Consider the following 124,006-nt stretch of genomic DNA (forward strand, 5'->3'; position numbering starts at 1 on the left):
GGGACAGTGCGACAGGGAGCGAGGGGACAGTGCGACAGGGAGCGAGGGGACAGTGCGACAGGGAGCGAGGGGACAGTGCGACAGGCAGCGAGGGGACAGTGCCAGAGGGAGCGAGGAGACAGTGCCAGAGGGAGCGAGGAGACAGTGCCAGAGGGAGCGAGGGGACAGCGCCAGAGGGAGCGAGGAGACAGTGCCAGAGGGAGCGAGGAGACAGTGCCAGAGGGAGCGAGGAGACAGCGCGACAGGGAGCGAGGAGACAGCGCGACAGGGAGCGAGGAGACAGCGCGACAGGGAGCGAGGAGACAGCGCGACAGGGAGCGAGGAGACAGCGCGACAGGGAGCGAGGAGACAGCGCGAGAGGGAGCGAGGAGACAGCGAGACAGGGAGCGAGGAGACAGCGCGACAGGGAGCGAGGAGACAGCGCGACAGGGAGCGAGGTGGCAGCGCGACAGGGAGCGAGGAGACAGCGCGACAGGGAGCGAGGAGACAGCGCGACAGGGAGCGAGGAGACAGCGAGACAGGGAGCGAGGAGACAGCGTGACAGGGAGCGAGGCGACAGCGCGACAGGGAGCGAGGAGACAGCGCTAGATGGAGCGAGGAGACAGCGCGAGAGGGAGCGAGGAGACAGCGCGAGAGGGAGCGAGGAGACAGCGCGAGAGGGAGCGAGGAGACAGCGCAAGAGGGAGCGAGGAGACAGCGCGAGAGGGAGCGAGGAGACAGCGCGAGAGGGAGCGAGGAGACAGCGCGAGAGGGAGCGAGGAGACAGCGCGAGAGGGAGCGAGGAGACAGCGCGAGAGGGAGCGAGGAGACAGCGCGAGAGGGACCGAGGAGACAGCGCGAGATGGAGCGAGGATTCAGTGCGACAGGGAGCGAGGATTCAGTGCGACAGGGAGCGAGGAGACAGTGCAAGAGGGAGCGAGTACACAGCGCGAGAGGGAGATGGGAGACAGGAGACAATGTGAGAGGTAGTGAGGTGACATTGCGGGAGGGAGCGAGGATTCAGTGCGAGAGGGAGTGAGGAGACAGCGCGACAGGGAGCGAGGAGATAGCGCGACAGGGAGCGAGGAGACAGCGCGACAGGGAGCGAGGAGACAGCGCAAGAGGGAGCGAGGAGAGAGCGCGAGAGGGAGCGAGGAGTCTGTGCGAGAGGGAGGGAGGAGACTTTGCGAGAGGGAGCGAGGAGACAGTGCAAGAGGGAGCGAGTACACAGCGCGAGAGGGAGATGGGAGACAGGAGACAATGTGAGAGGTAGTGAGGAGACATTGCCTGAGGGAGCGAGGATTCAGTGCGAGAGGGCGTGAGGAGACAGCGCGACACGGCGTGAGGAGACAGCGCCACACGGAGCGAGGAGACAGTGCTAGCGGGAGCGAGGAGACAGTGCGACAGGGAGTGAGGAGGCATTCCGAGATGGAGAGAGGAGACAGAGCGAGAGGGAGAGAGGAATCAGTGCGAGAGGGAGAGAGGAATCAGTGCGAGAGGGAGATAGGAATCAGTGCGAGAGGGAGAGAGGAATCAGTGCGAGAGGGAGAGAGGAATCATTGCGAGAGGGAGATAGGAATCAGTGCGAGAGGGAGATAGGAATCAGTGCGAGAGGGAGTGAGGAGACAGAGCGACAGGGAGCGTGGAGACTGTGCGACAGGGAGCAATGAGACAGTGCGATAGGGAGTGAGGAGACAGTGTGAGCGAGGAGACAGGGTGAGGCAGACCGAGGGATCAGTGCAGGTGGGAGACAGGAAACTTTGTGAGAGAGAGAGGAGAATGTGTGAAAGGGAGAGAGGTGACATTGCAGGAGAGAGAGAGAGGAGGCTGCACAGGAGAGAGAGAGGAGAATGTGTGAAAGGGAGAGAGGGGACATTGCAGGAGAGAGAGACAGGAGGCTGCACAGGAGAGAGAGAGAACGGAGGCTGTGTGAAAGGGAGAGAGGGGACATTGCAGGAGAGAGAGACAGGAGGCTGCACAGGAGAGAGAGAGTGCGGAGAATGTGCAAGAGACAGAGAAAGTAGACTGTGAGAGAGCGAGGAGAATGCGAGGAAGAGGGAGAGAGTAGTCTGTGCGGTACAGTGAGAGGGGAGACTGTGCGGAGAGAGAGAAATTAGCCTGAGAGAGGGAGGAGACCGTGCAAGAGAGACAGAAAGCAGACTGTGTGGAGAGTTTGAGCGGAGACATTGCAAGAGGTAGGGAGGAGACAGTGCGAGAGGGAGCAAGGAGACAGTGCCAGAGGGAGCGAGGAGACAGTGCGAGTGGTAGGGAGGAGACAGTGCCAGAGGGAGCGAGGAGACAGTGCGACAGGGAGCGAGGGCACAGTGCGACAGGGAGCGAGGGGACAGTGCGACAGGGAGCGAGGGGACAGTGCGACAGGGAGCGAGGGGACAGTGCGACAGGGAGCGAGGGGACAGTGCGACAGGGAGCGAGGGGACAGTGCGACAGGGAGCGAGGGGACAGTGCGACAGGGAGCGAGGGGACAGTGCCAGAGGGAGCGAGGGGACAGTGCCAGAGGGAGCGAGTACACAGCACGAGAGGGAGACAGGAGACACGAGACAATGTGAGAGGTAGTGAGGAGACATTGCGGGAGGGAGCGAGGATTTAGTGCGAGAGGGAGTGAGGAGACAGTGCGAGAGGGAGCGAGGAGACAGTGCGAGAGGGAGCGAGGAGACAGTGCGACAGGGAACTTGGAGACAGTGCGACAGGGAGCAAGAGACAGCGCGCCAGGGAGCGAGTAGACAGCGCGACAGGGAGCGAGGAGACAGCGCGACAGGGAGCGAGGAGACAGCGCGACAGGGAGCGAGGAGACAGCGCGACAGGGAGCGAGGAGACAGCGCGACAGGGAGCGAGGAGACAGCGCGACAGGGAGCGAGGAGACAGCGCGACAGGGAGCGAGGAGACAGCGCGACAGGGAGCGAGGAGACAGCGCGACAGGGAGCGAGGAGACAGCGCGACAGGGAGCGAGGAGACAGCGCGACAGGGAGCGAGGAGACAGCGCGACAGGGAGCGAGGAGACAGCGCGACAGGGAGCGAGGAGACAGCGCGACAGGGAGCGAGGAGACAGCGCGACAGGGAGCGAGGAGACAGCGCGACAGGGAGCGAGGAGACAGCGCGACAGGGAGCGAGGAGACAGCGCGACAGGGAGCGAGGAGACAGCGCGACAGGGAGCGAGGAGACAGCGCGACAGGGAGCGAGGAGACAGTGCGACAGGGAGCGAGGAGACAGTGCGAGAGGGAGCGAGGAGACAGTGCGACAGGGAGCGAGGAGACAGCGCGACAGGGAGCGAGGAGACAGCGCGACAGGGAGCGAGGAGACAGCGCGACAGGGAGCGAGGAGACAGCGCGACAGGGAGCGAGGAGACAGCGCGACAGGGAGCGAGGAGACAGCGCGACAGGGAGCGAGGAGACAGCGCGACAGGGAGCGAGGAGACAGCGCGACAGGGAGCGAGGAGTCAGCGCGACAGGGAGCGAGGAGACAGCGCGACAGGGAGCGAGGAGACAGCGCGACAGGGAGCGAGGAGTCAGCGAGACAGGGAGCGAGGAGACAGCGCGAAAGGGAGAGAGGAGACAGCGCGACAGGGAGCGAGGAGACAGCGCGACAGGGAGCGAGGAGACAGCGCGAGAGGGAGCGAGGAGACAGTGCGAGAGGGAGCGAGGAGACAGTGCGACAGGGAGCGAGGAGACAGCGGGACAGGGAGCGAGGAGACAGCGCGACAGGGAGCGAGGAGACAGCGCGACAGGGAGCGAGGAGACAGCGCGACAGGGAGCGAGGAGACAGCGCGACAGGGAGCGAGGAGACAGCGCGACAGGGAGCGAGGAGACAGCGCGACAGGGAGCGAGGAGACAGCGCGACAGGGAGCGAGGAGACAGCGCGACAGGGAGCGAGGAGACAGCGCGACAGGGAGCGAGGAGACAGCGCGACAGGGAGCGAGGAGACAGCGCGACAGGGAGCGAGGAGACAGCGCGACAGGGAGCGAGGAGACAGCGCGACAGGGAGCGAGGAGACAGCGCGACAGGGAGCGAGGAGACAGCGCGACAGGGAGCGAGGAGACAGCGCGACAGGGAGCGAGGAGACAGCGCGACAGGGAGCGAGGAGACAGCGCGACAGGGAGCGAGGAGACAGCGCGACAGGGAGCGAGGAGACAGCGCGACAGGGAGCGAGGAGACAGCGCGACAGGGAGCGAGGAGACAGCGCGACAGGGAGCGAGGAGACAGCGTGACAGGGAGCGAGGAGACAGCGCGAGAGGGAGCGAGGAGACAGCGAGACAGGGAGCGAGGAGACAGCACGACAGGGAGCGAGGAGACAGCGGGACAGGGAGCGAGGTGGCAGCGCGACAGGGTGCGAGGAGATAGCGCGACAGGCACCGAGGAGACAGCGCGACAGGGACCGAGGAGACAGCGAGACAGGGAGCGAGGAGACAGCGTGACAGGGAGCGAGGCGACAGCGTGACAGGGAGTGAGGAGACAGCGCTAGATGGAGCGAGGAGACAGCGCGAGAGGGAGCGAGGAGACAGCGCGAGAGGGAGCGAGGAGACAGCGCGAGAGGGAGCGAGGAGACAGCGCGAGAGGGAGCGAGGAGACAGCGCGACAGGGAGCGAGGAGACAGCGAGACAGGGAGCGAGGAGTCAGCGAGACAGGGAGCGACGAGACAGCGAGAAAGGGAGCAGGCAGACAGCGCGACAGGGAGCGAGCAGACAGCGCGACAGGGAGCAAGGAGACAGAGAGAGAGGGAGCGAGGAGACAGTGCGAGAGGTAGCGAGGATTCAGTGCGACAGGGAGCGAGGAGGCAGCGGGACAGGGAGGGAGGAGGCAGCGCGACAGGGAGCGAGGGCACAGTGCGACAGGGAGCGAGGGGACAGTGCGACAGGGAGCGAGGGGACAGTGCGACAGGGAGCGAGGGGACAGTGCGACAGGGAGCGAGGGGACAGTGCGACAGGGAGCGAGGGGACAGTGCGACAGGCAGCGAGGGGACAGTGCCAGAGGGAGCGAGGGGACAGTGCCAGAGGGAGCGAGGGGACAGTGCCAGAGGGAGTGAGGGGACAGTGTCAGAGGGAGCGAGTGGACAGTGTCAGAGGGAGCGAGGGGACAGTGCCAGAGGGAGCGAGGGGACAGCGCGACAGGGAGCGAGGGGACAGCGCGACAGGGAGCGAGGAGACAGCGCGACAGGGAGCGAGGAGACAGCGCGACAGGGAGCGAGGAGACAGCGCGACAGGGAGCGAGGAGACAGCGCGACAGGGAGCGAGGAGACAGCGCGACAGGGTGCGAGGAGTCAGCGCGACAGGGAGCGAGGAGACAGCGCGACAGGGAGCGAGGAGACAGCGAGACAGGGAGCGAGGAGTCAGCGAGACAGGGAGCGACGAGACAGCGAGAAAGGGAGCAGGCAGACAGCGCGACAGGGAGCGAGCAGACAGCGCGACAGGGAGCAAGGAGACAGTGAGAGAGGGAGCGAGGAGACAGTGCGAGAGGTAGCGAGGATTCAGTGCGACAGGGAGCGAGGAGACAGCGGGACAGGGAGGGAGGAGGCAGCGCGACAGGGAGCGAGGGCACAGTGCGACAGGGAGCGAGGGGACAGTGCGACAGGGAGCGAGGGGACAGTGCGACAGGGAGCGAGGGGACAGTGCGACAGGGAGCGAGGGGACAGTGCGACAGGGAGCGAGGGGACAGTGCGACAGGGAGCGAGGGGACAGTGCGACAGGCAGCGAGGGGACAGTGCCAGAGGGAGCGAGGGGACAGTGCCAGAGGGAGCGAGGGGACAGTGCCAGAGGGAGCGAGGGGACAGTGTCAGAGGGAGCGAGTGGACAGTGTCAGAGGGAGCGAGGGGACAGTGCCAGAGGGAGCGAGGGGACAGCGCGACAGGGAGCGAGGAGACAGCGCGACAGGGAGCGAGGAGACAGCGCGACAGGGAGCGAGGAGACAGCGCGACAGGGAGCGAGGAGACAGCGTGACAGGGAGCGAGGAGACAGCGCGAGAGGGAGCGAGGAGACAGCGAGACAGGGAGCGAGGAGACAGCACGACAGGGAGCGAGGAGACAGCGGGACAGGGAGCGAGGTGGCAGCGCGACAGGGTGCGAGGAGATAGCGCGAGAGGGACCGAGGAGACAGCGCGACAGGGACCGAGGAGACAGCGAGACAGGGAGCGAGGAGACAGCGTGACAGGGAGCGAGGCGACAGCGTGACAGGGAGTGAGGAGACAGCGCTAGATGGAGCGAGGAGACAGCGCGAGAGGGAGCGAGGAGACAGCGCGAGAGGGAGCGAGGAGACAGCGCGAGAGGGAGCGAGGAGACAGCGCGAGAGGGAGCGAGGAGACAGCGCGAGAGGGAGCGAGGAGACAGCGCGAGAGGGAGCGAGGAGACAGCGCGAGAGGGAGCGAGGAGACAGCGCGAGAGGGAGCGAGGAGACAGCGCGAGAGGGACCGAGGAGACAGCGCGAGATGGAGCGAGGATTCAGTGCGACAGGGAGCGAGGATTCAGTGCGACAGGGAGCGAGGAGACAGTGCAAGAGGGAGCGAGTACACAGCGCGAGAGGGAGATGGGAGACAGGAGACAATGTGAGAGGTAGTGAGGTGACATTGCGGGAGGGAGCGAGGATTCAGTGCGAGAGGGAGTGAGGAGACAGCGCGACAGGGAGCGAGGAGATAGCGCGACAGGGAGCGAGGAGACAGCGCGACAGGGAGCGAGGAGACAGCGCAAGAGGGAGCGAGGAGAGAGCGCGAGAGGGAGCGAGGAGTCTGCGCGAGAGGGAGGGAGGAGACTTTGCGAGAGGGAGCGAGGAGACAGTGCAAGAGGGAGCGAGTACACAGCGCGAGAGGGAGATGGGAGACAGGAGACAATGTGAGAGGTATTGAGGAGACATTGCGGGAGGGAGCGAGGATTCAGTGCGAGAGGGAGTGAGGAGACAGTGCGAGAGGGAGCGAGGAGAGAGTGCGAGAGGAAGCGAGGAGAGAGTGCGACAGGGAGTGAGGAGGCATTGCGAGAGGGAGAGAGGAGACAGAGCGAGAGGGAGAGAGGAATCAGTGTGAGAGGGAGAGAGGTATCAGTGCGAGAGGGAGATAGGAATCAGTGCGAGAGGGAGAAAGGAATCAATGCGAGAGGGAGATAGGAATCAGTGCGAGAGGGAGATAGGAATCAGTGCGAGAGGGAGCGAGGAGACAGCGCGAGAGGGAGCGAGGAGACAGCGCGAGAGGGAGCGAGGAGACAGCGCGAGAGGGAGCGAGGAGAGAGCGCGAGAGGGAGCGAGGAGAGAGCGCGAGAGGGAGCGAGGAGACAGCGCGAGAGGGAGCGAGGAGACAGGAGACAATGTGAGAGGTAGTGAGGAGACATTGCGGGAGGGAGCGAGGATTCAGTGCGAGAGGGCGTGAGGAGACAGCGCGACACGGCGTGAGGAGACAGCGCCACACGGAGCGAGGAGACAGTGCTAGCGGGAGCGAGGAGACAGTGCTAGCGGGAGCGAGGAGACAGTGCTAGCGGGAGCGAGGAGACAGTGCGACAGGGAGTGAGGAGGCATTGCAAGAGGGTGAGAGGAGACAGAGCGAGAGGGAGAGAGGAATCAGTGCGAGAGGGAGAGAGGAATCATTGCGAGAGGGAGATAGGAATCAGTGCGAGAGGGAGATAGGAATCAGTGCGAGAGGGAGTGAGGAGACAGAGCGACAGGGAGCGTGGAGACTGTGCAACAGGGAGCAATGAGACAGTGCGATAGGGAGTGAGGAGACAGTGTGAGCGAGGAGACAGGGTGAGGCAGACCGAGGGATCAGTGCAGGTGGGAGACAGGAAACTTTGTGAGAGAGAGAGGAGAATGTGTGAAAGGGAGAGAGGTGACATTGCAGGAGAGAGAGAGAGGAGGCTGCACAGGAGAGAGAGAGGAGAATGTGTGAAAGGGAGAGAGGGGACATTGCAGGAGAGAGAGACAGGAGGCTGCACAGGAGAGAGAGAGAGCGGAGACTGTGTGAAAGGGAGAGAGGGGACATTGCAGGAGAGAGAGACAGGAGGCTGCACAGGAGAGAGAGAGTGCGGAGAATGTGCAAGAGACAGAGAAAGTAGACTGTGAGAGAGTGAGGAGAATGCGAGGAAGAGGGAGAGAGTAGTCTGTGCGGTACAGTGAGAGGGGAGACTGTGCGGAGAGAGAGAAATTAGCCTGAGAGAGAGAGGAGACCGTGCAAGAGAGACAGAAAGCAGACTGTGTGGAGAGTTTGAGCGGAGACATTGCAAGAGGTAGGGAGGAGACAGTGCGAGAGGGAGCAAGGAGACAGTGCCAGAGGGAGCGAGGAGACAGTGCGAGTGGTAGGGAGGAGACAGTGCCAGAGGGAGCGAGGGCACAGTGCGACAGGGAGCGAGGGCACAGTGCGACAGGGAGCGAGGGGACAGTGCGACAGGGAGCGAGGGGACAGTGCGACAGGGAGCGAGGGGACAGTGCGACAGGGAGCGAGGGGACAGTGCGACAGGGAGCGAGGGGACAGTGCCAGAGGGAGCGAGGGGACAGTGCCAGAGGGAGCGAGGGGACAGTGCCAGAGGGAGCGAGGGGACAGTGTCAGAGGGAGCGAGTGGACAGTGTCAGAGGGAGCGAGGGGACAGTGCCAGAGGGAGCGAGGGGACCGCGCGACAGGGAGCGAGGGGACAGCGCGACAGGGAGCAAGGGGACAGCGCGACAGGGAGCGAGGGGACAGTGCGACAGGGAGCGAGGGGACAGTGCGACAGGGAGCGAGCGGACAGTGCGAGAGGGAGCGAGCGGACAGCGCGAGAGGGAGCGAGGACAATCCTCGCGAGGGAGCGAGGACAATCCTCGAGTGGGAGCGAGGACAATCCTCGAGAGGGAGCGAGGACAATCCTCGAGAGGGAGCGAGGACACTGCGCGAGAGGGAGCGAGGACACGGCGCGAGAGGGAGCGAGAACACCGCGTGGGAGGGAGCGAGGACACTGCGCGAGAGGGAGCGAGGACACTGCGCGAGAGGGAGCGAGGAGACAGTGCGAAAGCGAGAGAGGAGACATTGCGAGAGGGAGCGAGGAGACAGTGCGACACGGAGCGAGGAGGCAGTGCGAGAGGGAGTGAGGAGACTGTGGGAGAAAGGGATAGGAGGCTGTGTGAGGGAGAGACAGAAAGGAGTATATGTGAGAGAGAGAGAGATTGTGCGAGGGAGAGACAGATGAGACTGTGTGGGAGGGAGGTAGAGGGGACTGTGAGAGAGGCAGACAGAAACTGTGCAAGAGAGAGGTGAGACTGTGTGGCAGAGAGAAAGACTGCAAGAGGAGCGAGTGCAAGTGTAAGAGAGAGAGGAATGTGAGAGAGAGAAGAGATTGAGCGAGAGAGGAGACTGTTCAAGAGAAATAGGTGACTGCAAGAGAGAGCAAACTGTGAGAGACATACAGAGAATACACTGTACAAGAGAGAGAGAGGAGACCGTGCAAGAGAGAGGGAGAGAGGGCAGACTGTGTGAGAGAGAGAGAGAGAGAGAGGAGACAGTGCAAGAGAGGGGAACAGCAAGAGAGAGGAGAGACTGTGTGGCAAAGAGAGAGAGAAAGACTGCAGGAGAGAGAGAGAGACAGAGAGGGGAAATTGCGAGAGAGAGGGGGAGAGAGCAACCAAGGACACTGTGTGGGAAGAGAGAGTCACCTGAGTGGATGACTCTGGGGTGTCCAGTTGGTGGTCCTCTTCCCAATGGGTTGCCAAGGGTCTGACTCCTGAAGCTGAAGGGGCAGCTGGAGTGAGGTTGAGGTGTCCCGCCCCCCCCTCTCGCCTAGCCACTGATGGACTCCACCAATGCCTATAGTGATGGAGTGCACATCCAAGTGCAAATCCGGCAAAATCTGCTGGATTAAGGTCTCCAAGGCAGCCGCCACCCTTCCCATGGAGACCTCAAGGCGCTCGAATGTCAGAGCCATGACATCTGACAGAATACAGATGGACTCCTCCATCCTTTGCTCTAGTCTGTTGGCTGCCTGTCGCAACTGATTGATGTTCTGCCACTTGTCTTTGCATCTCCAGCAAGTTTGCAACAGCTATTTCCTTGGACTCTGCAGCAGTCCTCCGTGTGGCAGAAACTTGGGCTGTCACTGCCTCCAACTGCTCTGGAGACATGTCGATCAGGTGTTCTCCAGAAAGTGACCCTGAGCCTAATCTAGATCCAGGTCTCTGCTTTGGTGGAGGGTGCAGGTGAGCGCTGTGATGGTTTTTCATCTGATACGCAGTATCCTCCTCTGAGGTGGCCTGGGGGTTGGGGCTAATGGTTAGTCTGGAGCTCTCTCTGGACCTGCTGGTGCCTGTAAGAGAGAGAGAAAAGATAGATATAGTTCAGAAGCAGGCAGAATACACATTGCATGTCACTGACTGATTATTAGGATGTGATCAACTCACGGAGGCCTCATCCGTACTGGCTTGCTGGGAGAGGCCTAGCTCATCTTCACCACAGGATTGATCTTTGTTCTTGCCAGCCAACTTGCTGGCATCCTCCTCAAATTTGGAGAGTTCCTGGATGTCGGCCGCACCCCCTCGAGTCTGGGATCTCACCTTGTTATGGGCGACCTTAGCCTGCATGAAGATAAACGGAATGGAATGTGATGGAAATGTGATGAGATGAGATGGAGGAGAGATTGGGAAGCATGCATGCCTGTTGTGTGTGCTGAGCCCTCCCCAGTAAGGGCTGAGGATGGAGTTTGTGCAGCATGATAGATGAAATGCTATTAATGTCAAGTGTCTGCGAGGCTATCAGTGCTGATGTCTCCCTAATATTTTGTGAGATTCCTGAGCATGTAACTCATTGAGTGCATGATGAGAGTCTGAGATTAGAGTGAGCTGAAGGTTGACTTACCCTGGCGGAGTGGATGAGATAATTCATCCTCTTCCTGTGCTGGATGGTGTTTCTCATGATGAGCTGACCTCCGTTGCAACTGCCGCAGAGACCAGTGAGGCTTTGGGTAGAGGTGCTGGTCAATTCCACAGATGAGGGCCTCAAGAGAGTCATTCCTCAACCTGGGAGCCAACTTTTTTCTTCAGTGGAGCCATTTCATGAAGTCTCCTGCACACTGGTGGGCTGATGAGAATAATGTGTGTTCGGGTGATGCCTGGACCATTATGTAATGGCATGGTGAACAAATCATTGCCCACTCCGCCACGTGATTCGGAGAACCACTCGCCACCACCTTTTCCTAGCCTCCAGTCCTTCTGAAATGTCAAGTACACTTGAATATCCAGGTCCAAGCATTGGTTGTCTTGCAGCCAATTTTTATTTTTATTACCCTAATTACCATTAACTTGCTCTCTTGCCTTGTTCTTTGCCTTTAATTTTTAAAAAATTTCCCTTTTCCCTCTAATTTACCACATTGTCCCTCATGTGATCCCTCATCCCATCACTCCCCCCCCCCAACTATTTAGTTAAGAGCTCTCTCTACTGTCCTAGCTATATGACTTGCCAGAACCTTGAACCCAGCCATGTTTCATAGCCCCAAAGTCTCGCTCTCCTCTCTGTTTAATTTCAATGAATTCTCACTCTCCTAACTCTTTTTTGCCCCGAAGTCTCAGTCTCCTCTCTCGCTGTTTATAGCCCCAAGTCTCTTTCACCTCTTTCACTGTTTATAACCCCCCAAGTCTCTATCTCTCCTCTCTTGCTGTTTCTGGCCCTGAGACCTTGCTCTCCTCTCTCACTGTTCATGGTCCCGAAGTCTCGCTCTCCTCTTCAGCTATTTTTGGTCCTGTGATTCCTGAGACACTAACTCAGTGCCCCGCAAAGCATCACAGAATCACAGAATAATACAGCGCAGAAGAGGCCCTTTGGCCCATCAAGTCTGCACTGACACATGAGAAACACCTGACCTACCTACCTAATCCCATCTACCAGCATTTGGCTCATAGCCTTGAATGTTATGATGTGCCAAGTGCTCATCCAGGTACTTTTTAAAGGATGTGAAGCAACCTGCCTACACCACCCTCCCAGGAAGTGCATTCCAGACCATCACCATCCTCTGGGTAAAAATAGTTTTTCCTCATATCCCCCCTAAACCTCCTGCCCCTCACCTTGATCTTGTGTCCCCTCGTGACTGACCCTTCAACTAAGGGGAACAGCTGCTCCCTATCCACCCTGTCCATGCCCCTCATAATCTTGTACACCTCGACCAGGTTGCCTCTCAGTCTTCTCTGCTCCAATGAAAACAACCCAAGTCTATCCAACCTCTCTTCAATCTTAAATGTTTCAACCCAGGCAACATCCTGGTGAATCTCCTCTGCACCCCCTCCAGTGCAATCACATCCTTCCTATAATGTGGTGACCAGAACTGCACATAGTACTCCAGCTGTGGCCTCACCAAGGTTCTATACAACTTCAATATGACGTCCCTACTTTTGTAATCTATACCTCGATTGATAAAGGCAAGTGGCCCAAATGCCTTTTTCACCATCCCACTAACATGCCCCCCCGCCTTCAGAGACCTATGCACACACACGCCAATTTGCCTTTGTTCCTCAGAACTTCCTAGTGTCATGCCGTTCATTGAATATTTCCTTGTCAAATTACTCCTTCCAAAGTGTATCACCTCACTTTTCAGGGTTAAATTCCACCTGCCACTTATCTGCCCACCTGTCTATATCTTCGTGTAGCCCAAGATACTCGACCTCACTGTTAACCACCCCACCAATCTTTGAAGCATCCGCAAACTTACTAAACTTAGCCCCCACAGTCATCTATGTCGTTTATATAAATGACAAATAATAGGAGTTCCCAGCACAGATCCCTGTGGTACGCCACTGGACACTGGCTTCCAGTCATTAAAGTAGCCTTCTGTCATCACCCTCTGTCGCCTACAACTAAGCCATTTTTGAATCCACCTTATCAAATTACCTGTATCGCATGTGCATTTGCCTTCTTTATAAGTCTCCCATGTGGGACCTTGTCAAAGGTTTTGCTGAAATCCAAATAAACTACATCAACTGCAATAGCCTCATCTACACACCTGGTCACCTCCTCAAAAAATTCAATCAAGTTTGTTAGGCATGACCTCCCTCTGACAAAGCTATGCTGACTATCCCTGATCAAACTTTGCATCTCCAAGTGGAGATAGATTCTCTCCTTCAGAATTTTCTCCAATATTTTCCCTCCCACAAATCATCCGGACCTGCAGATTTGTCCACTTTTAAGTCTGCCAACACCTCCAATACCTTTTCAATCCCTTTATCAATTTGCTCAAGAACCTCAGTCTCTTTCCCCGAGTTCCATACCTTCATCCTCATCCTCTTGGGTGAAGACGGATGTGAAGTATTCGTTCAACACTCTACCGATGTCCTCTGGCTCCACCCATAGATTGCCCTACTTGGTCCCTAATGGGCCTTACCCTTTCCCTGGTTCTCTACCCATTGATATGCTGAGAATATCTTGGGATTTTCCCTGCTTTTACCAGCCAGAGCTTTCTCATATCCTCTCTTTGCTCTCCTAACTGCTTTAAGCTCCACCCTGCACTTTCTGTACTCCCCTAATGCCTCCGCTGATTCTTTGCCCTTGCACCTGCTAAAAGCCTCTCTTTTCCTTCTCATCGTATCCTGAATATCTCTGGTCATCCATGGTTCTCTGGGCTTGTTACTCCTTCTTATCAACCTAGAGGGAACATATTGAGCCTGTACCCTCCCCATTTCCTTTTTGAATGCCCCCCATTGCTTTTCTGTAGATTTGCCCACAAGTGGCTGTTCCCAGTCTACCTTGACCAGGTCCTGCCTTATTTTACTCAAATCCACTCTCCCCCAATCCAAAACAATTTTTTGCAACTTGTCTATTTCTTTGTCCATAACAAGCTTAAACTGTACCATGTTGTGGTCACTATCACTAAAATGCTCCCCCACCACCACCTCAGCCACCTGTCCAGCTTCATTCCTCAGAATTAGGTCCAGCACTGTGCCATGCCTTGTTGGACCCTCTACATATTGACCTAAAAAGTTCTCTTGTACACATTTCAAGAAATCCAAGCCCTTAACACTATATCTATCCCAATTAATGTTGGGAAAGTTGAAATTATCTAATCACCTCAGCAAATTGTGCATTGCAACTGTCTGCCCCTTCTGAGGACTGTACACAGGTGCCTTTGCCTCAGACACCACCTCCTGCTCACTGGTGCTGTGCTTCTCACCCAGTGTGTCTGACTCCAAAACCGCACGTTAACCCACCGAGATGCACTTATTCATTCTGATACCTGGTAAGCTAGTCTGGTACAATGCTGATACCTTGGACAAGTTTTCCTGCTACATTCATCTTCCTGGTATCCAAGGTGCAGCTTGATATATGGGTATGGGACCACATTGCTGGGACCTGTGGGAGAAAAAAGGGGTTATGAAAGGAATGAAGACCCGCATCGATGTTTCTGCACAATGCACCCAGTGCTTGGCATGCTAGACTCTCCTCACAGTCAGCGCCACCCTTTCATCATCAACCCCTTCCCGCTGCATGACCATTCCTCAAGATCTACCAACATGTCAACCAGCAGCACGCCATTCCCAAGAATGCCTCCTCCACTGCCCTGTGCACCTAGAATGGAGGATTTGCCATCATCTACATGTTCTCTGGGTGCATTCCTAGCAATTTCCATGGCCCTCTTCTCCACAGGCTTCAACATTGGGGTCTCACCACCAGTCCCCTCCCTTTCAAGGGCATCATGCATACATTTTTCCTGAAAGTAAAATAGGGAGAAGATGAGGCAGTTTTGGGCTGCATGGTGAAGGGGTCCATCTCCTCCACATTGTTTGAAAGCGTCTCCTCTTTGGCAACCTTCATGTCTTTAGCACTGGGTGCTGTGTCGGCACATACTCCTTTCAGGCTGAGGAACATCACATGGCCTGAGTCAACCAGTTGCTTTGCATGTTGCAATCCAAGAGAGGATGCAGAGTCGGTGGAAGTCTCACTCACCTTTCCACAACGTAGGTCACTGAACCCCTTGCAGCACTGCGCCTATCCACATTGATGTTCCCTGGAGTGTTGATCACCTGCACAATCTCTATCCACACATTCTTGGTGATTGGGGATATTTGGCAGCCCATCCCTGCTGTTGCTGATTGCCTGCACCATAATGTCAAGGTCGCAGTCAATGATGTGTTGTGCTGGCATGTCCTGACTCTCTTGGCTGCTTCCTGTGTCAGCTGTCCTTGCACTGGAGCATGTGGAGTACTTGGATCAGTTTGTGTGTTGTTCATGTGTGTGGTTCATCATTAACTTGGCACAATGACATGATAGAGGGGATGGAGTTTTGTGGCCTGATATATCAGTGATGGGTTTCCGGTATACAGGCTTGCCTACATTGAGATCCATTTGCCCACTTAATTGATCAATCCCTCTTTATAATTTTATGCCTATCTTTGTGTCATTGGCAGGTCATTGGCTTTCTATCCCATCATCCAAGTTGTTAATACAGTGAATAGTTGATGCCCAGCATCACTACTCACACCAATAGTTCATGACAACACAAGTCACATTCTGCCATTTAGAGTGCCTGCCCATTATCCTTACACTCTTGTCTTCTGCCACTTAGCCAAATTCCTAAGCAGGTCGATAATTTGCCTTCAATCCCATGAGTTTCAACTTTAGTTAACAGTCTGTTATGAGAAACTATATCAAATACCTTCTGGAAATCCATTCTCCTGTTCACTAATCTGGCCACCTCTTCAAAATATCAAATCAAATTCGGACAGACTGACCTACCCATTACATATCCAATTTGGTTAGCCCTCTGACCAACTGAAAATTTTCAAGGTGTTCAGTCACCCTCTACTTAACTCCTTTTTTCGCATTTCTTAAATAACAGAGAGACATGTATAATTTTCCAATTTAAAAGGAACAGTCCCCAAATTGAGAGAATTTTGAAGTATATACTTAGGGCAGCTGCAATATTTTCACCTTTGTTTAAACTCTGTGATGGAAACTGCTGGTCCCAGGAAACAATCACTCTTCAGGGCCATGAATTTCTCTATTACTGTTATTGTGGTTATGTTAATTTTGTCGTGTCCCTGTCCCAATATAGTTTCCTTGGGATCCTGGGAGGCTGATCTCTTCCTCAGCTGTAAATACTAGCACAAAGTAATTATTCAGCATTCCACCATTCCATTACTTTCTTTAATATCAGTTTTCAAGAGGCACACATTGCTTCTTACCACCCTCTTTCCTCATGTAATTGTAAAAATGGGTGTTGATTTTGATATGCCTTGCAGTTTCTTTTCATACTCCCTTTTTGCAGCTCTATCTTGCTTTGTTACCTGTTGCTACTTGTTGTGTATCTCCCATTTGCCAGGCTCTATTTTGTTTTGCATTTTTGCATGCTTTTTATTTTACTTTATGTTGTCTCTTACTTCTTTAGCCATCTATGCTATTTTTTCCAAGTAAAACTTCTTGCCGGGTTACAAAGCGGTTCAATATCACATTAAATTATTTTCTGAATAACTCTCACTGATTTTCTGTATATCACCCATTGATTGCTTTGCCCCTTTTACTGTGGGAAGCATGCATTAGCCTTGGGATGCAGTGCAGATTCATCAAAATGATATGGAGTATACAAGGGTTAACACTGCAGTGCAGATTCATCAAAATGATATGGAGTATAAAAGGGTTAACATTGTAAGGACAGGTTCTATAGGCTTGCTTGTATTCCCTTCAATTACTTCCCTGCTAATCTACTATATTCGGATGATCAAAGGTAATTAGTGAGAGGCCATCTGCAGTGTTGTCAGAATGTATTTCTTCATAAAAAAGGGTCATGGAAATCTAGAAGTCCCTTCAGAAAAACTAGGTCAAACAAGCACATTAATGGTTAAGGAACCAATGCGGGTAGACCATTCAGGAATTGAATGGCAGAACTTGCTTGAGGTGGATTTCTGTCCCTATACAGTGTTGAAGGCTAAAGATATTAGTTTGCAATCTATTACAAAAAACTGTGATGACTTCCTAAGGAAAGTGTTGGATAAAACCTGGACTATAACACAGCAGTCCATTTAACATCAGTATACACTGCATTGCTACGTCTCAAAAGAAAGTGGTTTCTGCAGTACAAAAACCATTCACACCAAATAGTATTACAGAATTAAAACTACTTTCCAAACTGGTGGCAAACCAAACAATCATTGTAGTTAAAATGGTATGCTGAAGAGAAAATGGCTACACTTGTTTACTGCAGCGCTGAAAACTTGAACGTTAGCCCACTTGTTTTGCACCCAGCTAGAGCAAGCACTCATGCTTCAAGTACTAGCTTAGTACTTTTGAATAAAATCAGCATTTCCAAAACAAGATCCCGAAGTCAAATGGTACTAAATATTAATGAAGCATTCACTAAAACTGTTCGAAAATGAGTATTACCTTTCAACATGGTAATAAAGGGTGATAAAAGGATTAACTTGGGTGACTTGGATGTGCTCTTACAAGGAATGTAGAAAGTTAGCATGTAGGCACAACAAGCAATTAAGACGGCAAATGGTATACTGGCCGTGTTGCATGGGGATTAGAGTACAGGGGTAAAGAGGTCTTGCTACAATTGTACAGGGTTTTGTTGAGATCATCTGGGAGTACTCAATATTTAAGAAAGGATATACTTGCTTTACAGGCAGTACAGCAAAGGTTCTCTAAATTGGTCCCTGTGATGAGGGGCTAAGTAAATTGGGCCTATATTCTCGGAATGCAGGAGAGGATGCAATCTCTTTGAAACATAAAAGATTAAGAAGCTTGAAAGGATAACACAGAGATTGTTTTCGCTGGTCAGGAATCTAAAACACAGGGACACAATCCAAGGAAAAGGATCATTTAGAACTGAGATGAGGGAAAAATTATTTAACTCGAAGGGTTGTGAATCTTTGGAATTTTCTCTCCCAACATGCTGTGAAAGCCCAATTGTTGAATACATTTAAGAGTGGGACTGACAGATGTTTACTCTCTCAGGGAATCAGGGGATATGGGAGCAGGTGAAAAGCGGAGTTGAAGCCTAATATCAACAATGATCATGTTGAATGGTGGAGCAGGCTCAGCAGGCCATATGGTCTACTCCTGCTCCTATTTCTTGTGTTCTTATAAATTTTGATATTCCTCCCCACCTCTTAACTCTAATTTATTGGGATCAATTATTTTCCACATCACTTTTTCCTTGTTTCTATTCCATGGCCCCAATAGTTCTTTAAAGTTAGTATTTTTCCTCTTTCCTCAGAACTCTAAGCAATGAGAGAATAAATATCTTATTCTTACTTTTTGCTTGATTCAAACCTTTGTTGCAGCAGTAAAAAGGCAGCATTTTAAAGAACTAATGGTACCAATCCTCACTTCAACCTTTTTAAAAATATATATAAAATTCAGCTACAGGGATTAACCGTTTAATTCTAATTTGCACTATAGCTATCTGGAGATACTTGCAAACAAAGATACTTTCAAAATGCCTTATTACATAAATTCATTTTTGTACAACGGACCTTGCTATTGAGGGAACTGGTTTCAATACTACAGAAGAATAAAGCTAAATTTACATTGTGCAACACAAGTTCTTCAGATCCGTAAACATTTCAGAATGAAAATACTTGCCAAGTGTCTAGATAGATTCAAAATAAATACAAATCATACTTGCTGGATGTTTCCAAAGATTTAATGTTTTAAACATGGTCCTGAAAGCTAGAAACTGTTTCACAAATGTTATTGAAAAACATTTTAAAACAGCAATGGCAGGGTTCTGTTGGTTTCCTTGAAGTCCAGCATGAATACTACTCATTTCCTGGCAGCTTTGAGTCTCTCTGCTACATTCTCCCAGTTGATAATATTCCAGATAGCTTTTAGATAGTCACCCCGCACATTCTTATACTGCAGGTAGTAGGCATGCTCCCACACATCAATTCCAAGTAGGGGAATTAGACCTGAAACATGTGACAAGTTGACTTTAGTCAAGGAATATAGACTTTTGATAATTTTAGATGTAAGCCATATATAGAGAAACACAAACATCACTAAGTATATGTAAAAAAATATGAGATAGAAGGATTTGAATAGATAACTCCAATTGAAAAGGTACATTGGATCCTTCTATGCTATAGTTTTCTTTTTCATCAGTACTGCATATTATTGCCTTTTATCTTCTACCATCAGAAATATGGAAACATTGGAAGGAAAATAAAATTAGAATAAATTATAAATGTCATTGATAACAAAGGTTATTAACTGTCAGTAACCTCAAACCAGGAGGGCAAAAATATCATTGCTCGCCATCAATGCAATATAAAATGAATGGGAACAAGTTGAAATATGCTACCATTTCAGAAAGACCAAATATTAATGTTTTTTAGTAATCTGATCTAATTACAAGTTTCTTCATACAAAATAACAAAACTAATATTGAATTTCTCATCTTCCAATCTGAAAGCTTTAAAGCTGATCTCTATCCATCTTAATATTTTAAAAAAATGAGTTGGGGGGGTTCAGATTTGTAAAGATTCACCTAAACCAAGAAAAGATGAGTTGACCTAATTTAGAGACTGGTCTCTAAATTTGAAGACCACAACCAGCAAAGTAAAATCAAAGCATATGCTACATGCAACAGATTGTTACTACTTAAACCATGTGCACTAATCCACGATAAGAGTAAAATGAAAATAAAAAAAGTAGGCATGGCTTACCAGTTGTTCCTTGCAATGGATCCTGATTGGAAGCAGCCACAAGCTGTAGCCTTCCTGAATTCTTGCTGTAACCCAGCCATCCCCATCCTGAGCCTTGAACACCGACTGAGATTGAAGTAATCTTTTCCTTAAACTTCTCAAAGGAACCAAAGTCCTGCTTGATGGTTTCCATTAACTCTCCTAAATATTGCAAAATAAAACACACAATATAGTTAGGAAGTATCCATCAACTCAACCAATATTAAAATGCTCTCTCACTAAAAACATTTAAGACCATATCCTGCCAATTAAAGAACATGAACATTTATAATGTTTTAGGCATTACAAGAATAGGTTTAATAGGTACATTTTGTCCAACTGTCTCACAGCAAGAGTCATTATCAGCATCAGCAAAAAAAAACAGGTTACTGGAGCTACCTTTGTATGAAATGGAACCCAATTAAATAAATAACTCATTGGTCATCATAAACTTATTTGCTCATCATTGCAAATCCACTCAGCAGTTTTTCTCCATATCTTCTGCTCAAGCCAGCTAAATTCCAATTCAACTAAGTACAGCAGCTCATGTCTCAATAACTCTCACAATCTGCTGCTGCCACCACAACCTATCTAAATAAGATCACAAGAAATAGGAGCATGGGTAGGCAAATCAGCCCATCGTGCCTGCTCATTCAATAGGAGCATGGCTGATCAGATTGTAGCCTTAACAGCATTTTCCTGCCTGCGACCCCACTATAACCCCTGACTTCCTTGTCAGTCAGACAAATGTCTAACCCAACCTTGAATAAGTTCAATGACCCAACCTTCACTGTGGAAGACTGCAGGGGTTGAAGAAGGCAGTCACCACCACCTTCTCAAGGGTAATTAAGGATGGGGCAATAAGTGCTGGCCTAGCCAGCAACGTCCACATCCCATGAGTGAATGAAAAAAAGAGAATTCCAATGATTAAAAGCTTTATAGAGAAGAAATTCCTCCTCATCTCCTTCTTAAATGGGAGACCCCTTATCTTTAAACATTTCCCCCTGCCTGCAGTCCGCAATTTCCCGACGAGAGGAAACATCCTCTCAGCATTTATCCTGTCAAGTCCCCTCAGAATCTTATTTGTTTCAATGCGCCTCAACAATCTGTGGGCACTCAGATATCTACTGCACAAACCTATACCAGTGAACCTGTTCCTCAGGCTGAAGCACAGCTGAGTTTAACCCCAGCAACACCAACACTGAGAAGGTGGACAGAGATAGGAAGTTCTTGCTACCATATCATGACTGCAGTGTCTGCAAAATTTATATACCTCACATAATCTCAGACAGCAACTGTGCAATTAGATTCACATCTTCAATTCTGAAGAAATTGGCTAAACCATGGAAACAGGTGAGAGGATATCATTATGCAATTAACCTACACCGGTTCAGTGCAGGCTAAATTGTTGCTGCCTTTTCATTGAAATGCATTCAGCCAATGCCGCTGCAGATCAGCTGGGCACCCAATACTGTGAGAGTGTGTGTGTGTGTGTGTGTGTGTGTGTGTGTGTGTGTGTGTGTGTGTGTGTGTGTGTGTGTGTGTGTGTGTGCGTGCGCGCACACGCGTGCCTGTGTCGGACTGCCTGTGTGCGTGTGCGTGTGCATGCGTCGGACGGCCTGCCTGCCCGCCTGCCTGCGTCGGACGGACGGCCTGCCTGTCTGTGTGTCTGCGTCGGACTGCCTGCCTGCCTGTCTGCGTCGGACTGCCTGCCTGCCTGTCTGCGTCGGACAGCCTGTCTGCGTCGGACTGCCTGCCTGCCTGTCTGCGTCGGACAGCCTGTCTGCGTCGGACTGCCTGCCTGCCTGCGTCGGACAGCCTGCCTGCGTCGGACAGCCTGCCTGCGTCGGACAGCCTGTCTGCGTCGGACTGCCTGCCTGCCTGCCTGCGTCGGACAGCCTGCCTGCGTCGGACAGCCTGTCTGCGTCGGACTGCCTGCCTGCCTGTCTGCGTCGGACAGCCTGTCTGCGTCGGACAGCCTGTCTGCGTCGGACAGCCTGTCTGCGTCGGACTGCCTGCCTGCCTGTCTGCGTCGGACTGCCTGCCTGCCTGTCTGCGTCGGACTGCCTGCCTGCCTGTCTGCGTCGGACTGCCTGCCTGCGTCGGACTGCCTGCCTGCCTGTCTGCGTCGGACTGCCTGCCTGCCTGCCTGTCTGCGTCGGACTGCCTGCCTGCCTGCCTGCGTGTCTGCGTCGGACAGCCTGCCTGCCTGCCTGCGTGTCTGCGTCGGACAGCCTGCCTGCCTGCCTGCGTGTCTGCGTCGGACAGCCTGCCTGCCTGCCTGCGTGTCTGCGTCGGACAGCCTGCCTGCCTGCCTGCGTGTCTGCGTCGGACAGCCTGCCTGCCTGCCTGCGTGTCTGCGTCGGACAGCCTGCCTGCCTGCCTGCGTGTCTGCGTCGGACAGCCTGCCTGCCTGCCTGCGTGTCTGCGTCGGACAGCCTGCCTGCCTGCCTGCGTGTCTGCGTCGGACAGCCTGCCTGCCTGCCTGCGTGTCTGCGTCGGACAGCCTGCCTGCCTGCCTGCGTGTCTGCGTCGGACAGCCTGCCTGCCTGCCTGCCTGCGTGTCTGCGTCGGACAGCCTGCCTGCCTGCCTGCGTGTCTGCGTCGGACAGCCTGCCTGCCTGCCTGCGTGTCTGCGTCGGACAGCCTGCCTGCCTGCCTGCGTGTCTGCGTCGGACAGCCTGCCTGCCTGCGTGTCTGCGTCGGACAGCCTGCCTGCCTGCCTGCGTGTCTGCGTCGGACAGCCTGCCTGCGTGTCTGCGTCGGACAGCCTGCGTCTCCGTCCGTCCGTGTCCGTCCGGCCGTGCGTCCCATTCCGGCCGTCCGGCCGTGCGTCCCATTCCGGCCGTCCGGCCGTGCGTCCCATTCCGGCCGTCCGGCCGTGCGTCCCATTCCGGCCGTCCGTCCGTCCGTCCCATTCCGGCCGTCCGGCCGTCCGTCCCATTCCGGCCATCCGGCCGTCCGTCCCATTCCGGCCGTCCGGCCGTCCGTCCCATTCCGGCCGTCCGGCCGTCCGTCCCATTCCGGCCGTCCGTCCCATTCCGGCCGTCCGTCCCATTCCGGCCGGCCGTCCCATTCCGGCCGTCCGTCCCATTCCGGCCGGCCGTCCGTCCCATTCCGGCCGGCCGTCCGTCCCATTCCGGCCGTCCGTCCCATTCCGGCCGTCCGTCCCATTCCGGCCGTCCGTCCCATTCCGGCCGTCCGTCCCATTCCGGCCGTCCGTCCCATTCCGGCCGTCCGTCCCATTCCGGCCGTCCGTCCCATTCCGGCCGTCCGTCCCATTCCGGCCGTCCGGCCGTCCGTCCCATTCCGGCCGTCCGGCCGTCCGGCCCATTCCGGCCGTCCGGCCGTCCGGCCCATTCCGGCCGTCCGGCCGTCCGGCCCATTCCGGCCGTCCGGCCGTCCGGCCCATTCCGGCCGTCCGGCCGTCCGGCCCATTCCGGCCGTCCGGCCGTCCGGCCGTCCGTCCCATTCCGGCCGTCCGGCCCATTCCGGCCGTCCGGCCCATTCCGGCCGTCCGGCCCATTCCGGCCGTCCGGCCCATTCCGGCCGTCCGGCCCATTCCGGCCGTCCGGCCCATTCCGGCCGTCCGGCCCATTCCGGCCGTCCGGCCCATTCCGGCCGTCCGGCCCATTCCGGCCGTCCGGCCCATTCCGGCCGTCCGGCCGTCCGGCCCATTCCGGCCGTCCGGCCGTCCGGCCCATTCCGGCCGTCCGGCCCATTCCGGCCGTCCGGCCGTCCGGCCCATTCCGGCCGTCCGGCCGTCCGTCCCATTCCGGCCGTCCGGCCGTCCGTCCCATTCCGGCCGTCCGGCCGTCCGTCCCATTCCGGCCGTCCGGCCGTCCGTCCCATTCCGGCCGTCCGGCCGTCCGTCCCATTCCGGCCGTCCGGCCGTCCGTCCCATTCCGGCCGTCCGGCCGTCCGTCCCATTCCGGCCGTCCGGCCGTCCGTCCCATTCCGGCCGTCCGGCCGTCCGTCCCATTCCGGCCGTCCGGCCGTCCGTCCCATTCCGGCCGTCCGGCCGTCCGTCCCATTCCGGCCGTCCGGCCGTCCGTCCCATTCCGGCCGTCCGGCCGTCCGTCCCATTCCGGCCGTCCGGCCGTCCGTCCCATTCCGGCCGTCCGGCCGTCCGTCCCATTCCGGCCGTCCGGCCGTCCGTCCCATTCCGGCCGTCCGGCCGTCCGTCCCATTCCGGCCGTCCGGCCGTCCGTCCCATTCCGGCCGTCCGGCCGTCCGTCCCATTCCGGCCGTCCGGCCGTCCGTCCCATTCCGGCCGTCCGGCCGTCCGTCCCATTCCGGCCGTCCGGCCGTCCGTCCCATTCCGCCTCCGGCCGTCCGTCCCATTCCGCCTCCGGCCGTCCGTCCCATTCCGCCTCCGGCCGTCCGTCCCATTCCGCCTCCGGCCGTCCGTCCCATTCCGCCTCCGGCCGTCCGTCCCATTCCGCCTCCGGCCGTCCGTCCCATTCCGCCTCCGGCCGTCCGTCCCATTCCGCCTCCGGCCGTCCGTCCCATTCCGCCTCCGGCCGTCCGTCCCATTCCGCCTCCGGCCGTCTGTCTCATTCCGTCTCCGGCCGTCCCCCTCCGTCCGGACGGCCATCCGTCTCCGGCCCTGTGTCCGTCCCCGTCCGTGCGTGCCCGTCCGTCCCCGTCCGTCCACGCTCTTCCATCTGTGCCCCTCCGTCCCTGTGCGAGACAGAGTGGGGCATCTCTCTCTGGGCCCCTGTTGCTAGGCAACAGCACATTTTTTTTTCTACTCGTATTTGTTTTACACCCACCCATCCAAGGGTCATAAAACTCATTAGAAATGCAGGTATATAAATAGAGCTTCAGACCTGCTGTCTCCACTCAAAAATGAAACTAGATCCCAGGTTTCACCTTTTAACCCACCAATTTCCTAATAAATCACATTATGTATTTAGGGTGGCAGAGGGCGCTCCAGACACATCATAACAAAACTATGGGAATTAGAGGTGGAGGTCAGTGTTTTTAGATGGTCCTTCCTATCTGTTGACTCTAGGTGTGGTGTTTGGTTACTGGATAGGCTGTAGTCATACTCTGGTACTTCCTTAACACTTGTTTATTAATACTACAACTAAACATGGACTTCAGCGGTTTAGCAGATACATGGGAACACCACCACCTGGAAGTTCCCCTCCAAACCACGCACCATCCTGACTTGGAACTATATTGCCAGGTCAAAATCCTGGAAGTTCCTCCCTAACAACACTATGGGTGTACCTACACCACATGGACTGCAGCAGTTCAAGAAAGCAGCTCACCATCACCTTCTCAAGGGCAATTAGAGACGGGCAATAAATGCTGGCCTAGCCAGAGATGCTCACATCCATGAACAAAAAAAACAGGTTACAGAGTAGGCATGTTACTCCTGACAAAAGTGTTCCAATCCCTCACACGTGACTGACTGATACCAGTGAGACGTTATCATCTATGTCATACATTAACATATCGTGTCTGTTAACCCTTTATAGCGTATCACCCGTTCTCCCCCCCCCCCCCAAGTATGTTATCTACTTTTTAAACAAAATAAAACTGTGTCTTTAACTGTTTACATTTCATTTCTGTAACTCCATTTTCACAACTACAGCTCCTACCCAACTCCAACTCCTCCCCCTCCCCAAGTCACAGTTGTGAGGGATTCAGTCTCCCACAGTATTTTTGGCTGAGGGAAGATGTCTTGGAGACATGCGGGTTTCAATCTATCTTGGAGAGCATCATCAGCAGAATGGGAAAGTAAGGTTACATGCTGATAAGCAGAGTGTGGGTTTCAGAACTAGTGAACTGCAAGAACAATAAGAACAATGAGGGCTTTTTAATGGAAGACTGGCTTGAGGCTGAAGGGCTCTCTTTGGACTCTCTGGGGCTGGAAGAGAAGAAATTAGGGCTCTGAGGAACTTTATGCACTCTCAAAGCACAAGGAAAAGATCTTAAGAAGAAGAATGATTTTCAACTCCAGGGAAGACTCTCTCAGCTGTATCAAAAACTGTAAAGGGTTTTAAGATCTGAGATTGTAATGAATCTGGACGATGAAGAAAAAAAGCGACAAAATTCTAGCAAACCTTTCAGGAAAAGAGCAGATGATTTCCCGATAGTATTTCAGAAGGGCTGTCTACTTTCTGTAGGCAGTGATCATAGGGCCACACTTTTCTCTGTGTGAGGCTGCTCCACTCTGGACAATGGGAAGAATTGTTGAAGATATGGAGACAAGACAGCACCATCTCCTGCAATGGGACGAAATTCAATGATAAAATGAATACTAATTTCCTGTAGACAAACTCAGAGACAAGATTGCTCTACAGGGTTCTGCAGCTTTAGAAAAGCTCAAGATTCTGTTGCAGTTTCTGTGCTGACATACAACTCCCGAGGAAAGATGATTTTCAGCTGGGACTTGATTGACTTTCACCCTTGGAAGCTACCAGCTCTTTGGCAGTGTGATCCTCTGTGGACTCTGACATGGAATCAGGCAAGGTACTCTCTCCAGAAGAATCTTCATGGGCAGTGAGTGATAGATTATGTATTGGTGGGTTCTGTGGAACAAAGATCTGAATGCTGCTCAGCCACTAGAAACACAGCTGACTCTAAAAAAGGCATCAGAGACTTGGTATGATGTATTTATCGATTGGAAAGATGGACAACCGCTAGGACCTCATCCTCCAACAGATCACTCAGTGTTGCAATGGCTTCTTCCTCATCACTTTCAGCCAATTCAGGTCCACTAATTCGTCATATGGATGGTTATCATCTACTGCAGTGTCTTCTGTGCCTGTCACCTCTGGCCTAACCTCATGAAGAACTGAGAGATTCATGACTTCAACCTCCACCTGAGGTCTAGTGGATGGTGTCTCTGAAAGAAAGACACTTGTGGCTGATTGAATAAACTTCCTCAGTTGCTGTGGGCTGAAGTTCCACTGGTTCAAAGTAAAAGGTTAAAAATTATTCCATGACATTGAGTTGTTCAAATGCAGGACATCATCCGTTTTTTTCTAGAATTCCTAGAAGTATGCCAACATTGCCACTCAATGAGGATGTGCATTTGATTGTGGACAACATAGAGAGAATCAATGATCTATCGCCCCCTGTAATGAAGAGGAGCAATAATCCCGCCTTTAATTGGAAGGTCATGCCATCTGGACCTTGTAATTTGATGTTTGATGGATGAAAGGGTATTGGCTGAAGTCAGTCAAGGTCATTTGCTAGTATTTTAACACTAGCTCCAGAATCAATTTTAATGGTGGTATTGAAGCATCTAAACTGCACTGTAACTGACCAATAGTCTGGAATAAGACCATTAACTTCCCATAGGAACTCTGTAATTTAATATTTGTCTTGATTTCCAATTTCTTGGGTGGAGTGTGTGTTATAAATATTTTGTCTTCTAACTCAATTAAGGTTGTTGGATTAGCAGAAACATTTGAAGTATCCAGCTTTGTCGCACTGGACGCATTCCACGCCCTCTAATGGGCAGTCCTGGTGTCTACGTTGGTTCTTCGCACCACAATGCAAGCATCTCAAAATGTTTGCTAATGTGGAGTTTCCTGCCCTTTTGCTCATTTTGGCAGGCTTTCTTAAAGGTGGGACTGCTGCCTGTGGGCCTACCCAGTCAACTGAGTGAAGTGATGCCAGTTGGGCTCTCGAAAGTTAGCCTGTCTCGCACACTGGACCACTTTAATTAAAATAAGGTCATCTTTGGACTGCAAAAAGTCAGAGAGATTTTCATCTTGGATGCCCTCAACTATGCGATCACGGATTAGCTTGTCCTTTCAGCACCCCTTATCTGCAAGAACTAGCCAGGCAATATAGGTCGGTCAGAAATAATACAACCAATTCCCCACGTGGTTGGAGCCTTTGCTTAAAATATGCTCACTCTATAAGTAAGTTTTGCTTTTGATTAAAAAAGATGTCAAGTGCTTTGAAGATGGTCTCAAAGTCCACGGTGGGCTACCTCCACTTCCTGTCTCAGGAGAACATCGTCTGCTACTGGACCTACAACATAAACTAAGGAATTTGATGCTTCTGCTCTTTAGCATGAAGGCCCAATGCTGCTCCATATCAAAGAAAATGGAGTTTCCATTAATCCCACTTCTGGCCTCTCTGTGGGTCCTTGAGACAGTCAAACAGGCAGGGTAGGACCAGGGACAGCTCACCGAGTTAGGGTCATTGTTACCTTTATCCAGTTTGCCTCTTCCTTCCATTGAGTTGTAAATACAAGCTGCTATCAAGTTTTTCTTCACTCTGTAGTTCCGTGGATAGCACCAATGTATTTTTTTACATTGATATCTGTCCAATGCTGCCACCATGTTTTGAGATGCTCCTGGTTATTGGACAGACTGCGATCATACTTTGGTACTTGCTCTGGTAATCGCACTTAAGGATGTGAAAGCTGCAGAGTGATTGCAAGAGAGATTTTTGAAAATGCTTTCAGGGTTGAAGGACTTCAGATACATGGATAGATTGGAGAAGTAGAGAGAAGTTTGAGAAGAAATTTGATAAGAGTTGTTCAAAATCATGAAGGGTCTAAACAGAGTAGATAGAAACGATTGGTGGAAGGGTCAAGAACCAGAAGAAAGTGGTTTAAGGTCATTGCAAAAGAGGTAATGAGGAAAAACTTTTTTATGAAACAAGGATTTGAAATGTACTACCTGAGAGTGTGGTGGAGGCAGATTGTGGTTTTCAAAAAGAATTTTGATAAGCAGCTGAAGGGAAAATATTTGCGGGTCTATGGGGGAAAGGCAGAGGAATGGGACTAGCTGAGCTGCTCTTGCAGAGAACATGGACATAAGGCCAAAACAGTGTTATATAAAAGTTCATCATAACCTTCGCGCTTTAATATGAGAGATTTAATATATGAGAGAGAGAGAGAGAACAACATTATCTACATCATACATTAGCATATCCCTTCTGTTAACCCTTTATGCTACAAGTCAGTGCCAGGACTGTTGTTCCAAGAACATGAATGCAATGCAAGATGGTTTAAGGATCTGACAGTAATGATCAAGTTAAACGAGTTCACTTTGAAATGGCAAGTTTGACCAACTCCACCAGTCAATTCATTACCCATCACACACCTATCAATAATCTTTATCAAACAGTACTTGACCCTAAAATTAATATGCTTTCAGTTACAGCAGAAGAGGAGGCCATTTGGCCCCTTATGCCCATGTTCTCTGCAACAGCAACTCAGCTAGACCCACTCCTCTGTTTTTTGCCCTTGCACATGCAAATATTTTCTCTTCAGCTGCTTATCAAAGTCCCTTTTGAAAGTCATTATTGGCTTTGCCTCCACCACACTCTCAGGTCGTACATTTCAAATTATTACCACTTGCTTCATAAAAGGTTTTTCCTCATGTTGCCATTGCTGCTTTTGCCAATGACCTTAAACATCTGTCCTCTGGTTCTTGACCCTTCCACCAATGGAAAAAGTTTCTACTTACTCTGTTTAGACCCTTCATGATTTTGAACACCTCCTTTCAATCTTCTCTCAGATGAATAACCACTACTTCTCCAATCTATCCATATATCTGAAGTCATTCAACTCTGAAATCATTTTTGAAAATCTCTTTTGCAACCTCTTTAAAGCTTTCACTTCCTTCCCAAAGTGTGATTACCAGAATTGGACACAATATTCCACTTGAGGCCAAAACAGTGTTACATAAAAGTTCATCATAACGTCCTAGCTTTAATACTCTATGCCTCTATTTATAAAGCTCAAGAATTTCAAACCCCTTTTTTGACTCCTGCCCTGCCACCATCAATGATTTACGCACATCTACCCTAGAGGAGTTGTAGAATTTACCTTTTATTTTATGTTGCTTCTCTTCACTCTTCTTACCAAAATTTATCACTTCACTCTTCTTTGCATTAAATTTCAAGTACCACATTTTCACTCATTCAACCTACCAGTCTATATCCTCTTCAAGCCTATCACTATCATCCTCACACTTCAATACTTCCAAATTTTGTCCCATCTGCAAATTTTGAATTTGTGCCCTGTACCTCCAGTCCCAGGTCATTAATAGATATTTAAAAAAGCAGTGGTCCTGGTACCAACCAATGGGGAACCACTATAAGCCTTCCTACAGGTCAAAAAAACTAATGTTCACCACTACTCTCTGCTTCCTGTTACACAGCCAAATTCGTACACATGCTGTCATGGTACCTTTTCTTCCAGCAGCCTCAACTTTGCTGGCACTTGAATCAAGCGCCTTTTAGAGGTCCATGTACACCATTTAAACCGCATCAACCTCATCAAAAAAAATTTAATCAAGTTAATTAAACATAATTTGTCTTTAACAAATCCTTGCTTGTTTTCCTTATTTTGTCCACGTTTGTCCAAGTGACTGAAACTTTTGTCACGGATTATCCACTCGAAAAGCTTTCCCAACAAGGTTAAATTGACTGGTCTATATTTATGTATATATATATATATATGTATATATTTATATATATTTATATATTTATATTTAAGTTTATCCTTATGCCCTTTTTTGAACAAGACAGTAATGCTTGCAATTTTCCAATCCTTTGGCACCACCTCCAATCCGGATTGGAAGATTATGATTGGTGCCTCCATAATTTCCCTCAGCATCCTTGGATGCATCCTATCAGGTCCTGGCATCTTATCAACTTTAAATACAGTCAGCCTTTCTAATACCTTCTCCGAATAAATTTGAGCCAATTCAATATTTGAGCTAAAACAAAAATACCTGGAAAAAATCAGCAGGTCTGACAGCATCTGCGGAGAGGAATACAGTTAACGTTTCAAGTCCGAACGACTCCTCGTCAGAACTAAGGAAAAATAGAAAAGAGGTGAAATATAAGCTGGTTTCAAGGGGGAGGGTGGAACAGGTAGAGCTGGATAGAGGGCCACCTAGCAGCTAACCAGCTTATATTTCACCTCTTTTCTATTTTTCCTTAGTTCTGATGAGGAGTCGTTCGGACTCGAAACGTTAACTGTATTCATCTCCGCAGATGCTGTCAGACCTGCTGAGTTTTTCCAGGTATTTTTGTTTTTGTTTTGGATTTCCAGCATCCGCAGTTTTTTGCTTTTATCTCAATATTTGAGCTAACTCCTCTTTCACTATTATTTTGATGCTTGGTAAAGATAAATGCAAAGTGCTTATTTAATACCTCAGCCATGCTCACTATCTCCAAACATAGACCTCCTCTTGGTCCCTAACTGTGCCTCTCCTCCTCCTCTTAGTACCCTTTTACTATTTATTTGCCTACAGAAGACTTTTGGATTTCTTTTTATATGTTAGCTGCCAGCCTTGTCTCACACTATTTGCCTCTTATTTACCTTACCCTCACACATTTGTACCTTACCCTCACACTGTTGCAAGCCTCACTTATACATCTCAAAGCTTGTACACACTTAAAGCTATTGATTTATGACAGCCACATTACCCAACATATTGCAGCATACTCGCTGACATGCTTTTCTCTTTCTTACAAGAAAGAGTAGCAAATAAGAGCAGACAGCGGGAAAGAACTAGAGGAGGACTAGCTGCCTGCATGCTTCATCACTTCATGGAAGAGATACTGTTGACCATCATGGGAAGGGAAGCACTACACCTCATCCCATAATCTTTACTGACACAAGCTGCAGAACGTACAAGCACACACTTCTTTCTTACTCCTCTCCCTGCACCATAATCTTGTCATTTCCCTTTCACGTAAAGGAAGACGACTGAAAAAAGACCGAATACCATCTTACATTTGCTGCATCAAGTCAGAGACTGACACTGCATGTGTCAGAGAGCTCGGATAGAAGAGAGATCTGTATGTGGACATGTGACATAAGTGTGCAGGAGCCAGTAAAGCTGAGGATGCGGCGTAAGAGGGATGGCACAGGGGTTAGCTTCCCTGAGGGCACGATGTTATTTACATCTCCAACAGCAGTCCCACAGGGGCCATACACAAACATTAGTCACCTTGACAGTGACAGGCAATGTTGTCCTTGCCCTATTTTGAGCTGCAGATGTGGCTGTAGCAGTTAGCAGATTTCAGTCAAGACCTCTCATGAAGTAAGACATCTTGAGCATTGATTTGCACAGGGAAGATAGTGCTCCCTTAAGACCATCTGCAGATATGGCCACTGCTGAGAGCTATTCTATCACTCCTTCCTTTTCTAGCAGTTTGCCCTGCTCTGCTTGCCCTCTCTTCATTCTCCTATTCATGCTCAGTTCCCAGAAGAAACCCTACCAGGCCACCCATATTTCAAAGCAACTTGTTTCTGTACTCAACAAAACTGCTGTTTCAGCACCAGCCAGAACACACCCACAGTCTATTCAAACTTTAGATAAGTGTAGGAAATTTCCAAAAAACACTTAAAATTGCACCAACATAGTAAGAAAATGATTCAGCAATTAATCTGGAAAAAGTTCATGAACCCTTTGAATAGTGTTGCTGTGGGAGAGGGGGTGGGGTCTTTCAGTCCACTTAACTTTTCGCTCAACTGTACAAGATCATGGTCATTTCTGGTCTTAATTTTTTGCATTATCCTGAGGTGCAAGCAAACCAGAAGGAAAATAAGCTTTGCAGCACAAGAAGTTTCAACCCTCAAAAGTATATAATGCAACGATAACCAAGACAACAATCTCAGCAGTTTTATACCTCAGTCTTCCACTGTTTCCAGATCATACTTCATGTAAGAAAATTAAGTTGTGAATTGATAATCTTTGCACATTTGATAAGATTTTAACATAAGTATTCCAAATTAATTTACATAGTGTTATCGCCACTGCAGATGTTAATTGTTGGGTAAACCAAATCCCAGAGGGAAACTTGGCTCACAGGCCATACCCTTTTTCTTTTGATTTCTGATCTAAGCAGCAAGAAATCCAGGAACACTTCTGGGATTTAAAAAATTAGAAGTAGAAGTTTTATTAACAAGAAGAAAAGAAAACTTAAGCACACGAGATTACAGTTATACAGTTGAAATTAGTCTTACAAAGCATTCCCCCAAACAACACTCTACTTGGTCAGACCTGCAAGTAAACACATTCCAGGCAAGACTCTCTTACAGATGCCGAACTATAAAAATCCAGTAACATTACTCAAGGAAAACTGCTGTAGCTTTAATAAAGGCATACTACATGACCTCTTAAACACTCTCCCACTCTTCTGTAGAAATCCAAAATTTCAGAACAAGACAGCTTTTTGCATCCCGAGGCTTTTCTGGCTTGACTAGATGGCTGATTCAAACTGCATCTTCGCCCTTCCTATAGTTGTTTCCAGGAGATCTTCCTCACATAGCCAACAGCCAACCACTAAGCTCTCTACAGTAACTCTAAAATACCTTTTTCTCCCTTTCATCTCAGTTTCATTGCTCTCACAGCTCTTGAAATTCAAGATAAAAGCAAAAAACGGCGGATGCTGGAAATCCAAAACAAAAATACCTGGAGAAACTCAGCAGATCTGACAGCATCTGCGGAGAGCAACCCTTGGACAGTGAGGAGAGGTTAAGGGGCAGGTGTTGCACCTTCTGTGGTTGCATGGGAAGGTGCCGTGGGAGGGGGTTGAGGTGTAGGAGGTGATGGAGGAGTGGACCAGAGTGTGCCAGAGGGGACAATCCCTGTGGAATGCTGCATGACTCTTCAACAGTGCTAAGAAAAAGTAGAAAAGATGTGAAATATAAACTGGTTTGTGGGGAGGGGGGGGGAGGGACAGGGGGAGCTGCATGGAGGGCCAGTGATAGGTGGAGATAACCAAAAGATGTCATAGTCAAAAAGGACAAAGAGGTGTTGAAGGCGGTGATATTATCTAAGGAATGTGATAATAGGTGACATTAAGGGTAGAAAGCAGGACGAGCAAGGTATAGATAGCCCTAGTGGGGTTGGGGTGGGAGGAAGGGATCAAAATAGGCTAAAAGATAGAGATAAAACAATGGATGGAAATACATTTAAAAATAATAGAAATAGGTGGGAAACGAAAAATCCTTATAAATTATTGGAAAAAAAAGGGGATCGGAAAAGGGATGGGGATGGAGGAGAGAGTTCATGACGTAAAATTGTTGAACTCAATATTCAGTCTGGAAGGCTGTAAAGTGCCGAGTCAGAAGATGAGGTGCTGTTCCTCCAGTTTGCGTTGAGCTTCACTGGAACAATGCAGCAGGCCAAGGACAGACATGTGGGTATGAGAGCAGGGTGGTGTGTTGAAATGGCAAGTGACAGGGAGGTCTGGGTCATGCTTGCGGACAGACCGAAGGTGTTCGGCAAAGCAGTCACCCAGTCTGCGTTTGGTCTCTCCAATGTAGAGGAAACCGCATTGGGAGCAGCGAATGCAATAGACTAAATTGAGGGAAGTGCAAGTGAAATGCTGCTTCACTTGAAAGGAGTGTTTGGGCCCTTGGACAGTGAGGAGAGGGTAAAGGGCAGGTGTTGCACCTTCTGTGGTTGCATGGGAAGGTGCCGTGGGAGGGGGTTGAGGTGTAGGAGGTGATGGAGGAGTGGACCAGGGTGTGCCGGAGGGAACAATCCCTGTGGAATGCCGCCGGGGTGGGGGAGGAGAGAAGATGTGTTTGGTGGTGGCATCATACTGGAGTAGGCGGAAATGGCGGAGAATGATCCTTTGAATGCGGAGGCTGGTGGGGTGAAAAGTTTTGCTTCCAATTTTCACCCCTCCATCATTTTCACATGGTCCATCTCTGACACTTCCCTTCCCTTCCTTAACCTCTGTCTCAATTTCTGGTGATAGACTGTCCACCAATATTCATTACAAGCCTACAGACTCCCACAGCTACTTCGACTACAGCTCCTCACATCCCGCTTCCTGTAAGAACTCCATCCCATTCTCTCAGTTCCTTCGCCTCCGTCGCATCTGTTCCGATGATGCTACCTTCAAAAACAGTTCCTCTGATATGTCTTCCTTCTTTCTTAACCGAGGTTTTCCACCCATGGTGGTTGACGGCCCTCAACCGTGTCCGGCTCATCTCCCACGCATCCACCCTCACACCTTCCTCTCCCTCCCAGAACCATGATAGGGTCCCCCTTGTCCTCACGTATCTTAAACATCCCCCAACCTGTCTGGAGTAACCTTTCCCCAGCTTAATTAAATCACACAAGCATGCACATCACCCCCAAAAATAATTTATAAAATAACGTCCATTCTCTCAATAATTCAAACCTACCTGCAGGTTCTCCTCCACCATTAGGAGACAGGTTAGTCCAGAAAATAGAGTGATTAATATGACCCCCACCATTAAATCGCAGTGCTGGCTGCAGAGCAACTTGAGTTGTCACATCACCTAAAATGCATGAAATAAACTATTATGATGCGGTCATGTTGAAGAAATTATTCAATGTGTGGAAATATATTTAATGAAAGCAAAAGCACAAGCACAAGCACAATCTTTCCACAATGGAATGCTTTTTTATCCTACACCCCAACTTGTAACTCCTTCTCGCTAAAAAAAAACCAACACAGGAGTTGTATGTCCTGTTCTAGTTAATCTTCCCATTATGTCTCTGCTCTAAGGAAAACACAAGAACATGAGAAACAGGAGCAGTGGTAAACCATTTGGCCCTCCAAACCTGCTCCATCATTCAATACAATCACAGCTGATCTTGGGCTTCAACTCCACCTTCCAATCCGGTCCCCAAATCCCTTAATTCCCCGAGATACCAAAAATCTGTCGATTTAAGCCTTAAATGTATTCAATGGTGCAGCATCCATGACCGTCTTGGGTAGAGAATTCCAAAGATTCACAACCCTTTGAGTGAAATAATTTCTCCTTATCTCAGACCTAAATGATCAGAACCTTGTCCTGAGGCTGTGCCCCCTTATTTTAGATTCTCCAACCAGCAGAAGCAATCTCTCAGCATCTGCCCTATCAAGCTCCTTCAGAATTTTGTAGATTCCAATGAGATCACCTCTAATTCTTTGGAACTCCAGAGAACATAAACCCAATTTACTTAGCCTGTCATCATAGGACAATCCCCTCATCCCAGGGACTAATTCAGTGAACCTTTGTTGTACCTCTTCCAACGCAAGTATATCCTTTTTTAAATGTGGAGACCAAAACCACACACATTATTCCAAATGTGTTCTCACTAAAGCCCTGCACAATCGCAGCAATACTTCTTTATTCTTGCACTTTTTTGCAATTTGCCTTCCTAATTGCTTGCTCCGCTAGCATCCTAGCTTTCTGCATACAGGCACACCTAAGTCTCTTCAAGTATTAACACAAACTTTTAAAAAAATATTCTGCTTTTCTATTCTTACAACCAAAATGAATAACTTCACACATCCCTACATTATACGCCATTTGATATCTTGTTGCCCACTCACTTAACCTGTCTATAAATCTTGGCAGCCTCTCTGTATCCTCCCCAGAGCTTACCTTCCCACCTAGCTTTGTATCACCTGCAAACTTTGAAATATTATTCTCACTCTCTTCATCCAAGTCATTAATATAGATTGTAAATAGTTGAGGCCCCAGCAATCCTTGTGGCACTCCACTATTCACTGCCTGTCAACTTTTAGAAGCTCTGTTTATCCCCACTCTCTGCTTTCTATCCATTAACCAAACCTCTTTCCATGTTAAATATTACCCCCAAATTCCATGAGCCCTTATCTTGACCATTAATCTTTTGTGTGGTACCTGATCAAATGCCTTCCTCTTCATCTACCGTACTAGTTACATCCTCAAAAAACTACTAAATTTGTTATACAGGATTTCCCTTTAGTAAAACCATATTGACTTGCTTTGATCATAATATGCTTTTCTAATTGCATTAAGACTTCCTGAATAATAGATTCCAGATTTTCCCAACAATTGATGTTAGACTAACTGGCCTATAGTTCACTGTTTTCTCTCCTCCTCGTTTCTTGAAAAATGTTGTAACATTTGCCAACTTCCAACTTAATGGGGCTGTTCCTGAATCAAAGTAATTTTGGAAAGTCAGGGCCACAGCATCCATTATCTCTGCAGCTATTTCTTTTAGAACCCTAGGGTGTAGGCTATCAGATACCGGGAATATGTTGGATTTTAGTTTCTTAAGTTTCAAAACTTTTTCTCCGCTGCTATTAATTTTGTTGAAGATTTTGAATTGTTTCTTTCAACCTGCTCCATCATTCAATACAATCACAGCTGATCTTGGGCTTCAACTCCACCTTCCCATCCGGTCCCCAAATCCCTGTTTATTTACCCCATTCAACTTAGCCAGTTCTCCCCTCATACCCATGAATTGTTTACAATTCTTGTTTGTGATTGGAGTATGTCAGTTTCAAATTTAACATGGAATTCAATGGTAAAATGATCAATATTTCCCAGTGGGTCTTGCACTATGAGATTACGAATTAACCCTGCTTCATTACACAATTCTAGACCTAAGGTAGCTTTATCCCTTTTCAGTGCCACAATGTATTGCTCCAAGAAACTGTCATGAAAACATTCTACAAACTCAACTTCTAGACCATTCTTACCAATTTGATTGCCCCAGTCTATATGAAGATTCAAGTCCCCACAATTCCTTTGTTACAAGCTCCAATAATTTCTTGATTAATGTTCTGTCCAATGGAATAACTACTGTCAGGGAGCCTATAAACTACTCCCACCAGTGTTTTCCGATTCTTGCTATTCCTAATTTCCACCCATACTGATTCTACTTCATGATCTTCTGTCTCTCTAACGTTTTTGTCATCTTTTACTCTCAGGACTGCCCCTTCTCCTTTGCCATTCTATCCTTCCTAAATAGTGTACTCTGGAATAATTATTTACTTCCATTTGTGCCATTAGTTCATCTATCCTATTGTAGACACTTCATGCATTCAGATAAAGAACTTTTAATTTCAATTTATCCTAACTTCTATTCTGTGCAATGTCCTTATTTGCTGATGTAAAATTTTTGTTAAACTCTCTGTCCCTTCCTGACCCACTCTGCTTGTCTTTGCCCACGTTGCCTCTGATACCTTGCCTTCTCTCTTTGAACTCCTAAATCTCCCTTCATCCAAACACTCCCCATCTCCGTACAAGCTCTGTCCACTGCTCTAGTTATCTGATTGGTAAGGACACTGGTCCCAGCGAGTTCAAGTGGAATAAAAACAAAGTGCTGCAAAAACTCAACAGGTCTGACAGCATCTGTGGAGAAAGAAAGAGTTAATGTTTCGAGTCCGCACGACTCTTCTTCAGAGCCTGCTCAACCACCTTGCAGTCCGTTTCCTCATCCACACAGGTAACAATTACCTCATACTTGTTGGACAAACTACATGGTGGTTTCTCATACCTGCCTGTTTCGCAATCACACCTTCCTGTCCCTGACCAGCTCTAAGGTTCTGCCTAACCCAAGGCTGCCTCCTGTTACAAAGTATCGTGGTAACTCTCCCCCTCCCTGATGCCACGCAACATCCACAATTCAAACTTCAGTTCGGCATTCAGCTGACATTACCTAAGCTACAGATACGTATTGCAGATACGGTTGTCCAGGATTGCAGTGCATTCCACAGATTCCCACATGCTGCAATTACAGCATGCCACCATCCCTGTCATTTCTGTTCAACCTAATTTATTTAATTAGCCAATTAATTAATGCTTTACACATATAATCTAATAGAAGGTTGCACACACCTAACTTGGAGACAAGTAGAAAAAGGAGCACCTGTTTCCTCCTGTGCACTGAATTCCCACCTGAACCAAATTCCCAACTACATACACTATATACGTCTCACTCTAGCATTGTCTCCTCTCCATGCGGTTTGAAAAACATAGATAAAAACAAAAACTGCGGATGCTGGAAATCCAAAACAAAAACAGAATTACCTGGAAAAACTCAGCAGATTTGGCAGCATCAGCGGAGGAGAAAAGAGTTGACGTTTCGAGTCCTCATGACCCTTCAACAGAGTTCTGTTGAAGGGTCATGAGGACTCGAAACGTCAACTCTTTTCTTCTCCACTGATGCTGCCAGACCTGCTGAGTTTTTCCAGGTAATTCTGTTTTGGTTTGAAAAACATGTCTGCTTATTTGGAGCTTCTGACGAGTCATTAACTACTTTAGCTTCCTGCTATAGTAATTTACACCAATTGAACTAACTAACTTCAGCTGATTGACAGATAACTGCCACTGTTTAACAAGGCTATTTAAATCACTTTAAGGTTGAAAACACTGACAGAACCTGACTCTTAATATAAATTTGAAATAGAATTACAGAATCACAGAATTTTTAAGACAGCCCTAGTTAGTATTGTAACTAAGTAGCATTTCAGTCAGCATTAAATCTCCTCTGAGACCGTGAAATTCTTCCTAATGTGTGTTCCCCAAGATTGGGCACAATATCCCAGCTGGAGTCTATTAAGTATTTAATTTGTTTTAAAAGTCAGCACAACTTCCCTGTTTTTGTACCCTAAGCCTCTGTTTATAAAGTTAAGGATCCTATATTCTCAACTTGTCCTGCTACATTCAAAAAATTGTGTATGTATACTCACATGTCTCTGATCCTGCAAGACCTTTCCAATGACACCATTTATCTTATATTTCCTGTTCTTATTCTTCCTAAAGAATGAATTAGTCAATGCTTCTCTGCATTAAATTTCACCTGCCAAATATCTGTTCATTTTATTCGCCTGTCGATCTCCTCCTGAATCAGTTACTATCCTCCTCACTATTTACTACATTTCTGAGTTTCTTGCCATCTGCAAGCTTTAAAATTATGTCCTGTGTATCAATGCCTAAGTCATTAACACACATCAAAAGGATGGCCCCAACATAAACCTCTAGAAGACACGGAATCACAGAATTGTTACAGCACAGAAGGAGGCCATTCAGCCCATCATGTCTGCACTGGCTCTCTACAGGAACAATTTACCCATAGCCCTGCACATTGTTTCTTTTCAGATAACAATCCAAGTCGCTCTTTGAAGGCCTCAATTGAACATACGTCTACCACATTCGGGCAGTGCATTCCAGATTCTAACCACTTGCTGCATCAGAATGATTTCCTCATGTCGCTTTTGCTAATTACCTTAAATTTATGTTCTCTTGTTCTTGATCCTTCCATCAATGGAACAGTTGTTCCTTATTACTCTGTCCAGATCCCATCGACTTGTAAAACCTCTACTAAATCTCTTCATAACTTTCTTTTCTCCAAGGAAAACAGTCCTAACTTTTCCACTCTATCTACCTAACTGAAGTTCCTCATCCCTGGGACCATTGTCATGAATTCTTTCTGCATTTTCTCCAATGCCTTCACATTTTCCCTAAAGTGTGCCGCCCAGAACTGGACGCTCCAGTTGAGGTTGAACCAGTGCTCTATGCAAGTTTAACAAAACTTCCTTGCTTTTTTTCTCCATGTCCCTATTAATAAAGCCTAGGATGGTATATGCTTAATTAACCACTGTCTCAACCTGTCCTGTCACTTTCAATGTGTTTTGTACATATTCACCAATTGTACATTTGCCCCCCAATTCTTTGATGGGATGAAGGCATTGCTGACAAGGCCAGCATTTATTGCTCATCCCCAATTGCTCTTGAACTGAATGGCTTGCTAGACCATTTCAGAGGGCAATTAAAAGTCATCCACACTACTGTGTGTCTGGAGTGGGTCCCCATTCAGAGTAGGGACGGCAGAGTTCCTTCCCTAAAAGGACATTAGTGAATCAGACGTGTTTTATAACAATCGATTATAGTTTCATGGCCACCATTACTGAAACTAGCTTTACGTCCTAGATTTATGAATTGAATTTAAATTCCACCAGGTAGGATTTGAACCCATGCCATAGGAACATTGGCCTGGGCCTCTGGATTACCAGGCCAATGAAATTACCACTTTGCCACCTGCATCTCCTTTAGAATTGTACCCTTTAGTTTGTGTCTCCACATTCTTCTGACCAAAATGAATTACTTGTCATTTCTCTGCATTAAATTTCATCTGCCACTTGTCCGTCCATTGTACCAATCTGTTCTCTATGCCTTTTGAAATTGCCCACTATCCTCCTCACAGTTCATAATACTTCAAAGCTTTGTTACCATTCTCAAATTTTTAAAGTTGTGCCAAGGTTTAGGTCATTAATATAGTTCAGGAAGAGCAAGGGACCCAATACCAACCCTTGGAAAACTCCACCACAAATCTTGCTCCAGTCCAAAAAACATGCATTAACTGCTACTCTCTTTCCTGTCACTCAGCCATTTTGGTATCCATGTTGCCACTGTCTCTATTATTCCATGAGCTATAAATTTGCCCACCAAGCCTGTTGTGCAGCACTTTATCAAATGCCTTCTGGAAGTCCATGTAAACCACACCAACAGCATTACCCTCATCAACCGTCTGTTGCCTCATCAAAAAAACTTCATTCAGTTCATTAGACATGATTTTCCCTTAATAAATCTGTGCTGGCTTTCCTTAATTAACCTGCATTTTCCCAAGTGACTATTTATTTTGTCCCAAACTGTCCTTTCAAGAAGCTTCTCCATCACCAAAGTTAAACTGACTGGCCTGTAGTCGCTGGGCTTATCTTTACACCCTTTTCTGAACAAGAATGTAACATTTACAATTGTCCAGTCCTCTGGCAGCATCCCTGAATCTCAGGATAACTGGAAAGCTATGGCCAGTATCTCCACAATTTTCTTCAGTCTCACTTCTTAATATCCTCAGGTCCTGGTGCCTTCTCAACTTTAATTACAGACGGCCTTTCCAATATCTTCTCCTTATCAATTGTAAACCCTTCAAGTGTCTGCATTGCCTCCTCTTCCACCATGACCTGGTTCCTTGCTAAAGACAGAGGTAAAGTATTAATTTAATATCATGCTCTCTGCCTCCATGCATAAATCCCCTTTTTGGTCCCAATCCTCCTTTTCCCACCCTTTTATTATTTATATTCTTATAGAAGATTTTTAGATTCACTTTTGTATCAACTGCTAGTCTTTTTTCAGACTCTCTCTCCACTTATTTGGTTTTTCACTTCAACGCTGAATCTTCTATATTCAGCCTGGTTCTCGGTTGTATTGTCCACCTGAAATCGATCATAAGCTCACCTTATAACTGTCACAGAAATATTTCTTTACTGGCACTTGATCCACTTGGCCCACCCTTTTCCCAAGAACCTACCTGTGGGTTTTTAGGCAGTGGGGTGGAGACGTGAAATTGAAACGATGGGATTCCCTTCAGGTTCCCACCCGCCCCAACCACACAGCGATTTTATGCTGGGGCGGGCAAGGCCTCAGATATGAAGCCCGCTCTTGCCCCAACAGAGGCTCAAAGTGGCCAATTATTGGTCACTTAACAGCCATTTTCCACCTAGTCTCAATTTTGAGGCTGGTGGGAGGATTGAAATTGTATAAGGGAAGCCCAAAATACAACAGAGTTAGCTCTCAGACAGGAAGGGAGGGGCACCTCCATCAGAAGCCCCTTTCTGACATCAGGCACCCCCCCATTAAGGTCCAGTGGCCTCTGGACCTCCTCTCCACCGAGACCTTTCAGGCCTTCCCTGCCCTCCCCGCCCCGCCCTGGGATCCCCTTGAGCTTACTTGGTCTCCAGTGTCTAGTCTCAGGTGTCCTCCTGCATTTCCTGACCAGTCAGCTGCAGCTCTCATCACTGCAGGGATTGGAGAATTGATGGACAATCAGAGTCATCAACTGCTACATGGTAATCAGCAGGAGGTTTTCTTACCCATGTTTGACCTGATGCTATGACACTTCATGGGGTCCAGAGCGGATGTTGAGAACTCCCAGGGCAACTCTCTCCCGACTGTGCCACCACCTTTGTTTGGTCCATTCTGCCTGTGAGACAGGACAAACCCAGCGATAGTGATGGTGGTGTCTGGGACATTATTTGTCAGGTATGATGCAGTTAGTATGACTTTGTCAGGCTCTTGCTTGACTAGTCTGTGAGACAGCTCTCTCAACTTTGGCCCAAGCCTCCAGATGTTAGCAAGGAGGAGTTTGCAGTGCCAACAGGGTTGAGTTTGCCATTGTCGTTGCCTAGTGGTCCATCCGATTTCACTCCTTATAGGCAGTTCGATACAACTGAGTGGCTTGCTAGGTATTTCACATTGATGTGGGTCTGCAGTCACATGAAGGCCTGGAGTCACATGTAGGCCAGGGCAGGTAACAATCGACAATGTTTTCATAGTCATCCTTAGACTTTTAATTCCAGATTTTTATTGAATTCAAATTCCACCATTTGCTGTTTTGAACCCAGGTCCCCAGAGCATTACCCTGGGCCTCTGGATTACTAGTCCAGTGACAATATCACTACACCGCCGCCACTATGCGAGATTCAGATGAATTGTACCTGGTTGGTCAAAAAAGGCATGTTCAGTGTGTGATCAACCACAAGGCTGGAGATGATTGAGGAGATGGAGGAGTTAGTTGGATAGGAGTTAGAGACCCTCATCAGGTCTTCCAGGTGGAGAAGGACACCACTAAAGACAAGATCCTGGTGGCGCAAGAACTGTAAGCTAGAAATTGAGAGAAGGTGAAGTCTGATCTGAGTGCTATACCTCCAAGGTTGAAGCTGGATGTAAAGCTTATCTAAACCTGTTCATAGCTGCCTTGTTTATTAAATTTTATACCTGAATTCTACTTAATAAATCTTTGACTTGTTACAAATTCGTCATCTCATTGACAGTCTCACTGTCAACCTTTCTGTCAGGCACAAGCACAATTAGATCTGGAAACTCAGGTGGGACATCATTAATACAGCGTGGGCAATCTTTTGTAACAATTAGGAATCTCAGGGTTGTGATTGTCTGGCTAACACACAGTCTGGGAAGGGAAACTCTTAGGGTGTGCAAAGACCCATTGTGAGACATGCCAGTAATCAAAGACATGTTAAGACTCCAGAATGATATGGTAACCAAAGATGTGACTTTAGCTCATAAAGAAAAGTTAGGTAAGTTGCCTGTTATTGACAAAGAGGAACTGTTAGAGGGATGCCTTATGATGGGCGAGTGTACGTACTTTGAAGATGGAGTAGTTTATTCAGAAATGGGTAGGTCAAAAGAAGCTGAAGGTTGACAAGCCTTTACCTTTTAGCTTACGCTGCATACTACAGTGCCCCAAGAGGTAAAGAGGTCATTAGAAAAAAGGATCAGAAGATTGATCATTTGAAACATCAGAAGGAGGAGAATGAATATTTGAAAAAAAAAAGCAGAAAGTTAGGGAACCGATACGAGCCGCTGAGAGGACAGTTCAAAAGGCGAAAAAAAAACATTTACAAGTTGAAACCATCACATAGGCTGAGAGTAAATGCTGTCAGCTTCTGTGCCGAGAAAAAATTAAGATTGTGCAAGTAGGAAGATGGGTAAGAGGAAAAGAAATAAGTTAAAAGCTAACAGCAATCGTTAAAACTACTGAGAAAGGAAAAGGTTTCATGTTCTGTTCTGAAGGGAAAGAAATTAAGCTTGAAACCGTCACTGAAGCCAATTGTTAGCTTCCGTGCTAAGTGAAATTGAAATGAAATTAATAAATAATTACTGTGTTTCCTTTGATTTAAATCGGTCTTTGAAGAGGGTTTGTGATTGATTGTTTTGATTGTAATGCCACCCAACATCTGTGTCAAGAGCTATAGTTGTTAACCATTTATCGTCTGGCCTTTTAATGTTGAAACCATAAATTTGTAATTTTCCAGTTGTATCTATACATGTGTATATTGTTATGGGAAACTTCAGACATATTCTGGTTGTAAATTGGTTGAAGCTATCTGCTCCACTGGCTCTGGAACGAGAATAAAACAGATATTTTGGCATTCAGAAATATTGATTCCTGTAATGGCTTCCCAATTCAAAGTTACTTGGTATTATAAGGTGTGACTGTGAACCTGTTTGTTTTCATTTAAAATTGTGCATCCAGAGTTGTAAAAATATAAAAACTGAATAACTTTTTAAAATTAATGATGTTATACAATTTGATTTTTTTTTTGCAACTGAACAACTAATCTTGTAGGAAATGAGCTTTCGCCTTAAGCCTTCTGTGTTCGGCAAAATCCAATTTAAATATTTTGTTTTAATCTGACTCGAGTTTAGATAAAGTTGCTATTGTTACCCAATGTAAATTAAAGATCTGTTGTCTTACAGGCCTTTTCCCAATATGAGGTTATGTAGCAGAAATTAAAAACTGGTTCAAGGGAGGAAAAGAACAAACAAAAGAGACATGTTCCTTTTCTACAGTTAAAGTGTGTAAGGTTACAGTGCTGTCTCGTTGAGAAACTGATGCCCCTCTTTTGGTCTAAAATTGTTGGAAGTTTTATTTAATTGCGAAAGCTAACTTTATCTTTAGTTTCATTACAATCACTTAAAAAGATGCCGGAAGGAATAATGTGAAAATGACATACTTCATCTTCTCTTCTTAGAGAATGTGCCATTATGTTCTGTGTTTAGTTTATAAGTGTTGAATTAAATTGGGAGTATTAAGGTTAACTAACCTGTTGTGAAGGTAAAAGCTTAGCAGTTTTGAATTTCAAATGATCCATGATGTGAATTAGAATTTGGAATATTTGAATTGATTCTGGTTGTTTTACCAAAAAAATCTTGGGTGAGAATCCTCTTACAAAAACTGCTAAAAGTTTGGAAACAATTGAAGTTTAATTTAAAATGCTGTCTTCCCCAAACAGAATGTTTTTCCTTTGAAACAATAATGATACCAGTGATTTTTGTTGGTTCTAATGGTAAAGGATAAAATTTGGGCACACTTGAAGAGAAGATATCAAAAGAATTTAAAGAAAAGCAGTTTAAAATGGAGTTTGGTTATTTTCTGATTAGGAAAGTGTTTTTAACAATAACTTTTTAAAAAGTGGCGCAATTACATGCATCTGAGAATGTTTTGCTCCGCCCCTTGAAAATAAGTGGAAAGGTTAACCCTTTTGCTGACAGCTGCTTTTTTAAAACAAAACACAACTGTTGCATTGATTCATGTAAAATTTTATTTATATAATGGGCATTATTAAATTTTAAGTTTCTAAGTTTACAGATGATATGACGACTTATTGGGATCCTAACGAGCCACAATGGATTTTTTTGTTTCCAAGAAAAAAAACAGGTGACAATGGTTCCCAGGGCCACATGAGCACTGATACTGCAACAAGAGATCTAGAAATTTACAGAATTTAAGAATTTACCTACCGACATCAAATTACACAGCATAGCCATGGTGTGAACAAAAGCTTTGCCTTTCAAGGACTTCAAACCCAACCAGGCCATTGGTTATGTTTCAAAACAAAATACCTGTAATCAGTTTGCAGTTAACTTCCATATAGCACTTCTGTCTCTGATGTAAAAGCACAATTTAAAACTACCAAGCCTGGGCATAACTGTTGCTGTGATTGGAACTTGATATGAGTTGCTATTTCAAGCACTCAAAGGGGTAATTTACCTTAAGTTTAAGGGAATAATCAAATTTTCACTCAGAAAGAAAACTAATGAAAAAACAGTCTAGGTGGTTCTTGGGTATCAAAAAAAATCTTTTGGGGGATTCAACATTAATATTTGAATTCTGGGATAATTTTGAAAAAAATAAAGTGTCATCTAAGATAAAGAACAAACAAAATATGTTTGATATCCAGAATCAAATGGGAATGTTTGGTTTCTGTTTTAAAGATATTGTGAGAATATTATACTGGATAGTCAAGTTCCTTCAGGGCTCCAGAATGAGACAGCATGGTAATTAATGGGATGCCCTATTCAGAATAAGATAGGGACAGGAATAACAACAGCAAATGGAATCTGGAATAATTTACCCCGGGGTGTAATTTAATGGAATATATTAATCTAGTATCCATGTACATTTTAGTAATCTAGTATCCATGTACGTTTTAGTAAGAGTTAGGAAAGTGCAGTAATAATGATAAATTTCTCTTGCCTATGAACATTTAAAAAAAAGAAAACTGTATTTGATATTTCTGGCCATTACCTAAGGCAGCTGGGAAGGTAAGAAAAGATCTTCAGAGGCCTATGATCAATCACTGCTGTAAAATACATCTACATTTCAACAAAGTATTTACCTGTCACAATGTTCCCAACTGCTCAGAAAGCTTCCCCAATGCCACAATCTCTCCAATGAGGCAGTTATTTTTAGAGCTTCCAAAACGACACCGGCATGTGAAAATAGCTTGGAGGGAGGAACTTCAAATTTCCTACAGTGCTCACAATGGTGACCCCAACCTCAGAAAAGGTGTGGACAAGGTCGTGACCTAAGGCCTTCCTGACCTGTGAAAAAGCTGCATGAAAATGGCGCATGGTTGGGAAGGGGGAGGATATTCATTTGTGCAGTGAAAAGCTTCAAGATTTCACGTTTCCTGATCCCCATCCTGCCTCCATTGGTAAGCAAATATCCAGCCCATGGCTTTCAACATCAGAAAAGATTTCGGTGCATTACTGACCATTCATTGAAACGTCAAGGCTAAACTAAACATCAGGATGAGCCAATGGCATCAAATCATAAATCAAACCCGATAATATCAATCTTCTACCCTTCATTGTTAAGAATGCTGCAGAATAATGTGCAAAACTTCAGAAACCTGTTTACAGAAGGATATTGATGCAGAGGAAAATGATTTTAGGGCTTATGAAAAGCTGGATGTTGAAATGATGACATGGGGAAGGGCAGACTGCAATCCAAGTCTTTAACTAGAATTAAACTCTAACTTCCCCCAATGCAAGGTTAGGGGGAGAAAAAAGATAATTGAAAAGCTGTCAGTTTGCATCTAGGCTGCCATATGTATCAATGAAGAAAGTTTTGCAGAATAAAAAGCTAAGAAACTTGCTGCCCAAACCATACCTCCATCCCAAGTAAAACAGCTATTTTGCCTATAATCTAATTACTATAGTAGCCCATCAAATGGGAACTGGTATAAACACTAACATAGCACACAGCGCAGTCCACAAGAATTTTAGTTCAAAATTTAATAGACTGGCAATTGGTAAAAAATACAAATTCCTCACTGGACATTTCAGTTTTGTTCAATTTGGCTGTCTAATACTGAGCCATTATTCATTAATAACATTATTGATAGCCCATTATTCAACTCCTGCCAGCCTTTTTGATTTTTAAAAAATCTGCCTGGACATTCCTCCTTAGGTCAGCTACATGAGTAGCATCACACATATTGCGCACACTTACCCTTGGCCAAGGACTCTGCATACTTCTCCTCTGTAACATTTAAGTTGTTAACATAGGTTGCATGATGCTTGCTATGATGCAACTGCATTATTTCCGCACTGATATGTGGTTCCAATGCGCCATAGTCATAAGGCAGATCAGGCAGTGTATGCTTTTGTCTGGTAGCTAAAAAACGCAAAACTGGAGAAATGTTGGTGACACATCTGCATAAGAAACAAAAGTTAATTAGCCAGTGAAATTAAAAATATACATGTTCACTTTTTAATATCTTAAAGTTTTTTCCAATACCTTTTTCCCCCTTCATAAATGTCAGGAACATCCATAAGATAAAGATATATCCTAGAAATGAACATCCTTTATATCAGTCACCCAACACAGTAAGTCATGCTATTATAATAGCAGGTTCCATATTTCACGCACAAAACACCCAAGCAAACTTCAGAATTAATATACTCTTAATATACTCTTAAAGCTGCACTACCGAAATTATTTCAAAGCACATATATGAAACTTAAACAAAACTAAGGCTCTCAATTAGGGGCTCATTTTCATTAAAGATTTTATGACCACATAAATCAAAAACAGAATACACTCTACCTTGAATCGAGACAAAGAGTCTAAGCTATCTTTTGGAAAAGCCATGGCAAAAACGATCACAATATTTAACTCAACCTTTGAAGAATGCAAATGTGTTTGAAATGACAAGCCATTACTGCAATGTCAACAGAATGTATTTTGCAGTTGCCATGGAAAACAAGCAAAATTTTTCATCTCATATTTTCATCTCAGTATACACAGAACTCCAGATTATCCAAGGTAAATTAGTGTTGACTGAGTAAATTGCCTTCACTCTAAATTGTGCACACTTAATTATGTTAAAACTGCACAGTTTAATCAATGAGGATCAAGAAATATTAGTTTGGCCAAAAATTATTTTTTAATTCTTCATGGGAGGTGGACATCACTGGCCAGGCCAGCATTTATTGCCCATCCCAAATTGGTGCGGTGGTGATGAGCTGCCTTCTACAACTGCTGCAGTCCATGTGGTGTAGTTACACCCACAGTACTGTTAGGGAGTTCCAGGATTTTTACCAAGCAACGGTGAAGGAATGGTGGTATATTTCCAAGTCCTTCTAGATGGTAGTGGTCGTGGGTTTGGAAGGTGCTGTCTAAGGAGTCTTGGCAAATTCTTGCAGTGCATTTTGTGGATGGTACAGACTGCTGCAACTGTTCATTGGTGATAGAGGGATTGAATATTTGTGGTTGGGGTACAATCAAGCAGACTGCTTTTTCCTGGATGATGTCAAGCTTCTTGAGTGTTGTTGGAGCTGTACTAATCCAGGCAAGTGGAGAGTATTCCATCACACTCCTGATTTGTGCCTTGTAGATGGTGGACAGCTTTGGGGAGTCAGGAGGTGAGCTTCTCGCTGCAGGATTACTATCCTCTGACCTGCTCTTGTAGCCACAGTATTTATATGGCTGGTCCAGTTCAGTTTTTGGTCAATAGTAACCCCCAGGATGTTGCTACTGAGGGATTCAGCAATGGTAATGCCATTGAAGATCAAGGGGCGATGGTTGAATTGTCTCTTGTTGGAGATGATCATTGCCTGACGCTTCTGTGGCACAACTGTTACTTGTCACTTGTCAGCCCAAGCCTGGATATTGTCCAGGTCTTGCTGCATTTGGCCATGGGCTGCTTCAGTATTTGAGGAGCCCCAAATGATGCTGAACATTATGTAATCATCAGCAAACATCCCCACTTCTGACCTTATGATGGAAGGAAGGTCATTGATGAAGGTGAAGATAGTTGGGCCAAGGACACTACTCTGGAGAACTCCTTTGGTCTTCCTTTGTGCTAAGTATGACTCCAACCAGTTTAACCCTTGATTCCCATTGACTCCAGTTTTGCTAGAGCTCCTTAATGCCACACTTGGTCAAATGCTGCGTTGACGTCAAGAGTGATCACTCTCACTTCACCTCTGGAGTTCAGCTCTTCTGTCCATGTTTGAACCAAGGCTTTAATGAGGTCAGAAGCTGAATGGCCTTGGTGGAACCCAAACTAAGTGTCAGTAAGCAGGTTATTGCTAATTAAGTCTCACTTGATAGCACTATTGATGAACCCTTCCATCACTTTACTGATGATTGAGAGAAGACTAATGGGGCATTAATTGACTTGGTTGGATTTGTCCTGCTTTTTGTGTACAGGATAAAATTAGGCAATTTACCACATTGCCAGGTAGATGCCAGTGTTGTAGCTGTACTGGAACAGCTTGGCGAGGGGAGTGGCAAGTTCTGGTGCACAAGTCTTCAGTACTATTGCCAGAATATTCAGGGCACCTAGCCTTTACAGTATCCAACACCTTCAGCCATTTCTTGATATCATATGGAGTGAATTGAATTGACAGAAGACTGGCATCTGTGATGCTGGGGCCGCCGGAGGAGGCAGAGGTAGATCATCCACTTGGCACTTCTGGCTGAAGAATGTGCAAATGCTTCAATCTTATCTTGTGCACTGATGTGCTGGGCTCCCCCATCATTGAGGATAAGGATATTTGTGAAGCCTCCTCCTCCTCCAGTTCGTTGTTTAATTACCCACCACCACTCACAATTGGATATGGCAAGAATACCAAGCTTAGATCTGATCTGTTGGTTGTGGAATTGCTTAGCTCTGTCTATCGCTTGTTGCTTATATTATTTGGCACAGAAGTAGTCCTGTGCTGTAGCTTCGCCAGGTGAACAAGTCATTTTTACGTATGTCTGGTGCTGCTCCTGTCATGCCCTCCTGCACTGTTTACTGAACCAGGGTTGATCCCCTGGCTTGTGGTAATGGTAGAGTGAGGGATATGCCAGACCATGAGGTTACAGATTGTGTTCAAGTACAAATCTGCTGCTGATGGCCTAGAGCATCTCATGGATGTCTAGTCTTGAGTTGCTAAATCTGTTCGAAATCTATCCCATTTAGCAAGGCAATAGTGCCCCACACAACATGATGGAGCTGTGACAGGCAGAATGGTGAGGATGAGGTCAAATGTTTTTCCCTCTTGTTGGTTCCCAGTCTAGCAGCTATGTCCTTTACGACTCAACCAGCTCCATATGTACTGGTGCCACTGAGCCACACTTGACGATGGACATTTTAGCACCCCCCCCGCGAAAGTACATTCTGCGCCCTTGCCACATTCAGTGCTTTCTCCAAGTTGTGTTCAACATGGAGGCGTACTGGTTCATCAGCTGAGGAGGGAGGGATCATAGTAATTAGCAAGAAGTTTCCTTGCCCACATTTGCCCTGATGCCATGCAGTCGATGTTGAGGACTTCCAGGGCAATTCGCTCCCAACTGTACACCAATGTGCTACCACCACTGCTGGATCAGGGATGGTGATGGTGGTGTCTGGGACATTATCTGTAAGGTATGATTCCATGAGTATGACTATGTCACGCTGTTGCTCGACTCGTCTGTGTGACAGCTCTCGCAATTTTGGCACAAGCCCCCGGATGTTAGTAAGGGTCGACAGGGCTGAGTTTATCACTGTCAGTGTTGCCCAATTTCATCCCTTTTAGACTTTGTAGCGGTTTGATACAACTTGAGTGGCTTGCTAGGCTATTTCAGAGTCAACCATGTTGCTGTGGGTCTGGAGTCATACTTCTGAATTCATATCAGCGGTTACAAAAACTTATATGTTAACTGAAGTTATATTTAACCTGATTGAAATTTCCTAGTTTAGATTAGAGAAAAAGAGAACATGCTCACCAGCCAATTTTTCTCCATTGCTGTTAAGTGACTCTTCAATTTTCTTTGGAATGCACTGATCCCACAGACTCACCCCACCAACCAGAACCCAACCTGACACCTAGCACCATAAAAAAAGGGGCACTTGTCTTTGACTGAGTTGCCCTCAACTGTAAGCCTCAGGAGTTCGCTGCGCTACACAGATCTCACCTGGTTTGAGTTGGAAGTCAGCGTGATAGGAGCAGCTGCAATTCAAGCTAAGTAACTACGAGCGGAGTGGCAATCAGACTCAATTGTCACTCCACTGGAAGTTACGAGCCATTGTGTTTCAATTAGCTAATTATCATTAAATTTTAATTAATGCCTCTAGCCCTGCATGTGCTTATTATTATTTCAATTACTGTTATATTTAACCTGATTGAAATTTCCTAGTTTAGATTAGAGAAAAAGAGAACATGCTCACCAACCAATTTTTCTCCATTGCTGTTAAGTGACTCTTCAATTTTCTTTGGAATGCTCTGATCCCACAGACTCACCCCACTAGCTCTTCAAACTCTTGCTGCTGTCTCCAGGTTACCCTCGATATCTGGGAAGCAACCTGCACCTTTTACATGTACTGTAGTCTGAATAAAGGTAGAGAAAGGAATACCCCTTTCTCCCTCTTGTACTTTACGTTGGTAATAACTTTTATAACAATAAAGGGCAAAGCATTAAGAAATTTGAATGAACATAGCTCTTCAGCATCTGACCGATAGAAAACAGACTACATTTCAAGTAAAATAAACTGACCAGGACAGAGAGAGGCAGATGACGTAAAGAGACTGAGCCAGAACATTATGACAAGTAGCATTCATATTATTTGGTATTTTAAGTATGGAAATGCTTAATGAAGAGCTTTACTTTGGAAAAGCAATTATGTACGTGGAGTGAAAGAAAAATAGCTTTTGTTTATATAGTGCCTTTCATGACCTCAGCGTGTCCCAAAGCAAAGCAGCCAGTTAAGAACTTTTGAAGTGTTCTAATAGATGTCAGTAGTAGCCATTTTATACATAGCAAGCTCCCACATCAGTGATGAAATCAAATTAAAAAATAGAATTTACAGCACAGTCACAGGCCATATGATCCAAATTGGTGCTTATGCTTCATATGAATCTCCTTCCACTCTACATCAACTAACCAGATCAGCGTATCCTTCTGTTACTTTTGTTATGATCGCAGTAGAAACATGGTGGTGACATTTTAGTATTTTTTTTGGAAATTCGAAAACCCTGGTATTTACTAAAAGAATTAAGACACAAGGTTCACTGACTAAAACAAAAGAATGCTACTACACAAAAATCAAAGAACATGAATACTAATAACAATAAGCTATTTTAAATAATTACATTAAAGATATTAAAAGTATGAGGGCAAAGTTAGCTAAAGTGAACTGGGAAATTGGCTAAAAGGTAGGATAGTGAAGAAACAGTGACAGGCTTTGAAGATAATTCCTTAATAACTCTGAGAAGGATGCAGCATCCATGGCTAAGGAAGTTAAGGGTAGAATCAAACCAAAAGGAAAAAGGTACAATACTGCAAAGATTAGCAGTAGGTCAGAAAATTGGGCAGATTTTTGAAATCAGCAAAGTATGACTAAAAAAATCAGGAGGTAGTATGAGTGAAAGCTAGCTCGAAACATAAAAACAGATAATAAAAATACTTAAGTATAAGTACTTAAAAAAAGGAAAAGGTAAATAAAGTGAGTGTTGGACCCTTGGATGGTGAGAAAGGGGAAGTAATAATGGGAAACAAGGAAATGCCAGAAATTTTGAACGTTTATTTTGTGTCTGTTTTTGCTGTTGAGAATACTTGAAAATCAAGAGGTAAAATGGAGGGAGGAACCTAAAACAATCACAATAACCAGGGAAAAATATGAGAACTAAATGTGACAAGTCCCCAGGACCCGATAGCTTTCATCCTAGGGTCTTAAAAGATGGTGGCTACAGAGATAGTACATGCATTGGTTGTGATCTTCCATAATTCACTAGACTCGGGAAAGGTCCCAGCAGATTTCAAAATTGCAAATGTAACAGCTCTATTCACGAAAAGAGGGAGATAGAAAATGGGAAACTATAAGGCAGTTAGCCTAACACCTGTCTTAGGGAAAATGCTAGAATCCATTATTAAGGAGGTAATAGCAGTACATTTAGAAAATCATAACATAATCAGGAAGAGTCAACATGGTTTTGTGAAAGAGAAATTCTTTGTTCTTTGAGGAAGTAACAAGTAAAGTGGATAAAGGGGAACCTGTAGATATGCTGTACTTGGATTTCCAAAAGGCATTCAACAAGGTGCCATATCAAAAGTTACTAGACAAAATCAGGGCTCATGGGTTAGGGGGTAATATATAGCATGGATAGAGGATTGGTAAGCTAACAAGAAGCAAAGATGAGGTAAATGGGTTATTTTCAGGTTGGCAAGCTATTCCTAGTGCAGTACTGCAGGAATCAGTACTGGGGCCTCAACTAATTACAATCTATATCAATGACATGGATAAAGGGATCAAACGTATGGTAGCTAAGTTTGCTGATTACACAAACATAGGTAGGAAAGTACAATGTCAAGAGGACATAAAGAGCCTTCAGAGGAATTTAGGTAGGTTAAGTGAGTGGCAAAAATTTGGTAGATGGAGTATAATGTGGAGAAATCATGTCCATCCTGGCAGGAAGAATAGAAAAGCAGTATGTTATTTGAATAGAGAGAGACTGCAGAACTCCACGGTACAGAAGGATCTGGGTATGCTGGCACATGAATCACAAAACGTTGGTATGGAGGTGCAGCAATTGATTAGGAAGGCAACTGGAATGTTGGCATTTATTGCAAGGGGAATCATGTATAATAGTAGGAAAGTGTGACTGCAGTTGTACAGCACCTGGAATACTGTGTACAGTTTTGGTCTCCTTAGTTAAGAAATGGCACAATTGCATTAGAAGCAATTCAGAGAAGGTTCACTCAACTAACTCCCAGGATGAAGCAGATATCTTATGAGCAAAGTGTGAACAGGTTGGGCCCATACCCATTGAGGTCCAGGAGAATGCGAGATGATCGGATTGAAACATACAAGATCCTGAGGGGAATTGACAGAGTGGATGCTGAGAGGATGTCATCCTTTGTGGGGGCACCTGGAATTATGAGAATCAGAGATAAGGAGAAATGTTTTCTCTCAGAGTGTCATTAGTTTGTGGAATTATCCTCCCCAGAGAGCTGTGGAAGCTTGATAATTGAATACGTTTAAGATTGGGTTAGGCAGAATTTTGATTGATAAGGGAGCCAAGGGTTCCGGGGGCCAACAGGAAAGAAACGTTAAGGCCAGAATCAGAAGAGCCATGATTTTATTGAATGGCAGAGCAGGCTTGTGGGATTGAATAGCATACTCCTGCTCCTATTTCATGTTTGTGTATTCCTTTTCAACCATGGAGTACTTCTGTTGACGAGGATTAAATTTTCAAAGAAATGATGCCATGGAGGCACTATGTTAGCATCATCAGCACCCACATCACCAGCACCTTGACAGGGTGGATGTGGAAAATTTTCTTTTTATGGGGGGAGGGGGGGGGAAGAGAAGGGGGGGGGAGTGAAGAGTAGAGAATATGGGGGGTGTGGAGCAGAGTGGGGGGGAGAAGGGGAGAAAGGGGGGGCGAGGAGGGGCCGAGGAGAGGGGGTCGGAGGGGGGGGCGAGGAGAGGGGGTCGGAGGGGGGGGGGGCGAGGAGAGGGGGTCGGAGGGGGGGGGGGGCGAGGAGAGGGGGTCGGAGGGGGGGGGGGGGGGGCGAGGAGAGGGGGTCGGGGGGGGGGGGGCCGAGGGAGAGGGGGTCGGGGGGGGGGGCCGAGGAGAGGGGGTCGGGGGGGGGGGGGGGGGGGGGGGGGGGGGGTCGGGGGGGGGCGAGGGGGGGGGGTCGGGGGGGGGGGCGGGGGAGGGGGGTGGGGGGGGGGGGTGGGGGGGGCGAGGAGGGGGGGGGGGGGGGAGGAGAGGGGGGGGGGGGGGGGGGGGGGGGAGGAGAGGGGGTCGGGGGGGGGAGGGGGAGGGGGTCGGGGGGGGGGGGGCGAGGAGAGGGGGTCGGGGGGGGGGGGGGGGTGCGAGGAGGGGGGGTCGGGGGGGGGGGGGGGGGGCGAGGAGGGGTGGTCGGGGCCGGGGAGGGGGGTGGGGGGGGGGGGCGGAGGGAGGGGGTCGGGGGGGGGGGGGGGGGGGGGGAGGGGGGGGGGGGGGGGGGGGGGGGGGGGGGGGGGGCGGGTGGGGGGGGGGGGGGGGCGAGGAGAGGGGGTCGGGGGGGCGAGGAGAGGGGGTCGGGGGGGGGGGCGAGGAGAGGGGGTCGGGGGGGGGCCGAGGAGAGGGGGGTCGGGGGGGGGCCGAGGAGAGGGGGTCGGGGGGGGGGGGGGGGGGGGGGCCGAGGAGAGGGGGTCGGGGGGGGGGGGGGCCGAGGAGAGGGGGTCGGGGGGGGGGAGGGGGCCGAGGAGAGGGGGTCGGGGGGGGGGAGGGGGCCGAGGAGAGGGGGTCGGGGGGGGGGGGCCGAGGAGAGGGGGTCGGGGGGGGGGGCCGAGGAGAGGGGGTCGGGGGGGGGGGCCGAGGAGAGGGGGTCGGGGGGGGGGCCGAGGAGAGGGGGTCAGGGGGGTCGAGGAGAGAGGAGGGGGGCGAGGAGATAGGAGGGGGGCGAGGAGAGAGGGGGGTTCGAGGAGAGAGGTTGGGGGCGAGGAGGGGGGGGACGTTAAGCGTTGCGCAGTGGGGCAAATGAGTCGAGCCTGATTAAGCTTGTCTGGCATCTGAAGGGGTGTTTCAGGAGCGAAGGCGGTGCAAAGGTTTTCGCCCGAAATGAGTATGATTTCAAACTCACCTCCGGAGATAACTGAATCTGTTCAACATAGTCGGGCTTGTGCGAGCACCTGCCAGCCGTTCAAGGACACAGACATGAAACCCAAACAGATCTTGTTCGAACACCACTCAACGCCGTTGACCTTTCAACTCAGACTCTACCATTTCATTCGCTCTTCTTTCAGTTAAGTATTTAACTAAATACACACATTAACAGTTGGATTATTTTTGTCAAGATACACAGTTTTATTCATGAATTAAATGTCGGTTTTAAAAAATCTCTGCAATGAATATCGCGGTTCCACCCCTATTAGATTCAGTTTTTCTTTCACTTTAGTACAACCTATATTTCCGCAACCCGATGCGGAAGGGATTATTTTGGTGACGCGGTTCTCTGTGCTCCTCCGCCCGCAGTCCCGCTATTGAATTTTGAAGTGCGCGTTTCTTTCCCATGATGCGTCGTGCGTGTGCGTTCACTCATTCCCTGACACACATGGCGGTCGTGACAACGGATTGCGTTAGATTTACTTGAATTCTGCCCCGAATCAGTCAGCATTTTAAACTTTGTTCTGAGTGGTGAAGGTGGATTTTTCTAGTCGATCGGGGGCAGTCGTGGAGGAGGTTGGGTGAGTGAGGCCGTCAGGCGGGTGCGGTTGTACGTGAGCGTGCGTCGTGTGGATTCGGCGCTGCTAGGCCGGAGACTAGGGACGCCATTTTGTGTAGGATTTTCTACCCTCAAACAACGGGTTGAGTTAGAAAAGGGGGTACACTTCTGAAGAGCTGTGGTGACTCAGCGCCCCCCCCCCCCCCCCCCCCCCCCCCCAACCGGGGCCTTGCAGCCAGGCTCACGGTTTGTGTTTCTGAACATAACGATTTGCCTTACCTCTGGGCTTTACAAGAGTGGGCGCTGCGCGCGTTTTCTTCTACTATATGTTCTTGTTTTAAATAGTACTGAGCATATCTTTCGTCTTGTGCCTTTTTCTAAAGCTGGGCCTGAACTAGATAACGCATGCCGTCCCTATTTAAATAGGTCGAGCGACTCGATGGGTTCGTTTGGAGGGCGGCAGGCTACTATCGGGCCTGGTTGCTTGTTTTACATTTACGGAAATTGAATCGTTTAGGATGGGACCTAATCGTGGTTGTATGCAAGAATGGAGGGGGTTAAGCCTTGTATCACGACCGATAAGAAGCCCTTTCCATAGTGTTACGTGTAAACCGTTCTGTCTTGAATTGATAAGATTTTTCCAAACAGGCAATGTTTAACCGAACCGTTTGGTGATTGAGTAGACGTGTTTTATTAAGATTTGGAGCTCCTAGTGGCAGTATAGGCAGAACAAATTAATCCTTTGAGTTGCAGTGTTATTTTGTTTAGTTTTTTCTTAATGTGGATAACATTTACTCGATTGTCATCTTTATTGTAGTATGTATATAGAACTGTTTGGATACATGTTGCATTGCTGTTGTTTGGGAAGTAAATTTTACATCAAAAGTTGAAATATTGAAGTAGGATGAAAAGCGTTTACCACTTCAGTATATATATTACACTGCAATGTGCATTTTGTTTTTATTCTTGGATTCCCTTTTGCATGCATCATATACCTAGTATAACCCCAATCTGAGAAAGCAAATTACAAAACGAAATGGGTACAATGTCACTTAAGAGAAATATTTGAGAAAATGCAGGGAGGGATCACAAGATAGTTGTAACACCCAATTGCACTCCAGGCTGAAATCAAGGAATTTGCTGGCAAAATGTTGAGGTAACATATGTTCTAAAAGAAGAGCCGTTTGTGGTGAAGATGATATACACCTTGTATTGAGTCACTACAAACTATTGGCTGATTTGTGCTTTTCTCTGGTGAATTTCACACAACAAAGAGCCTCACTGTCAATCTCCCCAGGACTTCCAAGAAGTTGCTGGATTTGCGCAGTAAATATAAAACTCTGCAGGAAGTTGGGGCTGGTATTTCATGATGGCATTTATGTCCTTGCAATGCCATTAAAACCTGACAGACTTAGAAAGGGTACATTTGAAACTGGAGTATGCTATCCCTCGAGATTTATAAATGCTCTTTTTATCTTTCTCTTTCTCAATCAAATCTTCCTCTACAGTATTCCACTTTCCATATCTAATTTGACTCTAATTCACCCTGCATCCGTCTCCATTGTTTGCTGTTTCTTGCTCTCTTTAAATTTCATTGGGAACAACAGTCTACCTCCTTAACCATTGTTCACCCAACTTGCTTCCAAAAATTTGCATTGCAAGATGAGAACTAAACGATTGGTTTGGGGGGGGTAACATCCATCTCATAACTCCAGAATATTCTGAATTCAAGCTGCCCAGAGACTGAAAATCAAGTTTGAATACCTTAGTATTTCTGAATACTGATATATGTCATTATCAGCTGCTTTGCCGGGGTGGTCGTGAAGGCATGATCTAAGTTTTTTTGAAGAAAAATTCATTATCAACAAAAACATCCTTCATTACATATTTGCAGTTCGTGGTTTTTGCCCTTGTTTTGTAAAGAAGCCCAAACATGGTAAAAAGCGACGTGCTTTATAGCACAATTTCTTCTGGGAGAGAATGTTTTCACTATCTCTCCAGAAGTCCTATTGTACTAAATTCAAATTGGGATACTTGGATCTTGACATTTTACGATATAGCCTGTAGTCAAGTTACCTCCTTTACAGTTTGCACCTTGTAATCAGTAGGAATTCCCCCGGTAATAAATAAGCCACCAGAGCCGGATTATATTTAACAGTTTATATAAAATGGAAGATTTAGCTGCTTAAACTTTTATATTTTTTTTATTGCAGTGTTCTAGACACTTGCAGTCTTATTCATGTTTTGGTATTACTTTTCAAAATATAGTCAGCACTATTTATGTCAGGCATGTTGGTGTCAACCCTGATTTGCCCACTATACATGATGAATGCTGTAGCTGGGAAATTTACAAGTACTTCTGTTCACGTCTACTCACCTCCTTCCAAAGTCCATGCAAAAGCGCCAGGGCCAGTGTCCTTGAGTACCTGACTCCTGAGACCCTGACTAGTGGGTAACATGAACAGAAACAATTTGTGCCTCATCCTCTGCAATGATTAAATTGACCGCAGGGCCCCCAGATGTTCTGGAGGTAGCGCTGATGCCGTTACTGCTTGTGCCTTTTTAAATATGTTTCAGTTTTCGAGTCATTTTCCAGCCTTAAATAATGTAATTTTGAAAAGGTCACCAACAAGCAGAATAGTCTTAATGGCAATTGCACTTATAGGGGTTTTTTGGGGGGGGAGGGGGAGGCGAGAGGTGTGCAGAGCTGATTCAGAGAATTATTCTGCTTTAATTGTCTAAAATTATAGGTAAATTTTATGCAGCACCTTTGTAATTACCTATGGCAAAGGGCTAGAGCTGTTTGTCCAGGATAAGTACAGGTGGTGTAAATGGCAGGCACTGATCAAAAATAACTAAGTAGTTTTTCCAAAATCTATAGTGGAGCTGGAAATGTTGGTGCCTCTCGGTTTGCCTCTGAACCTGCTAAATACCTGTTTAACAGCAATTGAACACTGTTTTAAAGGGTGATGTAGAGCAAAGCAATAGATTATTTATTTGTTGCTGCCCTTATAAACAGTGACTTGTCATGTTTGAGGTTTTTTTCTATGTAAGAGGAAATGCAATAAATTCTAAATTAGATATACTGTGCATAAAGTTGCTGAGCTGCTGGTGCAGTTATCCAAGTGAGAATGTTTTGGCATGTCAATAACAGAGACCTGATCAAAAAAGGCCACGACTGAGTACAAAATATTCCTGAATGTGTGGTGTTCAGGAAAGACTTGGAAGGCAAGATGGGAGGTGAGGCAGCAGTGTTGATTTAAGGAGAATGTTACATTAAAGGTGGCATGATGGCGTAGTGGTTAGTGCTGCTGCCTCACAGCTCCAGGGACCCGGGTTCAGTGCTGACATAGTGTGTCTGTGTGGAGTTTGCACGTTCTCCCCCTGTCTGCGTGGGTTTCTGCCGGATGCTCAGGGTTTCCTCCCACCATCCAAAGATGCGCTTGTTAGATGGATTGGCGATAGTAAATTGCCCCCCATTGTGTGTGTGCGCCCTGTGATGGACTGATGTACTCAGTCTAGTGCCCATTGCCTGTCTGGATACGTTTGGACTCCCTAAATTGGATGAAGCGGTCCTGGAAAAGTGAGTGAAGTGATTGCAGTGCTGGAGAGAGAGGAAGTGTGGTCTAGGACAGAATATATTTGGTTGTCGCTGAATGAAACAATAGAGGTGCCATTACAGTACTAGGTGTACTCTATAGGCCACAAACTAGTGGGAAAGATAGAGGAACAAACTTGCAAGTTAATTACAGAATGATGCAAAAACTATAGGGTAGTGATAACAAGGGACTTTAATTATCTTAACTTAGGATGGGATAGTAATAGAGGTAATGGTTGGAGATGAGTTTTTGAAGTGTGTTTTGGTGAATTTTCTTGTTCAGTGTGTTTACTGCCCAAGGAGGAAGGATGGTTTTGGGGATTGAGGTAGGCCAATTGGATCAAGTGTCAGAGAGGAGAACATTTAGGCACCTATGCCTAAGGATACCTATGGAAAAGGACAAGGGCGATCAAGAATAAAAAAATAATTAATTGGAGTAGGGGCAATTTCAATGGGATGAGAATAGATCTGGCCCAGGTAAATTGAAATCAAAGATTGGCAGACAAAACCATAATCGATCAATGGGTTGCTTTTTTTAATTCATCCATGAGGTATGGACTGCGCTGGCTGGGCCAGCATTTATTGCCCATCCCAAGTTGCCTTTGAGAAGGTGGTGGTGAGCTGCTGCCTTGAACTTTTGCAGTCTAATTGGTACAGGTACACCCACAGTGCTGTTGGGGAGGGAGTTCCAGGCTTTTGCCACAGTGAAGTCCCCCACCCAGAGTACATTCTGCGCCCATGCTGGGTGGTGTTCAACATGGAGGAGCACTGATTCATCAGCTGAGGGAGGGTGGTACGTGGTCATCAGCAGGAGGTTTCCTTGCCCATGTTTGACTTGATGTCATGAAACTTCATGGGATCTGGAGTCAATGTTGAAGACTCCCAAAGCAATTCCCTCCCGACTGTATACTGTGCCTCCACCTCCGCTGGGTCTGGCCTGCCCGTAGGTGGATGGTGGTGTCTGGGACATTATAAGATATGATTCCATAAGGATGACTCTCAGGTCTGTGCCATGGCTTTCCTAATTTTGGCGCTAGCCCCCGGATATTAGCAAAGAGCATGTTTGCAGGCTCGACAGGGCTGAGACTGCCGTTGTCGTTTCCAGTGCCTAGATTGATGGCAGGTGGTCGGTCCACTTTCATTCCTTTTTATGTGACTTTGTAGTGATCTGAGTGGCTTGCTCTCTTAAATAACTTGACTGGCTTGACTCTTAAATGCCATTTCAGAGGGCATTTAAGAGTCAACTGCATTGCTGTGGGTTATTAGTGAGCCAGATGGTTTTTTTGTTTTACAACAATGAACAATGGTTTCAGTTATCATTAGACTTTTAATTCCAGATTTTTATTGAATTCTAATTCCGCTATCTGCCACGGTGGGATTCCAACCCGGGTCCCCCTGCATCTCTGGGTTACTAGTCCAGCGACAATACCACTCCATCATCACCACCTGCCTTGAGAGGAGATTTTTCGGCTACTGCTGAGGGACAAGGGGACAAGGTAGGGCAGACAAAACCAGAGCTTCCTGGATAACAAAAGGAATAGAGAAAGATGAAGCAGATAAAGGACCTGTGTGACAGACGTGAACTTGATAATACCATTGAGAACTGAGCTGAATAGAGGAATTTCAGAGGGAAAATGCAAAGTGAGAAAAGACTGGCAACTAACATAAAAGGGAATGCAGAAGCTTTCCACAGGCATGTAAATAGTAAAAGGTCACCAACAAGCAGAATAGTCTTAATGGCAATTGCACTTATAGGGGTTTGGGGGGGGGGGGCGGTGCAGAGCTGATTCAGAGAATTATTCTGCTTTAATTGTCTAAAATTATAGGTAAATTTTATGCAGCACCTTTGTAATTACCTATGGCAAAGGGCTAGAGTTGTTTGTCCAGGATAAGTGCAGGTGGTGTAAATGGCAGGCACTGATCAAAAATAACAAAGTAGTTTTTCCAAAATCTTGTAGTGAGGCTGATTCAGATGCAAAGAATATTTACTCATGGAGGGCATGGCTGAGGTACTAAATCTTTGCATCTGTCTTTTACGAAGGAAGAAAATGTTTCCAAAGTCATAATGAAGGAGGATGTAGTTGTTACATCGGATGGGCTAAAAACTGAAGACCAGGTATTAGAAGGCTGGCCCTACTTAAAAGTCGATTATTCAGGGTAGAAATTGCAGAGGCACTGTCTGTAATCATCAATCTTGCTTAGATACAGGAGTGGTGCCAGAGGATTGGAGAATTGAAAATTATCTCACTTTTGTTAAGCAGGAAAAGCCCAGTAAATACAGGCCAGTTCATTTAACTTTGTTGGTGGGAAAAGTTTTAGAAACAATAATCCAGGATAAAATAAACAGGGACTTGGACAAATGTAGATTAAGGAAGGCAACACAGACATGTTCTGGGTGAATCGCGTTTAACTAACTTCATGAGGTAACAGATGGCTGATGAGGGTAATGCGGTTGATATGGTGTACATGGACTTGCAAAAAGCATTTAAGTGCCACGTAACTTGTCAGAAATTTTAAAGACTATAGAACAAAAGGGGTATTGGTAGCATGGATACTAAGTTAGTGAGTGACAGGAAACAGAATATTGGTAAGCTCTTGTTTTTCAGACGGGAAAAAGGTGTATAGTGGAGTTCTTTGGGGTCAGTGTTAAGACCTATGCTCCTCTTGATATATTTTAATGATCTGTAATTGCTGTACAGGGCACAATTTAAAAATTTGCAGATGACACAACACTTGGAATCATTGTGAACTGTGAGGAAAACAGGGGAAGACCTCAAGAGGACATAGGCTTGTGGAATGACCGGACCCGTGGCAAATGAAATTTAACACAGCAAAGAGTGAAGGGATGCATTTACGAAGAACGATGAGAGGCAACATAAAATAAAGAATATAATTTTAAAGGAGATGCAAAAGCATCAGGACCAGGCAGTGTATTTGCACAGATGACTGAAGGTGACGGCACAGGTTGAGAAAGCTTTATAAATAGAATAGTGTACAAAAGCAAGGAGATTATGGTGAACCTTCATTAAAAAATTGGTTCAGCCTCAACTGGAGTATTGTGTCCAATTGTTGACACCACACCTCAAAAAGGACTTCAGATTAGGGTGCAGAAAAGATTTACAAGACCGCATCCAGGGATGAGGAACTTCAGTTACCTTGATTGGCTGGAGAAGCTGGGGCTTCTTACAGAAGTGAAGGTTTAGAGAAGATTTGATAGAGCTGAGAGGTCTGGACAGAGTAGCCAGGGGAAACTGTTGCATTGGTGGAAGGTTTTGAGTTAATGGCACAAGAACCTAAGGTGACATTAGAAATGAGACAGGCTTTAGAGTGCAATGTCTGAAATTGTGGTGGACATGGATTTAATAGTGATTTTCAAAGGGTATTGGGAAATTATCTGAAGAGGAAAAAGTTTGCAGGACTAGAAGGATAAGGCAGGGGAATGTCACTTAGCTGACTTGCTCTTGTGGAGAGTTGACATGGCTAGGAAGACCAAATGGTCACAGTACAGCTGGAGGCCATTCTTTATTCTATAGGCAATGCAAATAATAAACTCCTGGCAATAAGATGTATTCTAATTCATAAAATTGAGTGTATGAGAGGAAACTTGTAGCTGTATTTGGACACCATTTTATGAAGCCAGATATAACTGCTTTGGTTGATTGTTTTGCATACTTTTGAGTGTTGGGGAGCAAGTGCTAGGGGTGTTTGTCTAAATAGACCCTGGGAATGTTACCCAAAAGTATTACTTAAGTGCGTCAGTGGGGATTTTTTTGGTAGCAATTTTGATTGTATTTCTGTTAAACTACAGATGGTCTCAAAATTGTCATATTGCTTATATTGTCGTCGTGTCAAAAATATGTCAAGTAAGACAGTGGCATTGCAACGTTCACCTCTGGATTTTTAAAAGACCCAGGTGAAGCATTGTTAGTAGCCTAATGATTAAAGTTGGAGCATATGTAATTGAGACAAAGAGCAAAATGGATAGCAAGCTGCCTAAAAAGACAGTAAAGGTAGCAACTCAGACTTGCAAAAGGTGGCAAGTGCTGTTCCATAGGGATTGATGCTGGAACCACTATTCACCATTCTTATTAACAATTTGTTCTTGAAGCAGGGGTACAATTTCAAAATTTGCTGACAGCACCAAATTGGGAGGTATGAACAGTAGGATGACAGACTATGACAAATTACAAGAAAACATTAATAAACTTGCAGAATCGGCATTAGCAAATGGGCAAATTAATTTCAGTATAGATAAGTATGAGTGGGGGGTACATTTTGGTAGGAAGAATAGGTGGCCACGTAAAAGCTTATTTTTAGAAGGAGTACATGGGGTAGAGGAAGAAAGGGGTCTGGGGTACAGATGTTCAATTTAAATCGGGTTAATAAGGCTATAAAAAGCAAACAAAACACTGGGGTTCATTTCTATTCAAGTTTTATTCAGGAGGTTGATTAGTAAGATAAAAGTGCATGGGATAGGAGGCAATATACTGGCATGGATTAAGGATTGGCTAACAGGCAGAAAACAGAGTAAGAATAAACCGGTCATTCTATGTTGGCAGGCTGTGACTAGTGGGATACCGCATGGATCTGTACTTGGGCGCCAGCTGTTCACAATATGTATCAATGACTTGGATGTGGGGACCAAATGTAATACTTCTAAGTTTGTGGATGGTACAAAGCTTGGTGAGAATGTGTATTGTGAGGAAGATGTAAAGAGGCTACAAGAGGATTTGGACAAACTTAGTGAGTGGGCAAGAACGTGGCAGATGGAATATAATGTGGAAAAATGTGAGGTTATCCACTTGGGTAGAAGGAACAGAAGTACAGAGTATTTCCTAAATGTTAAGAGATTAGAAAGTGTAGAAATATAAAGGGGCCTGGGTGTCCTTGCCCATAAGTCACTGAAAGCTAACATGCAGGTGCAGCAGGCAATTAGGAAGGCTAATGGAATGTTAGCTTTTATTGCAAGAGGATTTGAGCACAGGAGTAGTGAAGTCTTGCTTCAATTGTATAGAAGCTTGGTTAGACCGCACCTGGAGTACTCTGTGCATTTTTAGTCCCTTACCTCAGGAAGGATGTTATTGCCATGGAGAGAGTGCAACAAAGGTTCACCAAGACTGTTGCTGGGATGGCGGGACTGTCTTATGAAGAGTGATTAGAGAATACAGGCCCAGTTTCCCCAGAGTTTCGAAGAATGAGAGATGATCTCATTGAAAACTACAAAATACTTAAAAGGATTAGACAGGGTACATGCAGGGAAGATGTCTCCCCTGGTTGGGGAGTTTAGAGCCAGGGGACACAGTTTCAAAATGAAGGGGAAGGCACTTAGGACCAAGATGAGAAGTTTCTTTACTCAGAGGTTTGTGAATCTTTGGAATCCTCTACCCCAGAGGGCTGTGGAAGCTCAGTCATTGAGTATGTTTAAGGTAGAGATTGATAGATTTCTGATAGTGTGGGTCAAAGGCATTGAAGTGTTCGATCAGCCATGATCGTATTGAATGGCGGAGCAGGCTCGACGGGCTGAATGGCCTTCTGTTCCTAAAGAAGTGAGACCCAACAAAGTTAAACTTGAATAGAACCTTGCTTAGACCACTGCAGTTCTGGTTTCCATATTATCACAAGGATACAGAGACTCAGGAAAGTGTTAATAAGATTTAAAAGGATGATACCAGAACGCAGGAGATGTTACTATTAGGAATGACAGTATAGGCTGGAGTTCTTTTTTCCTAGAAAAAGGAAGACCGAAGGGTGGAGTGACAGTTGTATAAGATTATAAAAGGGTTAATAGGGTAGACTTGAAAGAAAATGTATCCACTTGTTTGGGGAGTGCAAGATGGGTTGCCGTAAATCTAAGATGCCAGTACACCCACAAGGAAATTGAAAATCAATTTCTTTACACAGTGAGTGATTAGAATGTAGAACTCGCTACTGCGGGATGTAGTTGAGGCCAACAGCATTTAAGGGAAAGCTAGATAAACACATGTAGGAGAAAGGAATAGAAGGTTATGGTGATAGGGTAGCTGAAAGGAGGCTTGATGGTTTACTGAAGAATGTGTGATTGCATAACCAACATTAAATTCTTGTGCACTTTTTGGTGGAAACCATGAAGTGGTCATTTGCAAGTTGCATTTATTGCAATTTTACCAATTTATAGAAAGAAATTGCTGTAGTAAATGTGGTTTATGCTTAAATGCGAACTTTAATTAGGTAACCAATTTAATTATAGAACGGTTAAAAGTTGTACATGTGCAAGGTTGTGAGCTATAGGAAGTTTCACGGTTTGAGCTAATTTTAATCAATTTAAGTAGTAGAAATTGACATCAGCTATCGTTTCATTGTTTTTGAGGCAGTTCATGTGTTCTCTGTCATTAGGGTTTCAGTGAGACATGGTAGATGGTTTTATTTCCACATACATATACTAAGGGAACTTTCTTGTTTTGCCCACTTGGTGTGATGAGCATACTGCAGTTGTAGATTTTAGAATGAAAACACTGGCATGCATTCTGATATTAACACACCTGTTATAGTGAGAGGAATGTCAGGTGATATATTAAGAGTTCAAGCTTCTATTTTCCGTAGCATTGGTATTCTTATATCAACCCTGGTGATGGTAATATGTAATGATTGTAAGAATGTTGTAAAAGGGAATCCCAAAGTCTTCTATAGGCAAAGAGGATTAACACATGGAGGCAGAAAGGCACAGCTGAGGTGCTGAATGAATATTTTGCATCCATCCCTTTGAAGGAAGATGCTTCCCAGCCCATAGTAAAAGATGAGGTAATTCAGAAACTAGATAGGTTTAAAATTATAAAGGTGGGGTATTGGATAGGTATCTGAACTTAAAATTTGTTGAGACACCAGAACCAGTTCAGTCCAAGGATAATGAGAGAAGTGAGAGTGGAAATTGCAGAGGCAGTGGCCACAATTTTTCAGTCTTCCTTAGATTTGGATGGTGCCAGAGGACTGGAGAATTGCAAACGTTACATCCTTGTTTATAAAAGGTTGTAAAGATAAGCCCAGCAACCACAGGCCAGTCAGTTTAATTTCAGTGATGGGGAAACTTCCAGAAACAATAATTTGGGTCAAAATGAAGTCACATGGACAAATGTGGGTTAATTGAGGGAAGGCAGCATGGATTTCTTAAGGGAAAATGATATTTAATTAACTCGCTGGAGTTTTTTTTTGAAGTAAAACAGAGGGTTGATGAGGGAAACGCTATTGATATGGTGTACATGGACTTCCAAAAGGCATTTGATACAGTGCTGCTCAACAGATTTATGGGCAACATTGTAAAGCTCATAGAATAAAAGGGATAGTAGCAGCATGGATATGGCTGAGCAACAAGAAAAGAATAGCGGTTTCTAAATGTTTGTAGTGGAGTTCCCCAGCTGGGAAGCGTTGTTTTTCCTGACAATATATTAATGACCTAGACCTTGGTGTACAGGGCATAATTTCAAAGTTTGCAGATGATACAAAACTTGCAAGTGTTGTGAACTGTAAGAAGGGTAGTGGCATGTTAAATGGATGTAGACAAGTTGATGGAATGGTTAGGCAGGTAGCAGATGAAACTCAATGCAAAGAAGAGTGAGGTGATTCATTTTGGTAGGAAGAACATGAGAGACAATGTAAAATAAAGGTTGTGACTCTAAAGGGAGTGGAGGAGCAGAGGGACCTGGGTGCATAAATCACTGAAGGTGGCAGGACAGGTTAGGGAGCAATTAATAAAGCATATAGTATCCTGGGCTTTATTAATAGGATCATAGAGTGCAAGAGCAAGGAGATTGTGTTGAATTTGTATAAGTCATGAGTTCAACCTCCGCTAGAGTATTGTGACCAGTTCTGGGTGCCGCACTTTAGAAAGGATGTTACGGCATTAGAGAGGATGTGGAAAAGATTCATGATGGTTCCAGGATTGAGGTACTTCGGTTAAGAAGATAGATTGGAGAATTTAGGACTGTTTTCCTTAAGAGAAAAGATGGCTGAGAGGAGATTTGATAGAGGTATTCAAAATCATGAGGGGCCTGGACATAGTAGGTGGGGAGAAACTGCTCCGATTCGAGAATGAGGGGGCACAGATGTCAGGTAATTAGTAAAGGAAGCAAAAGCCACAAGAGGAAAAACTAATTACTGCAGTGAATGGTTAGGGTTTGGAATGCACTGCCTGAGAGTCTGGTGGAGGCAGGTTCAGTTGAAGCATCCAAAAGGTAATTAGACTGTTATCTGAAAAGAAAGAATGTGCAGGGTTACGGGAGAAGCCTGGGGAATGGTACAAAGTGAGTTGCTCGTTTAGAGAACTGGTGCAGACATAATAGGCCAAATGGCCTCCTGTGCCGTAACAATTCTGTGATACGGTGACTAACAGTATAGATTATAATCTTAATTTACGAACTTTCTTTCAGATATCAGAATGACTAATGAAGAACCTCTCCCAAAGAAGGTAAGTGCAAAATGTAACTACAAGCAATGATTAGCTTATGATTACTTATGATCGTAATTTATAATTAGCAATAACTAACGACCTGTCTTTTTCCACAATAGGTTCGCTTAAGTGAATCGGATTTCAAAAATCTGTCCCGAGATGAGCTGTGTTCCAGGTAGTGCTTTGGTAAAATAAAATTTGAAACTGGAAGTAACTGTTTAATGTGCTAAAGAAATTTTTGTTGTCTTTATAGCATAGGATTAGTTGAAAGTTTTATGGAATTCCGGGATTTTTCCAATGGCTTTTCTTAGATATAATCAGCATTCGGGGGCCTTGACCAATTTTTCTCCAATCCGGGTGTCTGAGACTATTTTAGCTTGAGCCTCTTCTATCCACGTATGTTCCTATTTGAAGACTTTGAATGAAAGAGAGCTGTGAAGCAGCAGGAAAACTGGCGCTGTCTCATGGGGTTAGATATGATACGCCTGATAGCCAGAGTAGCAGTTGGATTTCTTTCCTTGACTTGTATTTGTAGTTAGCAGTAGGTACTGATTAATGTTTAGCTTTCGCATATATGGAGGTGGGGTGCTAAATTATCTGTCTTCCCTTTAACCATTGTGCCAGTATTTTATCTTTGCTACCTAAAACGGACCAGTCCCAGTTTTCTAGTTTTAAATGTTGCACAATGCACATCAAACAGAAAACCCAGTTGATGATGGTGCTTGCTTCTAAGTTCAAAAAATCGCAGGTCAAGAATGTTCACGTAAAATACTTCGAAAAAAATGTTTCCAGCAGTACACCATACACCATAAAACTTTGTGTTGCTGCTCAAGAGCGTGCCTTCATGCAATCCCTAAAGGTTGGATTTATGCTCATTCAGAATTAGGTTTAAAAATCAGCAGGAAGAACTTTATCTCTAGGGATGTTTTTATCAACAACATGAATAATGTGAAAATACAGTCCAAGATTCCAAACACCCAAAATTCTATCCAACGCAACTGACTTATTATTCAGTCTATGTCTCTAACATTTAGTCATTATAAAATTGGGCGTAATTTCTCCCTGTTGAAAATGCATGTCAGAAGACTTGTCGCAACTTTAGTGCTTTCGTACTTTAGTGCTCTCATCTTCTGTTGGTCAAGTTAACACTAATGCCAAGTTTTTTGGGATCATGAATAACTTGGAATAGCTTGTTAGCTTCCTATATTCTCAACCGTCGTACTAATTCAGCTCGTCTCCCAAACATCTTATTCTGCTTTAATCTTAACAATTCGGTTGCCTCTTGCTGAATCTCATCCAACAAACCAGGCTCATGTTTAATTTATAATAAATCAAGAACCAGAATTAGATGAGCACAGATATCTTGAACAGTTGTTGAGCTGGAGGAGATTACTGAGATGGGAAGTGACGAGAGCATGGAGATATTTGAAAATAAGGATGAAAACTACAATATCGATACTTTGTTTGACCAGGAGCCAGTGTATGCAGGTGTTTTGGGTGAATAGGACTTGATATGAGGAAGGACATGGGCAGGAAAGTGTTCAATAACCTCATGTTTACAGTAGGTAAACGTGAAAGTCAGGCCAGTAGTGCATTAGAATAGTCAAGTCTAGAGATAACAAAAACATGAAGAATGCTTTCAGCAACAGATGAGCAAGGACTGAGTCAAGCAATATTGTGGAGATGGGGAGGAGTCTTAGTGATGGGGCAGGTATGTGGTCAGGAGCTGCTTTTGAGGTCAAACCAAGATTGCGAATGGTCTGGTTCAGCATCAGAGAGCTACCAAGAGAGAGATGAATTATGCTTAATCAAGTTAGTCAAGCATGCCTATACAAATTCATGCTGGCTTTGATTTGTTAACCCATATTTTTCCATGTATCAGATTATTGTCTCATTATTGTGTTACCACCATAAGGCCTGTAGTCCTTGTGTCTATCCTCCTTTTTCTTTTCAAACGACGTGTAACATTTGCAGTCTTTCAGTCCTCTGGCACCACTCCCATATCCAAAGAGGTTTGGAAGCATGTGGCACAAGTTCCACCCTTACTTCCTTAATCAGCATAGACCAGATTGCTTTTTTCTTACTTTGATTGTTATTAGACTTTTAAGCACTTGGTAAATCAATTTTATCTGCTCCGATTTTTCTATCACCTTTATATTGACATGGACAGCATCCTTCCTAATGAAGACCAGTGCCGAGTACTCATTTAGTAACTCAGCCATGCCCTCTGTCACCGTAAGAAGATTGCATTTTGGTCCCTCATCAGCTTCACTCTTCCTTTGACTACCCTTTTTCTACTTAAATATTTCTAACCTGTTAATCAGTGTCTCTTGCCCCATTTTATTTCCTTTTCAGTTCTCTGCTTTTCGTATTTAGCTTAGTTCTCTACTGTATTTGCTGTATTCTATTGCATCTAGCTGGACATTTATCATAAGCCTCTTTTTTCTGTCATATTTTAATCTCAAATTTCTTCAGTCATCCAGAGAGTTCCAGTTTGGATTCCCTTTCACCCCTTGTCTCCTAATCTCTTCTCTGAAGGCTTCCCATTCTCATTTGCTGTGCTGTCTGCCAATTTTTATTTCTATCTAGCTGTGCTAAATCACTTTTCAGCTTACTGAAATAAGTCCTCTTCCAGTTAAGTATTTTCACATTTGAAGTTCCCTTTCAACCTAATGATCTGGTGATCACTATTGCCTAAATGCTCCCCAACTGACATGCCCCACTTTCATCCCCAGAACTAGATCCAGCGCTGTTTCCTTCCTAATTAGTTTGGATATGTGCTGATGAGAAATACCTATAATGCACATTTCGGGAATACCTTGTTGCCCTTGGCACTGTTACTTTCCCAGCTTACACGAGAAGAGTTTGTATTTGATTCATACTACCTCAATAAATATTTGATCAATAAAACTTCCTGTTTTTCCACCCTCTCCTATCTTTCCTGCATATATTGTAACATGAATATTAAGTGCCCAATTCTGGGCTCATTTAAGCCCCTCCTTTATATCTTCTTTAGCATAATCCCATGGAACATTTTGTGCTTGCAATTCACCAGCCTTATTTACACACACACTCCAAACTGTACTGCCTTGCATTTTCGCAGTAAGTCTGATCCCTCTTATTCCTGAACCAAATTGTAATGCTCTTTCTTCTCTACTGTTCCAGCCTGGTGTCCACAAAGCTGGGTGGGAGGGTGAGCTGTGAGGAGGATGCAGAGATGTTTCAGTGTGATTTGGATAAGCTGAGTGAGTGGGCAAATGCATGGCAGATGCAGTATAATGTGGATAAATGTGAGGTTATCCATTTCGGTAGCAAAAACAGGAAGGCAGATTATTATCTGAATGGCTATAAATTGAGAGGGGGGAATGTGCAACGAGAGTTGGGTGTCCTTGTCCACTAGTTGCTGAAGGTAAGCGTGTAGGTGCAGCAGGCAGTAAAGAAGGCAAATGGTATATTGGCCTTCATAGCCAGAGGATTCGAGTACAGGAACAGGGATGTCTTGCTGCAATTGAACAGGGCCTTGGTGAGAACACACCTGGAATATTGTGTGCAGTTTTGGTCTCCTTATCTGAGGAAGGATGTACTTGCTATAGAGGGAGTGCAGTGAAGGTTTACCCGACTGATTCCTGGGATGGCGGGACTAACATATGAGGATTGAGTCGATTAGGGTTATATTTGCTGGAGTTCAGAAGAATGAGGGGGGATCTCATAGAAACCTATAAAATTCTAACAGGACTAGACAGGGTGGATGCAGGAAGATGTTCCCAATGGTGGGGGAGTCCAGAACCATGGGTCACAGTCTGAGGATATGGGGTAGACCATTTAGGACTGAGATGAGGGGAAATTTCTTCACCCGGAGAGTGGTGAGCCTGTGGAATTTGCTACCACAGAAAGTAGTTGAGACCAAAGCATTGTATGTTTTCAAGAAGGAGTTAGATATAGCTCTTGGGGTGAAAGGGATCAAAGGATATGGGGAGAAAGCAGGAGCAGGCTATTGAGTTGGATGATCAGCCATGATCATAATGAATGGTTGAGCAGGCTTGAAGGGCTGAATGGCCTACTCCTAGTTTCTATGTTTCTAACCCATAGCACTAGAGAACCTCCCCGCGAGGACATTGGTCCTAACCCTGCTGAGCTGTAAACCCATCCATCTTATAAAGGACTCTGTTGCATCAAAACTGTCCCCCAAAGGCCCAGAAATACGAAGCTCTCACACCCACAGCATCTTTACAGCCACATGTTAACCTGACTCCTCTTGTTGTTCTTGTAATGCTTAGAATGTGAGAGCAATTAGAATGCTGGGGGACATGATGGTGTAGTGGTAAGGATGCTGGACTAGCGATCCAGAGGCCCAGGCTGGTTTAAATCCCACCATAGCAGCTAATTCACTGGATAAATCTAGAATTAAAAGCTAGTCTCAATAATGGTGACCGTGAAACTATTGTTGATTGTCCCATCTAGTTCACTCATGTCCTTTAGGGAAGGAAATCTACCTTCCTTAACTGGTTTGGCCTACATGTGACTCCAGACTCTCAGCAATGTCATTGATTGTCCTCTGAAATAGTCTAGCAAACCACTCAGTTATATCAAACTACAATAGAAAAGTCAATAAGGAACAAAACTGGTCGGGCCACTTAGCAACGACCTAAGCACCGAGATGACAATGGCACACCCAGTCCTGTCAACCCTGCAAAATCCTCCTTATTTAGGCCAGGGGGCTTGTAACAAAACTGGGAGAGCTGTCCCACAGACCAGTCGAACAACAGCCTGGTAAAGTTAGACTCGCAATCATACCACATCCCAGATATCATTCCTGGGTATGTCCTCTCGTACCAGTGGGACAGATCAGCAGAGATGGCGGCACTGTGGTGTACATTTGGTGGGGAGTTGTCTTGGGAGTCATCAAGATTGACTCCAGACCCCACGATGTTTCATGCCATCAGGTTAAGCATAGGTTAGGAAACCATCTGCTGATTACCATCTACCCCCTCCCCTGCCAGCTGGTAAATCAGTACTCCTCCATGCTAGACACCACTTGGAAGAAGCACTCAGGGTAGCACAAGGGCACAGAATGTACTCTGGATGAGGGACTTCAATGTCCATCACCAAGGGTGGCTTGGAGGCAGCACCATTAACCAAGTTGACTGACTTCGAAAGGACATAGCTGCTCGACTGGGTCTGCGGCAGATGGTGAGGGAATCAACAAGAGGAAGAAACCTACTTGACCTCCTCCTCACCAATCTCCCTGTCACGTCCTTGACCATATTGGTTGGAATGATCACCGCACAGCCTTTGTGGAAAGATTGAGGACACCACCCCAGATCTTTGCCAGAGGTCACAAGGTAGGTCTACCGCCCCCATCAGCCTGGTCTCAAACATCGGAGGCAACAGATGCAAACTAATGCGGCAAGAAAATTAACATTGAAGGCCTCAATGATCCCACCAAGGTAGTCCTTTTCAATTAACGCTTCACTTGCCAATCTCTCACCTCTAGCCACCAAGAGCCATAGTGTGCCAATAGTGCCTGGTTGACCCTAAAGTCCACAATGACAAGCACCTGTGAAGATATACTTCCTCCCTCTACCGAGAAACATTGAGACTGGTTTGAGAAAAATGACAAAGAAATATAAAAAATGTTTAAGTGCCAATCTTTGGCAAGCTGAAAGCTTCACCGCATCTCAAGAGAAAAGCAGCAATCCTACAGGCGTCTGAAGGCAATGGTACAGCATAAAACCCATGTAAAGAACAAATGATGGACAGAGTACAGGAGATCCAACAACTTGGGGACAGTAATGACAATGGTTTTTTCAGTGCTGCCATGGCAATCTGTGGCCCAAACACTTGAGGGCCCACCCTGCTGATAGCCAAGCATGAAGGGGAGATCAACAAGGACAGGAAAGCAGTCAGCATTCGCTGGAGACAATATTTTGAAATACTCTTCAACCATGACCACCTTCAACTTGAACATCCCCAACACCCTCAACAAGTTACGTACTTGTTTGACTGGCATAGACTCGATGGGCTGAAGGGCCTTTTTCTGTGCTGTTGACCTCTATGACTCCATGTTGTGCGGCACTATAACTATGCTAAATGGGATAGATTTCAAACAGATTTAGTAACTCGAAACTGGGCACCCATGAGGCGCTTTGAACCATCAGCAGCAGAATTGTATTCGAACACAATCTGTAACCTCGTGGACTAGCAAGTTCCCCGTTCTACCATTACCACCAAGAGGGTGGTTCAACCCTGGTTCAATTAAGGGTGCAGGAAAGCATGTCAGGAACTCCAGTAGGCATACCTAGAAGTTAGGTGTCAAATTAGGTGAGCCCACAACCAATGGATCAGATCTAAGCTCTGCTATCCTGCCACATCCAGTCCTGAATGGCAGTGGACAGTTAAACAGCTATCGGGAGGAGAAGGAGGCTTCACAAATATTCCATCCTCCATTGATGGGGAAGCAGAGTACATCAGTGTAAAAGACAAGGCTGAAGCCTTTGCAACCATCTTCAGTCACTGCCAAGTCCTCCTGAGGTCCCCAGCGTCACAGATGTCAGTCTTCAGCCAATTTGACTCACTCTGAGTGATATCAAGAAATGACTGAAAGCACCAGAAGCTGCAATGGTAATAAAGGCATGCGGTCCAGATTAGCTGCGTTCCTGTACAGTGATAACACTGGCATCTACACAGCAATATGGAAAGTTGCATGGGCATACCCTGCCCACCCACAAAAAGCAGGACAAATTCAACCTGCCCATTAACATCCTATCAGTCTACTGTCTCGATTGTCAGCAAAGTGATGGAAGCGGTCATCGACAGCGCCATCGATCAGCACTTAGTAATAATCAGCTCAGTTTGGGTTCTGCCAGGGCTACTCGGCTCCCAAACTCGTTACAACCTTGGTCCAAACATGAATGAAAGAATTGAACTCCAGAGATGATGTGAGAGTGACTGTCTTTAATATCAAGGCCACATTTGACAGATTGCGGCATCAAAGAGCCCTCGCAAAACTGGAGTCAGTAGGAATTGAGGGGGAAGGAGGGAAGCTCTCCACTGTTTGGAGTCGCACCTGGCACGAAGGAACATGGTTATTGTTGTTGGAAGATAATCACCTCAGTCCCAGACATCACTGCAGGAGTTCCTTGGGGTAGTGCTCTAGGCCCCACCATCTTTAGTTGACTCATCAATTACCTTCTCTCCATCATAAGATCAGAAGTGGGGATGTGCAATTGTCAGCAAGCTAATCTCAGCTGCATTCCTGACTACTCAGATACTGAAGCAGTTTGTGTGGTCAACATTCAGGCCTGGGCTGATAAGTGGCAAGTAATGTTCACGCCACAAGTGCCAGGCAGTAGCATTTTCTGATGAGAGAGACTTCAACCATGTCCCATTAATGTTCAATGACATTGCTGAGCCCCCATATCAACATTCTGAGAGTTATCATTGACCAGAAACTGAACTGGACCAGCCATATAAATACTGTGGCTCTAAGAGCAATATGGGTTGGGAATTCAAAGTCTGCCCATCATCCACCACCTGCAAGTTGCCATTGATGCCGCACATCATCCTGACTTGCAACTTTATTGCCATTCCTTTACTGCTTGTCAAAATCCTGGAACTCCCTAACCAATAGCGCTCTGGATGTTTCTACGCAACATGAACTGCAGCAATTCAAGAAGTTGGCTCACTGCGACCTCAGAGCAATTAGGGAAGGGCAGTAAATGCTGGCCCAGCCAGTGATGCCCCAACCCGGTAAAGAATTTGAAAATTTGCCACTTTTGAGGTCTTCTCAATTTCTTCACCAGCTCTTGGACCTCTTGTCGGGCAGTCATTTATAACCCAGAAGGAGTCTGTCCAGGCCATCAAATCCATGTTGGCTCTCTGCAGAGCAATTCAGATAGTCCCCTCCCCTTCTTGATGCCTGTAGCACTACTGCAGGCCTTGCAAATTTCTGTGGAAAACTCTGCCTCCTTCCCCCACCAGTCTCATAGGTCACTACGAGTTGCTTTGTTTTTTTTAAAAAAAAATTCTCCCTCGCACTCCCTCTATATCTCTTGCCCAAAATCTTAATTCTACGTCCTCCAATCCTTATAACATTAGCTAATAGGAACTACTTGCCCTTGTCTACCTTATCAAAATCTGTCAAAATCTTTTGCACTTCTATCAGATCTCCCCTCCATATCTTTTATTCCAGGAGAGCAACCCCAACTTTTCTAACCTAACCTTCAAATGAATCCCTCATCCCTGGAACCATTCTGGTAAATCTCTCTGCACTTTCTCCTTATGTACTTTATAAAGTGTGGCCAGAACTGGGCATACTACTCCATTTGGGGCCTAACCAGATCTTTATAAAGGCTCAGTATAACTTTCCTGCTTTAGGTTTCAATTTATGAAGCCCAAGATCCCATATGCTTTATGAACCACTCTCTCAATGTGTCTTGCCACCTTCAAAGATTGATGCCCATGCAGGCCAGGTCCCCCTGTTCCCAATCTCTATAGAACTGTGCCATTATGTCTACATTGTCTCTCCAGATTCTTCTGCCAGAATGCTTCACATCACATTTCTCTATACTAATTTGCCTGACCATTCTGCTGCCTTACCTTTCTCATGTTGCAGGCGATTCGTATCATCCTCACTGTTTGTCACTCCCCCAAGTTTGGTATCATCAGCAAATTTGGAAACTGTATTCAATGATCCAAGTGATTTGTATATAGCAAAGAAAGCAGTGGTCCTAGCCTAAACCTTTGGGAACATCACTGTCCATCATCCGCCAGACTGAAAAATACGCTGACTTGCCATTTTTTGTCTTTGAGCAAATCTTTTATCCAATTTGACACTAGCCCCCCCCTAATCCATAAGCCTCGGTTTTGTTAACCAGCTTTTTATGTGGCGCTTAGTCAAATGCTTTCTTAAAAACTGTACAGATAACATCCCCTGCATTCCACTCATCTGCCTTCTTAGTTACTTATCAAAAAATTCAATTGGATTAGTCAAACATGATCTATCTTACAAATCCTGCTGTCAGCCTTTAACTTAAAATTCTTCAAGTACCTGTTGATGCCCTCCGTTCTCTCCTCACCCCCCCACCCCCCAACCAAGCTGTCATGTATCGTTTCTAAAACCTTATCCACTATTGATGTTAAACTAACTGCCTGTAGTTGCTAGGACTGTCCCCAGACCCCTTCTTCAATAAGGATGTCACATTTGCCACTTGCCAATCCTCTGACACGTCCCCCATAATCTAGGAAATCCGACTTGTTATCAGATTATTCCTCCTCAGTCAACACCAATGTAAAATACTCATTATGTGTTCTAGCCTTGTCCTATGCTTTTAAGCATACTTGGCCGCCTTTGACCCGAATATGACTCAGTCTGCCTTTTCCGATCTGCTTACTATTTGTGTCAGTAAAAGACTTTTGAGTTCCCTTTTATGTTGACTGCCATTCTTAGCCCCCATCTCAAGACTCTATAGCTGTAACACAGCTTCGTGATTTATAGGATCATAGGACTTTGGAGCAGGAGTAGGCCATTCAGCCCATCACGTTTGCTTTGCTGTTTAATAAGATCATGGCTGATCTGGTTGTGCCTCAACTTGGCTTTGCTGTCTGTCGTGCCCCCCCCCCCCCCGCCGCCAAAATCCTTGACTCCCTTGTCTATGACAAAAATCTGTTTGACTCTGTCTTGAATAAATAACCCAGCCTCCACTGCTTTCTGGGGAAGAGAATTGCACATACCAACAATCCTTTGAGAGAAAAAAGTTTCTCCTCATCCCCATATTAAACGGTAGACCTCTTATTCTTAAACTGTCACCTAGTCTCTCCCACAAGTGGATACATTCTCTTGGTATCCAGCCTGTCAAATTCCCTCAGGATCTTATGCTTCAATAAGATCACCTCTCATTCTTCTAAACTCCAATGGTTATAGACCTAACCTGTCCAACGTTTCTGCATAAGATAAGCTCCTCATCCCAAGAGTGAGTCGAGTGAACGTTCTCTGACTTGTTAATGCTTTCAAATGAAACCAAAACTGTATTCCAGATGTGGAATAAAACTTCCCCACTTTGATATTCCATTCCCCTTGCAATAAATGCCAACATTCCATTTTCCATCCGAATCACTTGGTGTACCTGCATACCAACTTGGTGTGATTCATGTCCCATGACTCCCAGATCCCTCTGCCTTTGAGTTCTGTAAACTCTCTGGAAGAACTGTTCATTATGTAAACATTCTTCCAGTCAAAGTGGACAAGTTCACATTTTCCCACATTATACTCCGATATGCCAAATTCTGGCCATTCAGTTAACCTGTCTATATCCTTTTGTAGACTCTCTACCTGCTCTTGACAACTTACTTTCCTCCCGATCTTGGTGTCGCCAGAAAATGTAGCTACCATACATTCAGTCCCTTCATCCAAATCTTTGCAACATTGTAAATAGTTCAGGCCCTAGCACTGATCCCCGTGGCACTCCACTTGTCACAGCTTGCCAAGCTGAAAAGACCCATTTATCCCCTAGTCTTTGCTTCCTGTGAGCCAAACAGTCCTTTATCCATGCCCCCTATGCCATGTAATCTTATTCTGTGTAGTAACCTTTCCCTGCAGTTTTGCTCCTCTCTGTCTGTCTCTCTTGATGCGTCTTGAACCTTAATAGGAAAGATCGGAGAACAGATCTCCAGGTCGGCCATAACTAGGCTGATCAGAATGTGCTGTACAGGAAGTGGAAAATAAAGGAGAACAGGAAATATTACTTTTCTCCGTGGCACAGGAAGAAGTCAACCTTATTAGAAGTGGATGAAGAATACTAGCTTACTATTATGTTATACACTTTTTAATAGGACAGTCAGCGTACTAAATGCTCAGATCTCAACTCAGAGAACTTTATTTCCCAGCTGGATTTCACAGCAGAGATACGTTCCTCTATCCTGGAAAGGATTGTGTTGGGACAGTGCAGAGATTAGGAGTTCCACACTATAAACTTTATAGTGAGGACGACGGGGCAGGGGAGAAAGGAGAACAGAACACCCACCCCCATCAGTGGCTTACAACTGTTTTCCCCCATCCACCCCCAAATTCCATTGCTGTTCCAGTTTTTGTAGACTGAAGAAGAGGCCCAGGCTCCAAGCTCAGGTGCAGCCTTGCCCTGGGAGTTGGCCATAGCCTTGGGTTGTTGAGTCACTCCCCTGGGCTGACTTGGGGGTGAGACAAAGTGGGAAAGGGGTGTGAGAGAGAATGGGAAAGGAAATCAAGCAAAAGGTTGAACTGAATTTCAGGTGTGCTGTGTTTGAGAGACAAAAATTGTGCTACTCATTAAGGAAAAGGAACTCGGCCATCGCATTAAAACAGTGGGTGAGTTGAACATTTCTGTATTCTCTCCTGAAAATAAAATTAAGTTGGCTTTTTTTGTGTGTGGCCCGTGACTTGTTTTGTCTATATATGAGCGGCCCTTGATAAATGGCCCTACCCCTGGTCTATAGAATACCTGATCATACCCTTTTTGCTTCTGAACTCTAACCAAATGGATTCTGTCATTCCTTCTTTCCAGCACCACAATGATTTTCCTGATTAGTATTGGCACCCTGTCCACACTCCCCACATTTTTTTTCCTTCTTTCTCTTTTCTGAACTCTTCATATCCTTATATATTAAACATTCAGTTCTCACATTTTTAAGCCACATTTCCATTATTGCCACTGTATCATATTTGCACACAGCTATTTGCACTTGTAGCTCACCAATCTTAACATCACTCCCAGCAGTCTCCAGTACTATGTACCTCATTGAGAGTGAAACACACCCTGAAGATTCTTGCACTTCTTCCCTCTATCATGCCGCTTCCTACCTACTATCCTGAACCCTTGCTGTCTAAGTAGTGGATACCTCCCGGAACATACAATCCAGGAAACTTTCATCTTCCCAGATGCTCTGCAGTGACTCTAGCTTCCTCAGAAATTTTGAACTTGAGCTGAAGCAGTTGATGACTGAGTACTTTGCTTCACGTGTGTTCCTCAGACACGTGAAGTATCCTGAAGTTCCTGCATGGCACAGGAATTCTAAACAACAGGTCTCAGATCCCATATCCATGATATAAAAAAGCCTTGTACTCCCTCAATCTCATTAGTAGTCTGTTTATGAACTCTAGACCTGCTCTGTGCTATAAGCACAGATTGAAACTTCTAATTTCCCAGCTCCTAATTTGACTCTGGAAATCCTGGAGCTTCCTCCCCAACAGTGGATGTACTGATACCACATGGGCTGCAGTGGTTCAAGAAGGTGGTCACCACCATTTTCTCAAGGGCAATTAGGGATGGGCAATTAATGCTGGCTTTGCCAGCCATGCTCACATCCAAAGAACAAGCGAAAGAATCACTTCATAAAGGTTCAGCTCTGCTGTTGTATGACCTATATTTGTGAAGTTCAAGATGCCATAGCTTTGCCAAATACTCTCTCTATATATGTCCTGATGCCTTCAAAGATTTGTGCACATGAACCCCTCCCTCCTCCAAATCCTTCTGTCCCAGCACATTCTGTAGAATTAAGCCATTATGTCTACATTGCTTCTCCCTTTCCCTACTGCCAAAATGCATCACCTCATAATTCTCTGCATTGAAATCCATCTGTCACCTGGCTGCCTATTCTGCTCGCCTCTTGCAGTTGATAGTACGGTGGTATTTTTCTCATTGTTTGCCATGCCTCCAAATTTGGTGCCATATGTCACCTTGCAAAATGTCTTGCTTGTTCCTTGTCTAAACAGTTTTAATTTTTTCATTGTCTCTTTGCTGGCAGTTTCCCCTACTTTTTTATGGTCTGATGCCCCTTGTTTTAACCATGCACTTGTGTTTTTCCAACCTTGATTCCTCTTTTTTAAGCAAAAGGGAATTATTTAGGAAATGTGTCTTAATCTGTCTGCGATCTTAGGTTTTATGATTGGACTTTGCTGGCAAAGCAATATTTTAATGTCCGTTCTGCATCCTGGCCAATATTTATCCCTCTACCAACATCACAAAATAGATCACATTGCTGTTTGTGGGAGTTTTGCTGTGCTTAAATTGACTGCTATGATTCCTACAATGTAGCAATGACAACATTTCCAAGTATTTAATTGGCTCTCGTGTTTTGAGATGTCTAGTGGTCATGTCAAGTGCTTTATAAATGCAAATCTTTTTTGTTGCATTGAAGACCTTAAAGTCAACTATGTAGCGTAGGAGTTGTTACAGGTAGATAAAACCAAGTCAGTTTGGAATAGATTTGGGCCAAAGACGGATAGATGAGAGTATTTTCTAAATGGCGAGAAAATAGGAACTGTACATGGAAAGAGATTAAGAGGTTGAAGTACAAAAATCATTTAGCTTGAAGGCAGGTACAAGAAGTAATTGGGTAATGGAATATTGACTTTTATCTCAAGGGTTGGAACACAAAGGGGTGGAAATTGCATTACAGCTGCACAGACTTCTGGTAAACCCCATCTGGAGTGCTGCCTTCAGCTCTGTGCACTGTACCTCAGGAAAGATATCACCTTTTGGGTGCTGTGCAAATTTCACCAGATTGATATCAAGGTTAAACTGTAAGGACAGGTTGCAAAGCAAAGATCGTATTCACTTAACGAAAGGAGATTAAGCAATGGTATGATGTGCTTGAGGTGATCTTATAGGATAGATGGAGAGGAACTATTTCCTCTGATAGAGGAGTCCAAAAAGGAGGGCATAATCTCAAAATTAGAGCTTAGCCATTAGGCTAATGTCAGGAGCACTTATTCACGCAAAAGATGGTGGAGAGTTAGAACTCTGTCCCAAAGGCTCTTGAGGCTGGGTTGGTTGAAAATTTCAAAACTGAGATTGGTTGATTTTTTGCACAAGATGTATAGAATCAAGTTGAGTAGATGAAGTTAAATTACAGATCCACCATAAATTAATTGGATGGTGGAAAAAGCTCAGTGACAATTATGTTTCCATATTCAATTTGAATGTGTGTCTGAATGCAACTAATGCAGTTTTTACTTAGTGTGTTTGCATAGGAAATGGTTAAGTGTCTAATATTTGACTCCCTCCCTTCCTCTAGATGGAAACAGCAAGAAGTCTATGTACATGCGTTAGAGACCAAGTGTTCAGAGCTCAGCTGTAAGTTACTTTAGTTTGTTTGTAACTGGCTTTAATGTCCAAAATAGCTGCAGAAAAGCTAAATTGGCAATTGGGTGGTGATCACCAGTTGCACGGAACTAGATATTTGTTTTCCTACAGCATAAAGAATAATGTAATGAAGATAAAATCTGGGGTTATGGTTCTTTTGATTGTGTGAGCTTCATCAAGTCAGCTGCAAAACCTGACGTAGTTTTTTGTTGCCTATGGAAATCGGCATGGCAACAAAATTGCATGTCAGGAAACTTGTAGCTTGAATTTTCAAATGATCCAATTGTTGGTAAATGGTATAGAGGGATGTGGGTGTCACTGGCTAGGCCAGCATTTATTGGCTTTATTCCGAGGGCCACGTGCAGGCCAGACCAGGACATGAATAAACCAGTGCTCTGTGATCAGGGTCATGTCATCGAGACTCAGCCATGAAGCTTTAAAAGCACAGTTGACGTTTCGAGTCCTCGTGACCCTTCAACAGAACTAAGTAAAGATAAAAAAGGAGTGAAATATAAGCTGGTTTAAGTGGGGTGGGGTCGGTGGGGTGGGGTGTTGGGACAAGAAGAGCTAGGTAGAGGGCCATTGATAGGTGGAGATAACGAAAAGATGTCACAGACAAAAGGACAAAGAGGTGTTGAACGTGGTGACATTATCTAAAGGAATGTGCTAATTAAGGGTAGGAAGCAGGACAAGCAAGGTACAGATAGCCCTAGTGGGGGTGGGGTGGGGTGAAAGTATCTAAAAAGGCTAAAATGTAGAGATAAAACAATGGATGGAAATACATTTAGAAATAATGGAAATAGGTGGGAAAAGAAAAATCTATATAAGTTATTGGAAAAAACAAAGAGGAGGGGGAAAATAAACAGAAAGGGGGTGGGGATAGAGGAGAGAGTTCATGATCTAAAATTGTTGAACTCAATATTCAGTCCGGAAGGCTGTAAAGTGCCTAGTCGGAAGATGAGGTGCTGTTCTTCCAGTTTGTGTTGAGCTTCACTGGAACAATGCAGCAAGTCAAGGACGGACATGTGGGCATGAGAGCAGCGTGGAGTGTTGAAATGGCAAGTGACAAGGAGGTCTGGGTAATGCTTGCAGACAGACCGAAGGTGTTCTGCAAAGCGGTCAACCAGTCTGCGTTTGGTGTCTCCAATGTAGAGGAAACCGCATTAGGAGCAACGAATGCAATAGACTAAGTTGAGGGAAGTGCAAGTGAAATGCTTTTCAAGTGAAGCAGCATTTCACTTGCACTTCCTTCAACTTAGTCCACTGCATTCGTTGCTCCTAATGCAGTTTCCTCGATATTGGAGAGACCAAATGCAGACTGGGTGACCGCTTTGCAGAACACCTTCGGTCTGTCCGCAAGCATTACCCAGACCTCCCTGTCGCTTGCCCTTTCAACACTCCACCCTGCTCTCTTGCCCACATGTCTGTCCTTGGCTTGCTTAATTGCTCCATTGAAGCTCAACGCAGACTGGAGGAACAGCACCTCATCTTCCGACTAGGCACTTTACAGCCTTCCAGACTGAATATTGAGTTCAACAATTTTAGATCATGAACTCTCTCCTCTATCCCCACCCCCTTTCTGTTTATTTTCCCCCTCCTCTTTGTTTTTTCCAATAACTTATATAGATTTTTCTTTTCCCACCTATTTCTATTATTTCTAAATGTATTTCCATCCATTGTTTTATCTCTACATTTTAGCCTTTTTAGATTCTTTCACCCCACCCCACCCCCACTAGGGCTATCTGTACCTTGCTTGTCCTGCTTCCTACCCTTAATTAGCACATTCCTTTAGATAATATCACCACCTTCAACACCTCTTTGTCCTTTTGTCCGTGACATCTTTTGGTTATCTCCACCTATCACTGGCCCTCTACCTAGCTGCTCTTGTCCCAACCGCACCCCCCACCTTAAACCAGTTTATATTTCACCCCTTTTCTATTTTTACTTAGTTCTGTTGAAGGGTCATGAGGACTCGAAACGTCAACTGTGCTCCTCTCCACCGCTGCTGCCAGACCTGCTGAGTTCTTCCAGGTATTTTTATTTTTGTTTTTGTTTTGGATTTTCAGCATCTGCAGTTCTTTACTTTTAAGCTTTAAAAGCACCTGATATTTTGTCTGCCTTCACCTTACCCCTTCAGCAAAGGCAGCGGCTGTCCCTCGGAATCGAGGATGATGTCCATCAGGCTCGGTGAGATTTCAGATGACTGGGGAGCCTAATTTTGGATCCACGTGTTCTTCCGCAGTGGGGGCATGTTCTTGCACAGGGGACTGGAAATCACAGCACCGAGTTGGCTTCCTTGTCCTTCCTCTGCTGCCACTGTTCCGCCTCATTGTGGAGTCGCTGATCCTCGATGTAGCTTGCCATGCCAAGCGATCAGCAGCAGTCTTTTTCCTATCAGCGGTGTTAATGCCTCCATACTTTAGGGCGACTTGAGCATACCTTATATCTTTTCCTTTGGCCAACGCTCAAAGGGCGGTCATTGGAGATCTGAGAGAAGAGAACCTGCCGAGGGATGTTGTTTTTGGGCATCCAGACGCAATGGCCCATCCATCGGAGTTGGTTCCGCAGGAGCAGAGCTTCGATGCTGGTGGACACAGCTTCATGAAGGATGCTCACATTAGTCTGGCAGTCCTCCTGTTTGATCCGCACAAGCGCCACTGATGGAAGCTCTCAATCTTAATGTGACGTCAGTAGACGGTCCGTTTTGCTGCAACAGAAGAGGGTGGTCAGCATAACAATCTTATAACCAGAACCTTTGTTGACTTTCAAAGGCCCTTGTTGTTGAAGACCATGTTAGCACAGCTTGAAGAAGGCAGTGCTGGCACAGTTGACTTGCTGCTGGCTTCCTCTTCAGTGATAGTCCCTTGGGAGAGGTAGAGATACGGGAAGTGCTGCCCATACTCCAGAGCCACCCCATCTATGTGGATGGCACAATGGGTGCTCAACTGGCCCATCTTGGCAATGTTTAAGGACAGGCCAAGACTGTACGGATCATGCAAAGGACACTTGACCTATTCAATACCCCATATAAGAGGCTTAGTTTGTCCTTAAACATCACCAAGACAAAGGTCCTTCACCAACCTTCTCTGGGTCAGTTATTTAAAGATTACATTTAACCCAGCCCTATGACTACATGTGCAAAATTAACAACTTTGTTCCGAGCATTTATTGGAAATGTGGTCCGATAATTGTTGGGCTAATACATTTCTACATTTTATGAAAGCTCCTTCTGAAACAAGAGTGAAGAGCATGAATCTGAGTGCTTATTTTCTCCTTGGTGCTGTATAGATCCAGTGTTTAATCCTTCACTTCTGGCTATGAGTTGTCACATTTATTCTGTTGAGGGCAATTATTGAATCTACCACCTTACCTAGCATTCCATGTCCTAATCACTCATGTTTTTAAAAATTCCTCATATCTCCTCTGCTTTGGCTAATCATCTTTAATCAGTGCCCTCAAGTTATCAACCCTTCAGCCATTACTGTATCTAAACCCTTCATAAATTGAAACACTTTTCTCAAAATCTCTCCTTAACCTTTATCTGCTACAAGGAGAGTAGCCCCAGCTTCTCCAGTATAGCCAAATAACTGTAATAACGCATCCCTGGAAAAGTTCTGGTAAACCTATTTTGTAGCTTCATATGTCGTGTATCTCTTTCCTCCCCCCCGCACCCACCTTCCCCTTCCCTGCAAAGCGTGCTGTCCAGAATTGAACAGCCCAGCTGGGGATGAGCTGATGTTTCGTATAGGCTTTGCAAACTTACTTGATTTTGCTGTCTAAGCTTTTATTTATATAGCCCAAGATTCCATGTATTCATTAATTGTTTTGACAACCTCAAGATCTTATATGTTTGGAAAGGTGACTAGATTGAAACATATAAGATCCTGAGGGGCCTTGACAGGGTGGATATGGAAAGGATGTTTCCTCTTATGGGAGAATCTGGAACTGGGGATCACTGTTTTAAAAATGTGTCACCCATTTAAGGCAGGAAGAAAATTTTTTTCTGAGCTTCTGGAGACTTTGCAACTCTTCCTCAAAAGATGGTGGAAGCAGAATCTGAATGTTTTTAAGGCAGAGGTAGATATATTCTTGACAAGCAAAGGTGTGAAAGGTTATCAGGGTTAGGCAAGAATGTGGAGTTGAGTTTACAATCAGATCAGCCGGAGCAGGCTTGAGGGGCCGAGTGGGCCTACTCCTCCTAATTCGTATGTTCGAATGTATAGAACTACAGAACCATAGAAAGATGATGGTGCAGAAAGTGGCCATTCAGCCCATTGTGCCTGCACTGACCAAAAAGAGAAGAAAGAAACTAGCTGCTAATTTTAACCCAACTTGATAGCACCTGGCCTGTAGGTTATAGCACTTCAGATGCAGATCCAGGTACCTTTAAAAAGAGTTGCACGTTTCAGTCTCAACCACCAGGCAGTGAATTCCACACGTCCACCACTCTTTGGGTGAAAAACCTTTTCCTCAAGTCCCCTCTAATCGTGCTACCAATCACCTTTAAATCTATGCCCCTTGGTAATTGACCCCTTAACTAGGGGAAACAGGTCTTTCCTGTCTCCCCTTCCCAGGCCCCTCATAATTTTGTACACCTCAATTAGGTCACCCCTTAGCCTCCTCTGTTCTAAAGAAAACGACCCTGGCCTATCCAATCTCTCCTCATTGCTGCAATTTTCAAGCCCTGGCAACATTCTTTTAAATTTCCTCTGCACTCTCTCCAGAGCAATTATGTCCTATAATGTGACCAGAACTGTACACAAAATTACAGCTGTGGCCTAACCATTTTAAACAGTTCCATTGTTTTACATCCCTGCTTTTGTATTTGACACCTTGCCCACCTGTCCTGCCACCTTCAAGGACCTGTAGACATGCAGTCAAAGGTCTCTCACTTCCTCAGCCCCTCTCAATATCCTCCTGTTTATTGAGTATTCCCTTGCTTTGTTTGCCTTACCCAAATGCATTACCTCGCATTTTTCTGGATTGAATTCCATTTGCCACTTTTCTGCCCACTCAACGAAACCATTTATATCATTCTGGAGTTGACAGCTATCCTCTTCAGTGTCAACTACATTCACTTATGTTAGTAACCTCTTTCCACCAAAAAAGGTTTGAGCAAAAATGCTCCCAGATCCCTCTTGTCTTGCACCCACTTTAAAATTCTGCCATTTGGCATGTATTGTCTCTCTTCAATCTTGCTACCAAAAGGCATCACCTGTGTATTTCTGAATTGAATATCATCTGCCATCTGTCTGCATATTCCACTAACCTGTCTATGCTGTCTTGAAGTCTATTTACTGTTTTCCTCACTCTTACTTTCAGGTTCCATGTCACCTGCTAATTTCAACATTTTGCCTTGTACCTTTGTGACTTATATACTCAAAACAACTGAGCCTTGGGGAACTTAACTGTACATCCATTCCAGTCTGAAAATAGCTATCATAATTCTACATTTTTTAATCCCTTAGCCAATTTTGTATCCATGCTGTGACTTAATTTATCCCATGAGCTTCAATTTTACTAACTAATCTATTATGTTGTACCTATCTAATAACTTTTGAAAGTTCATACACACAGCATCAACTGCACTGCATCACTCTGTTGCCACATTTTAAATCTGTCACGTCAGTCAAATACAATTAGCCCTTGCTAAATCTGAGCTGGCTGCCCTTTATTAGTTGACATTTGTCCAAATGGCTGATTTTTTCCCCCAACTTATTCTAAAAGCTTCCCAACTATCAGCATTAAGCTCATTCATCAGTAATTGCCAGGTTTATCTTTCTCCCCTTTTTTGAACAAGGGTGTAATATTTACAATGCTCCAATTGTCACCTGTATCTGATGAGGATTGGGTGATTGTGACCAGCGCCTCTGCATTTCCTACCATTACTTACCCCTGCCAGCTGGGGTGCATCCCATCTCAACCAAGTGACTTAGCCCACAGTAACTTTCCAGTACCACCTCAGTGCCCCAAAAAAGTCCTGTTCCTTGATACGCAAGAGTGCAAAGTACTGATTTTAGCACCTCAACCATGCCTTCAGTCCTCAGTCATGAGCCTTTTGCTGATAATGTGCCTATAGCAAAACCTTGGGATTCCTTTTTATGTTTGTTGCCAATTTATTTTTTTACTGCCTCTTTGCCCTTCTAACTTCCCTTTTCACTTCCCTGTACTTTTAATTTTTAAAATTTATTTATGGGATGTGGCCATCGTTGGCTAGGCCAGTATTTATTGCCTAACCCTGATTGCCCTTGAGAAGGTGGTGGTGCGCTGCTGCCTTGAACTGCTGCAGTCTCTACGCTGTAGGTACACCCATGGTGGTGTTAGGGAGGGAGTTCCAGGATTTTTACCCAGTGACAATGAAGGAATGCCTATATATTTCCAAGTCAGGATGGTGAGTGGCTTGGCGGGGAACTTCCAGGTGGTGGTGTTCCCGTGTGTCTGCTGCTCTTACCCTTCTAGATGGTAGTAGTCGTGGGTTTGGAAGGTACTGTCCAAGGAGCCTTGGTGAGTTTCTGCAGTGCATCTTGTGGATGGTACACACTGCTGCCGCTGTTCATCGGTGGTGAAGGGAATGAATGTTTGTGGATGTGGTGCCAATCAAGTGGGCTGCTTTGTCCTGGATGATGTCAAACTTGAGTGTTGTTGGAGCTGCATTTCATTTGGTGAAGTGGAAACTATTCCATCACACTCCTGAGTTGTGCCTTGCAGATGGTGGACAGGCTTTGGGAAGCCAGGAGGTGAGTTACTTCTAGTCTCTGACTTGCTCTTGTAGCCACAATATTTATATGGCAAGTTCCTTTTCTGGCCAGTGGTAACCCCCCAAGATGTTAGTAGTGGGGGATTCAGTGATGGTAATGCCATTGAATGTCAAGGAGCAATGGTTGGATTCTCTCATGCTGGACATGGTCATTGCCTGGCGCTTGTAACTTGCCACTTGTCAGCCCAAGCCTGGACATCGTCCAGGACTTGCTGAATTTGGACATGGACTGCTTCAGTGTCTGAGGAGTCACGAATGGTGCTGAACATTGTGCACTCATCAGTGAACATCCCCACTTCTGATCTTATGATGGAAGGAATGTCATTGATGAAGCAGCTGAAGATGGTTGGACCTGGGACACTACCCTGAGGAACTTCTGCACTGATGTTTTGGAACTGAGATGATTGACATCCAGCAGCCATGACAGTCTTCCATTGTGATAGGTATGACCCCAACCAAGAGTTTTCCCCTGATTCCCATTGTTCCCAGTTTTGCTTGGGCTCCTTGATGCCAGACTCGATCAAATGCTGCCTTCAATGTCAAGGGCAGTCACTCTCACCTCACCTCGTTGTTCCATGTTTGAACCAAGGCTTCTGAGCTGAGTGACCCTGGCGGTACCCAAACTGAGCATCAGTGAGCAGGTTATTGCTAATCAAGTGCTACTTAACAGCACTGTTGCTGACCCTTTCCATCACTTTACTGATGACAGAGTGTAGAGTGGGCAGTAATTGGCTGGGTTCGAATTGTCCTGCTTTTTGTGCACAGGATATACATGGGCAATTTTCCACATTGCCGGGTAGATGCCTGTGTTGTAGCTGTACTGGAACAGCTTGGCTAGGGGCGCAACAAGTTCTGGAGCACAAGTCTTCAGTACTATTGCTGGAATGTTGTCAGGGCCAATCGTCTTTGCAGCATTCAATGCCTTCAGCTGTTTCTTGATATCAAGTAGAGTGAATCATATTGGCTGAAGACTGGCATCTGTGATGCTGGGTACCTCCGGAAAAGGCCGAAATGTATCATTCTCGGCACTTTTGGCTGAAGATTATTGCGAATGCCTTATCTTTTGCACTGATGTGCTGGGCTTCTCCATCATTGAGGATGGAGATACTTGTGGAGTCACCGCCTCCAGTGAGTTGTTTAATTGTCCATCAACAATCACGACTGGATGTGGCTGAACTTGAGAGCTTACATCTGATCTTGGTTGTGGAGTCGCTTAGTTCTGTATATCGCTGGCTGTTAGGCAAATAGCTTTGTGTTGCAGATTCATAAGGTTGACACCTCATTTTTAGGTATGCCTGGTGCTGCTCCTGGCATGCCCTCCTGCACTCTTCTTTGAATCTGCGTTGATCCCCTAGCTTGGTGGTAATGATAGAATATGACCCTTCTTCAGAACTAAATAGCAGTAGAAATGTGATGAAATTAATACTCTTTGTAAGGGGGTTGGAGCAGGTGAAGCTAGATAGAAGACCAGCGATAGGCAGGAGCTAAGGAGAGATTGACAAAAGTGTCATGGACATCAAAACAAATGGAGTATTATTAATATGGTAAGGCCTAAAGAAGGTGCTGATAGTGGCATAAAGATAAGAAAGCAGAGCGTGTTAATAGCAGAACAAAGGTCAGCACTCTGTGAAAGAACAACATGGGGCGAGTATCAGATGGCCCTTTTAGGGGTGGGATGAGGGGAGGGCAAATAGGGCCATCTGATACTCGCCCCATGTTGTTCTTTCACAGAGTGCTGACCCTTGTTCTGCTATTAACACACTCTGCTTTCTTATTTTTATGCCACTATCAGCACCTTCTTTAGTCCTTACCACTACCATTAATACTCCCTTTGTCTTTTTGTCCATGACATCTGTCAATCTCTCTCAGCCCCCGCCTATCGCAGGCTTTCTATCCAGTTTCACCGACTCCACATTCCCTTAAACAGCATAACTTTCATTACATTTCTACTGCTATTTAGCTCTGAAGAAGGACCATATGGACTTGAAACATTAACTCTGTTTCTCTCTCCACATATGCTATCAGACCTGCTGAATTTCTCCAGCATTTTCTGTTGTTATTTATGGAGAAGGAGCATGAAATAAACTGAACTGCACATTACAATGATCGCTATGGCTGATGTGCTAAATAAGTAGTGGTGCATTTGATGGGGAAAATAAGGCAGTGGAAAATGCAAATATAAATCAGACAGAGGAGCAGAGAGATCTAGAATCCAGATTCACAAATCATTAAAAGTAACACTCTTAAGTTAACCTGACCATGAAAATGGAAACAAAACACTGGTTCATTTCTAGAGGAATAGAAATCAAAAGCAGTCTAGTTATGTTAAATAAAAACAGAAAATGTTGGGAACACTCAGGTCAGACAGAATCTGTAGAAAAAAAGAGAGAAAAAGAGTGAGCGCTTCACATCGTTACGACCCATCAGAATTGATGGTTATGTTAAATGTGTATAGAACCACATTTGGAGAAAGCTCTGATCTTCATATTCCATTTGTTTCCCCAAGCCCTTTATAGTTTTACAAGTGGTTTGCAGTTTTTGCATTAGCAATAAGTGGCGGTTTTGAGGACAAGCAATTGTCGTTTCTTCAAATGATTGTCTTTAAACTGCCATTGGACGCTGAATTTGCTTGTTACACTTGGACGTTTCATTCATCAACCCCAAGTAAACCTGGTATCTTCCTTGCTGTAACTATACATTGAATCATATTGGCATTGAATAATAGGAATCAAAACCATGCCTTGGATTTCGAAGCCTTAAAAGCTGCTGTACATATGACTTTTTTGGTAGCAGAAATCTAAACAGGAGATTTTAGAAACTGACTTTAAAAGCAAGATCACAACAAACCAGACATATTGGTTAAGCTCATGCCAGTTTAATATCTTGACTGCAGAGAAGTGAAAATTTCAGTGCCTGTATTGATGTGTTATGTGCGATCAAAACCAAATGTGAAAAATGTAACCATCCCAATGAAAATCATAATTGAAATTACCCCATGCAGGAAACTATTTCTTAAGCAAAGATTTGTTAATGTAGTGTATTTGTTTACACCTTCATGTTATGACAGCAAATGATGTGAGTGGGTTAAGAGAGTCTGAAGAGAAGCTAAAACAGCAGCAACATGAGTCAGCTCGAAGGGAGAACATTCTTGTTATGAGGCTAGCTACCAAGGAACAGGAAATGCAGGAGTGTACTGTAAGTATTTTAAATTGCATTGGACTCTTTTTAATTTATTATTGCACATTAGTGTGCACAAATGAAGAATTGATTACTGTGTGCTTGTTCTGTAACAGTGAAAGGGAGCTAACAACTAATAATGGAAACTATCATATTTCTCTCTCATGCCTCCATTTCAGAAACTTAGGTTTTGTTCCAACTTTTTAAAAGGCCATGAGTTCCAGAATCCTATAATAAATTTTCTGACCTGTAACCAGTGGCTTTATTTTGGTCAGTCACTCATAGGAACAGGAGTCATTCAGCCCCTTGAGCCTGTTCACTCCTGGCTTTTTTTTCTCAATTAGGGAAATAATTTAGAACACATCAAAAGAATTATTGTGGGAATTGTTTTGTAAAATGCTAACTTTATAATTCTTCAATCTACCTATTTCAAACTCTTTCTCCAAAAGAACGGAAGACGTGGAACAAACACATAGCCAACCCAAAAGAATTGATAAACCAATCTTGCCCCAAGAATTTAACTGAGGTTGGGGCAGAATTGCAATTGATCTTTCCTTGCACCAAGACCTTATTTTGAAAGTTGGCATATTGTTTGTTTTGTAACCCATCTGAACCTGAATGCTTGTCTTTGACTAAATTTATGATTGCACAGAAAGATGAAAAAGACAGTTGGTGCCTTATGATGGTTATCCAGCCCTTTCACATTTATGTGCCTGTCAGCAATGACTTCTAATCAAGTTCAGCTTTAGAGTTTTCTTTTTACACGTGAGACACTGAATCTTTTTAAGAAGGCTTCTAACTTTGAGCAGTTTCCAGAATAAAACAATCTTTAACCCTAATGCACTTAATGTGGCATAGGGAAGATTAATTTTCGACTATCAGTGTGAAGCCATGCTAATGGGCTATTTTATTTTTATTTGCTCCCCCCAAACTCTCCTTTCTCCAAGATTGCCATTTTATAGGGCCATGTCTTCCTGTGCTGAAGGATCAAACTACACTCCATCCACCCCATGGCATATTCATGCCACACTGCATCTCTTAAAAAATACTTCTAATGTACCAGTACATACTTGAAATGCATTCAGTTTTGTTCTCATGTCTTAGCTAATGCCTTAGAGTCATAGACTCGTTAATATCCTGTGGGTTATTGTTGACCAGAAACTTAACTGCACAGTCATAGAAATACTGCGGCTACAAGAGCAGGTCAGAGGCTAGGAGTCCTGCAGCAAGGAACTCATCTCTTGACTCCCCAAAGCCTGTTCACACCTACAAGGCACAAGTAAGAATGTGATGAAACACCCTTCACTTGTCTGATGAGTGCAACTCTCACGCCATTCGAACTTAACACCTTTCGGGACAAAGCAGCTCACTTGAAAGGCACCCCATCCACCACCTTAGGCTTTCGCTCCCTCCACCACCAATGCACCTTTGAAGCATATGTGCCCTCTACAAGATACACTGTGGCAACGCACCGAACCTGCGACCTCTACATGCCCTTCCTCACTGTCGCTGGCCCCAAAACCTGGAACTCCCTTTCTAACAGCATCCACACCAAGTGGACTGCAGCAGTTCAGAAAGGCTTCTCCACCACCATGGCAATTAGGGATGGGCAACAATTGCAAATGATGTTGACATCCCATGAAACAATTTTAAAAATTATTATGGCACAGAAGCCCTTTGACCCATTGAGTCCATGTTGGCTCTCTGCTGAGCAATCCAGCCAGTGCCATTATCCTGCTCTATCTCTAACTTGGCAAGTTTATTTCTCTTGGGTGCATGTCCAGTTTCCTTTTGAAATTAGTAATCGTCTCCATCTGAATCTCTTGTGCAACATTTTATTACTACTCTTCGCATGGAAGAGGGAGTAAATATTGGGCACTGTTCTGATGGCTCAATAACAATTGCTAGTACCTAATTTCACATTTAATATTGTGTGCCAAGCTGCTTCACACAGGCATGAGTGAACAAAATTTGATGCTGAGCCATGTTAAGGAGAGAGGTCAGATGACCGAAATTTTGGTTGAAGAAATAGGTCCATGTCCAAATGTAGCAAGACCTGGACAAAACCCAGGCTTGGGCTGGCAAGTGGCAAGTAACATTTGGCGCTGCACAAGTGTCAGGCAATGACCATCTCCAACAAGAGACAACCCAACCATCGACCCTTGACATTCAGTGGCAATACCATCACTGAATCCCCCATGATCGACATCCTAGGGGTTACCATTGACCAGAAACTGAATTGGACTAGCTATATAAATACAAGAAACTACAAGAACAGGTCAGAGACTAGGAATCCTGTGACAAGTAACTCGCCTCCTGACTCCTCAAAGCCTGTCCACCACCAACAAGGTACAAGGCAGGAGTGTGATGGAATACCCCCCCCCCACTTGCCTGGATGAGTGCATCTCCTGTAACATTCAAGAAGCTTGACGCCATCCAGGACAAAGCAGCCTGTTTGATTGGTACCACATCCAAAAATACTCACTCCCTCGACCTCTGATGCACAGTAACTGCAGTATGTACCATCTACAAGATGCACTGCAGGAATTCACCAAGGCTCCTTTGACAGCACCTTCCAAACCCACAACCACTACCATCTAGAAGGACAAGGGCAGCAGATAAATGGGAGCACCATCACCTGGAAGTTCCCTCCAAGTCACTCACCATCCTGACTTGGAAATCTATCACTGTTCCTTCACTGTTGCTGGGTCAAAACCCTGAAACTGCCTTCCTAACAGCACTGTGGGTGTACCTCCAACACATGGACTGCAATAGTTTAAGAAGGCAGCTCACCACCATCACCTTAAGGGCAACTAGGATGGGCAATAAATCTTGCCCAGCCAGCGAAGCCCACATCCTGTGAATGAATTTAAAAAAAAAAGTTTTTAAGAAGTGTTTTGTAAAAAAAGTAGAGAGAAATGGAGAGATTTTGGCCTTGGCAGCCCAAGCACGGCTGCCAATGGTAGAGCAGTTCAAATTGTGAATGCTCAAGAGGCCTGAATTTGAAGAACGCAGATATCTCGGGCATTTGTAAGGCTGCAGGAGATTACAGGGGTAGGGAAAGGTGAGGTCATGGGATTTGAAAACAAAGATGAGAAATTTAAAATCAGGGCTTTGCTTAACCAGGCATCACTAAGTCAGCGAGGTGGGTGAGCAGGACTTGGTGTAAGTTTGGACCTAGACAACAACTTTTTGGGTGAGCTTTAGTTGATTTTGGGCTTTAAGGCTGGTCAGGAATGCATCGTAACAGGGAAGTCTGTTGGCAACAAAGGGATGGATGATGAGGTTTTCAGCATTTGAACTGAGGTGGGGTGGATTTGAGCAATGTTATGGAGGTAGCAATAGGTGGCCTTGGTAATAGTACAGACCATGTGGTTGGAAGCTACCTTTGGGTAAAATATGAAATCAAGGTTGCAAACAGTCTGAGCATCAGATACATGCTAGGCAGAGGGATGGAGTCAGTGGCTAGGGTTGACTGATTTTGTGGTAGGTATCAAAGACAGTGGCTTCAGTTTTCCCGGTAGTTTAGTTGGAGAAATGTCTGTTCACTAAGTACTGGGTGTTTGACAAGCAGTCTGACATGTTAGAGACAGTGGAGGGGTTGAAAGCGATGATGATGAGGCAGGGTTGGTTGTCGTCATCGTACATGTAGAATCTGGCATGCTTTCAGATGATGTTGCTAAGGGGCAGCATATGGATGAGAAGTAGAAGAGGGCCAGGAATAGATTTTGAGGTCCCCACTAGTAATGGCACAAGTGAAAGCAGTTAGAACTGATACTCTGGTTCTGACTGGATAGATAAGTGTGAAACCAGGTGAATGACATCTGAGTCAGTTGAGCATTGGTGGAGAGGCGTTGGCAAATGTTGGTATGATGGGCTGTGTCACAGGCTACAGGCAGAGAAGGATAAAAAGTTTACTTTTGTCACGTGTCCTTCTGCCGGGTCGCTTTGCTCGTGAACATGGGTGCGTGCCTACCTACCGGTGGGTGAGTTGGTAATAATATACTGCAGGCGCAGAGACCAATGTAAGATGAAGCACATGCTGTTTACTAGCACAAGTAACAGAGCACTAACACAATGTGTGCTTCTCAAACCAGACCCTATTCTAAACCACTGACTAACAATGGCTACACAGCCATTGGGTAATACAGTTACGTGGTCAGTCTTAAAGAGAAATATACATTCTCTTTTAGGTGTATTGCACCTCAGATTACCTTACCGTCTCCCCTTTACTCAAAAGTACAATTTACAATCTTTACAATATGTCAACTAGTTCCATAAATAAACTATTTACAAATTCAGTTTCTCTGGAGGCTTCAAACGTGTTGAACACCGTAGTTCTATGACTTCGGATGGTTTATCTGAGGCCTCCATCTCAGAAGTCAGTTGTCTGCTAGGCTCTCCAGTGGGAACCTGTAAGTTTATGTCTCCTGACAGCCAGGCTCAATGAATCCTACAGGGGCTTCCAACCCAAGGGGAGTTCCTTCTACGTGTGGCGTAGATGCCAACGGGAAAGCTTGCCGCATCCTTTCTTGTAGATCTATTTCTCTTGTTCTGAGGTTATTTAAATGTCTTCTAATTATCCAACCTTCAACTGATATGTGCTAGGACCAGAGTCTTGTCACTGCACTAACTTCACTTGATAGCCATTTTGGCCCATCTCTAAAGTTCTTTGCCAAATCTATGTCTCCAGCAGTTTCTTTCACGACTGTGGTAATCATGTCCATTTTCTGGGCCTCCTGACTTCTCTCTACCCTCCCCCCTAAATTCGGCCGTCTGAGACTCTCACGTGCCCTGAGACGTCTCTTCATCAATAACTCTGTGGGGGCAATAACGGTGGTTGTGTGTGGTGTAGTCCTATAGCTGAGTAGGAAACGTGATCATCTAGTTGCAATAGAGTCTCCATCCAGTCTTTTCATTCCAGACTTGAAGGTATGGACTTCCCTCTAAGCCAAACCATTGGATGCAGGGTTGTATGGGGAGGGTTTAACATGTGTTATGCCATTGAGACTGGTAAATCTTTGGAATTCCCCCGCTGGTGAATGCCATTTCATTATCAAGCACTATTACTCTGGTAACCCGTGTATTGAAAAACTCAAGTGCAATCTGTCTATGGTGGTGGCAGATGTGGGTGATCTTACCTCGTATACATCCATCCACTTCGAGAGGAACATTGTGCCCAAAAAAGGCCCCACATAGCCAACGTGGAGGCAGACCCGTGGCCTTCCTGGCCAATTCCAGGGATGCAGTGGAGCAGAAGGGGGCACTTTCTGCACCTGTTGACACTGCACACAGATCTTAACCAAGTTTTCGATTTCGGTGTCCATCCCTGGACACCATAAATAGCTGCGCACCAACATTTTCATCCTAGAGATGCTGGGGTGAGCACTATGCATTTTGGCTAATAATGTTGTCTTTTGGAGGCACAATGACTCTCACTCCCCACAGCAAGATGCCATCCTGGCAGGTGAGCTCATATTTCCTATTAAAATAGGGCTTCATTTCATCCAACTTTGGCTCATTGGACCATCCTTGCAAGACTTGTTCCCTTTAGACAAAACTGGGTCGCGGTCTGTCCACTCTCTCATTGGCATGTGCTGGTGACGAATCCAGATATTAAATAACATGACAAGTTGTTGAGGAATGGGAACGTTCACATTGCTGTCTTTGAGAGGTAATCGGCTCAGTGCGCTGGCATTTGTAATCTGGCTCCCTGGCAGGTGGATAAAAGTATATTTGTAAGCAGCTAGAGTCAGTGCACACTTTTGGATGTGTGCTGAGGCAATTGGGGGTATTGTTTTATCTTCCCCAAACAAGTCTAGTAGTGGCTTGTGATCAGATAAAATGATGAATCGGTGGAACTTCTTAACGCCAAATACAATGGATAAGCCTTCTTTCTCTATTTGAGAGTTTCTTCGTTCTGCTACACTGAGTGTTCTTGAGATATAACTAATGGTCTGTGCGGAGCCATCCGGTGGGTGAGTGCTGCCCCTCCTCTCTAGAGGGATGCATCGCAGGTTAAAATTAATTCCTCCTTTGTGTCAAAATTGACCAACAGGGCCGATGAATGTAGCAACTGCTTTACAATCATAAAAGCCGGGTGTTGTGGAGCTTGCTAAGTCCGTCTATGGCTTTTTTCTCAAGTAACCAATGTAATGGAGCCAGTACTGTTGACAAATTTGGGAGAAAACGGACATCGTAGTTCACCATTCCCAAGAAGGACTTGAGTTCTATGCGTTTTTTGGTGCTGGCGCCTCACAAAATGCTCTCACCTAGTCTTATACTGGATGTAGGCCCTGCAAGTCGACCCAGTGACCCAAGTAAATCACTTTTTTTCCTTGGAATATACATTTTTCTCTTTTCAAACATAATCCGGCTTGTGTGAAATGCTTCAATACCTCTTCCAGGTTAGCCAGGTGTTCTTCATCAGTTGGTCCTGTTGCTAGGACATCTTCGAGATAAACCACCACATGAGATAGACCTTGCAGTAAGTTTTCCATAGTCCGTTGGAAAATGGCACAACCCGAGGAGCTCCAAAGGGTAACCTGGTATACTGATGTAAGCCCCTGTGTGCATTGTTAGTCATTAAATTCCAAGAGGCCTTTTCGAGCTCGACTTGTCGAGTTTCGTATATGCGGTTCCCCCTGCCAGCTTAACATAGAAACTAGGAGTAAGAGTAAATCATTCGGCCCTTCAAGACTGCTTCGCCATTCATTATGATCATGGCCGATCATCCAACTCAGTTGCCTGCTCCGGCTTTCTCCCCATCCCTTTGATCCCTTTTGCCCCAAGAGCTATATCTAACTCCTCCTTGAAAGCATACAATGTTTTGGTCTCAACTACTTCCTGTGGTAACGAATTCCACAGGCTCACCACTCTCCGGGTGAAGAAATTTCTCCTCATCTCAGCCCTAAGTGGTCTACCCCGTATCCTCAGACTGTGACCCCTGGTTCTGGACTCTCCCACCATCGGGAACATCCTTCCTGCATCTACCCTGTCTAGTCCTGTTAAATTTTATAGGTTTCTATGAGATCCCTCTTCATTCTTCTGAACTCCAGCGACTATAATCCTAATCGACTCAATCTCTCCTCATGTGTCAGTCCCACCATCTCAGGAATCAGTCGGGTAAACCTTCGTTGCACTCCCTCTATAGCAAGTATGTCCTTCCTCAGATAAGGAGACCAAAACTGCACACAATATTCTAGGTGTGGTCTCACCAAGGCCCTGTACCAAGCTTGGAGTACAACTCATCAATTTTCGGTATAGGATGCTAATCAAGTCTGGCCACTTTGTTAACAGTCAACTTGTAGTCCCTGCATATTCGCACTCTCCTATGAACTATGAATGCTGCTCATTGGAAAATTGCATGGTTTGTAAGACTCCCAACTCTACAGCCTGTCTAATTCACCATTAACTTTCTCTCGTAAAGGGACTGGCCTCACCTTCAAGTATCTGGGGGTTGCCCTGGGATCCACATGGATTTTAGCTTGCAGTTCATGAATCTGCCTCAGCTCTTCCCTGAACAGAGGCGTATTTCTGTAATATTTCTTGCAGATCTTTCGTTCTGAATTGAAAAATCTCGGTCCGCTCCAACTTTATTTAATTTAGCCAGTTCCAACCAAGTAGACTTCCTGCTACCACTACCAGATAAATTTACAGACTGGCTTCCATACTGTACTAGAACCTTGCATATACCTCTTACTCGTATGTCTTCACCAGTATACATCTTTAGTATCTGAATTTTCCAGATTTAATGGGTAGTCTCCTCCATTCAGATACTTGAACGTATGTTCCTCTGTAACTGTAGTGGATGCCACTGTATCCACTTCCATCCGGATAGGTTTTCCGTTGACTTCCACTGTCATGTAGATTGGCTCTGTTTTACCCGTTTTTAAGTTGTGTAGTGAGTAAATGTCTGACTGTTTCTCCTGGTTTCTCTATTTGGATTTCACGAGTTCTACCTTTTTGTTAAAATTTTGCCTCAATCTGTCTTCACAATATCTCAATGTGCACTTTATGATGGCAGTAGAAACACTCGATTCTAACAAATTATCGTTCGTTTGCAGGCTGGCTGGTTCCATTTCTGCAGTTACTAATGTGGGCTTTCTCTGTTAAACCATTGCTTTTTGCTGGTCTGTTAATAGTGGCTGTTTACTGTCTTTCCGTGTAGCCCAGTGCCTCTGTGCAAATTCTAATCTGTACTTCCCTCCCGACGTGATAGGTGGCACCATTTTGTGCTCCTTTGATTGCTTCTAAATCCCTGACCACTTTGCATTGCGAGCGCCAACTCCAGCGCTTTGCTGAAGTCTAAATTTGTTTCTGACAACAACCTTTTTTGAATGACATCTTTGTTAATCCCACATACTAATCAATCTCTTAACATGTTAATCAACATCCCAAACTCAGTGCTCTGTCAGTTGTTTCAAGGCCTCTACATAGCAAGCGTCTGTCTCTGCAGGGGCGTGACACCTCGAATTCAGTTAAAAGCACTGTGTTGTTACCAAGGATTTTGGCTGAAAGTGGCTTTTCATAAGGTTTAACAATTCATCAAAGCTCTTGGAATCTGGGGTGTTGGTGCCATTAGACTACGAATTAGGCCATATGTTTTACCGCCACATGCCAATAAGGGGTCTACAGTACCTGAAAAGAGAGAATCATTAAGAATATCAGTTAACATGGGAGCCAAGAAGAGAATGCATGTGATAAGCAACTTAGTGGGAATAGGGTCAAGGGAGCAGGCCTGCCTCTTCTCCCCTATGTCGTTGGCCAAAAAGAACATGAGGCATTCAATATAATGTGACCAGTCATCGGTGGCCTGATCAAATGGTTCGATACGGCCAAACTGGCATACTGGAGGGAGATAACGTCAGCGACTATGGTGAGGATTGCACTTAGAATCGGCCTGCAAGGCACAGCTGATTTGCTTCAGTGGAATTTTCGTGGCTTTCCTTGGTGTCATCGACTGGTTGTGTTTTGCCTTGTTGCCAGTTATGTTCCTTCTGTCAGGTCGCTTTGCTCGCAAACACTATTGCGCACACCTATCTACCGGTGGGTGAGTTGGCAAACAATATACTGCAGACGCAGAGACCAATATAAGCTGAAGTACATGCTATTTATTTACACCAGAAACAGAGCACTAACACCATGTGTGCTTCTGAAATCAGGCCCTATTCTAAACTACTGATTAACCTTGTAGCCTGTACTACACAGCCAGTGGGTAATAGTCATTTGGTCAATCTGCTCTCATTCTCATGAGGTGTATTGCACCTCATTACCACAGTCACATTCATGTAGAATATCGTTTGTGAGTTTGAGTTGTTTTGGAACCGTGGCAGGAGCAGAAACCTGATTTAAGGGATTCAGTTATGGAGTTCATGAAGAAAAATGGGGCAGATTTGGGAGGTGACAGACCGTTAGAATTTAGAGAGGAAAAGGAAATTGGGTGCTAGCTTGCAAGGATTGAGGAGGAAAGGGATGTTAGATTTGAAGGAAGGGACTGCAGCACCGAAAGAGCGAGACTCATTAAGAATGGCGGTTAGCGTGGGAATCAGGAAGAGAAGGCATGTGATGAACAGCTTAGTGGGAATAGGGTCAAGGGAGCAGGCTGACGACAAGATCAGCTTGAATTGGGCAAGAGGGGCAATGGGAGAAAAATTAAAGAAAGATCCCTTTGACATTCAACAGCATTACCATAATAGAATTTCCCAAAATCGGCATTCTGGGGGTTACCATTGACCAGAAGCTTAACTGGTCAGCCACATAAATACTGTGGCTACAAGAACAGAGACAAGGAATTCTGCGGCAAGTAACTCTTTTCCCCCCCCCAACAAAAAAAAAGCCTACCTACCACTTACGAGGCACAAGTCAGGAATTTTGTAGAATATTCTTCACTTGTACGGTGTTGAGCTGCACTCATGCAGCCAAGGCAAGGCAGCCCATTTGGTGGAGCCTTATCCACCGCATTAAACCTTCACTCCCTCCACTGTGGTAGCAGCACCAGCAGCAACTCACCTAGTTGCACTTTGACAGCACTTTCAAAACCTGCAACCTCCAGCAAATGCATGGGGACACCATGACTTGCAAGTTCTGCTTCCAAACCACACATCGCCCTTCCTTCCCTGTCGTTGGGTCAAAACCCTGGAACTCCTCTAACAGCACTTGGAAATACCTGCACCACGTGGACTACAGTAGTTCAAGGGATGGAGTATAATGCTCTCATCCTAAGAACAAATAAAAATCCAAGTTCAAAGCTGGGGTGGTTTTGTTGCGGATGGAGAGCATTTAAAATCTTCCCAAATATACTGGCATTTTATTGGCAAAATGAATTAAACAAAACGGAAGAGATTGAATAGTGCATGGCAGTTACTGCCTATCAGCTGTCCTGATCAATTTCAAATATATTGAAACAACTTAAGTGAAAGCCCTGTTTTATATAATTTTCAGTAGAAGATTTGGAGTATCTGGTTTCTATAGCCAGTTTTACTATCCAACCATCATACAATCATATAGCAGAGAGATTATTTTGCCTATCATATCTTTGGTCCTTTGAAAGAGCAATCCAATTAATCCCAGTCCTCTGCTCTTTCCATACCACCCCCTACAAATCTCTCCTTTTGGTGACTTGGATATAATCCAAGCATCCGCAGTTTGTTGCTTTTATCTTAGTGGATATAATCCATTTCCCTTTATAAAAAGTTGCATTGAATCTGCTCTTACCACCCTTTTCAGGCAGTACACTACAGATCATCATAACTCACTTTGAGGGAAAAAAAAGATGGTCACCTTCCCTAGAAATTTTTTTTTGCCACCTATCTTTAATCTGTCTTTTCTGGTTTTTATCTACCTTATTACACCAACTCATACTTGTGAACTTCTTTTAAATCTTGTCATTGTTTTCCTTGGAACAGAGAAAGCTATCTGTTTCTCCAGTCTCCATATAACTCAAGTCCCTCATCCTTGATGCCATTAAGGGAAATCTCTTCTCAAATCTCCAAGGCCTTAACATCTTTCTTTTAAATACTCCAGCTGAGGTCAAACCAATTACTTATAACAATTTAATATAACTTCTTGTTTGAGTATACTATTCCCCTGTAAAGCCACGGCTCCCATGTGTTTGTTTAAAACACAGTATCAACTTAGCATAGAAAATTTTATGGCACAGAAGGAGGCAATTTGGTCCATAGGACCTCAGCTGGCCAAGAAGTTAACCAGCCTAATCCCACTTTCCAACTGTTGGTCTGTATCCCTGTAGGTTTCAGCACTTCAGGTGCATACCCAACTATTTTTTAAAATGCAATTAAGGTTTCTGCATTTAACACCCTTTCTGGCAGAGTGTTCCAGACTGGGTGAAAAAATTTCTCCGCAACACCCCATATTTTAAATCTATGCCCCCTTGTTATTAACTCCTCTGGTAAGAGAAATAGGTCCTTCTATTCACTCTATTTAGGCCTCTTATAATTTTACAGACTTCATTTAAATCTGCCCTCAGCTGCTTCTGTTCCAAAGAAAGCAACCCCAACCTATTTAATTTTTCATTGTAAACAAAATTTCCAGCAAAATCCTCATAAATCTCTTCTGTACCCAATAGTGTGATCATATTATTCCTGTACAATGCAGTGGCCAGAACTGCATGCAGTACTCTGGCTGTGGTCTAACTAGTGTTTTATACTGTTCTACCATAACCTACCAGCTCTTATTCTCTATGCTGCAGCTAAAAAAATATGCTGCCTTAACTACCTTATCTACCTGTCTGACTTCCAGGGATCTGTGGACATGCACTTCAAGGTCCTTCTGTTCTCTACATTTCTCAATATCCTGTCATTTATTTTGTATGCCTTTGCCTTGTTTGTTGTTCACAAATGCATTTCTGATTGAAGTCAAGTTGCCACTTTTCTGCCCACCTGCCCAGTCTGTTGATTTCTTTGTGCAGTTTACAGCTCTCCTCCTGACTCACCCAAATTTTGTATCATCAAAATCATGTTCCCTACATATAAGTGTGTGCCATCTTCAATGATTTGTGTATGTGAGCAGGTTTCTCTGCTCCCGCAACCCCTTTTAAAATTGTATAGTTTGATTTATTTTGCATTTCATTTTTTCTTCCAAAATGCTTTGCACTTTTTCATTAAATGTCATCTGATGTGTACCCGTTTCATCTTTTAACATCACAATTTACATTTTCAAGATTTTTGTTATCTGCTTATTGCAGGCGAATTGTGTTAACAACAATACACTTACTATAAACATTGTAGACTGTGCCTCAGATTAATGAATTATCATATTTCGTTTAACAAATTAGTACTTGGTGTTTAGATTCCTGTTGATTCCGGTTTTTATACTATTCTTCTCTCTGATCTGCAAATGATAACCCAATACACAATAAGATGATGAGCATTATTTGAGAAAAGAATGGCAGGCTAGGCCCGGAGCAGTGATGCAATACCATCCAGCTCTATGGCTTAAGCATGTGGATTTGGTGTAATTTTGAAATGCCTTGTCAACTCCAAAACAGCTATCAAAACATGAGTTATTTTGTTGGAAGTGGTTTAAATCACCAATGATAGTTATAATGCATAAACTTTAGTTGCCTAATCTTTTGAAATGAAATTCTTTCTCCACATCCCTAATTCAATAGATATGCGGTGAGTGAATCCATGCAGGAATCTACATTCGTTTTGAGTGCTTAATTAGAACTGGTGATACTTAGTTCCGGTAATTTCTATTACGTATATGGCAAACGTCACCTGATGTCTTGTGAAATGATTCATATATTGGGAATGCTGTATTTTTTGCATTTGTTTTTCCTTTGCGATATGTTTCCTCATTTTTGTTATACACATTTTGAGGCAGTTGGATTGTGAAAATATGGCTGGCTTGCTAAAGTTGAACTATCATGACATGTAGTTTGTCCTTTGAGTGCAGCGCACTCTTAATATTGGATCTTAATTGAAGGTGTATGATACTGAACTGGACCCACAAGTTAGAGAAATGTCACAGGTAACAGAAGTAGTTTTCATAGCTCTGATAATTGAGCCTTTGTATCACACTAGTGGAGTCTAACTGACATAAAGCAGGAAATGTTTTAATGTATATTAAAAGGCTGTGAAGTCATTTGTATTGTGACCAGCAGAACACACTAGAATTAACTGGTGTTTTATATTGTCACACAGCTACTTTGCTTGATACCTGGCTTGGTATTATCAACAATAAGCTAGATGGGAAGCCAAAATGTTTTTTGTGTGGTATAGTGGCTAACAAAATGTTGTATAGGATCCACAGTTCAAAGGTTGCTGCAGGGTGCATCTGAAATGGGGTATGGACAGTGCAATAAACTGCTCAAGTGCCAATGACATCAAGTATCCCAAGCACCACTGCTTTGAATTCAAGCAAGATTCATCTAAAAACAAGATACATGGCAACAGATACATTGAGTTCAGTGGCTACTTTATCCTTATTGACAGCAGTATTTGAACTGGCAGCAGGATCATACAGCTGAACAAGATGTAAACTTTTTTCTTTAAGTCAGCATTGAGTTTGGCTAGAGGTTTCCTTCAATTTCTGAAGCAAAAGACTGTTTTATATGTTGTCTTGGAGTTGATCCAGATTAAACCGACAAGTGCAACTCCGTTGAGCTGTGATACAAAAGATATAGTTGCAGGAGCGCACGTGGCAGAAAATGGTTTCGGGGGGTTGACTACGGAGATCAAGGAGCACATGTGGATATCCCTTGTTTCTGTTGCTGTAAAGTTAAAATTGTAATAAAAATTGAACTTTGCTTGCGTGAATGTCTATTATGTGGAACCTGAGATCAAATGGTATTTCAGTATAAATTCCCACAATATCTTGTATTTTTTTATAATCTGCTTGTTACCTCTCAGTTGTTTAAGGATACATCAGACCTGCTATTCTCAGTATTTTAATATGCAGGAAAATACAAACTCCTGAAAGAAAATTAAGATATGTGAAAATAAATAACATTTGACTGATTTTATGTGGTTTTTTTGTACTTACTAGTTTATGCATGCGCAAGTGCTTAACAAATAACAGCAACTGAAATCGGCAGCTGGCTTTCCTTAACCACAGGAGTCATTTTCAACCGGGAAGCTGTTGGCAGAAGTACAAGATACAGCCGTATTTGTCCTATATAATGAAAGGAGCTGATTCTCAACCAGCCTCTTCTGTTAAGTGAACATTTCGCTCTGCTGAACCATAAGACATAGGAGCAGAAATTAGGCCATTCAGCCCATCGAGTCTGCTCTGCCATTCAATCATGGCTGATAAGTTTCTCAACCCCATTCTCCCTCCTTCTCCCTGTAACCTTTGATCCCCTTACCAATCAAGAACCTATCTATCTCCGTCTTAAATACATTCAAAGATCTGGCCTCCACAGCCATCTGTGGCAATGTTGCTCTTTTCGGACTTGTGTAAAAAAATATGTATATCAGATGGTTATGTGCAAGTACCATACATGTATCTCATGCAATCTGTCTCTCTTTCTGATTAACTATTTCCCAGCTGATCAAAACTTACCACAATCCACATCTTAAATTTCTACTGTACATCTTGAGCAATCCCACAGAGGAAAATGCTGACTTCCTATTAACTGCACAACTTATTTGAGTATCTCAGTAACTATATATATATCCATGTCCTTGATTGCAGCCATACAACCGCTACATGTACGTTAACTTGATTACTGATCTATGGTAAACATTTTGTGGGCTCATGATGGTTCAAAGGGTAGATGTGTATTGTGTCATACTTCATGGATCAGGGACCATGGAGGAAACTGTGTTTGGATGTGAGGTAACACAAGACTGGGCTACTCGTCTTCCTTTTCAACTTCCCTATGTATGTTCAGGTAGCCCCTTGTATGGCAAAGCATGGTTACTGTTGCAAAGCACGTGGCTTCTGAAGGCTTGTTGCTGTGGAGAGAAGGGATGAACATTTTGGCTGGGGGAAATAAAACTTAAAACTAGCAGTTTGTGTAAGACGGCATTGGAGAGGTATTAACATCCTGCTTATTGGTACATCAGTATTGTGCACTAAGATGATGCCTCTTTGGTGACCATATAACTTTTGCTTCTAACAGAACCAGATCCAGTACCTCAAGCAAGTTCAACTGCCCAGTGCTGCTCAACTCCGATCCACCTTGGTTGACCCTGCTATTAACTTGTTTTTCCTTAAAATGAAGACTGAACTGGAACAGACTAAAGACAAACTGGAACAAGCCCAAAATGAACTGAGTGCCTGGAAGTTTACACCTGATAGGTAAACAAACAAAATACTCCCCAGTCAAGACCTCCCTGACAGTCCCACTGCAAGAATGTATGGTGGGATGGCCAAGTACTCTCTTAACAGAGCAAGACAGCCTCAGCCTTTGAGCAAAAAAAAAATCCAGATTCATTTACTACTCAGCTTGTTATGCTTAATGTAAAACATTGTCAGATGAACGTTCTGTTTCAGCTTTTTTCCCCTTCTACTTCAGAGGCCTGCAGGAGTCGGACTGTTCTGAAGAGTGGGCCTGCATCCAACCAAAAAAAAAAATTCTTGCCCAGTTTAGACACTTGAAATTTGGTTTTTATAGAAGAAAATAAAGGGAGGAAAAGAAGTCACTTTTCTGCAAAAAAGAGTGTAAAGTCTGCTGCACACTGTTTCTGGTGGCTGAGTTTGCAGTCTGAGTTTGGAGGAGAGAACATAGCTTTTCTCATCTCAGACACTGAGCCTGAATTGAGTTGTTCGTGTAAATTCGCTTAAAGTAATGGAATGCCCTGCACTCCAAACGTTGCGCTAGTGACCAATAGACATTGGAAGTCAATTTGGTGTAAGACTGAAGACTTCCTGCTTGTTCACGGTGAACTGTCAAGAGTTGAAAAAGATTGAAGTGACTTTAGAGCACAGTCAAAGGTTTCAATAATTTTTTTGAACTGGCCATCAACTCTTATGTAGCGTTTAATTTACAAAGCCATATTTTCATATTGATTCATTCTGATGCAACATTCCCTCTATTGTGGTTATGGTTTCTTTAACTTCATTAACTAACCAACTTGTATGTACCAAACTGTGAGCAGTCTTATAAATGTAAGCGGAAAAGTTGAAATCTAACTGTTTGGTTAGTATTTTGTCAGTGAAATTTAAACCCCTTCCACTGGCTAACTATTGGAGGTAATGTTGTTTTTTTTTTCAAAACATGCCATTTTTGTACTGGGCATTTTATTTCTGAAGTGTTGCCATCAGTGACTTATCTGGAAACACAACTGTGCAGTTGTAGAACCCAAGTGTATTGAAATTTAGTTTTATTCTAGAAATTGCAAGTGATTGTTGTAACATCTAAAGGTTTGCACCAGATAAAATGTTACTTTGGGGAAAATTTGATTTTCCTGTATTGAAAGATCTTTTGTCGTTGGTGGAGAAATATTAAAACACATCTGTTGGAGCTGAAAGGTGATATCGTGCCCTTCCAGTTGAATGAGACAACTTATCCAATTGACATCCTTCATATACATTTCAGAAAATCTGTCTGGTATGTAACTGTAATCAATATGTTACAAGTAGGTTTCAATATCATATAAATCCTGGTGTTTCTTTATATAGTGCTTTATCGAAATCAGTTGCTTATCCTGGCTGTTGTGATCTAAACAGACTAATTGGGTGCAATATGAAAGTTAGATCTAGACCTGATTTCAAACAGTGACAGCAATTGTTCACTAAATCCTAAATTGCTCAATTCTTCATCCCTCGGCTAAGCATGCCAAGTTTGGGATACTTTGTTTTTATTTATGGAAATGGGGTGCTAAAGTATGTGCACCACACCACTTGCTTTATCAACAGTTTTTTCTGAACCAGTTTGGGAGCTCCCAGTTCCATAAATAAAATCCCTCAATTGGATATTTGCTTCATAAGCAAAATTTAGATGGCAGCCTTTTTCAAAAAACGGAAGTTTGGAGCAGCTCCAGGTGATATGTAATAATGACTGTTTGAGAATTTTTAACACTGTGAAATTCAAACTATCCTGGTGACTGACACAGGGAGGGAGAAAATCTACACTGAAGTCCCCAAACTGTAGTTTTTTTTAATGTATTTTGATGTTTTTCCAACTGCTCATTGTAAAGTTCACAGTGCAATTTGCTGATAAAAGTCTAACCCTATTTTCTTATTTTCATATTGTGGGGCATATCAGTCTTAATTATACAGTATTCTGTGTAGTTTATTTCAATACTGCAAGATGATCTACCTGTTTCAGTAAAAAGGAACGTTCTTGCACTTTTAAAACTGCAAAACTAAATTTCTTGTTTAGTGAAATGTTTTGTGTTGCATCAGGATAATTGTCTGTACCAGTGAAGTTGAAAGATCAAACTGGTAGAGATTTATTCAAGTCCGTGGAATGAATATTTCAAATTAAGTTTATTGCGAAATAGATCGTTGGTTTTCCTTTGAACCTCCATTTATTAAAAGCACATGCCATGCTCTTTTTACAAAGAAATATAATTGTATCCATTTTAATGCACATTCCAAAGAGTCAGAACATTTGAACCCCAGTTTTCAATTTTTTTTCTGATTATTGATCATGTGGGAAATCTCATCTGGGCATTGCAGAGATGGGCATATCTTAAATTCTGTCAACAAAATAGCATTTGGGGTTTTATGAGTTTGTAAAGCTTTCAAATTTTTTTCATTAATCATTTGTGTTGCAGTTCAGATGTGTTTTGTAAAATAAGAATTGTGTAGGTAAATGTGGCTGTTTATGTCATTATGCGTCAATTGTTAATAATGCGTACCATTTCAAAACATAGAAGAGAAACTGCAACAGGCAACATCACGGATGGTCTGAGATCAAGTTCAGGCCACGACATAAATCTTTCTTACAAAAGTATTTCAGAAGGACTGTTAAAGTGGTGATGGATATGATTTCAACAATATATCAGTTCCTTAAAAATCAGCATTACTAAGGGAGATTAGAAGTATGTGTTTCATCGGCAATTTAGTTAATTTGATTCCTATTTTTAAATCCGGTGGGAATAGGCATATATTAATATAATTTCATATCAGTCTGATTCATATAAGATTTAATTTAACATTTAAACTTAGGCCCATGCACTGTTCTGGTCCACACCATCACTTGAGGGTATGGTTGTGCTTTTATTTTTCTTGGAGGTGTAGGAGACAATAGAATTGCATTATTATGCATTGACTATCTTCATTCTATCCTACCTATACAATGCACATTTCTGCACAGTGATCTGTCATTGATGAATGTGAACCCAGTTCCTGTGCTTCCAAAATTGTCAGCACTGTATTTGGTTCCTGTCTTAAACTTTGTGGTTTTGAGGTATACTTGCATGGATTTAAAATAAGTCCACCTTTAAAGTCATAAAGGCTGTTACCACTGTTTTGTAACGTGCAGTTTTTGGTCGTCTTTGTCAACCAGTTCAACAAACTTTGGACATTTCATCACTGTTTTTGGTACTTTATTACTTTCTCAATGCCTCTTTTTGTGTTAAATCCACTATGGGACCATTGCCAGTTTTAAAATCTCAGACCTGTATTGGGTCATCTGGAGATGCAATTGCGTTCTGTTTTTCTCCCTTTTAAATTGCATAACTGTTGCTTGCGGTGCAGTTCAAATGCACTAGCAGCTCTTAGGCCACTTGGGTTGAAGTTTTAATTTTCCTGTGTGTTGATAGGCAATTTGATCATTGGAGGCATCACAGCCAAGTCTAAACCTGCTCCTGTCCTCCCCCAGTGTATATCGGGCCCATTTCAGCAGGGTTTACTGTGTTATATATTACTGGTGGGAGCTCAAGGCCGATTACTCCCTAGGCTCCCTCCAAAAACACTGAGGCACTTGCCATATTTTTAGTAACCTAGTGCTGCCTTGGCTAAAATCAGCTAGCTCAGTGCAGCCATGGGATCAAGCCTGGGACCCGTTGGTTTGAATGCCTACCTACCACATCCCGCAGAGCATCTGTGAGCTTTGAATAATTATGAATTCAGTTGATGCTGTTTCTTTCATACATTGATGCTTCTCTGATCTTCCCTGAGATCAGAGTTTCATTGCTGTAAACTTGTGCTTTTTGTTGACTATCCATATACTACTATGAATGAGATCTCTGGGTATTTTAATTCCATATAGGTTCGACGTCACAACTAAAATCCTGCAGGAACTAGCTGACATTTTCTTCCAGAGTATCACTTTATTATTTAAAAAAAAATGATTTAATGAAAAGCATTTAAATAGGAATGTTTTTACTCTGGGTTTGAAAATATCATGCATTTAAAATGGAAGTTCCCAAGCCATAGTGGCTTGAAATAAAGTGGGCTAGAAATGTTGGGTTTTAATAGCATGTGATCATGTGTGATGATCTCCACTTTATGAAGAACTGTCGTTTCCTTCTGTGATGGTAAGTGTCTGTCTTTACAGCCAAACGGGAAAAAAGCTGATGGCCAAGTGTCGGATGTTAATTCAGGAAAACCAAGAATTGGGAAGACAGCTGTCCCAGGGACGCATTGCACAGCTGGAGGCTGAATTAGCTTTACAGAAGAAATACAGTGAGGAGCTCAAAAGCAGTCAAGATGGTGAGTAGAGTTGACCACTGAGTTCTTGATTGTGAGAAAATGCATTCTTTAGGAGTAGCAGTTTTTGGTTTGTAATTTTAATCAGTATTAATGAGTGTTGTTATAGTATCTGCAATGGGACTGACTTGCAAAGTATAAAACACAAGGTGTGCTTTTTGTACATTGAGAACACCTTTCTCAACTCTTCCACTGTTGCTGAACCATCAGACTGCTTATCTGACATCCAGAACTGGATGAGCAGAAATTTCCTTGAATTAAAATGGGAAGACTGAAGCCATTGTTTTCGGTCTCTGCTCCAAACTCTGTTCCCTAGCTGTCAACTTGCATCCCTGCCTCTGGCAAAAATCTGAGATTAGTGTCTGCTCTAGACCTTGGTGTCACATTTGAGCTTGATGAGCTCATGATCTAATTTGTGCTATCACTAGGACCGCTTATATCTACCTCCGCAACATTGCCTGACTCTGTCCCGTCTAAGCTCATCTGATGAAATCCTCATTCATACCTTCGTTACTTCTGGAGTTGACTATACCACCCGACTTCTGGCTGGTCTTTCACATTTCACCCTACATAAACTTGTCATCCAAAACTCTGCTGCCCGTGTCTTTTAACTATCAGCCCTGTGTTTGCTGATGAACATTGACTCCCGGTCAAGCAATGTCTTGATTTTAAAATTCTGATCATTGTTTTCAAATCCCTTCATGGCCTCACCCATCCTTACCTTTAATCTCTTCTAGCCCCACAGCCCTCTGCTACCTGTCCTCCCCTTATTCTTGTCTCTTCAGCCTGATTTTTAATCACTCCACCTTGGTGGCTGTGCCTTCAGTTGCCTCAACCCTAAACTCTGGAATACCCTCCCTTCACCCCTCTGCCTTGTTTCCCTCCTTTAAGACACTCCTTGACACGTTTCTCTTTTACTAAGCTTCTGTTCATCTGACTTGATTTTTTTTATATGACTTGATGTCATATTTTGTTTCATAATGCCTGTGAAGTGCCTTGGAATGCTTTACTACATTAAAGGTACAATATAAATATAAGCTGTTGTTTGAAGTTTAGTTCCAATTTGTTTTCTACAAAAATTTTGCGCTCATTAATAAAACATACATCAATTTGTTTAGTTTGATAACACTCCTCTGAGTCAGAGGTTGAAAGTTCAAGCCCACTTTAGGACTTGAACCCATAATCCAGTACTGTGGGAGTGCTGCATTGTTATGATGGATAATCCCTTAAATTACTTTAAATTAGAGATGAAGGATCATATGATGCTATTCAAAGGAGAGCAGGAAGCCAACATTCCTCCCTTACCAACTTCATCCAATTGCTGTTTGCAGAACTTGGTATAGAATTATCATTACTTTTGTACTTTTAGATAGATAAATATAATTATATAAAATCAAGCTTTTTAAGTTGCTATTCAGTGAAGCTGTACAAAGTAATGGCTTGCATGTATTGTGAATTCTTGATCTTGAGAGAAGTATTGATTTTATTGAGCTGAAGCTTGGCATTTTCCCAGAATGGGGAACCACTTGACAGCCTATTATGCCAGTGGTCAGAAATGCTGCATAACTCAGAAACATGAAAGGGAGTTTTTTTTAAAAGAAAATCTTTTATTATGCTAAAGTACTGCAAGGAGACTATTTTTAAAAACATTATACTATTGTGTATTTTAAGACCATTATTTCAGCCTAATTAAAGAGAAACTTACTTGCCATCATGTTTTGCCAAAATGGCACACCAAGAAAGTGGAAGTCTCATGGTTTCACAGCCATTCATAAACACAATTGCACTTATTGCATTGTGGGTATGCTTCTGCAGGGATCTTCAGATCTCTAACAATGGCTATAGGTCAGAAATAGAATGATAAGTTGGGAAAAGCAAAGATTTATAACGGAGGTCATGCTTGACTTTTTTTGACTATGTTAGTTAGATAAAGGGAACATAATGCATGTCACAAATTAATTTTCAGGAGAGCCTATAAATGTCACATGAGAGGCATGTTAGAAAAATGATTGCCTATATTAAAAGCACTGTAGTTGCATTAATCAGTAAGATGACTGCGGGCTAGAAAGCAAGAGTAATGGTGATTAGATAAAAACAAAAGACTTGTGAATACTAGAAATACTCAGCAGGTCTGGCAGCATTTGTGAAGAGGGAAAACAGAGTTAAAGTTTCAAGTCAAATATGATTCCTTCAAGGGTGAATAAATGTTTTTTTTTTGGATTGGAGAGATGAGAGACAGGTATGCCCTGGGTTCCAACCTGGGTACTCTTTAAGTTCCACTTGTATAAATGGCTTTGATATAGGCATAAGAGGCATTTCATCAAAAAAGAAAATTATAGGAAAGTTGACCAAAAAATGACACGAGTTGACAGAGTGGGCAGATAAATACAACATACAGGTATGTGAAATATATTTTTAGGAGGGGGGAAGGGCATACCTTAAAAAGATAGGATTCTCGAAAGTAAAGGAGTGTTAAGGACCGAGAGGTGCAATTACTTAATCTTCATAGATAGGCATAGACTATTTCATTACTGGAAGAAGGAAAGAATATTTTCTCAGGTTGTTAAACATGGTTCTTTATCACAAGTGCTGTTGAGGTAGAAATAATAGAATCTAAATGAGAATTTTAGAAAAGTAAACATAGAGTGAATGCACACAAATTTTGCATGTGTAGCCAGTGACTGATAACCATCTCAATCTATTTTGCAGAAATGGGTCCTTTTGGTTTCCATGTGTGTTCTTTTGGGCTCGCCTCTGTGTAGCCTCACTTAAGAATTTGGATTTGTTAACAAATTTTATGCTGAGATAGGCTTGTTTGCAAGGTCTAGTGTGCTTACTCTTACCAAGTCTTTGAACAAAAAGCCTTTGTTTTAAGCAGAAATTTAAGGCTTGTCTTTAAAACCTGGGTATGGAGTGCTCAATGCCTAAGTCTGTACATCTGATGGAATTCCAAGATATGTAGACTTTGGATCCCCAGTTTTTGCCAAGTTAGATGGGCAGTAAATGGCCTCAGTAACCTCATGGCTTGGATTGGAACTACAGTCTTGATTGGTATTCAGGGATTCCTACTGAGAAAATCAATGTGTTGACTTGGGCTGAGAGAGGATCAAGCCAGATTGTGATGGCATGCATGTTAAAATAAGACTGCTGACATTTGCTCTATAGGCTCTTAAATGAAGAGCAGCCACTTGAGTCAGAGAAGAGTGGACTGCATATGGCGGTCACAAGAGTAGCAGAGAAGACATGGGTAATCCATATTGCTCCACTTAAGCATGAAGACACTGTAAATTGATTAAATTGAACGAGCAAATTTAGTTTGATTATCTGTGACTCAAATCACTCGACTTATCATTTATATTTGGTTAACAAGTGGTGAGAAGAGGCTTTAATCTAATTTTAAGGAAACCAGGATGAAACATCAGATAGGAGAAATGAAGGTTTATAAAGGACTGGGAGAGGCAAAGAGTGGTCTGGAAATAGAAGGGACCAGACAGGAGAGAGGCAAGGCAGGTTTGTAGTGCATGTACTTAACTGAAGAGAGCATGATAAATAAGGTTGGTGAGCTACAAGCAGAATTACTGTTTGATATAATGCAACAACAGAAACCCAGCTGAAACAAGTGCAAAAATGGGAACTAAACATTACTGGCTGCAATGTATTCAAGAGAAATAGGAAAGGAAGAAAAGGAGACAGAGTGATAGTATTGGTCAAAGATACTGGTACAGCCCTGGAAAGGAATCGTGCTAGAGGGTTCACAGAGTCTGTTTGGTTCGAGTGAAGGAGTAGATAAGTTGCTAGGTGTGTCGTAAAGACTACCAAAAAGTGGGCAGGAGATGGAGAAGTAAATTTGCAGGCAAATCTTAGAAACATTTAAAAGCACTAGATTAATGAGAACACTAATATATACGGGGGTGGCAAGGCATGGGAGGAATTCCTCAAAGTTTTGCAGGAAAACTTTCCTAATCTATATGTTTCCAGTCCAATGAAGAAATAATCAATGCTGGATCTTGTTCTGGAGAATGAAGTGTAGCACATTTCAATGGGAGAGCGTTTGGGGAAACAGTGATCACAATATCAAGTCTAGAGTATTTTTTCGGAAAGGAGAAGGGAAAATGCTTGACTAGAAGGGATAGTGCAGGAAAACGGCATTGAGATAGAAGGTCAGCCATGACCTTGTTGAATGGTGGAGCAGGCTTGAGGAGTTGAATGGCCTATTCCTCCTATTTCCTATGTTTCAATGAATCCTAAAGATGTTTATAAACTTGAGAGTAATGGGATAGTCAAAAGGATAGGTGGGGCATGTTAAGGACCTGCGAAGAAACCTTTTCAGCAGAGGGCATGACAGGTATCTAATTGAGTATTCTGAATCCCTCTTCAGTAAAGAAGAGGACGCTACCCCGTTACTGTAAAAATGGGAGATTAAAGAATTGGTGGCATAAAATTGAATTGACGATGTTTTAAAATGGTTTGCAGTGACCCCAGTAGCGAAGCCACCTAATCCACATGGGATGTATCCAGGCAGCTGAGAGGAGGTTGGAAATAGTGGAGGGCTTTTTGTCAATCCTTCCATGCTTTGGGGGTATGAGTGGTTTTGAAGGGCTGGAACATTGTATTGTTGCACCCTGTACAAAGCAATGAAGCAATAAACCAGATAATGACAGGGTAGTCAACCTCATGTCGACGTTGGGGCAACTTCTAGTAACCATAATGCAGGACAAAATTAATGGTTACATGGAGGAATATAATAAATAATCAACACTAATTATGGACTTTTCAGAAGTGCTGGTGAAATGTCAGACATTAGTAAAATTGAACCCTGTGGGACTGATGAGGCAGTGTCAACCTAGACATTAAGTTGGATGATCTGACGTGATTTATTTTGGCAAGAGGAATGAGGAGAGGCAATATAAAACTCAATGGTAATATTTTAAAGGAAAAGTGGGAAAGGAAAAACCTGGGGATGTATATAAATATTTTAAGTTGGATTCATACTTAGCACAAAAGAAGGTGGTTGCTGGAGGCCAATCATCTTAGTTCCAGGAGCTCCTCAGGGTAGTGTCCTCGGCCCAACCATCTTCAGCTGCTTCATCAATGACTGTGTGCACATCATAAGGTCAGAAGTAGGGATGTTTGCTGATGATTGTACAACATTCAGTACCATTCACAAGTCCTGGGACAATCTGTGACTATATGCAGCAAGACCTGGACATCATTCAGACTTGGATTGGCAAGTGGCAAGTAACATTTGTGCCACACAAGTGCCAGACAATGACCATCTCCAACAGGAACGAATCTAACTCATCACTCCTTGACATGCAATGGCATTACCATTGCTGAATCCTCCACAATCAACATCCCGGAGGTTACCATTGACCAGAAACTAAACTGTACCAGCCAAGTTCCAGACCATCATGTATGCTTCTGATAACACTTTACTCTACAATGAACATCCTGGGAGGGTTACATGACCAGAAACTGAACTTGACGAGCTGTAGAAATACTGTGGCTACAAGAGTAGGTCAGAGGTGGAAATTCTGCAGAAAGACACTCACCACCTGTCTTCCCAAAGTCTGTCCACTATCTATAAGGCACAAGGCAGAAGTGTGATGGATTACTCTGCACTTGCCTTTGAGTGCAGCTCCAACAAAAGTCGCGGATCAACATCACCTAGAACAAAGCAGTCTGCAGTGTGTACTCTTAAGATGCACTGCAGCAACTCGCTAAGCCTCCTTTGACAGCATCTTCCAAACCTGGGAGATCTGCTACCTAGAAGGACAAGGGCAGCAGACAAATGGGAACCTGAAAGTTCTTCTCCAAGCCATCCTGACTTGGAACTATATCACTATTCCTTCACTGTTCAAAATCCTGGTGTGCCCTAACAGCACTGTGGGTGTACCTGTTGGATGTAGCTGTTCAAGAAGGTGCCCTTCTTGAGGGCAGTTGGGGGCGGGTAACAAATGCTGGTCTTGCCAGTGACATTCATGAAATAATTTTTTTTTAAAGTGGCAGGACAAGTTAGCAGGCTGTTGCAAAAGGCACACGGAATCCTTGCCTTTATAAATAGAGGCATTGAGTACAAAAACAATGATTGCTAGACTTATAACATTTGTCGGGTCCCAGGTGGAGTATGATGTCCAATGTTAGATATTACGCTTTAATTCCCTTTAACAAATCTGTGCTGGCTTTCATTTATCAGCACACATTTTTCCAAGTGCCTATTAATTTTGTCCCAGATTAATGTCTCTAAAAGTTTACCCACCACTGATATTGGACTGACTGGCCTGTAGTTGCCAAATTTTAACCCTCTCATTGTTTTTTGTGTAAGTAATAATTGCAATTCTAAGGAGGATTGGAAGATTGTGGCTGGAGCTTCCACAGCATCCACCTTTACCTCGGCAACTGAAGATGCATCCCATCTGAGCAGGGTGACTTTTCTAATGTTTGCGTTGCTTTTTTTGTTTATCCTACTCAATTTCTGTACTACCCCCTTTTTATTTTGATATGACAACCAATGAAAAATACTCATTTAATGTCTCTCAACATGATGTCCTTCTGTAGCGTATTCTGTGTTATCTCTGCCATTGTTCTTACATCACCTTACTGAGTTCTGTAGCTCTGCTAAAGAGTTCTGCAATACTTTGGGTTGTCTGAACACATTGCTTCAATTCAAACTCAACTAATTTCATTTAATTCAAACACAAGCCACTTTGAGCTGATTGTTTTGTGTACAGTGTGTTGTCCAGATTTATTTAAATATCCTGATTGAGGAAAATGTGGAAGTAAAATTTCTAAGAGAAATATCCTGAACTTTCTTACTGAGCCCTGAAAGTAATCACATTTTTTTTAAAAAACCCAGATAAGCAATGCAATGTAACTCGTTAATTGTATCAAGAAAAAGATGCAATTGTTGCTGCAGATTGGGGTCAGCTATTGTTTGGAATTTGAACAATTTTCAATGAGGCAGATGTTGCTTGAATAGATAATACTTCACGTTGCATAGAAGGCTTTTAATGACACTTCCCCACACACTTCCGACTTTAAAAATTAAACTTGCGATCCTTGAAAGGAAATTTAATTACCAAGAGGTCAAAACTACAACTGTGAGAAATGTGTGGCCCACAGCTCCGAGTATTCAGATCAGGAAGCTCCATCCTGTTTGCACTTTTGTTTCTGCATTGTTTGAATTCTGGATGTTTGGAAGTGGCTACTGGCTCATTGGTAGAGTAATTCTAAATCAGATCTGTTAGTATCAGCTGCTTGGGATACATACAGAATATTGGAAGCCTTGAGTTAGCATGGCATCCTGGGTTCCTTACTGCAACTTAAGCATTCTTGTTTTACAGAGAGACCTGATAGTTAAGCATTTGCTTTCCACAGTTTTTGCTTGGTATTTTAACAGGTATGTGAAATGGTCATGCATTGTAATACAGTAATTCATTGTTAATAATTTTGCTTTAGCCATATATAGTTGGAACATGCAGTGACGTTATTGCTTCTAATCATGTTGGCAAGTGCAATTTTTTTGAAGAAAATGGTAATAGAAACACTCTGAAATTGAAGATTGCTTTTGGAAGCTGTTTGAATATTTAGTAATCCGGAGAAATATTTACATTGCATTGCAGCAGAAAATCACTGACATTTTAATTGCATTTAAAGTATCATGACATTTTTCGTTTGTTCAATTTTAACATTTCTTTCAACTTTACTGGAACACAATTATATGCAGATAAACTAATGTACAAGGGTTTTCTGCAATAAATATTGCAGTCTCTTACAAATGTTCTAAATTGCAAAAGATTCTCAATTCCCATTTACTGAATTTTTATATTTCTGTGTAGAGTTGAATGATTTCATTATCCAGCTTGATGAGGAGGTGGAAGGGATGCAAAGCACTATCATGGTTCTGCAGCAGCAGCTGAAGGAGGCACGCCAGCAGCTGGCTCAACTTCAAGGACAGCAGCATCATCAGGTGTTACTCTCTGGCACCAGTAGGACTCCAGCCCCTGAGCCTTCTGCACAACGGGAAAGTATTGCTAAAGACTGCAGTCGACTGGTGAATGGACCAACCAACGGTGATTCATCCCCACAAGGGAGAGCGGCAGCTGCCTTTCAAGACAAGACTAATCTTTACAGAGAATTAAGCAGCACAGAGGATGATTTCCCGTCATCTCCTGGCAGTGGGAATAAACTTTCAAACCACAGCGAAGAAAGGTTGGACCGAGCAGGCAGCAGTAACATGTATCAGCTAGGTGCTGGATATGAGAGTGTAGACTCCCCCACTGGTAGTGAGAACTCTCTTACTCAGCACTCAAATGACACAGACTCCATCAATGACCCTCAGGAAGATAAACCATTTGTTGTGAAAGGTACCAGAACTATGGGTTCCCGTCACATTCAGAATGGGTTGGACTCAGTCAGCACACAGGGGTCGGTTTTGTAACACTTAATGGGCATTGTCTGCAGTCTTTTTTATATAGTGTAATTTCATTTGGCTGATGGCTGTCCAGTGACTGTTGAAGCTAGTGTGTAATTTTGTTTAAAATTCAGCCTTTTGTGTTTTTGCTTTCTTGTAAAACTGTTGCTACTGTTTAAATTTTTTTAAAGCATCATATTGCATTGGCTGTTGCTGAAAGGATGTTGATACATGTAGACCTCAGCTATTTTTATATGATTTCATCTGAATAAAATGTATTACTACAACTTTAACATTGGGGAGAAAAGCTGTATAAAACTGGGTCTCCTGTGTACATCTAGGACTCCAGTGAAAAGCTATTGGCATACTACCACAACTGTGTCGTACAGTCCTGCAACAAAAGAAGGTTGCACCAAATGTATGTGATGATTATGTAAGCTTGCCAATTGCAGTAGTTACTTTTCCAAAGGGAGTTTGGATGTTGTACTTGCCATATTCAGGTTTGGGGAGTCTGTGTAGTTTGTTAACTACAGAGACATTTTTTCCACCATGCATATGTGTACATTTTGCCCAGTGAAAAGATTGTGTTAAAGAATTAGTGTATATTGTTACCCAGTTTCTAGGCAAGAGTTATTTCCTGTGTAATGCATATTCTGTGACTATTCCCAGAAATCCCTCACCTGTACTGACCAAACTTAATAAAGTCTTTTAATATCCTATATTTTGAATGTTACTTTCAGTGAGTGATTTGTTATGATATACAATACTTTCTGCTAAAATGTCTTTCCCTTCTCACCTCTTGACTTCCCATGCAGGAGGACAGATTAAGAAATCCTGTACCACATTTGAGGTAGCAGCTGTGAGAAGTTGAGGGACATTATCAGATTTCTTTTTGCCCCCGTGTAACAGCAAAACTTAAGTTGGAATCTGGGCTGTTTGAGATGCAAACCCACAAACTACATCATCGCATATTGTAAATTACCATTTTACACCTAGAATTGACGGTTTAAGCAGACTTCAGTCATTGAATCTCAGAATTTTTCATGACAGGTTTAATTTTGGCTCCTTCTGTGTGGCAGCTTTTGGATAATACTGTCTACTTAAACCCATTCCCCTCTCTCCTATCCACATACGTTTTAAAAGTGCTGTAAAGTTTACCTTTATCCACAATGTTCTGTAACAAAATGATGCCTTTAGGTTTGATTATAGGGAGCTGAGAAAAATGTTGATTTTATTTTTAAGATGGCATTGCCCAACCAGTAATTTATCTGCCTCAGCTACAAACACTTGTGCTGCTGTTATCAATGAATGTTTAGCTCAACTTCCAGCTACATACGGAGATAAAAACATGGACACAGGTTGTTCATCCCAACATCCTCCACATGAGCAGCGATCCGTATCCTATGTGACTGCTTTATCCTTTTAACTCCTCCTCCAGCCACTTATAATTAATCACCTTTAAAACTTGACATGATCTCTGCTTCATTTACTAACTCTCCATTCCACAGCCTGTGTTTAAAGAAAAGGCTTCTCCTCTTGCCATCTTAAAACTTGCATCCTGTGGGCCCCTTGTTTCAGATCCTTCAATCACTGAAAGCAGTCCATTTTTTTTTGTTCCATGTGTTTATAATAGTTTGGATTTTCTACCAATGCCACAAAGCATTGGTATTCGCTATTGATTGCCCAAAAATCCATACTTAGCTTGTCCTAAGGCTGCAGCGAAAACGACTACTTCATGCACCAAGGCCTTTTGTTGAGCCAAGGACTGAGGGTTTCCAGCATGATGCATTGCTGGTGAAGTCTTTTGACATTGAGCTGAAGAATTCCCTTTGAAATCAGTCTTCAGCTCACTGAAGGGTAAGGTTTTTCATTTCAAACAGTTCTGATCCTTTTAAAACTAACATACGTTTTTACAAGTTTGCCAGGGTCGACCCCTCAGTCATTAATGCCACCTGGCATTCCCATTCCCTCTTGCCCTGGCATCTGTTTCCTTCCCCACATGCCCTTGACTCATCTTCCCCTTCACTTCTAGTTCCTCTTCCCCATGCACCACTGGTTCCCTTCTAACCTCCCACTCCCCACTTGCTCCCCTCATCGCTGGCACACTGGCTCTCCTCCCTCTCACCCTTCGGCTCCTCTACCTGCCCTCCCCAGCTCCAATTCAGCATCCCTGCTGCTCAGTCATGCTGATGTTCAAAACAACTTTCTCTTCCAAGTGCTGTTTGCAACATTGGTGGGACTGAGGAGCTGTGTTGCGCGAGAGCCAGGAGAATCATGAGAGATTTTAATAACAATTAGCAACCATCTGTTTGTGGATGGGGACATAAACATTTGGAGGGCTGAATTGTCAAATTACTCCTGTGATTATCAGCCATAACACTCTTGCAAGAAATAATTTGTGCAAGTTGACGGCAAACTGGCAACATTTTCAAACTATAATGGTCCTGCCATTTTAAGAATAGCAATAGCAGGATCATAAGGTTGGGAGCCCATTCTGCAACTATAGTACTGCAACCAGTACTGCAACTTATGGATTTTACTAAGTGAGCTTGTCAGAATTTGCAGTGCCGTTGTGTTCACCACGACTGACGAAGGAAAGTCCGGGCCAATAAGTATAAGTAGCTGTTACTGTGAATGTTTCTTTCTGCTTGAGAGAAAGTGCTCAGTGAGACAACAATGAGAAGAAGAGAGTTTAATGTAATTGTAGTTCTTCTGAATAATTGCTGAAACTGTTATTGAAATACATTAAATCTACCATGTTTACTGTTTCAACAAAAGGTTTAGTCTTGCAACAAAATCTTCTGGCTCGAGTGGTTTCAGATGAGCTTTAATACAAGTGGTCGGCACAGCGATCACAAAACAGTGCAAAAGTTGGGAATTTGATGCAAGTGGAATTCTCTTGTAAGTACTGCTGGGTGAGTACTGTCTAACCAAAACACAGTTTAACTTTTTAGTTTTTAGTTTAACCTTCTGAATTTAACTCTGAACTTTAAAAACTGTAAAAGTTAGTCGACACATAACAGGAATTGCCAAACAGCAACAATTATCTGTTGTAAGTGGTTATGTAAATAGCTAATTCTGGAGAGCTGAAAGCTGAATGAGCACTTTGAACAGTGTGACTCAAAGTGCA

The 124,006-nt window shown here is 44.4% G+C and overlaps 2 protein-coding genes across 10 annotated transcripts; one reads left to right on the top strand and one right to left on the bottom strand.

Annotated features, from left to right (window-relative positions):
- Window positions 1–18,533: 18,533 nt before the first annotated feature.
- Window positions 18,534–56,411, bottom strand: sod2 (superoxide dismutase 2, mitochondrial). Of its 4 annotated transcripts, none has more exons than XM_041175204.1 (6): window positions 56,245–56,374; window positions 51,842–51,964; window positions 47,653–47,855; window positions 34,734–34,850; window positions 19,571–19,750; window positions 18,534–18,814 (listed from the first exon to the last, which is right to left on the bottom strand). In XM_041175204.1, exons 3-6 carry the CDS (start codon window positions 47,738–47,740, stop codon window positions 18,669–18,671), a joined length of 531 nt encoding a protein of 176 aa, XP_041031138.1. In that variant the 5' UTR covers window positions 47,741–47,855; window positions 51,842–51,964; window positions 56,245–56,374; the 3' UTR covers window positions 18,534–18,668. The 4 variants fall into 4 exon arrangements, with proteins under 4 accessions (XP_041031138.1, XP_041031147.1, XP_041031129.1 ...); XM_041175213.1 differs by lacking the exon at window positions 51,842–51,964 and adding an exon at window positions 54,434–54,539 and having other exon boundaries at window positions 56,245–56,367; XM_041175195.1 differs by lacking the exon at window positions 51,842–51,964 and having other exon boundaries at window positions 56,245–56,411.
- A 222-nt stretch (window positions 56,412–56,633) lies between these two features.
- On the top strand, window positions 56,634–121,595 carry LOC121269954 (WT1 associated protein). 6 transcript variants are annotated; one of them, XM_041175130.1, is made up of 8 exons: window positions 56,634–56,848; window positions 68,824–68,861; window positions 68,963–69,018; window positions 82,893–82,951; window positions 92,785–92,912; window positions 107,983–108,161; window positions 112,312–112,466; window positions 120,302–121,595. In XM_041175130.1, exons 2-8 carry the CDS (start codon window positions 68,832–68,834, stop codon window positions 120,901–120,903), a joined length of 1,209 nt encoding a protein of 402 aa, XP_041031064.1. In that variant the 5' UTR covers window positions 56,634–56,848; window positions 68,824–68,831; the 3' UTR covers window positions 120,904–121,595. The 6 variants fall into 6 exon arrangements, with proteins under 6 accessions (XP_041031064.1, XP_041031086.1, XP_041031071.1 ...); XM_041175137.1 differs by lacking the exon at window positions 56,634–56,848 and adding an exon at window positions 57,053–57,072; XM_041175146.1 differs by lacking the exon at window positions 56,634–56,848 and adding an exon at window positions 61,835–61,920.
- The last annotated feature ends 2,411 nt before the right edge of the window (window positions 121,596–124,006 follow it).

The sequence above is a fragment of the Carcharodon carcharias genome, chromosome 2 (assembly GCF_017639515.1).
Source record: "Carcharodon carcharias isolate sCarCar2 chromosome 2, sCarCar2.pri, whole genome shotgun sequence".
NCBI lineage: Eukaryota > Metazoa > Chordata > Chondrichthyes > Lamniformes > Lamnidae > Carcharodon > Carcharodon carcharias.

Bases quoted from the DNA above. Each gene is read 5' to 3' on its own strand.
- LOC121269954 (XM_041175130.1), top strand. From the start codon at position 68,832: ATGACTAATGAAGAACCTCTCCCAAAGAAG. The intron at 69,019-82,892 runs GTAGTGCTTTGG...CCCTTCCTCTAG, and splicing joins CGAGATGAGCTGTGTTCCAG to ATGGAAACAGCAAGAAGTCT. The intron at 112,467-120,301 runs GTGAGTAGAGTT...ATTTCTGTGTAG, and splicing joins GCTCAAAAGCAGTCAAGATG to AGTTGAATGATTTCATTATC.
- sod2 (XM_041175195.1), bottom strand. From the start codon at position 56,273: ATGTTGAACAGATTCAGTTATCTCCGGAG. The intron at 47,856-56,244 runs GTGAGTTTGAAA...TTTCTTATGCAG, and splicing joins AGATTCAGTTATCTCCGGAG to ATGTGTCACCAACATTTCTC. The intron at 19,751-34,733 runs GTAGGTTTGAAT...TGCAATATTTAG, and splicing joins TGGTGGAGGAGAACCTGCAG to GAGAGTTAATGGAAACCATC.